This window comes from Hakea prostrata, chromosome 6 (genome assembly GCF_041222555.1).
Source record: "Hakea prostrata isolate BN-2017 chromosome 6, UWA_Hpros_2, whole genome shotgun sequence".
Classification (NCBI taxonomy): Eukaryota; Viridiplantae; Streptophyta; class Magnoliopsida; order Proteales; family Proteaceae; genus Hakea; species Hakea prostrata.
This window is the reverse complement of record NC_142605.1, coordinates 30,896,509-31,037,756: the sequence shown is the minus strand read 5'-3', so window position 1 is coordinate 31,037,756 and position 141,248 is coordinate 30,896,509. Positions and strand designations below refer to the sequence as shown.

Here is a 141,248-nt window from a genome sequence, read left to right as displayed (position 1 = left end):
GGGGAAAGAAAATACACTAAAATCAGCAACAACGAAAAATCCAAGGAAGCATACAAACAAAAAACTTGATAATAGAAGAGAACATACTCGTATAACAGTTGCAGTTTTACAAGCTTCATTGTCAATAACAACCCTGAACACCATGATACAAAAGATACAGGGAAGAGTGAAATTTCAAGCATCATAAAAATTGAAATGGCACTTAGGCACACAGTGAAATTGAAAATTTTACATACCTGGGCGGGTTCATCCTTCGAATAAATTTTTCATACTCATCATCCATATCCCATGAAGGACTCCACTCGGTCTCTGAACAAATGGGGACAAAATTAGGCCCTTCATCAGAATCAGAGAATCAAGCCCACCACTAGGAAATAGGAACTGTAAAATATTGTTGGAAAACAATAAAAGAATACATCAAAGAACGTCCACTCCAAGTATCCCAGAAGAAACCACTCGGGAGGTGAAAGGCAGAGAATGCCAAACAACGCAGTAAAACAATAATACTGGGAACACCCAATTCTCGAATTCCAGGAAAACTCTTGACGAAGACAATAAATCTCTGTTTACCGAAACCAGTTAATGAAAGCGGTAAAGCAAGCAGAGGAAACGAGAAAAAAGGATTGAAATCCTTTGTAATAGTAGCAAATATACCAATTGCGAACAGAAAAGTAAACCATACAAGCAACGAATTCACGAATTCACGAATTCGTATCAGAATCAAAACAAAAGGAATGAAACATTAAAAGAGCAAACACAGCGAATATTATCTATTGTACACTAGAAAAGAGAGTTACCCATTACGCAGAAGAATAGCAATTAAAAAGGTTACCCAAAACCCAGATCAGAAAACGAGAAAGGAGGAGGAGGAGACGAAAAGGCACGTACCCATGATAATTCTCCTTGATATCTCACGACCCAAACTCTAATCTCCTTTGAAATTGGAAGACACAAAGGAATACACGAGGTGGCAATTTTTCCTTCTTCGATCTCTTTCCCCACCTTAAACCCAGAAAAAAGATCTCAGTTTCTCTCTCAGACCTTCCTCACCAGCAATTCACACTCCCAACACGACACCAGAACCAGCAATCAGTCAATCACAGTACAATAACAAAGACGTATATACGTCTCTCTCTCTTGCCAGTCAATGCTCTGTCTCTCACGTTGAACTCTCACTGTCTCCTTCACACAGTCTCTCGGTTATTCGGGTTTTAAAGAACTCCACCTTCCTATTTAAGGAATGACTTTTCAATCAAAATCAAAAACAATAAAAGAAGGAGAAATTTGCAGTGACCCAGTTCCCAATGAAGCCCCGTTTCCCAAGCACAACTACCCAACCCCCACCCAGCGCACTGTAGCAACAACCCCTGACTAAGGTTCGCACGCCGCGCACCCTCCGTTCCCGCTGAAATGTCATCCTCTTTTTCTGGAGGTTCTGTGCCACGCCCGCCGTCCAAACACGATTTTCTAGGGGAAAATATTTTTCTCAATTTCTCGCAAAATCACATCTCCCATACAGGATCATTTCGTCAACGTGTGAGTGGACCCCATCCCGAGACAGATCTCTATGGTTGAAATTCTTGTAAGAGGTTATAATCGGAGGGTCAAAATAGTTTTCCCATTTATCATTTTCTTGTGGAAACCGATGAGAAAAAATATGTGCCAAACATGGTGTACGGTTCCTATCCGGCGCAACTGTTGCAAAGCTAATCATAAAATATACTAATTTAAATGAAATGGATAACAAAGGAAAAAAAGTTCGTTGATTCCACTTGAAATTGGAAACGTATCGGCCGACCACGTAGCCCAACCCAAAAATAGAGGAACCTTGTTAAAAGGTAAAAGACAAAAAGGCGTCCGACCCCGAATCTTAACATATCCCATGAAAACACCCAAGAGTTGGAGTCATTATTTACGCAAAGGAAACGGGGGTGAGAAAAAACACCAAAATCTAGAAATAATAAAGAGATCAAAACCTTGTGGATGCAAAAAATCTCCGTTGGGAGACTCACCCACCATAGTTAAGTGTGCAATCCGGGTGAACACCGGATTAGTTAGGGCAAAGCCTCGAAAACCGGGGTTGGCAACCCAAAAAAAAAGAAAAGAGATTTGTTCCATGAGCAATTATATTTACGTAGTAGATGATTGACTAAGAAATCTAAACTCAAAATAAAAGAAATAGCACATAGTTAATGAATTTATCTAATAAGACTCATACTTACCCAATCAATGGGTTGATTACCACCATTTAGAACAGTAATCAGTGATTGACAATCTGAAAATAAGACAACCCTTTCAACATATAAAGTTAAGGCTAATAGAATTTCATTTCGACTGGCTTCAGCCTCAACTGCAGTGGTTTAGAAACTATGACTAAACTTGGCTTGGGCAGCTATGAAATGACCGGTCGGATTCCATGCTAGTGCTCCACGACCTCCTTGACTTGAGGTTTTGCTCCAAGCACCATCTGTATATACAGGATATATGTCATGAAAAGACAAATCATTAGGCTGATTATGGTGGTGCTTTAGTAATGTGGAGACAAAATTATAGCAAGAATTTCATTAATATGAGAGGAGAACCAATTCATAATGTGTGGGGTTGAAATACCTTTGCGATCAAAAATAAATTTGTTCTTTACGTTCCGAACACACCAAGTCAAATTAGTCCATAGAATATCTATAATATACATATCCTTGTAATCATGAAACGTAGTATAAATAAGGCTAAACCATTCCACCATAGAATTATCAATAAATTCAGCAATATCGATTTGGAGGGGGGACAAACGCCAACATTCATTTGCATAAGGGAAAAAAAATAATGCATGACATATAGTTTTATTAGAAGATGCATATAAAAGGCAAAGTGGGGATGGGGAGCTTCTCCTTTGAAATAAACTATCACATATTGATAAAGCCTCATGAGACACTTTCCAAATGAAACGTTTTATTTTTGGAAGGGTGGGAATATTCCATATGTATTTCCAAAATGAAATGATATTGAAAATGATAATGCAATGTTGCCATGATAATCGGCAAAAAAGAGGCATAAAAAGTAAGTTGATTTAATATTGAAAGTCCCATTTAAGGATTTACTCCAAACCCAGTATTGAAGAATAAAGAAAGAAGAAGGAGGAAGTTTCCATTGTAAGAAATGCCAGTCAATCAACTCATTAACTTTTGTTGGGCCATATGCAAATGGGAGAGAAGAGATTTGGGGAAAAGGAAAAGTGGGTAACCATGGGTTACTATAAATGAGAGTGTTGGAGCCATTGCCCACTTGCTTTAGAAGACCATGAATGAAAAGCTCCCTACCTGCAGGAATATTTCGCCAGCCCCATGAACAGTTTCTAGGGGTTTCAATTTCAATAATTGATTTGTGGTGAAGGTATTTAGCAGAGATAACTTGGGCTCACAGACAAATCTGGATTAGTGAGTAGTGACAGTAGTCTCAAGCATTGTTTTGCTAGCAATGTTTTATTAAAGCACTAAATATCACAAAAACCCAAACCTCCATAATGTGTCATTTTACAAAGGGTTTCTCACCTAACCCAATGGATACATTGACCTTTGTTATTGTTCCACCAGGGCTGGTGTGGTGTTGCTTGTGGTGCTCAACATAGAATGATGTTAAAGTATCAGTTACACAAGGGCTCCTCAACAATAGTGTGTGAGTAATTTGAATGGAAAATTGAATTTAACTGTGTCAAATTTCAAATTCAAGAGAGTTATGTATCAATTGTGTCTTGTTGCAATAAGGTTTTAGTAAATTTAAATGTAAAATGACTCCTAGACCAAAGGTTGATTAGTCTAGGACCCATTCACCCCATTCAATAGTGAATGTAAATTACACACTACATCCGAACCACTATTGACGTACATTTCATTAAATTTCGACTACATAAAAAGTATATGCATATTATATCAACTTAAGGAGTGAATATTTAAATTTTTTTCTTCCGTTTGTCGTAACTATTTGCTTTTAGCGCGCTTGGTAAAAGTATGCATTTGAATTTGAATTAGTTCTGGTGACAAAAATGCGTTTGAATTTAATTAGTTTGTGGGTTACAGAAGAAGCTTGGTAGTCATCAGCTAGATTCACATCCTCTACAATTCTCACTCCTTGTAATTCCCTATATATAATTCCTATATAAGATTGTGATACGTGAGAGTTAATTATCCAATAGTTACAATTAAAACCCAACTAAGAATTGAATCTAATAAATTTCTAATTTATCCCAATTTTGTCTATCATCTTTTCTTGAGTCTTAATTTTGGGGATTTATTAGATCAGTTCCTAATTATGTTCTAATTTTGACTCTTGGATAATTAACTGTCACATGTCGCAATCCTATAAAAAAATTACAGGAAATTGCAGGAGGTGAGAATTGTAGAGGATGTGAACCCGCCCTCAACCCATGGTTACATTACCCAAAAAACAAATAATTCACGATAATAAACCAACACCTATCAACCTAAAATTTCAAGTGTTAGATTGCAACACTTTCCCTTTTGAACGGAATCAATGATAGTTTCAATTGGAAGAAGTTCAAGAAATTCCTGCAACTCGTCCAGGTGGTAGGAATGTGTTGCTTCAAATCCATGTCGTTGATGTTGGTTTCTCTTTGGCAACCTTGATCGTTGCTATTGAATGAGGTGCCGAAGAAGATCGGCTTCCATGCACCCTTCTTGGATGCTAGTCCTCATTCATGTTTGGAAAGGCCTATTTTTACACACGTCTTCTTTTAGGAGGTCTACATCCATTATGTGGCATAGGGGTTACGTCCCGTACAAAAATAGTATTGCCACTTCTACGAATGGCTCATAATGCTGCATCTCTTCCGAGACCTAGGCCCCTTGAATGAGGTATTCAACTCTAGGGATGAATTCAAAAATAAATCTTTATTGGTTTTACCTCCTATTTTATGAAGAGAATGAATCTTTTTATCGAAAAGATTATAAAAAATCGGTTGAAGGTGGGGTAGTGATGGTTTTTTTATTATTTTTTAAGCTTTGTTTTTTCCTTACTTTTTATGATTTGTGATTTTGAACAGGGTGTGTGTGGAAGGTGGGGGTATTTTAGTAATTTTAACTATAAACTCAATACCATCAAAACATCGTTATTTGATTAGGGACCCAGACATAATTTATTGCATTAACGAGACTCAACATTAGTTTGTGTTACATTGACCTACACGTAAAAAAACTATTTTTATTTAAATTCCAACTGAGCCATTCTTTTCTAAGTGCCTAACAGATTTTTCTAACTACACATCGTTTAAGATTTCATCTCTCAAAGGTCTAATGGCTAACCTTAGTTATCAAGGAGATTCTCCTTTGAAGTTTTACCTAAACAAATGAATATGAATCATTCTAGTCAAACAATGGGCTTAGAAAACAAGAATGGAGAAATTTAATAAATAAAATCATGGATTTGTGCTTGTTTGCCTTCCAAGCTTCCATCTAAACAACCATTTTTGCAGAAACGGATTTTCATTTCTCTCCACCAGCTGGTTCCCTGTACATTTAAAAAGATCTAAAGGTTGACATCAAGCAACACTATTCTTGCAAGGATATAAGTCAAATCCAGTGAAATCACAGAGAAATAGAAAAAGAAAGAGAACCTTATTTGAAACCTGGTTTTCTAGGTTATAATCTTTGGCATTCAACTAGCTCACTTAGGAGTTAGTTCCATCTCCTAGAGATACGTCTCTGAAACTACTAATCTTGATTTGACCCAAATCTGCACTCGATAACTCCATTCTAGTTCAGGCATTTCTTTTTGTCTCTGTTCGAGCTGAAAGATCTGCCACTGACTGATGTTCTCAAAGCTAGAGCCAAGGAAATCATCTTCAAAACTAAATAAGGTAAAAAAACATCATTGATTATTCATTTAGATTCTTTTTTTTTATATATATATTTTTTTCTTGTTAAATAAAGTGAAACAAGAGGAACGGAGAAGAAGAAAAAAAAAGTAAGAGGAATTAAAAAGCCCTAAATTGAGTTCATCTCACTTGAGTGAACACCAGGAAATTCTTTTTATAAATTTCAAAAAATTAGGTAAGATTTTGTAAAATAATTAAATTATATTTACATCAATTCCCATACTTTTATTCACAACGAATCGTGCCGTGCAGCAAATAAAAATCCAGGAAGTTAGATAAAGTCTAAATTGAAAAGAAAAGGAGAAAAAAAATGTTAGGTAATTTTATCCACAAATTCAAACTGATCTTCTCGTCATCCAAACATAACCTTAATTGTTCCCAGTAATCACGTGAGTACATTCACGTAGGTTCACCAACATGTGTTAATGAACTATCACGTCCATGGCAAATATATAATAATTAAGTAAAGACAAACTGTCATGTGGTTGAGTTGACTTTGTCCTTTGACTATGGATTTCTCGATTAAAGTTCTTTTACCCATTTTTCTCCTTCCCCCGTGTTGCTTCTTCGTTTTCGATGACATTCAATTGTTCTCTAAGAAAATAAAATATCATGGAGTGATCTTCTAGTTCTTAGTAACTTGCTCAATCCAAATCATAATATTCACTTAAACGTATATTTTGTGCTAAAAAGTATAAATCTAAGCTTACAGTGGCTTCTAGATATTTGAAAAAACGATGAACATAATTAAACTAAAGTTGTCAAGGTTCATGCATGAATTGGCTAAGAATGTTAACAACATAAGAAATGTCAAACTTAATGATTATGAAATAAATTCAACATGCCCATCTAATATTGTGATAAGCCTTGAAGAACCTCTCCATTATCAAAATACAAATTTAGATGTTAATGCATGGAAGTGTCTGCAGGTCTTACACCAATAAATTTACAGTGGGTCAAAATGTCAAGTGTATATTAATGCTTAGAAGAGATGAAGTCCCTTATTAGAACGAACAACTTCAATGCTCAAAAATATTGCAACTTTCCAAACGTCCTTAGTATGAAATTTTTGATTGAGCATGGCCTTAATTAATAGAGTCAAACAATGGCTCGTTGTAACTTTTGATAACAACATCATCAATGTATAGACTAATAGAAGAATGGGCTTTGTGAGCAATTTTGTATACTCAACGACAACCAATGGGTTTCTTTCCTGGTTGTTAGGGAATAAATGTCAATATTTTAATAAGAGTCTTTTTTTTTTTTGGTGGTAAATAGTACTTCATTCATCAAAGAAAGAAAAGTACAGACACACAGTTGCATGAAAACACAAGGTTCACACCGAATCAAGATGTCATCATGCAATAGGTCATAGGGATGGGTCGCCCAATATCCCTTGAATAAGCTCAATACAACACCAAATAAGCACCGGCACCCACATAGGGGAACAAAATACATGCCTAAATGACGGAGAGACAATACACCTCAATATTTTAATAAGAGTCATGACTCGTATTTCATCATTCATAGCATGACGTCATTCTTGATATTTCTTAAGATTAAGTGAAATTTCTTTAGAATTCTTGAATTACTTTTTGGTTAGGAGAGAACAATGTACTCTCCTTACGTTCTTTAACCACATTAGAGGGTGCAGTTTACATGAAATCCATTGAGATTTTCACTTCTCATATTTTTTACTATTTACCGATGAACCCACCAACTATCATGTAATTAAAAACCGTAAACAGGGAGTGATCCATGACACGTCCTCCATCCATTTTTTTTTTTTATTTTTTATATTTTGTAAACTTAAAGGAGAGAGTCAAGCTTGTTCAAAGTAATTAAAGAAAAGCTGACATTCTTTGATTTTTTTGATTATATATCTTGAAACTCGCAATCTATCGGGTCAAATCGGTTCAGATCCATCCACGTGACAAGTAAACAGTCTGCATGAACAGACGACTTTTCAGTCCACAGTAGCGTGGAATTCTGGTCGCAACGTGGCAACTGGCAATCCATATTCTTTTCCCAGTGGTCTTTCGAATTGAATATGGATACCACCCCAAAATCGGTGGACCCCACAGATAAAAATATAAAACAAAACAAAAAAAATCCCATCACTCAACACCTAAGCCCCCTGTAATTTGTGTTCACCTGACGGGTTGAGGATTCGAACTCTTTCGGGTTTGGATTTGTTCCAATCTTGTTGGCCACATTCCAGTTATCACTACATGTGACTCTTGGGAATCTCCAAAGGCCAAAGGTCAGAAAGTGTTGTTCTTGGAGTCGAATCTTCTGATAGCATATCACATCAAGTAGGATTGTTTTGGTTTTAATTGATTGGATTTTCGTTGGCCTGTAAGTAATCTGAAGAAGAATGTTAGGGAAGGAGTTGATCGGTTCTAATTCTTTTATAAATTTTATTGTCTATCCACATCTCATTTAGACCATCAAATGTTTATCTCCAAATCGACGATCACGGTTTGTCTTTAATGTAGTACATGGTTCGACTTTACATCATACTTAGACCATTGGTCAACCTAGTAAAAGCTGCCAAGCTAGTAATTGATGGTTTACCCATGATAGTTGTCAATGTCACCGTCATTGGTAACAGATTGAATTTCAAATATTTATACAACCAGTGGTTGTGATAAATCGTTGTTCTACGCAAACCAGCTCCATGTGACCGTCCACGGGATAGCACCAATTGATACCAAGTTTAAAGTATCCCATAACACGATATGATCAATACGATACAATATAATACTCGATATTGATACTTTTAACTTTAATTGAATCATGCCCAATTTCATGAGGTAATTCCTCTTTACTCTTCAAGAATATTCCAATCATGTTGTGGTCTCTACATATCCTCTTTCATTGGTCCCCCACAATTAGGCACCAATCCGTTAGGTTTTCTGAAGAAAAACAATTACTTTTGGAGAATGTACGGACCACATTTCACAGTAAACCATCTTTTCCAAAGAAAGAATGATTGTTAATGTAAAGCTGATATATCTTACCTACTCTTCCTATTATTGCATTTGTTTGAATTTACTCTCATAAAAGTGCAGTGAATTGAAGTGCTTTTTGAAAAGACTTTAATTGTACGTAAAGAGTGATCCTTAAGTCATTTGTGCATAAAATCAATTATTAGCCGAACATGTATTGCTCGATAAAGATCATAAGATGTTGGTGTTAATACTTATAGTAGTTAGGCCGCAAAAGAAAATAATCATTACGTATGTATAGAGATCTTTACACGTGGAAGCTTAGTGAATATTCAATCTCCATTGGATTAATTAGTGTGAGGGTAGGATGGTTATTTCATCCCACATTTAAGGAGGGAGAGAACATACCAACATGCATGTTGATCCTATCACTCAACCTCCATTGGTTAGCTTTTTATTTATTTATTTTTAGTACATAAGAGGGGCTCAAAGACCGAAATTGCTTCAGTCATGCGCATTAGTCAACGGAAATTTTGGACCTTTGAATCTCAATGGTTGAGATCGAAATCTCGACAAGATCTCGATCAAACGGATCGAAATGTAATGTTTGACCGTTAATGCGCATGACTGAAGCACGACCCCTCAAAGACCCAAGAAATGGTTATCTTGTTTTTGTCTTGTCAAGTTGAAAGGGGGAATATAGAGATGGACGGTCATTTTTCTATTCCAATACTCTTGCCGTGTCTAAATTTCGATTGGTCCACAAGTAGAAGTGTGTGTTTACCTAATTTAGATCATCTACTCTAGTTTTCTTGTACCTTCCAAAATCCCCACCAGCCTATCTGACAGACCACATGGGTTTCACCCATGTTGAGTGGTTGTGAGAAAGAAATTTTGAGAGTACAAGGGTATTAGAGTAGAGGATCTAGACTCGTGTTTACCTATTGAGTTCAAACCATCTACTTTAATATGTAAAGGTTGGTACTCCCCTTATACTTTTTTAATCAGGAAAATTTTGATCTCAGCGTGCTTTGATCTAGCATTGGTGGCATCAATGCTAGAAGGGGAGGCTCTCTCTATTCGTGCTACATTTAAAGTGGGCATTTGAGAAAGGTTTAGAAGAGGCATTGGCTTATTTGGATAGCTCGGCCCTCGTTGATATGCTTTCTAGGAGTCTTTGACCACCTTGAAGGTGGTCCTTGTACCTTTTTCAAGAATGCTATTCTGAACTGACTTCATTCGACTCTATCTTAGGGGTGTGACTGAGTGACTTGAACTATCATATCCAATTGACCTTTGATGCTTTGTTCGTCCCTTCCTCATACCAACGGGACAAGACTAGGTTGGCTTACCCGAAAAAGAGATCTTGTTGGCATGGAGATATAGAACATTGGTTTCGAGGGCATAAACTACTCACAATGAGATAAGCATCGTGACAGTCACGCTTCCTTTCAAATGGAGCCAGTTCTGAGTGATATTTTGCATTTGAGGGGAAAATTTTAAGTGCTATAAATTTCTTTATTGTAATAGAGAGATGAATTTGTAAGTTCACTCTCTAGCCCAAGAGGTCAGGTCTATGTCAAGCAGTACTTATTGGCCATTTTCCACCTCTTGGATTCAGACTTTCAGATTCAGTGCCTTTTGCTTGGCCTTTTCAATGAAATCATTGTTATTAAAAAAAAATGGAGCTATATGGGTCTAACTAGAAATTCTATCTATAATTCAATTTTATGAAATTTAGAGGTGAACGCTACATTTTTTGTATAATAAAAAAAGGGTAAACATCACTTACCTCCCCTCTTAGCTGGACAAATAGCACTTACACCCCCTCTTAGTTGGATAATATCACTTACCTCCCCTCTTACCTAGCAAATATATCAAACACCTCCCCTATGTTAACTTTCATGGTTAAATTTAACTTTTTCCGTTAAATATTTTTCTAAAACCCCAAGCTACCCTTGGCTAAAAATAATTTTTTATTTTAAACCTTAAATTACCCTAATAGTTAAACTAATAAATTACCCTCAATTAAAATAATTATTAAAAATTAAAACACTATAGTTAAAACCTAAATTATCTTTAATTATTAAAAGCCCAACATACCTTTTTTTTTTTTTTTTTTTAATTATCAAACAATTAAAAAAAACCCAAAATAGTAATACGTGTTTAATTTTATCAACATATCCTTTTTCTTAATTGCATTTTTAATTTTACTTGATAGTAGTACTTTTTTTTTTTAAGTACATGTTTAATTTTATCAAAATACTTTTATCAAATTATCTTTAATTTTAAACAGGTATTACTATTTTGGGTTTTTTTTTAATTGTTTGATAATTTTTTTTAAAAAAAAAGGGTATGTTGGGGTTTTAATAATTAAAGATAATTTAGGTTTTAACTATGGTGTTTTAATTTTTAATAATTATTTTAATTGAGGGTAATTTAAGGTTTAAAATAAAAAATTATTTTTAGCCGAGGGTAGTTTGGGGTTTTAGAAAAACATTTAACGGAAAAAGTTAAATTTAACCATGAAAGTTAACATAGGGGAGGTGTTTGATATATTTGCTAGGTAAGAGGGGAGGTAAGTGATATTATCCAATTAAGAGGGGGTGTAAGTGCTATTTGTCCAGCTAAGAGGGGAGGTAATTGATATTTACCCATAAAAAAATATGAGAAGAATATTGACATCTATCTTGACCCACAAAGAATCCAAAATTCTTGCCCTAGAAAGATTCTAGGTAGGTCTGGTTGTGTCTCATGGATTTTATGTGTCTTGGTTTATCTTCAGTCTTCACATGCACTTGTTTCTTAATACGGACGATTTGCCAGGATTCTCTCGTGAACCTGAACGGAATATTCAGCACCACCAAAAACGGCTGACCACGTGCTGCTACAGGGCCGACAACGGATCCGGTGAAAAAGCTTTTTCTTGAGAGCAATTCTTCTTAAATCTTAACGAGGTTTTAGTTTTGACTTTGGAAATCGGACTCGACCTGACCAACTCGGCAACTTGATCTACTCTACCTACTAAGCTAAGGTGCAACATTTTTGCCTATGAGGAAGGATTAAATGCGCAGCCGTGCATGGAAACTATTATGTATTTCGAATTTGATGATTCAAAGTTGAAACCCTGAATTTTATTGGTTCTGATGAAAAGTAATATTAGCATTGCTAAGTTGGGTAATTAAACCTTCTTCTATGCACCTGAATTTCCAGCCCATAAGCCCATAGAAGAGGTTAGGGTTATTAAGAAATTCCAATCAGAGATTCAGAGATCTCAGGCCCATCTGAGTTTGGCTTTCATAGGGTATGAGACTTCTAAATATGGGACTCATGCCCTATGGATGATTCAGATTTGGTTTAATCCATACACATGAAGCTAACAAATCTGAATTTGACACCCCCACCCCCAAAAAAAAAAATACTAGGCACAACAAAGAAGGGAGAGAAAAATAACCCAAAACAAATATGTTGTACTGGGAAAATTTCAGGGACGTCGAAGACAATCGGTGAAAAATATAGACATCCCAAAACTACTTCAAATTAGTAGTGATCCCACAAAATGTTTCTTAAATTTGTAAAACAGATCATTATGTTAGAAAATGTTGATAAGTAATGCCTAGATAATTTTATAATTCTTAAATTGCCTTTAATCTCTTTTGACTTCACAATATTTCTCTCAGTAAAATAGTATGTTAAATTTTGTATTCTCTCTTCTTACATGAGTTCTTGTTCGATTCTTCCATCGTTTTATATTATAATGCAAATTACATATAAACCCTTGGGTTTGTAATTAATTACATCTATTACTTTTGGGGGGGGGAAAATCAATTACAAATGCTTCCTTATAATTAAGTATTAAGATTATATGACAATGTCATTACCAGATAAATATCTAAAATACCAATTGGAGCAGAGGAACAAGAGCTGCAGAGGAGAGAGAATCGAATAATGGAGAAGGCTAAGATTGGGATTGTAAAAAGCACTTGGATAGTTGGATAAAAAATGGTAAAATTAGTAATTTAGATATTGATCTAGTAATGACATTGTCATTTAACCTTAATACTTAACTATAAGAAGATATTTGTAATTAATTATTTTCTAGGGGTAGTAGATGTAATTGATTGCAAATTCAGGGATGAGAGGATCCATTTGTAATTCGTTCTACATTACAAGATATAGAATAATATGACTAAAACAAATTAACAGTTCCATTGGGGTGACTGCGAATTTGATATTTTTTTTGAAGTATGTATGTTTTTTATCAATTAACCTGTGATTTCTCTGACAAAAGTATCCATTTGGCTAAATTTTTTGTTTCACTTGGGATGCTTATCATATCAATGATGTGAAGCCCACACCTCTTTTCCTCTTAAAGATATGCAACCATTTGTTATAGAATTCTATAACCTTATCATTTGTGTTTCTTTTCTCTTTCTTTTTCTTAAAATGGAGAATTATCTGGGACCCTGATGAGATGCCCCTAAAGTTATTCTTGATAAAAGCTAACATAAATTTACTTTAGATAGGACATCCCATGGCCACTTTAGTAACTCCAACAAATAATAATAATAAAACAATCCCCCCTTCTCCATCCTGCCCTAAAACCCCTACGAATTCATTAATATTTTAACACCAGAAGACCAACTTTATCTCACACAATATTCACTTAAGGTTTTGAGAAAAGTCCCAATGGAGAAAACCATTGCAGTGGGAAGTTCCTTTTATATGGTTTTATCATATTACTGGAGTTCTTGGATAAAACAACAGAAAAAAGGGCCATGTTAAAGGTTTCTAACACAGTATTGCAACACAGTATTGCCAGCACTAAAGTCGAGCCCCAATTTTCTTATACAGTTTTATCTTAACAATTTTTGCCTACAATTTTAATTCCTTGACCTCAAGCTGCGTGTCCACCCACTATTGCACTAAATCCCACTTCTAAATGAAAAAAAAAAAAAAAAAAAGAAAAAAACAAGAGAATAATAAAACCTCAATACCAAATGGAAACATAAGATAACAGTAGTAGAGCAGCACCAAGAGTTTCTCGATACACTTAAAACTGTAGCCCAGTACCATGGAACTTCTCCTCAATGAGTTCTTCAAACTTCTGGATCATATCAGGTTTAAGATGATTCACCCAATCTCCCACCTCACCTTTCCTGAAGAAAGCACTATATTCTTCTCCAGAAGCCAGCTTCCCATTCTTGTTTACATCCAAGTTGCTCAAATTATCAAAACTGCACAGGTTCAACATCTTATCTACTACACCTTCTTTCTCTTCTTCCTCAGAAATTGGAAATCCGAAAAACTCAGCTAACCTTTTCAACTGAACACTTGGTTGAGCTTTCATTTCCTCATACTTCAAGAATAACACCTTGTCTGGTCTCTCCAAGCTTTGTTTCCAGTAATCCAGGATGTGATCCAAAGCTGGCCCATAGTTAATTACACCCCTGCAGAAACTCTCAAATGCCTCTTCCAGTGAAAGGGTTCCAATTGCTGTTTTTGGTCTCAGCTTGTTTGTGAAATGCCAAGCGGAGATAAAAACATCTCTTGGGTCTCTACAGAGAAAAACCATTTTGCAACCGACTTGTTTAACAGATTCAGGGAGAGACACATATGGTAGATGGGTAGAGAAGAGCCTGGGAGAGGGGATGGAGGTGAGGTCAGGAACTTGGTTTTCAATGAAGAGCTTGAGCTCTAAGAAAGGTACAAGCTCATGTGGGTTGGCTGTGAGAAGTGGGTGATCATCAGATGGGGGGTAAAGCTTCCTATTGACCACAGGCGAAGGCAATAGCCTTAAGCCAAGTGGTGCCGGATTTAGGAGTGGTAATGAGGAGAAGATCATCTGGTTTTGCTTGGAAGTGTTGTTGGCAAGTTAGAACTCCTTGGAGTTGCCTTGCAGTGTGCCAAAAACCTTGGTATTGGAAGAGATGATTAGCTACCCATCCTTTGTCTCTAGGGAGAGATGAGAGAAGGGTTTTGCACTCTTGGGTCAGTCCTTCCTCTTGAGACAGATACTTAGGAGGAATGACTTCAGGGCTAGGCATTTGGGTGTTTTTGGGGGAACTATTTCAAGGCTGATGGAGTTGATCATATGAGAACTGAGAAGCAGGGTGACATATATATAGATGGATGAATATATATAGGAGAGAGACTGTCAAAATAAATGCATGCATCACCAACCCAAAATCTCTAAGGTCAAATTTTCACTTTGCAAAAATTTGGGTGGGTCAAATTCAGTGGCAGTAACTCACTTGATTTCAAAGAAGAAACTGTGGCGGAAATTCATTGCACACTGATCGTAGGAATCCAATATGGTAATAAAGATTGAAAATGAAAGTAACAGAAAAGTGAAGACACGATTTTCATAGTTCGTAATGATGTTCTATGTTTATAAGACAATCTTACAGAACCAATTCACTAATCAAGGAAAAGGAAAAGTTACAATGGATATACATCGATCACACTATACTATATGTGAGACTCACTTAACAAGAATCTCACACCAACAATATTAACTTCACCACTCTACTCAAAATGAAAGAAAAATAGTAGAAAGCAATATATTAAGCAAACTCTACTAGTGACAACCCACCCCACCAAGAAAAAAATACTCAACAAAGAATTTGTTCACTGTCACTCTCATGCCCCCTTACACCTCTAATGCACTGAGTGTGTAGTTTGAGGAGATTAAGAATAGCATATTGAATAAAATTTCACCTAATAAAAGGCCATTAAATGCTTTGTCCATCCTCATGTGAGGTTTTACGCATTCAACAAAAGTGAATAGCATATCTAATAAAAGCTACCAACTCCCATTAAATGCTTTGTCCCTCTTCATTTTTAACAATATTTTGACAAACTCTCACACAATCTCATTTATCACATTGCAAGAAACTTCAGTTGCCTATACTGCAATAATGGTGGGTTTTACAACTATAACTTGAGGTTATAAACTGAAAGATTATGCACTGCTATATATAGAGAAACAAACGGCATTGATGATTTTCTAGCAAAATCTGCACCGAAAGGGCAAGTGTTTACTTGTGTACAAGCATAGCTGGTAGGGATAAGTTAACTAGTCTGAAATGGATCCAATGTGTCAGCCCCATTTCAGGTTTGTTGATTAGGGCATCAACAAAAGAAATGTAACTTCATATTTTCTCCTTTCATTTACACAACTGATCTTTTACCTTACAAAAAGAAAACCTAAGACATAGGTTAAAAGCTTGGTTTTTTATGACAAAGAAAAGAGATCTTGGTATTAATGACATTGAAGCCGAGATGATTCACCAATTCTCTTAGAAGAAATTTAATTTGGTAGTTGAAATATTTAGATTAAAAGGTGGTTTTTGAATTTTAAAAGGCCAATGGTTGCATCATGCATGCCAAGCTTTATCAAAATGATCAAACACTGAATATCCTGGATCGATCTGGCAAAGCTTGCAGACCTTGCTTCTATCTGAAATCTATATTGATTTCATTTGTACAATATCGATTTTGGGCTGTAAGTTAAGCACAGTACATGTGTTTCAGTCTCTCAGATATTAAGACAACCTCCACTTAATTCAGAACACGAACAGTGACAAACACAGCAATTGCAGCAATGAAGTAGATGAACTCATAAATGAAATTAAAGAAGCGGAACTGCCCATACTGGTGGGACCTCCCAACGTTTTCTATTGAAGACTTCTTCAGGTAATGTTTTTTCTTTTCTTCCTAGTGGAAATCTTATTAGGCATTTCATCTTTCTCCATAATTTAAATTACTTTCACTTGAATTATTTGCATTTGATCTCCATTTTTTATTTCATTACTTTATTACTTTAGTTTGATTGGTTTTTCTATTGAAACTTTTTCCTATGTTGTATTTTTATATTTTGTACTTTTCTTTAATTGTTCAGTGTTTCTTTTTGTACTCTTCTGATTGTTCTCTTGCATTCCTATTGTCCATAATTTAAATTACTTTCACCTTGAATTATTTTCATTTCATCACTTCATTAATTTGGCTTGTTTATTTGAAGTTTCATCTTAATCAATCTTTTGAAGTTGTTATTTTGAAAATTAATGTTTTCTTCGAGATCTGCAAAAGCATGGTTATACTTATGTGGAGAAGCAGAAATTCCTGGAAATGCAAGCACAACTTTTGAGTAGTCTCTTTCCATTCTGAACTGGGCATTGGCAGGAACTGATGCGGAGATTCCTATATTGCTTTTTTGAGTAGACACTTTCTTTTGGCCAAAAGAAAAACGGAGGAGTCTCTTTCTTTACTGGCATGCATGGCTTAATCATACGTGTTCATCATGAATGCAAGAGATGGAGAGATACATCAATGGAAAAGACCATGAAAGCAGGAGTTCACTTTGGCCATGATTTCTTTCTTGGACCTTGAAGTCACTGTAATGGTCTGATAGGATGTGATCCATTATTATGCTTAGGTGCAGTTGCAGGTTTGACAGCCGCCCACAAACTTTTCTGATCATCAGGAGGTTCACATGTTAGATTTTGGTGAAGGAATGATGGAAGCCCCCTGGAAGATCATGGAAATACCAAATTCTTAATGGGTTTTGGTCCCCAGGCAAAATAGTAATGGTGGTTTGAATGGGATGAGATGGTGGCCTGAGATGGAGTGAGGGTTCAGATCATTCTAATTTATAGATACTGATTCAATATTATGTGTTTAATGAGACTTAATTAATCTAGTGGTATGATTTAACATGTTTTATCAATATCTTTGCAATCTTACTAGCTAGCTATTCCTCTTATAAGAGCAGATGTTAATTCTACCTGAAAATCTGTGGCAATGCCTACTTGTTTCATATGATCTCTACTATTCAAATTCAAACACCTACCATTCAAATCCAGTAAACATTTAATTAGAACCACGGATTTGATTGCATCACTTTACAAGCATGACCTGATCTCTTGTGGGGATTACTAGATTTTTTTCTTTCCTTTTTGTAATTTTCTTTGTTCTTGTTGGTTCTTTGTTGCGAGAATCTTGTACATTCTTTTAATTGACCCTAGCTATCAACTCAAATATGCCTGATTGATTTGTTACTTGAACCATAGCTGACATGATAAGATTTTATTGGTCTCTGTTGGTTTGATCCAGTCCTTTTTTTACTTTTCTAAGATGGATGAATTTATCTATGTGGTTGATTTTTGGTCTCCACTTTGACAGACACCTTTGTTATGTAACTTTGTTTTTCACTGTTCTAAGCCAACTGTAATGTTGCTTTATGTTCTTTTAAATCACGTGTAGCATGTTTCTATATCTTCACTTGATGCATTTATTGTCCAAACTAAAGGATATTAATATTCTTTTGCTTTTAGTATTGGGGGTGTGACATTCTGTAGATCTACATAAGGGTAATTTTCATCTGGACCCCTAGGTTTGGTTCATGTCATTTTTAGTCCAACTAAATGGACATTTTGTATCTACCTCCCCTGAGGTTTCCAATAAGATCAATTAAGGATAAATTGTAATTTTTATGACCAAAATACCGTCACATCTATTCTACAATAAGATTGATATCATGTCTTCTAGCTGTGAGGGTTAGAGTTTAAATTTTAATTATATTGGTATTAGAGTTTTAGGTATCCCTATAAATAGTTTTTTGTAGAATAACCAAGGGAAAAAGGTAAGTAAAAAGTAACATTTTGTGGGTATGAGAGTTGTGTGATGTTTTCTGAAATATTGAAATTTTTTTCTCTCTCTGGAGGACGTAGGCAAAATTTTGCCAAACTACGTTAAATTTCTTGTGTGTTTTATTTGTGATTCTTTTTCGTTCGTAATTGTGCAATTGTATCCTTTAACATTTAGATGTGTAATATTCCACACAAATGCATGGAAGAACAAACTAAAATGGTGAGGACCCAGAAGTCAACTTTTGAAGCCTTGCACAATCTTCCAAGTATTGCTTCATCATGTTCTTGATGTCCACCTTAGAATGTGATATGTTCCCTTCTTCTAAAGCTTCTTTTTTTGTGTGTGTGTTCAACGATGAAGATTACTTTTCTTGTTGGCGCTTTTGACATCAGCTTGATGAGAAAAATTAAACTGCATTGGTGTAGATGTGGCATGACAAAAGCAGGACGCAAGCATATATGGATACAAGAAATGGGAATTGCTTCTCAGCTCAAAGGGTGGTTAAGGTGGTGGAGGTGGTGGTCCTTTTTCATTTTTAAAGTTATCAGCTACGATTGAGGACTGTGAACATAGCTTTCATGGAACAATTAATCAAAATAATTCTCCACAAAGTAGCTGCCTTCAGTGTCAGACCTAAAGCTTTAGAGTTCCACTAATGCCTGAGCTCTTTGTGGAGCATTAAGTGGATATACGAAAAGGGCAGCCAGTGAAAGCCGATAGGTCAGGTTGTAGTGGTTGGATTAAGAGTGATTGATTGTAGTAGTGATAGTTTGTACAAGGATGGGAGATTTAAACTTATAAAACAATGTTAACAGAATTTTGCCAAGTGTGCCAGAATGGTTACCATACAACCCCTAAGTAGCCAAACATTTTGATTTAGTTTGGAAAACAATTGTATTACCTTTGGTTGATTGCACCATATTTATTTGATTTGAACATTTGAGTGCTTTGCTTGTCGTAGTTCATTACAAATTGCTATTAACAGAGTCTTTTGTCGTGATCCAAGTTTCCACAGGTTTGGTGGCGGTCCACATTACAACATCCAACCAGGGCACTTGACTGTTACTCTCAATATCAACTTGTTTATAGCCATTAAAAATAATATTATATATTTAATATGATTATTTATTTATTTTCAGTTTAATCTAATTCATTGTTATGGACCCCACAAACAATGTCGGATCTCGACCAAAATACTAATTGGAATCCAGTTCTATTTAAGCTATCCTTTAATTACATTCGAACCATTTGGTTAAACCATCAACAAACCATCTTTATTTCATCACCATCCTTTAGTGATCCATCTGCTATTATTCTGACACCATCAATCTTATTAATGTCACACTTCATCCTGCTCCTTCTAGTTGTTGGTTTTGAACCCAGCACACAATAAGATTGTTGAAACCTTACTTAGACCCTATAGTTCAAATTGCAGGTCTTTTCTCGTCAGTTCTGAATCTTTGATGACATTCCATACTTCCCTAGCCTACATCTTATGGTTCGTTAAGTTCTTTGAATTAGTGGCACCATTAGAACTGAACCAAAACCATGGAATCAATGGAAAACCGGTTATTGCCTTATTGGATTGGACATTAATAATAGATTCACTGTTTGTCAGATGTCTCATTCTGATTTAGGAGGTAACTGTTAGGAACAATGGAATTTGAGATCCATGTAAGCTGATTCTGACCTGATTTTGATCCTTAGAACCATTGGTGTGGCATGGGTTCTGCAATGAAAGTAATGGATTAGTTTTTAATGTCGAACCTGATCAAACAACTTGTCGATATGTCCGAGTGGTTAAGGAGACAGACTCGAAATCTGTTGGGCTTTGCCTGCGCAGGTTCGAATCCTGCTGTCGACGTTTTCTTGTTGTACGCATTACTTTTTGTTGTCGTCTCCAGAATCCAGACATAGAAGGAACCATTAATGGACCTTAAAAGCTGTGCTGGACATGATCAATATGTCATTTGTATATCCTCTGGAGTTTGGATCATCCAGGGCGACGGCGCTTCACATTTTTATCAGTTGGATCGTTATTTACAAACGCTCATTTATTCATTTTTCTGAGTTTGTAATGATCAAGGACGATCTGGCTCTGTAAAACAATCAGTCTGTTTAGCTTATTTTCTTCTTTCATCCAAAAAATAACCTCTAATTGTCTAATTTATTATAGGCTAGACGCATATCTGTGCCAATGGTGTGTGAAAGTGGCATATTTGAGAACTACATGGACCATTTCTTCTCTTGCAGTTGCTTTTAAAGAAAGTAAAAACATTATTACTCTTCTACTGCTCTTTCTTGGAAAAACATCTTTTTCTTGGATTCAAGTTCCTTCACAAATTGCTGGGGGAGGGGGGATTTTTATTTGCGGCAGCAGCTGCCTGTGTCGCCAAGGGTGAGGATTAAGCCACGTCAGCACATATGAATCAAATGGTTGTAAACTAAAGGGCGGGGATATGTATGTAAATACTAAATTTTACTTTTACATTTGAGGTTTGAAAATTCTGGAATTTACAAAATTACATCCCTACATCTATTTGACGAATTCCCAAATTCCCATTGTTACTAATCTGCTCTTCATCAAATTGGGACTTGATTTCTCTACTGGCTCCCATGGTTATTAATCTGCTCTTCATCAAATTGGGATTGAATTTCTCTACTGGCTCCCATGGGTGTTTTCACTGAAATATGAAATAAAGCAGCGATGGGAAGTGAAGCAAATCTGGGCGTTATGTAACAAGAAAACAAAAAATAATTGTATCTGCAGATTCGGGTGAGTTGTTGTTGGGAAATATATTTTCATTCATTGAAGCATCACCACCAAGAGATCGCGCCACCCCTTGAGGAAGAGAAGGAAGATGAAGGATCGAAAAGAAAACCCATCGAACCATATTCCACAAAATGAGTTTTGCATATTGGATAGTTTAGGGTTTGAAAAGCATAGAGATAAAGAAATTAAACCTACAAAAGAGGGAAAGGGAATTAGATTACAGATCCACAACATTCCAAACAAAGAGACGATCGCAGCATTCATAAACCTAACAACACCCTCTTGGAATTCCACACCATCACATAAACCTAACATCATCCTTTTGAAATTCAAGGCTTCGCAAAGCAACGGCACAAACAATAACCACCACTGCCTTCCACCACAGTACCGAAGAAGAAGCTTCTTAACTTTGATTTTGAGAAGAAAGAACCCTAGGGTTCAGACACTGAGAAGAGTTAGAACTCGAGTTTAGGATTCATCGGTAAAGCTAGGAATGTAATTTTGTAAATTTCAGAATTTTCAAACCTTCACATGTAAAAGCAAATTTTAGTATTTACATACATACCCCCACCTTTTAGTTTACAACCATTTGATTCATATGTGATGACATGGCTTAATCCTCACCCTTGGCGACAGCAGGCCGCTGCTGCCGCAAATAAAAATCCGGGGAAGGGGGAGGGCATCTAAACCTGAGAAGGCATTGCATGAGTAATAACTTATAATGAAACACAAGTCCAATCATAAGGTCACGTCGCCAATGGAAAATCAAGAAAGCAAAGGAATATAGCTCGGGATTTTACCTCATATATTACACAATTGAAAATACATAATTGACAATGAACAAGTAAATATTCCAACTGGTGGGTGGCATTCACTGGTTTTCTTTTTAATCTTGCAATACAAAGAAGTAATGAGAACTTGGTTCCCTCTATCAATTATATCAGAGTTTGCTGATGTTCTGTGTTGGATATCTGAGAAGAATTTGGTTGCCTTCGAAAGTAGGAGTTCTCAGCTTCTAGAGTGGCCTGCAAAGACAACCAATGTCACCACCCGTTGTTGGAAAATGGGAGTACCAAGAATACTCATCCCTTGGTTAGTTTTGGACTTCCATTTGAAATCAATTAAACTAACCTGAAGAATCATAATGGCAGCATTTTTGTCCAAAACTTCATTGTATTCACTGCATGAAAATATCTGCAACATGAAAAGCTCTTGAGCGACAGGATATTATTGGAATGGATTTTGCTTATTACCATTTTTACCATTTGAAGCTTCTAGTCCTCTCAAACACCAACCCCCCCTGCCCACACACCACCCAAAAAAAAGGGAAAAGAACAAAGAAAAAGGGGGGGGGGGGGGGGTTGAATAGGGAGCAACAGAAGCCCATGCGACATGATTGATTTTTCCACAGAATGCAAAAATCTTCAGAAACACATGCCAATTTTCTTAAGTTTGGACCCTATACTCCCCTCACCCCATGAAAAGAGGAAGGGAGCAAATCTAGGGAGCAGCACAGGCCCATGCGATGATTGATTTTTCCACAGCATCCAGATATCAATGCCAATTTTCTTAGATTTGAACCCTATAATCCCCTCACACCATGAACAGAGGGAGGGAGCAAACCCAAGTCCATTTGCCACATGGCATGGGACCCTTTTTTCTTCTCTTTTTTTTTTTTTTTCCCTGGGCAAAGATGGTCCAAAATTTGCCAACTTTGAGATCAACCAAATTCTGCCAACTGTCAAAATAAAAGGAGGGGGCTCAAATCTAACTAATAAATGGCTCATCTTCCCGTTCAATGGTTTGGATATGCCAGTTTGTGAAATCATGTGGCAGAAATGGATGCAAGAACTGCAATACCCTACGCAGGACCTGCCTCTTTTGCCAAAGGAAAGAGGGAAAATTTGTGTTACCCTGTGAGTGCAGAGTTTTACACTGACCTGAACACAGTTTGGGCAACCAGCAGCTCCCAAGCATGGGCATGTCGTGACAAGCTCCAAAGCAGAAGCTAACAGCGCTGTGAAAAGTGGCTGCACCTATTACACAATTCCAACCAGCTGGAATGTCAATGATTTTCTTTCTTATTCTTCTGATACAACCATAAAACTACTCACCAAAAAAAAAAACTCATAATTTTTTTTTCCTTCTCTAGTTTTTTCGGAAATTGAACAGCCAAGATAAACCCATATTACAGAGCAAAGTCCATAGGCATTTAGGCACAAGGCATCAACCTCTGGTTAATCAATTAAAATAAAAATTACTGCAGGTTCTCTATTTTACATGTAAATATATTAGTAATGTACTGATATATTTACTTCAGTACTGATGCGGCAGTGGATTAAAAGGGTAAGCACAGTTCATAGTTCAATTTCAACAACGATTATATGACTTAAGGCAGTTAATATTTCAGTATCGGGAACAGGTACCCAATTCCTCATGTCCACCAACCCAGACAATAGATTTGTTACTGTACTAAACCAAAATAAATTCAAACGCTTGTCAGTTTACTTGCAGTAATCAATCCAGCAAGCAAGACGGTGTGTGCTAAAGATTGGCATACTGAATGGTTGAACCTTTATTATTCATTTGGTAGATAGAAGTAAATCATCAGTCTTCACGCATGATTGGGAACGGTTTTTGTTTATCCATTTCCAAATTAAATTCAAACAGAAGTTTACTCAAGAATTGCAGGGCACACAGTTCCCAACATAGCTTTACATTCTATTTGCTACACTTACAACAACAACAATAAAAGTCTTATCCCAACTAAAAGGGTTGGCCACATGGATCCTTGCCTTACTCAGCCATATGCATATCTTTTCTCACCACTTCTAAGGTTATTTTAGATCTATGTCTAGCTCTTTTAGTTCCTTCAATCTGGATTAAATCACTCCTTCATATAGGGGCATTTAAAGGCCTTCATTGAACATAGCTGAGCCTCCTCAAACAACCTTCTCATAGCTTATCATTTCTACTCCCAAACCAGTTCTAACATGATACAACAAACACTGGTGTGGATGTTCATCAAAACCTACTCAATTCAGTTTTTTCTGCCGTTCTGATTCAAGAAGAATACGTACATGTGGACGATATTACCATTACAAGAGATGGCTCATCAAGCATTGAGAAGTTGAATGTGCATTTATAGACCCCCCCCCCCCCCCCAAACCAAAACCAAAAAAAAATCAGACTTAAGAGTTGGAAAAAATGCTTCTTGGGTGGAAGTGGTTTAGTCAAGGAAGAAATTTCGCTTTCACAACAAAAATATGTTGTTGATCTTCTTTCAGAGATAGGATTATTAGGATCAAAAGATCCAAATTCTACCATGAATCCTAATCTGAAGCTTACAGCTGATGGTAGTGATATTCTTAGTGATCTTGAGAAGTACCAGAGACTTGCTGGAAAACTAAATCAATTGACTGTGACTTTGAACCATGCCTTTCTTGTCAATGTTCAGTGAAGTTTTCTCTGCTGCTTGGACATCTCATTGAGATGTTATACATATCTTGATGTACCTCAAGAAGGCATTTTACTCAGATGATGCCCATGGACAGGTTGAGGTTTTTTCATGTGTTTGGGCTGGATCTCAAGTTGGCAGAAGGTTGACTACTAGTTATTGCACATTTGTTGGAGAGAATCTTGTCTCACGGAAAAACAAAAAACAACCTGTTGTGGCTGGAACCAGTTAAAGTCAAAGTATTGAGCCATGATACATATTACATGTGAACTGATGTTGATGAAACGGTTGTTGACGGAGCTTGGATTTACAGACAATTCTATGCAATCGTATGTAATAATCAAGCTATTATTCATATTGCTTCAATCATGTGTTCATGAAAGAACAAAATGCATTAAGTAGATTGTTGCTTTGCTTGAGAAGCTGCAACAATACATTTCTCCTAGTCATGCTCATATAGGGGAAAAACTTGCATGGTTATTTACAGTGTCTCTGGGGGGTGCTAAGCAAGATCGTATTAGTAACAAGCTTGCCACGATCAATATATGCTCCAGCTTGAGGAGTGTTAGTAAGACTGCTCCCATTGATTCAATTACTTCGGAAATTATATTCTGATTTAATTTGGAGATTAAATTATTCAGGTTTGAAATTTATAATAATTATCATCATATCTTAAGACTGGCTATCAGATAAGATACCATATCTTTTTACAAAATAAGGCAAGGAAACACACAAGATGGATGAAAAAGGCCCTTACCATTAATCAACCCACCAAGGCTAAAAGGTGTACAATCTCTAACTTTACACTTCACATGAGAAGAAGATAAGGTGCATAAACAAGTTTCATTTGCACCCCTAGACAAGGTAAAGGAAATATATTTGATAATTACCTGCAGTGATAAACCGATTCCTCCAGGATGCTGATCATACAACAGAAGTCTTTCAAGAAACTGACGGGTTTCATGAGGATTTGCACAGTCACAAGCCAAATCCGAAGAGTTGCATATAATATACCTACATGCCAAAGAAACACAAGGCTATTAGATCCATTGAGTTAATGCCATAGAATTTCCTTTCCATGACAGACTACTTCAAGGTAATGGATTAAAATCTGTAACAAAACCCAAAACCAAGGATAAAAGTTGGTTTATGCCAACATATAACATAAAAGTTTGTTCATAGAACACATCAGACATTCTCATGGAAAAAGTTGCTATGGAAATTGACTAGACAAAACTTGAAGTAAACAAATTTTAGCAGTCTTCTTAGAAAATTGCTTGAAATACAATTGCAAGCGGTTAAAGAGCCGCCCTCCCACAGGGAGGTCCTGGGTTCGCACCCACTCGGCAGCGTATATTAGTAATTTAGTCCCCACCCCATAGTAACAAGCTACCTTTCCCCAAAAAAAAAAATTGCTTGAAATACAATTGCATGCTTACAGAGGTACCACATTAAGAAGAGCATGACAAGCAGCATGCAGCCCCGCACGAAATGGGAAGTTTTTAATCTCCACTTCTGATTTTATAGATTGAGGAACTCGAATCCAGACTGCCTGTTTGGATGTCAAGAGAAAGAAAAGCAAGAAATGAAAAGAACCATAAGAAATAAATCAGTGCCAGAACCAACATTGCAAACAACTAAAAGCAATTTATAGGAACTTCCATGAGAAATCAATGAACACCTGTGATTCATAAGAATAGCTAGGAAGAGAAAGGTCTTCTGACTCAAGAATTCTATTGCTTCCACGCCAGATACGGTAGAAGCCAAACCATGTAGTAGTTACTTTGCACTTATTTGTCTGGGCAGTTGTTTTCCACTTTTTGGCATCAGAGGTCTTTGCTGGATAAGCCTGAGAAACAGTAGAAACAAAACCAAAATCAGAGGGAACAGGTTAGAGAGAGAATTGGGGAGCATGTCTGTTTCCATTATCTACATCATGTTGTTAAAGTTGTTGGGAAGACCAAAGGAAATTTCCTTCATAATGTGGATCCTGTAATATAGTGCTGTTCCATCAATTTTTTGATGTGTTTGGCCAAAAGCTTATCTTCCATCGACAACATATCAAGAGAAAGAAAGAAGTGCAAGGGGATATTACAGCTCGAGTAATTTTCTTTGATACTGTAATATAATAATTCTTCCTCTTCAATCTTTTGCACAGCTACCTACCTACATACCTTTATTTATAAATATATGATCTCTCTCACGGCCTCCATTTTTCCAGTTCTGTTGGCAAGAAAGACTTTGTAAACGCATACATTTCATGGCTCTAAAAGGGTGTGTCCCTAAAAACACCCTTGCTATGTAAATATTCTTTACTGATAAAATGATATGATTCTCTATGTAAGTACTTCCTTACAGACACAACTGGGAAAAGAAAATGGAATTTTTGGGCTAGCTGAGACATAGGTTACAATTGGATGGTGAAGATGGTCCCTTGATATTCCAATAAATCATTGTTGCAAGGCAGAAATTTAGATTTACTTTCCATCTTTGGGGTTTCCTTATTGAGGATAGATTTGCTAGGATCTTTGATATAATCTTTTAGGATCTTTTATATTTTCTTGTAATATTCCCACACTAGGAACTAGGGAGATCTGCTTTGTTTTGTATTTGGCAAGTTATTAGTATAAATAAAGCTTCTATAGTGTTTGACCAAAAAAAAAAGCTTCTACAGTGTCCTTCAGACACAAGTCAAGATTCCACAAATTATTCAACATGGTATTAGAGCCAACTTTGATCCAAGAATCCTAGGAAATTCACATCATAGAGCACCACCACCATCACAACCATCTTTCCTCCTCTTCTGGCTATCGCAGCTCACCAACCACCCCTCTGCCAGGTTTTAACCATTCCAAACCCATCACCTCCGCCTCCTATGGTGGCCTAGACCCATTGCCTCCACTTCCAGAAAGTTCTAAGACCTTCACCACCTCCTTCTTCCCCATCACAACTCCAGCGACCACCATCGCCTACAATCTGAACCACTCCTAGACCTTCCACCAGACTCAACAACAATCTTCAATAGGCCTAGAAGGATCAACTCATACCAGCGACCTCTCTAAGCCCATCGTTACTTACCTCCAGGAACCCAGACACCCTGCAATTTCCTCTAAGGACCATCACTGAAATTTGCATGGCTCCTAGAGGCATCGCCCCCTTGGTTCAATCCAGCTAAAGCCATTGGCCTTCTTTTCTGCCCTCTTTCAACCTTTCAAAAAAAATTCTCCTCCTTTTTCCCTTTTTAGCCTACCACGGACCCCTAGGAGGCATCAATTTCCGCCATCATCTACTAAAAAAAAATTTCTTGTCTTAAAACATCCTTTATCAATTGTTTTTTTATGGTGAGCATTTTTCTCCTACCAAATTTTTTTTTTCCCTAATACCTAAATACTTTGATTCCTATGATGGTCAATACAGTCTCCTTCGCCTCTTTTGATGCATCTAGCATGGAGGATCCTCCCGAGTCTTTTGTTTCTTGGGATTGTTATTTTTCTCCTTATCAAATGGACCACTGTCAAACTTAATGGGACCAATTATCTTCACTGATCCATTTTGTTTCTCTTGTGGGAGGTGCTTGTGGTTTGACTGCCATCTTCATGGAACTTCTACCAAACCTTTTTCACTTGGTACAGCTCCAGATAAGTGGGAGACAGATGAGTGCTTGGTTATGGGATTTCTTTTTAATTCCCTTGAACCAAGTATTGCAGAGAGTTACCTTCTCCATTATGATGTTGCTACTATATAAAGGGTTGCCAAAGAGACTTATTCCAAGGTGGGAATGACGCACAATGTTCTGAGATTGGAAGGAAGGTTCATCAATTACAACAAAAGGAGTTTTCCTTGTCTCAATACGACAACACTCTTTAAGGCTATTATCAAACCTTTGAGTTCTATGGCCATTTTACTCCACCTGTGCTGCAGATGTTGCTGCCTATCAAAAAGTGGGAAGCTAAGCTCAAAGTGTATAAATTTTTTTGGCGGGGTTGAATATTGAGTATGATCAAATTCGAGCACAGATTCGTTCCTGAGAGTCTTTTCCTTCTCTGAAGCAAGCCTATGCTATGGTTGGGACAGCCGTAGGACAGCTATGGTACATACTTAAACATCCAGACAGGCCTGCATTAATGGCTAATTTTAGTGGTAATAAGTCTAGTTCTAGTGATTCTCGTGCTTTAGTGAAGCATGAGTGTTGTGGAAATGAACGTCATACAAAGGACAAGTGTTGGAAGTTGCATAGACATCCAGCGAATTCCCATAGAGGTAGGAATGGAAATAGTGGCAGCAATGAAGCATCTACACACCAAGCTTATTTTAACACCTTGACTACTCCAGCAGCTCCTTCTTCAAACGAGCTCCAACACCTTTGCTAGTTAATGTCTAGAATTGACATGTCTTCTTCAGCACTGACTTCCAATGTGAGTGTAGCCTTTGCTATTGTTCCCTCTGCTGATCCACAATCTTCCACAGGTATCTTTGGTTGTCACAGTGTTAATTCGACTTATCCCTCTTAGATAATAGACTATGGGACAGCCGACCATATGACTGGCTCATCTTTTTTGTTTCATAATTATTCCTCTATTCCTTTGACTCAGGTTGTTCAAACAGATGGTGGGTTTCTTTCCCCTATCTCTAGGAATGGATCTATTATCTGTTCGTTGTCTCTTAGACTCTTACTTTATATTCTGTTTTGCATGTTCCTAAGTTTTCAGCTAACCTTTTATCTATCAATAGCCTTACTCGTGACATGAATTGCAAGATAACTTTTCTCCCTTCTCACTGTATGTTTCAGGACTTGAAAAACAGAGTGTACAATTGGCAGTGGTAAACAAAAGGGGGGGTCTACTTATTAGATGGGTCTCCATTAGCTCTTTCTACGACCTGTAGTTCTATTCTCCTGCATTTTCTTACTTCATTGCAATGGTATTGTCATCTTGGTCACGTTCCTTTACCTATTTTGTCTAAGTTACTTGTGGATTTGGTTAAAAGATTTAATGTGAATGATTGTTATTGGGAGGCATGCATTTTAGCCAAATAGACTAGGCATGTTTAACCTATTTCAGACCATTGTAGTACTATTTCATCTTCTGTTACTCACTCTGATGTGTAGGGTCCGTCTCAGACTATGTCTCTTTCTGGTCATTGATGGTTTGTCACATTCATTGATTGTCTCACTAGGAACATGTGGGTCTCACCAAAAAAGGGGTGTCTTTCTAGTCTTTATATGTTTCCAAAATTTCCATAAGATGGTAAGGGCACAATTTATAGCCACATTCAAATTCCTTTATACAGATGATGGGACTAAGTACTTAGGTGGTGTGTTCCCAACTTACCTAGCTGACCATGGCATCATACACCAAACCAGTTGCCTTAACACTTAACCTCAAAATGAAGTTGTTGAGCACAATAATAGACATTTGCACGAGGTAGCACATTCCTTAATGTTTACTATGCATGTGCCTCTTCAGTTTTGGGGTGATGCGGTTCTTACTACAACTTATCTGATTATTCGAATGCCCTCTCGAGTCTTAGACCAACGCTGCCCCCTTGAAGTTCTTTTAGAGATAGTAGCCCTTATAGTACCCCATAAGGTTCTAGGTTGTGTTGCTTTTGCCTGAAACAACAATATTCAATGATTCATTGTAATCTAGATCCACGTGGGTTACCATGCATTTTCTTAAGTTATCCTCCTACAAAAAAGGGTTATAAGTGTTATCATCCTTGTTCCCATCATTTCTTTATCTCTATGGATGTTGTGTTCTAGAAACAAGTTCCTTTCTTTTCCCTTAGACCTCTTCAGGAGGAGAGTCTTAGTGAAGAGGTTGGTTCCAATCTTGATCCCTCCTTTAGATATTTCTCATGAAATTCCTATAGATGATCTCCTTTGGAAGATGCAGTGATAACTCTATGAAATAGAGTTAATTCTAGTAATTTTATACTTGAGATAGCTTGATTCAAGAGTATTTTTTATCTTTGTTTTAGTGTTAGTTGCAATTAAATTTCGTTTTAGTGAGTCTTAGTGTTTTAAATTTTGTAAAGGTCTTTCATGTCATTCATGCATGAATTTCTCTTGAATTAATAGATGGAATTGATCAGCCCTCTTTCTCTTAGTTTTGTAGGAAAAGAATCATAAAGGATGAAGATATGACAAGAAACATAGAAGAGGAACAAAGAACATGTCTTCTCACTTTGCTGTAAAGATGCTGCAGCATTACGTAGCAAAATATTCCCAGATTGAACACACATGGTACCACTTAGTGAAATGACTAAAAAGGGCTAACTAATTGGACTTTCTTCTTGTCAATACGTGAAGGATCTCAGCCCTTGATATCAAAAGGGAATGTTCTAATCCTACAGCCCATTTTTCTACCCTATCACTTAAGGAAAATTTGGGGAAAATGAGAAGGGAGGCGGATGAGCTAAAGAGGACAGCAAGGAAGAGAACCAAGGGCTGGAAGAAGAGCAGGCTGGAGCTCATGCAAAAGGCAGAGCTGCTGGAGATAGGAAGCTAGAGCAGTGTGGAAGCATCTCCTAGTTTTCTAATTTTGGTTTTATAATTCTTAAATCTTCATACTCTAGCTGAATTATGTAAGGACTGTATATATTTCTCTACTTTTGAACTTTGAAATGAGCTAAGCTCTTAATGTGTTGGAATGATAAGAGTACCTAAACCTGTGTTTTGAGCTGTAATTATTCAGTTTTATTTAGCTTTATTGTAGCACAATCTATTATCAATGAATTCAGCATGTTAATTTATGAGTAATTTCATTAATTGACTGATCATCCGTGAATGAATGCTATGATTTTAGTTAACTGGAAAGTTAATAAGTCTAGATAAATGTTGAATGTCATGAGTTAGCTTAATCCTTATTTGAGTTTAGCTATTTAGTAGGTAGGGTAAGAATATTCACCTGCCTCACGTAGCCATGATTAGAACTTGGTGTAATTTGCATTATCAGCTCACTTCTCCATAGGAATATGAGGATTTTGAATTAGGATGTTAGTGCATATGTGGATTGGAAGATACCCGTATGTAATTTCATTCCAGGTTCTTTGATATACTTTGTGCTGCAGTGTTGCTATAGTATCCACAATATAAATTCAGGGGAAGGGAAATTGATTCCCAACACTCATACCACTTACTATAGTTCCTTCTATTGCATATTTTTCATTTAATATCTCTTGCATAATTCACCTTTCTTTCATTCATTTAGTTTGTTAATCACAAAATCATTTTGTTAGGACCCTAGGATGAGAGGCCTTGTGGAATGAGGGTTAGTTAGGGTTATTTGATATAATAAATAGAGGAAGAGAGAAAAGAGGGAATAATTAGGGTTACCCTAGGGATGAGGCCATGTGGAATGAGGGTTAGTTAGGGTTATTTAAAATTATAAATAGAGGGATAATTGAGGGTTATAAATAGAGGGACAAGTGAGTAGAGAGGATATGGAATGTTTTATGAGAGTTGTTGGGACACCACTGTGAGGTGTGGGGGTGACTGGCACCATAGAAACCAGTGTTATCTTGTTATTTCTTGCATTCTTGTATGAATTTTTGGGAAATATTATTAGGGTTTTATCAATTGGTATCAGAGCTGTAACGATCCAGGGAGGTGATATGGCTTTATCTCTGTTTTCTGGTGATGGAAGAGCGCATGAGTGGTTAATAGAAGTCGAGCAATTTTGCCGGCAACACCAAATTGAGTGTGAGTATTGGCTCGGAATAGCTCTCGAGCATTTGGATGGCGATGCACTTGATTGGGTATACGCAAGGTCTTGGCAGAAGTTGGATTGGGTAAGTTTCAGAGAAGCCCTGCAGATTGAGTTTGGTGATGACCAAGTGACAGATGTGTGTGTGACTTTGGAAAACAACCAGGAAGAAGTTATGGGAGCTATTACAGTGGTCGAGATGGGAGACCAAGCACATCCGACAGAAAGGCTGCCGAATGAAATCGCCGAAAGAGATCAAACGAGTACTGCGGTGGTTGCAGGCCATATTTGGAAAAGAGAGAAGAAGAGAATGAGAGAAATCGTTGTTGAAACCTACCGGATTAATTCCGCAACGAGGGAAGATGTAGCTCGATCACCGGTTTGCAAGAAAGCGGGGGATCGAAAGACGCCAGAGGCCATCGCTGGAAACCAGCAAGTGGTGGCGAGAGCTGCTGTTCGTAGGAGAGGAAGACGAAGATGGAGATTTAAGGTTTTTGGGTTTGGTTTGGTTCACACCAGAATGATTTATGGGTTTGGTTCACTCCTTAAGAGCCACAGTTCCTCTAATTTGGGCCACATTCAGGTACGATTGTTCTCACTCATAGGGCCCAAACGAACTCCATTTAAAGATTGGGCCACTTGGTTCCCAAAGAAACCCCCTTGGGCCCAACCTATTTCATTCACCCCAAGCCCAACCTACCTCATTAGCCCAATCTCCAGCCCAATACTCTTAACCCATGGTCTGCCTTTAGACACTACCCATTTAAAAGACCCACCTTGGGCCCAACATATTTCCTTAACCCCCAGCCCATCCTATCTCAGTAGCCCAATCTCAGACCCATTATACCCTAGCCCATCGTATTTTATTAACCAAATACCCAACCCATTTCTCTTTTCATTACCATTAAAGTCAACAAACCAAACCCAAACCAACCCGAACCAAATACTGACTGGACCAAACCAACAATTCATCGTCTTCAACCTCTAAACTTCAGAATAGAAAGGGAGGCGGCAAGGTTGGGGCTGCAGCGACTGAGGAAAATCCACCGTCTTCCAACAGCTGCACGTAGGCTCCTTGAGATGCAGTGGTGCGATGGGGATTAATTTCGTTGCAGGCCAAAAAAAAAAAAAGACGCTCCAAGTCTAATTTTGAGCAGTGGGTATGTTATTGAGCTTGGGAGGATGATTTTGATTCACTACGATTATGCGGCACCATCACACGACTAAACTTCAACAATTCCATCACCTTGAGGACAAGGTGATTTTCGAGGGGCCGGTAGTGTTAGGACCCTAGGATGAGAGGCCTTGTGGAATGAGGGTTAGTTAGGGTTATTTGATATAATAAATAGAGGAAGAGAGAAAAGAGGGAATAATTAGGGTTACCCTAGTTAGGGTTACCCTAGGGATGAGGCCATGTGGAATGAGGGTTAGTTAGGGTTATTTGAAATTATAAATAGAGGGATAATTGAGGGTTATAAATAGAGGGACAAGTGAGTAGAGAGGATATGGAATGTTTTATGAGAGTTGTTGGGACACCACTGTGAGGTGTGGGGGTGACTGGCACCATAGAAACCAGTGTTATCTTGTTATTTCTTGCATTCTTGTATGAATTTTTGGGAAATATTATTAGGGTTTTATCACATTTTGTCATTCTTATTTAAATTAGTCTTCCTTTTACATTGATATTTGAAGATAAAATTCTCCGTGGGATCGATACTCTACTTACTAATTACTTCTTGATTGGGACACGTGCACTTGCGTAGCATTTTTAGACACAAGCAAACATGCGGTGATCGAACAGGAACAACTAGTGGACGATGTAAAGGGGCAGCAAAGACCTCTGAAGACTAATAAAAAAAAGCAGTGAGAATCCCCTTCTATGCTAAGCCCGTCCGAAGCTTCGGCTCCTAGTCTGAAGTACAAGTTTCTCTAGATGAGCCTATCTTTGACCTTTCTTTTGACCTTACTTTGTACCTACCAATTGCATTAAGGAAGCAACCACAAACTTGCATCAAACATCCTATTTCCAATTATGTTTCATATTAGTCCCTACCCTTAGAGTTTCAAAGTTTTGTTTCCTCTCTGTCCTCTGCTTCTGTTCCAAACACTTGGTAGGAATCATTATCTCACTTAAACTAGAAGGAAGCAATGGATGAGGAAATGCTAGCTGTGGACAACTAATGACTTTGCCTGTAGGAAAGCGGACTATTGGGTGCAAATGGATGTTCGCTATGAAGTACAAGGCAGATGAAACCATTGAAAGGTATAAGGCAAGATTGGTGGCCAAAGGCTTCGTTCATACTTATAGGATTGACTACCAGGAGACATTTGCCCCTATTGCCAAGATAAACGTAGTTCAAGATGTCCTCTCATGTGCAGTGAATAAGGGGTGGAGCCTATAATAGTTAGATGTCAATGATACTTTTCTACATGAAGAACTCTAAGCGTAGGTGCCTATGGATGTGCCATATGGGTATTTCACTATTAAGACTCATGGGAAAGTATACAAATTGAAAGGCATCATATGGGCTGAAGCAATCTCTTAAAGCGTGGTTTGGAAGTGTGATGCCCCGCATCTTTTTATATTGTTATTTTATTATCGTGTGTGAATGTGTCAGTCTTTAATATTATTAAAGGATCCGATGATTGATTTGATGGTTTAATCAAATGATTTGAATATAGTTAAAGGATAGCTTAAATGAGGCTAGATCCAATTGACATTGGGTCGAGGTTAGACATCGCTTGTGAATCCCACAGCAGTGGAATTAGACTGAACTGAAAACGAGGAAATGATCGGCATGATTTTCGGAACCCAGAGGTACTAATATTAGCACCTCAGAGTGGGCCCTGCATAAGATATTACAGTGGGCCCACAAGCCCATAACAAAGCCCATTAGTCATTTAATTAAATATATATTATATGTATATTATATATAATCAACCGACTTAAGAAAGGAGAGATTAACCGACTATATTGAGGAGGGAGGGAGAAGGTGACACCTCTCCCCCACCTCCTACTTACGTGGGGGCTTAAAACAAAAGAAAGAAAAAGAAGAAAAAAAAGAAGATAAAGACTTCTTATGGGTGCGTGGGATATGAGATAAAAGGAGAGAAAAGAGAAGGGTTGGAGATTTGCAGAAATCAGATTGCAGAGAAACAGTTTGAAGCTGAGGATAGAGAAGATAAAGAAAAGACAGAATAAGAGAAAGGGAAGTACCAAGCAATTAAGAGGAGAGGAGGAGAGAGAGAGAAGAGATAGAACGTGCAAGAGGAGAGAAAGAAAAGTGAGCAAGAGGAGAGAGAAGAAGTGGAAGTGAAGTGAAGCATAGAGAGAAATAGAGAAGGTAAAGGGCAGCCATTAAAGGCCTTAGAGGAGAACGTGGAGAAGAGGAGAGAGAAGGAGTGGAAGCAGAGGAGAGAGGAGATAAATGAGAGAAATAGAGAAAGTGGAGGGAAGCCATTAAAGGAAGAGGAGAGAGGAGTGGGGAGAAGAGGAGAGAGAGAGGAGTGGAGACAAAAGAGGAAGACAAGAAAGGAGAGAGAAGAAAACCGTGGGGAGGAGAGAGAAAATAAATAAAAAATAAAAAGGGGAAAATTTCCCTTTGGTTCCTACGCATTCGAAATAGTCAGTAATTGTTCGAGGTACAGGAGGGAGAGCGGATTCTTGACTGAACCAGGGTCAAAACACACACACACATGGAACCAAGACAGGTAAGTAATATTGACCAACCTGTAAATGTTAAGTGAGTGATTCCTTTTAGTAGACATATACCATGCACATGATAACATAGAGTCTATTTTATTTATTCGTTGATGCAATATATAAAAAGTGCATGATATATGTGTGTTTGTGTATTGAACAAAATGCCTGGATTGGATGACAGCCTAATGATTTGACTGAATTGCTTGACTTGGAATGCTAATAGTATTCTTGAACTGTTAATTATGAATTTGAAATGATAATTATGCTTATCAGATATGGACTTGTCATGCTCTCATATTTAAATGATTGAATTGCATGAATTGTGTTCAGATGAGACTGAATGATGATTGAATTGAAAAATGTTTATGGAAAAGACAAAGCATGGTAAGGCAATTCTGAAAATGAATATAAGAAAGGGAAAAAGGAATAAAATGTAATGGCTTCTGTAAGTCCTGATACTTATGTACCCAAATGGGAGGGCATGAAGCGAGACTGAAAAGTGGAAAGATATACTAGACTGATGATGGCCTCCTGTAGAGAACACCTGGCCTTGAGCCGAGAGACTGATGCCACTTGTGTGGTTGAGACTGATGTCACTTGTGTGGTTGGGACTGATGCCACTTGTGTGGTTGGTACTGATGCCACTTATGTGGTTGAGACTGATGCCACTTGTGTGGTTTAGACTGATGGTGCTCTCTCTTCAGGTAGCGCTTAGGTCTAGTTTAATGAAAAAGGGGAAAAAGGAAAAGGAAAATAAAAGAAGAAAAAAAATGAAAAAGAAAAATGAAAAGGAAATTGGAAAATATGATATAATATGACAGTGATGTGATGATTGATACATGATAACTTGTCTGACTTACTTACATGGTTGTCTATATTGCTTACTGGGCTGCAAAGCTCACTTTTGAAATTGTTGACAGGTCCTCAGATATGTGATAAGGGCAAGGGTGCTGCCACTTGACAGTACTTTTAAAGATGAAGACGGAAACCTTTTTCTTTTTGTTACAACTGTTGTTGGTTTAACTGAACTGTGAATGTATATATTTCTTGGAGACAGTATGTACTTTACTAAACATTGTTGTAAGGTCAAATGTAAGTATAACAGGACTTTAGACTGTATACATATGTTTATGAGTCAAATTATCAGACATGTTGCTTGTTTGTTCTAAAGAATGTTTAGTCTGGTTTTAGTAGTTATAAACATGTTTATTTAAGGAAGGAACTGTCACGTGCCCTAGTTAAATGTCCATAGTGTGGGCCCCACCAAGCCTGTGAAAACTGGGGTCGTGACAGGAAGGTTCCATAAGGCCATGATCTCTAGTGGCTACAGGTAAAGTAATGCAAATCACACGTAGACGTAGTTCATTAAAAGAGATGGTTCCCACACTATTATACTTCTAGTGTATGTGGATGATATTGTGATCATAAAGCAGTAGTGAGGATGAAATTTCAACTTTGAAAACTTTTTTGGTAACTAAGTTTGAAATTAAAGATATGGGAAAGCTCAAGTATTTCCTAGGTCTGGGGTTAGTATATTTGGTCAGTGGTGTGTCTCTCTCTCAGAGAAAGTATACTTTGGATCTGCTGAAGGAAGCTGGGATGTTAGGAAGTAAGCCAGCTAAGACTCCTGTCGAGCTTAATTCACACTTGAAGGCAAAAGAGGGAGAACCAGTTGAGACAAGCTATCAGAAGTAGGTCGGGAAGTTGATCTATCTGTCACACACTAGACCAGATATCACATTTGTAGTGAGTCTTGTCAGTCAGTATATGCATGATCCCTATTCCTCACATCTACATGCAGTATATCAAATCTTGAGGTATTTAAGGGCTACTCTAGGAAAAGGCATTTTGATTTCAACTCATGGACTCCTTAGAGTTGAGGCACACACAAATGTAGACTAGGCAGGAAGTTCAGATGACAGAAGGTCTACCTCTAGCTACTGTACTTATGTGGGAGGCAAGTTAGTAGCGTGGAGGAGCAAGAAATAGGCTATAGTTGCAAGATCCAATGCTGAAGCATAATTTCAGGCATTAGCTCAAGGTATTTGTAAAGTACAATGGTTGAAGCTACTTCAAGAGCTTGGGACAGATTTAGAGGCACCTATATAGTTGTATTCGGACAGCAAGTCAGCAATCAACATAGCTCATAATCTGGTGTAGCATGACAAGACCAAGCATGTTGAGATTGATAGGTACTTCATCAAGGAAAAGATTGAGGCTGGGCTGATTCAGATTAACTTAATTACCACAGATAATAAGCAGGCTAATGTGCTTACAAAGAGCTTAATTATCAAGATGTTCAGTAATATCATTGGCAAGTTGGCCATGATAAATATCTATGCTCCAATATAAGGCGGGGTGTTGCAAGGCAGAGATTTAGATTTGCTTTCCATATTTGGGGTTTCATTATTGAGGGTAGATTTGCTAGGATCTTTGTTAGAATCTTTTAGGATCGTTTATATTTTCTTGTAATATTCCCACATTGGGAAGGATCTAATTTGTTCTGTACTTGGCTAGTTATTAGTATAAATAAAGCTCCTGTTTTGTCCTTCAGACACAAGTCACAATTCCACAAATTATTCAACAATAATCCACAGGCACATCATAGTTCAGTAACCTTTACAAGTTATGACACTATCCATTAGTTGAGTAATCTAAATGAGTAAATGCTGAAAGTGCTTAAGAATGGTATTCAACAAGGCCTGTGGAGGCACCAACTTGCACGGTATTAAGGGCCTTGGATAAATGCAACCACGTCTTGGGATCAAATCTGGCCTCTGGGTGCATAAATTTTAAATAAGCTTCCCTATTCCAAAATAATTTAAAAAAAAAAAAAAAAAGTAGGGCCTGTAAAAGGTATATCTACTAAACAAATAAAAGTGGCATTTATCCACCACAAAAATGATAACCATAGAAAGGGAATGCAGACGATTGTATGTTGAAATAAAACCACAAAACCTATAACCCCCAATTCCCAAAGAGCTAGAAACATCAGAATCACTATATATGCAGACCATGCTTGAAAGGCCTGAACAGAAGCTATTGAAAAGTAAGAAATGGAACAATATAACAGAAATCATTACTGATTCAGGACACAAATCATTTTCCAGCATAACAATATTTATAATGAAAAAGGTAAGAGAATCAACATGTGTTATTCTGCAAAATAATCATGCAAGTCACAAAAAGGTGTGTTGTATTTTTCAAAAACTAAGAGGAACACATACAAAATCACCACCAATGACATCAATATCTGTATAGTCACGTGTCTTTGTGTAGTACTTCAAGCTAGCTTCTTGACATAGAGCAACCCTGGCTGATAAATCCAAGACCTTCACCAAATATGTTTTCCCTTGATGCATATAAACCGCACCTTCATAAATCTGAATGATAAAGAAGTGGCCAAATCTCAATTGTAGGTATATTGATGAATAGGCAGAAACAGTTAGAGGTGAAAAGCACATCATCAGAGACAAAAGTGGTTCTTCAACAAATAATACTGATATTAAGTAACTATTGTAGAAAAGTTTGATTTCTGAAACCATGCACAGAACATGTACGGAACACAAAGTAGGAATGGAAATTGTTCTACCTGAAAAAAGGCCTTGCTTTCCTCGATCTCTTCAACGGGTTCGTTTCTTTTATCCGTTATCACTTTGTACCTCTCAGTGTCTATTGCTCGAATACTAATTGCATGTGAGGGCTTTTTCTGGATTTATTAAAAAAAAAAAGAGAGAGAGAGAAATATAACATGACAAATACGTTACTACTGACACAATATCTAATAAAGGATAGAGCATTCTATGCACACCATTGACACCAGTAAGGGCCAGAATTATTATCGGTTTGCCTAAGTACAGCCCAAGAACAATTTTGCCTGGTAGATGAAATATTATTAAAGAAATTGTATAGCCAGCAGGCAAGGCTCCCACTACTGCAGTGACTAGGGAGGGTCAATAATGTATGTAGCTATACCCAGCTTTCACACAGCGGCTGTTTCCAGAATGAAAATACCATACTCAGTCATATTCTGCGTCTGAGAAAAGAAAAAGAAATGCACTAGAAGAGTACCTCATGCCCAATATAGCTCCACATTTGGGAGCTAAAATCAGAGGATGGGTCAGAACTCAGACATCCTTTATTTTTAAGAGATACTATTGCACTATTTAGACAAGAGCCAAAGTATTTCTCATCATACACCAAACTCAATGGGTATTCAAGAGCTGCACAAAGCAGATGCTGCTCAAGCACCTACAAGGATAAGGATAAAAAGTAAGCAAACAGAACTGTCAAACATATGAGAATGCACGTTGAAAAAAATGAAAATACACAAATTCTTTATACTAGGTTTGTTAGACAAACCTGCTGGTTATGAGCATAAACATGACAACTCTCAATTGTGCTCCCAAAGAGTTTTTGCGGGAATTTCATGAAATATTGATCAAGAGGACCTTCAAATGCAACATAGATGGCAAGAGCTGGCTTTTCCCTTCTCCCAGATCTCCCAGCTTGTTGCCACAAGCTAAATGTCCGAAACAAAAATGACGATTAAAAAGCTCAAACTGGAGGACAATTGTATTTATAACAAAGGAAGACATTCTACTTACCTGGCAACACTACCAGGAAAACCTAGATGCAAAGTTGCATCAATATGTCCAACATCAATACCCAACTCAAGAGCATTGGTTGCAGCAACCCCACGAAGCTTCCCATTAAAAAACTCGTACTCTATTCTCCTCCTTTCCTGTCCCATCAATTGAACAATATAAGAAATGACATTGATAGTTGTAATTATGGCAGACATTTGAGGTAATATAACAGAACATAGTTACTTAAGGTCCATCTCCCTGCCCATGGAGAATAATGTAGTCGACTTCAGTACAAGGAATGAAGGAAAAATAACAAGAGAGAGGAAATAAAAGAACAGAAAGATGAGCAAGAATAACTGGAAGAGAGAATCAATTTTTTCCCCTATGTTTACTAACTTGAAGGTAAATATGTTATGTACATGGATATAGTGGAGAGAGAATCCAGGATAGAGATAGAAAGATAAAATAGGGGAAATATATGATTGGCTTGACAGTGATGAAGCCATGACATCTTGGCCCAATTTGGAGGCTCACGACTTACACTCCTTAAAGTTCCTTCCATTTACAAATGATTAGAACTTCCTAGTGAATCCACTACTTCAAATGACTTCTTAGTATAACTATGACTCAATAATAACAATTCAGCCTTGTCCTATGACTGTGACTCAACAACTCCCCATTAAAACAGCCTCCCATGTACAATGCATAGCCAGATATCCACAAGATAACAAGTATACCTGAACAACTCTTTTTAACACCTATGCATGGAGACCATGCATGAGTCATGTATGGCAGGCACCTAACAACTCTTCCCTCCCCCTTCTTAAGTTAGTCTTGTCCGCAAGAAAAAAACCCTGGAAATGTCATGCATTGCTTCAAACTCTTCCCAACTGGCTTGTGAGGTGAAAGGCCTTCACAATTGGATAATTTGCTCCCCCCTTGGAGTTTTGCTTCCTAAAAACAGTGTCCAGTGTAAGGAATCCTCCCTACACTTGCCCTAAAAATGTGGGCATAGGTAGGTATAACTTCACAATGAGTCCTTTCATTAAGTTGTTGATTGAAGACACAAGTCTAAAAGTTACCGTGCATGTGAATAGCATTCCTAGTTTTAATTTGGGTCCCAGTTCCTAGGTCCATCACAGTTTAAGTTTGGAAGCTGTGTTGGCCATAGTAGTTATAATCTATAAATGTAGTTATAACTACTCAGTTGACCCCATGATTTGACAAAGAAGAGATTTTTTTTTTCTTTTATGAATATTGCTTTATTTGAGAGAGACTCTCGCCACAACCCCCTCATCAAATTCTTCAAGTTTCCTAAGCTGACCAAGTTCGATCGTCATTGAAGACTCTTCATTGTTGCTGGAATTTCCTGTGAATTCAAGAGCACCTTCAAGCATCCAAGTTGCTTTTCTTCTATCCAGTTGTAGAATCATCCCAATCCCTTATCTTCTTCTATTCTCTAATTTCCCAAGCCCTACCTCCTTCTCCTGAATTTTTGTTTTATACCCTCCACAGTCTTATTTCACCATTAAAGACCATTCAAATTCAGCCTACAGCCTCCCCACATCAACCTCTACATGCAATCCACCTTGCTGACCCCTCTCCATTGGAACCCTAGATCCATCAACCCCACCCTCAAGCGAAAACCCTATCTCTGCCCAACCCTAACCAACCATCCAGATTCTCCCAATTTGGATCAAATATAGAACTTAGAACCACCATCACTCTACCCAGGCAACAGCCAAATACCAAACCCTGAACCCTCGTTTCACCCAAAAAGATTTGAAAACCCAAAATGCTAACCCTGATTTGCTGAAAAGTTAAATCAGCATTCAGAAAAGTTCCAAGAAACCTTTAACTTATATTGATAGTTTCCTGTCTTCTACTTAACTAACCTAACCATCAAGCCCTAACAATAACCCAACCCTAGCCCTTAAGTAGACCCCACACCTATTTTTGACCTACACAAGCTTACCAGTTTCTGCCTCATCCTGGATAGTGGTTCTTAGGTGGTCTCCTACCAGTCTAAAACTATATCACTATGCCTGTGCTTTCAGCACCCAAACTTACTAGCGGTTTGCTCTCCATTTGATTCTTGTAGCGTTGGCAAATCTCCTTGAACCTGTTGGCCATCTCCAACCCGTGGTTTGAGTAGACACATGGAAGATAGGACAGATTCAGGAATCCACTACCTAGGCTCTATTACCCACAGGGATACAATGGACAGAAAATAGGTGATGGAGTTAGAAGAGGTAAAATAGGGGAAAGATAGGATTGGCTTTACTGAAGAAGCTAGATGAGTCTTCGAGTAATTTGGTCGCAGCCAACCTCTAGTCCTTGTAGCAATTGCTTTTCCATCTTCTTTCTGTTACCTTCTACACACATATGGGTGGTTAGAATTCCTATAACTCCAGTATTTCGAATATGAGTCAATAACTCCTTATTAAACAACCTCCAACATAAGATGCTAAACCAAATAACAATGAGATAACTACCTTACTGAACAAAAGTCTATCATTCCCTTGCATGCGAAACTAACTATGTGTGCAATTTCAGCTATGCATCAGCCATGCATACAAGTCAGGTTACAGAACACCAAGAGTGGTAAATTACTAGCTACTTTAACAAAGTACCCATAATACTCATACTACATGAACCCAACAGTCCTACACAATTTGTCTTGCTACCAATCAATCACTAGACTATTCCAGGAATCATAATACTATTGAGCATTCTTTCCTAATCCATACTGAATGAAACAAAGATCTTGCTTGATTACCCAGAGAAAAGCATTTAAGTGATCTGATCAGGTGGGATGCCACATTGTACATAGCCACCTTCAGCACTGGAATTTTTAATACACATCAAGAGCCATATCTAGCCAATACAATAACCATAAAGGGTACAAAATACACAATAACAGAACCAACCTCAGCAATGTATCCCCCACGATAAGCACATATAGAGCCAACCAGATCAGGTGCAGTTCCTTGAAGGATCTCACGACTGCCAAAATCACAGTGAAGTAATCACCATGGTAAAAACTGAAAAGTCAAAACCAGGTATAGAGTAGACAAAGACATTTGATTTCAGAAGGCTGAGACTTACGTATAGAATAGCACAAGTTCAGTGAGTTTCCGTGTTTTACAAAAAGCAATGCAGCGAAGTCCATGCTGAACCATTTCTGCAAAGAGACAGGAAACATCTATAACCGGACTGCAAAACAGAAAGGACGTATCAAATGAATACTCTTGCTACCACATATGACAAACAGATGACTCATTGCACTAACAAAACATGATGTGCAGAGAGAAAGCTCTTGTTCTTATCTATCCATGATATTCAGAGAGGCACACTAAACATGTGGTATAGATATTCATATGGTACTAGGCAAGTACAAAGTATGCACAGAATTACCAAGCCATGTACTAAGTGTAACAATACAATATGGGTTTAATATACCAATTCCTACAAGTATATGCTCCAAGAAAGGCCAAGAGTCCACCCAGAGAAAATTTAGATACTCGCTCTCCCAAGGAAGTTTCCCATGGTAGCACTGTGATCATTTTCCAGACTCCAGTCTCTACCATCATAGTCATGCAAAGCAAAATTCATGCTATGGTAATATGCTTACACTAAGGGTGAAGACATGCATTTTCTCAACACAGGTGCACTTTGAAACCGTCACTCTTCAGCCAAAAATCTCTGAAGAGGTGTCGTGTGATGACTCTTAAGCTGAGGATTGAGTTTCAACTCAAAAGACTGTCCAAAGCAGAGTGAACCATATAAAAAGCCCAGGACGGAGGCTATTACAACTCAAAGAATCCTATTGGGACCTACATCGAAAGCCCCAGGCATTCTGTACACTGCTGCTTCATGACTGCAGGGAGTTGACGGTTGGATACACCAAGCTCCCAAAGCTAATAGTCTCCTAGGCCACCATCTTCTACTACTACTACCCTAATGTTAGTTGGTAGCATGTCAAGATCAACAAAATCTGCTCACACATACAAAGATGGTCACTATGGAGGCCAAGAAAATTATCCAAGTCTCATCCAATTTACAACTATCATGAATTGCAGTAAAATCCAATATTTCCAGCAATAATACATCAATTATTACAAACAAAACACAGAAAGACAGGGTATTTTACAAATTGACAAGGTTGGCACAGTAAGCATTTACTACCTTGAGGGCTTGGCCTTGAATTTTCCATCAGCATATTGATTTGTATCTGAGCTATTTGGAATCTTTGGTATCTGTTTTTGGGCAGTGTTGGCAGGTAAACCATTTACTGAAAACTAAGAAAAGAAGCTTCATCATTCAGACATTCTCCATGCAATACAACACTAAGCTTCATCATTCAGACATTCTCTATGCAATACAACACTGTAACAAAAGCACCTACTGTTGTAGAACAAGAAGAAGGATTCCATAAGATAAAATGTTTCGGACCACAAGGACTTCCATCTTTCTGAATAAGCTCCAACGTTGACAAGCTCACAAGTTCCTGAAGCATTGAAAATTTAATACCAGAAACAGTGATTTCTTATTCAAAGCAGCAAAGATGAAATTCTAGGGATCATTGTAGATGTCAAATCACAAGAAGCATTGTAATCTCAGTATTTTCCTATTTAGTAACTGCCTTCTTTCTCTCAGCAAGATACTAGATCCACATAATTACTGATGGGCTTAAAGCAAATCAAGAAATAGGCATTAAGCTAACAATCTGTTCTTATGAACCCCATGCTTCTACACAAGTGCACAAAGAAAGCCACAGTTTGTAAGAAATGAAAACTAGGTTCTGACTGAGTTTCTTTGATCAAACCATTGCATGCTCACGAGGGTTTGCAGAGGTCGCAGTAGAAAATACAAAAGAAGGTTCGCTTCCATACACTGAAATGCAAAATAAGACATGCATTTACTCTCAAAAGAAAAATCAAGCAAAACCTATCAAGAAGAATCACTTATTAGCCATAAAGCTCACAAGAACAATCTACCATGACAACAGATACGGCGAAGTCTCCTCAATATTAAAGAAGTATGGCAACCAAAAGCTCCCTTGTAAGCATGAGCCTCATCAATGATGACAAACCTGATTGAAAAGACAATTGAAAACGTTTTGAATAGTCAAAAAAGTGTAATGAATTCAACAAACCAAAAACCTTAGTTGTAAAATACAGAAGAAAAAACATTAAAAAATCAAAAGGTTGACAATCCTATAAGCTGAGCACTCTCAAATCAATTTATGAGATAGGCAAACAGAAAGGAAAAAATCACCAGGGAAGGTAGTAATCATCAGTTTGTATCTGAAGCTACCTCAGATTTGATAAAATCCGCTGGAATTGTCTATGGTATGGCAAGATTGACATGTGTAACATATCAGGATTTGAGATTAACTGCATTTAGACAGAGCATTTTCAGCCAAAAGTTGGATAATATGTTGACCGATGAAAAGCACAAGTATGCAGCAAACCAAACATTACCAGTCTAGCACTTTCACGGAGCCATTTCCTATCCTTTTGAGAAGTATCGCCATCATAGACACCAATATTTTTGCTAATATCCATTCCCTCTGTCATCACTAACAGAGCTCTTAACTGATCTTGAGCTAAAGCCTGCATGAATAGACAGATTTAATTTACTGATATTACTTAATCTAGGAATAAAAAGCAATGTCAAGTAAATGCCCCAACAGAAGTGAAAAGAGGGACTAATATGGGATTTTTTTTAATGAATTCACGAAAAGAAAAGCTTTGACTAAAAAAATTCAAAACTTGAGTTCATTAAGCCGCATTCCAATTATAAAATTATGCTTTAATTCCAGAAAACCTTTGTCGGGAATAAGTACAGAGCACATGATGATAAATTCTGGGTCAATGCTTCTAGCACCGGCACATTGTAACAAAGGGATTTTCCACTAGAAGTCATTGTTGCCACAACAACATCTTTCCCAGAAAGAGAAGCTTGGATTGACTCTGCCTGCATATAACAACAGAACCAGAAAGATAAAGGAGTTAGAAAAGTACTGAGAAAATAATTCACATTAAAACAGGAGTTCAGCACAAGACTATATCATACCTGGTGACAGTATAACCTAGTAATTCCAATCCTCTGAAGTGCAGACCTCATTGTCTCTGAGAGTTCATTTGGAATCTCAACAAAGTCAGCCTTTCTCGCACCAATTTCTTCAATATGAACTATCTGCACTGGAAACAATTCATTGTCGACTTCTAATCTCTTCATATAGTGGCAACAGACTGATAAACACGGGAATGGGAGAAACCTGTCCTTGAGATCCAAGACCCTTTCTAAGATGTTCAACCATTTCTCCTGGTGACAAGACATTTGTGTCCTGTTGACTCAGCAAATTAGTGAAAGAGAATACGATACTTCTCCAGGGGGCAGTAATAAAAGTCCAAGATAAAAGCATAGGAAAAACAGCATCAAAGGATATCAAAAATTCGAAAACAAATTATGTTAGATTAATCATGTCAATGACAAAGAGGGTGGGCCCTGGTGCAGTAGTAAAGTTTACTCCATTTTAACCAAGTTCAAGTTGGGACTGTGGGATTCAAATGAAAATTTTGTAGCATCTCAAAGCACATGGTGTGAAGGTTCATCAGCAGCTATAATGGAACTTGTGGCGATTCGGGATGGTCTGGTGCTAGCTCAGTCATTAGGAGTAGCAGAAGCACAATTTAATTCAGACTCTTTGGTTGCAGTCCAAGCTCCCCCATCCTTAGATTGGATGAGTAGGAGTTTAGTTATTGAGATTTCTAAACTTGTTTTAGGTTTCAGTTGTTTTTTTTTTTATTTCATTCCCAGGTCAAACAACTCTTTTGCGGATTTTCTAGCTAGGGGTGCTAGGCATTTAAAGCTTGTTAGGTGGTGTTGGTGGGGAGTTCCACCAGTGTGTATTGTTAATCCCTCCTTACTGTCAAGCAGGTCTGCAGGTTTGGATGTTTTATTTGAATGAATGAATGAAATTCTTGGTTCTTGACCAAAAAAAAAAGATTGGTCTGCCTCTTTGCTGAAGCAAGGTAAGGCTACATTATGACCCTCCCCACACCCTGCAGTGGCAGAAACCTCATGCACTAAGCATGCCATCTTTAAATCTTACCAATAAGATCCTTATTAGATGATGAGTATCAAAACAAATGTCCATCTACTAAGATTTGAACAGCATACACAAAAGTCTAGTATCAAGCAACCAACCCACATGGAATCATTGATCCTATTAATGCTGAAAAGGAGATAGTATCTACCTGACATCGTGCCTGCAGCGAATGAGAACTTGAAGTGGCAGAAGAAGTCCTAGTACATTTTGCTTCACAGGCTTTAGCAGTATCACCCTCTTCCATAGATTTTAGAAGATCATCCAATGATAAAAGCGTCATAACCCTACTTGTATATATCATTTTACCCTGCATGATAAAATCTCTAGGGGTATAAGACATGGATGGGTAAGAACTACAGAAGAATGACATATAGTAGTTAAATAGGTAAGCACAGAGTTCAATACAGTTTTTACAGCAGTAAACCTGTTAATTCAACTCAACTTAACTCAGCCTTGTCCCAAGTAAATGGGGTTGACAACATGAATCCCTTCCCTCCAATCAGCTCTATTCAAGCCAGATCCCCTACAAGGCCTAAGGCCATAAGCTATATATGACTTTCCAAACCATTTCTCCCAGAGTCATGTTAGGTTACCCTGGGTTCTTTTAGTTCATTCAATCTGAACCAAATCACTCCATGCTAGTGATTTAAAGGTCTTTGATACATATTGTCCATTCCCTCTCAAATGACATTCTTGTAGTTATCATGTATCGTAACTACTCCTAAATCAGCTATGATATAAAGAAAATAGGGGATGAAGTGAAAAGGTATGTCAGGGTCTTGTATGATCAACATATTCATTCAAAGCTGAAAAGAAAATCCTACAGGACTATTGTATGACCAGCTATAATATATGGTGCCCGAGTGTTGGGGTGTTAAGAAGCATCATATAGACAAACCCAATGTAGTAGAAATGAGGATGCTAAGATGGATGAGTGGCAAAACTTAGAAGGATAAGGTAACGAATGATCATACAAAACTGAAATGATAAGCTACTAGAAAGTCTATTGAGGCGGCATGGCCATATTCAATGAAGGCTTTTCAATGCCTCTGTATGTGGAAGTTATTTAATCCAAATATAAGGAACTAGAAGAGCTAGGACAGATCTAAAGATAACCTTAAGAGAAGTAGTAAGAAAGGATATGCATGGCTTAGGCCTTGTATTTAGCATAGCTTCAAATAAAGTTGATTGGAAGACAAGGATCCATGTAGCTGACCCCATTTACTTGGGATAAGGCTTATTCTGGTTGTTGTTGTTGTTGTAGTTTTACCACTCATCTATCTCAACAAATGGCTAAACAAAGATAGCAACTGATCCAGTTAAGAAGAACAGGAAGGCCAGCAGAAAATCAAGCTACCAATTGAGTCAGAGTATCAAACTAGACCAATTTGAGTACCCAATAAGACATATGGACCACGGGCTTAGTATAATAATCCATTATGCATGTCATTAATGTTCAAAAATTCCCTATACATGAGAAAAAGTTGTACATGGAGAAACATACCATTAAGGATGTAACAGCATCCAATAGCTTTTTTTTGAAAGCACTCTCCCGTTTCTTCTTATTGTTTAGGACCATTGAGGTTAGGACCTTTTTTCTAGCTGACAGACCATCAATTTAGAACCAACAAACAGCTGCGTTAGAAGCCATTCAATATAGATTGTGAGGCGAACAGCATCTCCATACTTACCAGTCTTACGATTTTCAGCTTTAACCCCCTGTTCAATCAACGAAGAATTGAAAATAACAATAGAATCACCCGCACCGGCAGCAGCAGTCTCTTGGTCACCAAACTTCACCACCTGAGAAGGGTTATATGAAGATATCCTTTAACATGGTAAAACCTTTGAAGTTTCCTTTGTTTACAGTGGATTCATTGGCTAAAAGTGAATTGTACCACAGAATCCAATTTAATCTAACAACCCATAAAATAGGGATTAAAAAGTTGCTCACTAAAAACATTTGATAGGAGATGAGTTTTAGAATGTTTACAACAATAAACATGGTCATGATGGAAAAGTTCTTTTGGATGAATTCTTCTAAAGCAATTGGGAAGATAAATTTTCTCTTCAAGTCTATGGCTCTATTCAATACAAAATTCAACTCAACTGAGCTGCATCCTAAAAACTCCGCATCAGCTAATGCAAGATAGACACAGAGAAAAGAAATCAGTTAATGCAAGGTGAAACACCCACGGAGAGGCAGTATACTGTAAACATGTAACGGCCTCACACTTATGGAAGAACTAGAAATACTGTCAAAACAGCCTCATTCCAACACTTTATGGGATGATAGAAATTTTAGCGGAAGCATCAATTACCTCTGGACAAAGAACTGACAGATGCTTCAAGTCCGAAATATCAATATCAAGTCCATATTTCTTAAGATGCTTCAAGGCTCCATCTAAATGATCCAAAGTGATTCTTTCCTGCTTCATTTGGAAGACCACGTAAAAGGTGTTCACAAAAGCAAAGCTCTTCAGTACTTTCTTCAACCATGAAGGACACAAGCACAACTTTTTCTTCTCGTTGCATGGAACTGCGCCATTGTCTGTTAAATAAACTTTCAAGAAGCAACTCCCTGACTTAGGATCAGACAAACAATCCACTGACTCCAAAAACTGAAAAAACTTTTCACTATTCTGTTCATCGATAACTTTACTGCTAGCCGAACCTTGGGTACCCTGAAAGAGGTCATCTAGTAGTCTTTCCTGTCCATCATAATTAGGTCGTTTCCTACTAGGGGTGCTCATCACACTATCATTTTCATGAAGATTCGCATTTGATTGAACTCCACTTCTTGAAATACCAGATAAATACAATGCAGAATTCTGGCTGGGGCCTTGCGACGTAGGAGTAGGCAAGCTGGAGACTTGATGATGCGTGTGAGGCCGTTCCTTTTTTGTAAAAGGAACAAGAACAAAGAAATCGTCATGGCCAAGAGAGTGACTACCTATTTGACTCCCCAGGTCTGGCTTAGTGCCCTACATAAACGAATTCAGACATCAAAGATGTAACTTGAAGAATCAAAAGTCTTTTGTAAGTAATAAGAAGAAGACCGAAGTAGCAAATTACATGAAATATTCGAATAATAATTCATCGAAATGATGGATTACCTTCAAAAATAGATGAAAGTTGGGGGAATTCTTGGCTGGAAGGAACGATTCCTTCAACTTCAGTTTTAATTCTTCAATGTTACCTGTTGGGGAAACCGAAATCGTCGTCGATTCACCGGCAAGGCTCCGAACTTGAACTCGTATGGTTCCCCCCTCGATCTCCTGCATCTCTTCTCGACTCTATCTTTCTAGTTCGACCCAATTTGGGTACTTACAGGCTACAGCGACATGTCACGCCTTTTGTCTCCTCTCTCTCCCGCCCTTCTCTTTTCCTCCTTTTTTTTTTTTTTTTTTTTTTTTTTTTTTTTTTTTTTTTTTTTTTTTTTTTTTTTTTCTTTTTTTTTTTTTTCTTTGGTTTTTTTTTCCCCTTTTTTTTTTTTTGCTTTTTTTTCTTGTTTTTTTGTTTTTTTTTTCTTCCCTTCTCTTCTCTTTTTTTTTTTTCTCTTTCTTTTTCTTTTTTGTTCTGGTCTTCTTCTTTGTTCTTTGTCCTTCCCTTCTTTTCTTGCTTTCCTTTTCCTTTCTTTTTTGTTCTTCTCCTTCTTTTTTCTTTTTCCTTTTTCTTTTTTGCTTTGTTTTGCTTGCCCTTTTTGTTGGTTGTGTTTTGTCCTCCTCCTTGCTCCTTTTCTTTGCCTCTTTCCTTGGGCTCTCTTTCTTCGTCGCCTGTGTCTGCCCCTTTTGGCTCCTTTTTTGCTCTTCGCCCCTCCTTGTCCCTTGTTCGTTGGGCCTCGTCTCCTTCCTCCTTCCCCTTGTTTTGCTGGGTCGCCTTGCTTCTTTCCCTCGTTTTGTCGGTTGCTTTCCGTTTCTCTCGCTCCCTTGGCCTCCCTCGTGGGCGTGCTTGGTTGCTTGGCTCCTTTTCCTTGCTCTTTTGGCCTTTGCCTCTCTCGTTGGCGTTGTTTTGCCCCGTTCCCTGGCCCTTGCCTTTTGCCTTGATCGCCCTCTCGTCTCCCCTTTGTTGTGTGGGCTTTTCTTCTTGGCCTTGTGCCGCGTGCTGTCCCTGTGCCCTCCTCTTCTCGTGTCTTGGTGCCTTGGGCCTTTTTTGGGCTCCTGCTGTGGTCTCCCCTTGTCTTTGGGCTTTTCTTCTTCTTTTCTTGCTTGCCCCCTCCTTGTTGGGCTTGTTTGTGCCTTCCTTGTGTGGTGGTCTTTGCCCCTTCTCTCCCCCCTTTGCCTTTTGCTCTTCTTGGCCTTGTGTCCCTTGCTCTTTGGACTCCTTCTGCTCTTGTCCCTGCGTTGTGCTCTTGCCTTTTGGGCCCTCCTGGTCTTCCTCTTGGTCTCTCGGACCTCCCTGTGTTGGCTCCTTCACGTAGTCTCGAATCGACCCCGTGTGCTTTAGCCTCTTGATGTTCTTTCGGGCCAAGAATGCGTTCTCCGGATAAAATTGTTTCTTAAGCTCTTTCTTGAAGTCTTCCCATGTGTCTATGGTGCACGTACCTTTTGCATGTCATTGTACCTTCGTCTCCACCATAGAGCTGCGGTTTCGGTGAGGTAGAGTTGCCGGTCTTGATCTTGGTAGACTCGTCCTCCATCGCGTAGCTTCGAATACCGCTCCATGTGCCATGGAAGTTGTCAACCTCCCGAGCATCTCTCGTTCCCTCGAATGCCTTAGGCTTTGGCACCTCCACCCTTGGTGCTTCACGCCACACCTCCCACCGCGTGGTTCTCCCGCCGTTGCTACCTCTCTACTCAATTCCCGCACACGAGCTTCCACCGTGGCGATCCTTTCCACTACTTGGGTCCGAAGGGCCTCAAACTCGTTGTTGTTGTTTGTGCTCCATGGTGTTGAGAGCACCCAATAGGAACTCCTTGAGCTCGTCCATCCGGCCATCGAGCTCATCGGTCCTTTGCTCCCCAACGTCAGGCGTTCCCTTGCCTCGGCCATCGCCAACTCCACCCGCGTTAGCGTGGCTCCATAGTTGCACTAACTTCACGGACTTCTCCTTGCCCTTGCGCCTATCCTTGGTGGTGTGGGTCTCCCTCCCACGATTTAGCTCCTCTTGTGCACCATTGAACGTCTCGGACTCGCTCGTCATCGTGTTTTCCCACACGCTTGACACACCCAACCGGCTCGATACCACAAATGTCACGGCCTTAGTTATTGACTGCCAACCGTGCCGGCACTTAGCACTTACTTGCACTAAGTCACCTAAACCTAGGTAGAGAGGTAAAGAAAGCTTAGAGCTCAAGAGAACCTTGAGAGAACTTGTATTGATCACTTACTTGATGCTTTGTACAAATGAATCCCTCCCCTATTTATAGGTGAGGTAGGATACAATGAATGGTTGTGATTTGTACAAGTGTCTATAATCTAATGGTTAGGAATATTCTAGTGGGTCTAGATATTTCTAGGGACATTTCTAGAGACAAGATATTTTCTAGATATAGATTCCTCTAGAATCTCTCCCCTTTCTAGAATGTGGGCTAAGTGTGCCCATTGTATTCTTTCTAAGTTGGGCTGCCGGTGTGGCCCTTAGTACTTTAGCTGTTGGGCTAAACCATGTATGGTTTATTAATATTATTCTATTGGGCCTACGATAAATTGGGCCGTGTCAGTCAGGTAAGTTTGAATTCGTTCGCGGCATTTCGTCAGGTAATCAACTCAAAAACCCTATATTTTTTTGGCGGGGAAAGCATCGGTTCGTGCAACGACCTTTTATATGGGATACGTATTTTTTAGTATAAAAACAAGTATACATACGGTACAATAATTTATTTATTTTTTAATGGAAGAGGGAACAAAAATTATAGAACTACACTTCCTTTTGGTTCTTTGGAGGTTGGGGGAGAGGAATACGTATACAAGGGTTCAACTCCGACTAGTGGTTCAGTTTGCAATAGACCGACACTTCCACGTAAGAGGTCAGAGTTTGAATCCCCTTCAGGTTAGCGGCGAAGCCCCACCTATATTAATTATAAAAAGTTTCACTGCGGATGAATCTTCAACAAATCTGTATTTTCGGAATAGGTCCAAAACATAATGGAATAGACGTATCTAGGGGGATTCACTTTCAAGCGACCATTCCCTATATACATACGTCATAGTATTTTATGGTTGAATCAATTTGAAAAAGTAAGTAATTTTGCTCCAATACCCAACCAAAGAGCTATTGCAATACCGATCAAAAAGACAGTTGTAGCTATCAGACGACAAAATATGTTTTGAAATTTATTAACATTCTCTAAAAAAGGTATTGTCAATAATCCCGGCAGTAATAAACCATTAAAAGAATGCCCAATAATTTATTCGGTATTGTATGAAGTATTTGAAATACTGGAAAAAAATATCATTCGGGTATTATTTCCAAAGGGGTTGCAAATGGATCTGTTGGTTCACCAATCATTGATGGTTTTAGAACCGCTAAGCCTACATTACATGCAGTAGTACTTAGAATTACTACTGGAAAAATATATCAAAGATCATTGGGCCATGTGGGTTCACCGTAATAATTATGACCCATCCATTTAGCCAATTTAGCTTTTAATACATGATCATTAAAGTCAGGTTTCTTTGTTATTGGAATACGTGAATTTTTTTAGGGATCCATCGTCCATGCTTTTTGGATCTTCTCATGCCTTGCAATTGGTCTTTATCTTCCAAATCTCTCGAGCCTTCTTTTATACAAAAGGATTTACTTGTTACGAATAGAGTCTAGTCTCTCTTCTTCTTTAGATCCCATAACAAATAAATATTATTTTATTTAAATATATAACAGGATTTTGTCCTTGGTCTCTAGGATACTCAAACCTTGACATCATACTATGAGGTGGTCATCTTTTGGCAATTCAGCCAACCCTTTCAGCTTTATTTCAACTTTATTTGATTTAGTTGGAAAAATGCATCCCTTAATGGCTCAATAAACATTATTTTGTAACTTAAAATGTGTAGAATTGGTGGGTTTACCACCTTGATTTCTCCTAAACTCTTTTTTTATTGAGGAAATATTCCTCATCAGCTTTAATGAGAGTTAATAGTTTATGTACTATGAAAAATAAAATAAAATAAAATTGAGTGCCGGGTGATCTTAGGTAGACATAAAAACGGATCGGATACACCAGTATCTGAATCCGATTAGTAAAACTGCTATCCGAATTCGAATCCGAATCTAACAAAAATTTAGAAAAGGTACCCGAATTCGAATTATAAACTTTATCGGATATTCGATAATCATTCGATCCGATAAACTATGTGATTATTGATGGGTGATAGTCTTTTTTATTTTTTATTTTCGATTTCCAAATTTTAATTACCGATTACTGGTTTTTGAATCCAATTATTAGCCTATTTTTTATAAAAGTGTTTAATACTTTACTCTAACCGGATATATTTCGATTTCCAATTATTCGGTTACCGATTACCAGTTTCCAAACCCGATTATCATCCATTTTTAGAAGAAAAAAAAAAAATGTTGAATACTTTAATCTATCCAGATAAAATTTTATCTGAATGTTACCATATCCGATAAGAAATTATCCGTACCCGAATCCGAATCCGGTTGCTTAGCAGATGGATACAAAAATTTTATGGTAAGAGAAATTTCGGATATTGACCAATGGGGGTTGGTTCAAGTGGTAAGCAACTTGGTCCGCTTAAGCAAGATTTCGGTATCGAAACATTGTGGATGTAAAAAATCCCAGCTGGGAGGCTCACCCACCATAGCCAGGTGTGCGACCCGGGTCGAACACCGGATTAGTCAGGGCAAAGCCTTGGAACCGGGGTTGGCAACCAAAAAAAAAAAAAAAAAAAAAGAAATTTCGGATATTGACACTCTTAAACGAATCCAAATGCAAATTTGGAGGCAGATTTCGGCTCCATCTATAGGTCTACTCTTAGAGGTGTTTATAAAGCCCTCTTGACATTGTCTGGCCCAATTTTTTCAACATGAAGGGCATGCTAGGTTATAAAATAATGAGCCTTGACAAGGTAGGGTCAGTTTCGGGTTTAGCCCTTGGGCCACCCTAGCCTAGTCCAACCCGACTCTATGTTAGTTAAAAGTAATTTATTACCAATATAATATGGTAATGCAGTTTTTCTCAGTTGGTAACGCCAACAGTTTTCAACAAAGAAGTCATGGGTTAGATTTTATTTGGTGGCAATATTATTATGCATTGGATCAAGGTTAATGAGGGCCAACTTGATACTATGGGCGGGCCGGGTTGGGCCCTGCTAGGGTTGGATTAGGGTTGAGGATTTTTAAATCCTGACAAAGTTGGCGTCGATTTAGATTTTAATTTCAATCTTTGGGGTAGGATTAAGATTGGCCCAGCCCAGCCTAGCCCGTTGACAAACTTAGCTTTTGTTTTTGAAATTCATCTCTGTTTTTCCTAATATGCTAATTAAAATCATCCACAAATTGCTTACCCAAAAAAAAAAAAAAAAAAAAAATCCTCCAGAAACAAGTAAAATGACGGATAAGTCCTGCATCTTTTAGGGTTTAGAACACTTTCAGCTGTGACAGGTTGCTTAAATCCCTAAAGAAGAGACTTTCGGCTTCTCTTCTAGCGTTTGCTGCAGGTGAGCTTGAAGATTTGGTTTGCTCCCTGCTCGACGGTAATATGGTAGGTGGATCGTATGCATAATCTTCGTTTCAGTTCATCACTTTGTTTAGTGTTGTTCTTTTCCATGTTTCTTTTGTTCGTTCATGCTGTTTTGATCCTTACAGCTAGTTAAAGCCATGGGTTTTCTCTCCAACTCCCGATTTAGGTTTCTTCTCTTGCGTATATATATTTCCAATAAATTGGATTTGGAAACTGATCGTTCTGAAATCAGAGCCCGATTTTAGTTACTTGTTTGCGTTCCTCAGCTCTAGGCAATAGACATGGTTGCCTGGTACTTTAGCATAGATGACAAATTTTCTGACTCTTCGCAGTTTTTTTTTTAGTTTAGTCTGTATCTAAATTTCGGGGCTTCTTAAGTAAACCCACAACGAAATCATGCATATACTTCAACTATTGGAAATGAAATTTGCTGTACGTAGTTTGGTTTGATGCGCCAATTTTAGCCGCCTGCTCTGGGTTAATGGCTAAATGGCGATATAAAAAAATGAATCTTTTTTAGCGCTGAATCTACCACGATCAAATCGTGTACTAATGTCCTTTATCTTCAGGCTAAAGGCGTATATCTAATTATCTAACTGCTGTAATTTAGTATGTGGTGCGATATTGCGTTTTCTGGGCGTCACACTGGGCATCCACTGGGTGTCTTCCCTTGCGATTCCATCTTTTGTGTTTTAGCCGCGTCTGTTATATAGTGAATCACATGGAACAAAAGTTATAGCCCAGTTGTTATTTTCTCTGGGCTGAGGAAGCTCCATGCCTAGAATATATATAAGGGTAGCCATGTGGGTGTATTGCATGCATATTGAAAGGACTTTCCTAGATGTAAATATCTAGTTAGGCATCAAGCTTGAACAATGATTCCCACTAGTTAGCACCGGTGACTCAAATTTCACTAATTTGCATAGGGAAAGTGTGACATTTAGATGTATTTAGTGTATGAGTGTCTAAGCATTGAGGTTTCAGCATGCTGATAAATCTACAGAGTACTTTTTAGTTGACATAACCAACTGCCTGTGAATAGCTACTACACGGTACTTTTTATTTCTGTGTGTATTTTTATTGGTTGTATGAGAAGGAGTAAGTTTTGGTGTATGTTCCATCATTTATACTCAGTTTTACGTTAACTGCATTTGTAGATGCTAACTTTCCATTATTTTTGTCTATTTCTTATTGCAGGCCCCCAAAAAAGGTGGTAAGGCCCCTGTGGCAGCTAAGAAGAAGCCTGTAAGTTTTAGCATCCTTGACTGTCTGTACTGAAATTATTCAACAGGATAAATGCTGTGTCTACTTTAGAAAAAAATTGCATCTGTTGAGATGGCTTGGGCAATTATTATTTAGGAACAAATTTCGAAGTAGATATGTCTCATTTAGTCATAAAGGGTATTCACGGGTATGGCAAGCCCGTCATTTTGGTATTTGTATTGACACGTCAAATAGCAGTCATGGACTGCATAAACTGGCTCTTCCTGCTGAGGTCCTGGCGACTGAATGTTTTTGAATTAGGTTCAGTCTGTCTTTAAGAAGCAGTGAACTGTTTCAATGTGAGCCAAATAATGTAACTTTATGTGCTGTATCAGAGCTAAGATTTAGCAGTATAACCTCTGTCCTTGACCATTATTGTTTTAGGACAGCTATAACATTTTGGTATTATTGTGATATATAAACAGTATGTCTGGTGGAAAACATTCATACTCGATCCATGGATATTTATGTCTCATCTTTTGCCATATTGTTTTGTTTTGTCCAGTATTTTCGTTATCTGCGAGATTTTTACTAAAAACTGCCAGTTAATAATGCGTCTTTTATGAATGGAATTTCAATTATCTTATATACCAAGAAATTGTTACTTGTTTCTCATTGAATGTCATTACCTTGCCATTTTTCAATTTCTGAGACAATGGACATGAATGAAGTTGCTTCAAATTTTTGAAATGAAAAATCAACTAAACTTGGTCAAGATATGTCCTCGTCTGCTTTATAAAATTAGAGCTAGTATTCTGCTTCTTGTGGAAGACATGAGATGTCCTTTTATTTTGTGGTTGTATTTTTTTATTGAATAAATTTGTACCCGTTAATTCACTTTTCATTTGTGCCTGTTAATTCACTTTTCAATGTGCCATTTGTGCACTTCTATTATAAATATGATCCAATAGTTCTCCAACTTCGAGATGTTTATATCCTTGATGTTTTCCTTTTTCAGGAAAAGGTTGTTAATCCTTTGTTTGAGAAGCGGCCAAAGCAGTTTGGGATTGGTGGTGCACTACCACCAAAAAGGGATTTGCATAGATTTGTCAAATGGCCAAAGGTTGTTCGCATTCAGAGACAAAGAAGGATTCTGAAGCAACGTTTGAAGGTTCCACCGGCGCTAAACCAATTCACGAAAACACTTGACAAGAACCTTGGTACGTTGTCACCAATCTATTAACAAAGCTTTTAACCATAACTGATATCAAGGTGCCTAGTGTGGATGATGGACATTGGAACATTCAAAAACTTGTGAGTCTTAACATAGTTGATTTGTTGATCGCATACCTTCTGCTATTTATCATGCAGCTACAAATTTGTTTAAGATGCTGCTCAAGTATAGACCTGAGGACAAGGCTGCTAAGAAGGAAAGACTTCTTCTAAGGGCACAAGCTGAAGCCGAAGGGAAGACTGTGGAGTCAAAGAAGCCCATTGTAGTCAAATATGGACTCAATCACATCACTTACCTCATTGAACAGGTGCTTTTAATTTTACTTCTTATTTTCTTACCATTGACATTGTCATTATGTATATTTCTTACCATTGAACAGTGTCTAGACCTTAAATTTTCTTTAATCCTTCCAGAACAAGGCTCAGTTGGTGGTTATTGCTCATGATGTTGATCCGATTGAGCTAGTTGTGTGGCTGCCTGCTTTGTGCCGAAAGATGGAGATCCCCTATGCAATTGTGAAAGGGAAAGCTCGTCTGGGAGCGGTTTGTTTCGCACACTGTTGTCTGAGGATTGTCATTTTGCTCTCTAGCTAATTGTGTACTAGAAACATGTTCATTATTTAATATTCCTGTTGTTTTTTATTTCGGACAGATTGTGCACAAGAAAACTGCCGCAGCTTTGTGTTTGACATCAGTGAAAAATGAAGACAAGATGGAGTTCAGCAGGATAGTGGAGGCAATAAAGGTAATAAAGTCTGTGAGATGGGCTTTTCATAATTGAAGCTACCAACACCTTTTTGTTTTAAACTTACATTGTGACTTAATTCCAGGCTAACTTTAATGACAAGTTTGATGAGCACCGCAAGAAATGGGGTGGTGGAATTATGGGTTCCAAGTCTTTGGCCAAGACAAGAGCTAAGGAGAGGGTCTTGGCGAAGGAAGCAGCACAAAGGATGAATTAAGCACTAGTCTGTCAAAAACCATAGGATCTGTTTTAATACCTGCTACTGAATTTATTTTTGACTCTCACCATTGTAAGCTGGTTTTGGTTTTGCTTTTGTAGTTGTGATTCTGCACCTTATTTTTATGTTTAAGTTTTGGCTCTAGCAGAGATGTCTCCCTTTTTTCTTTGAATGGAATAGAGTCTTCAGATATCTGTTTTTTCTTTTGTTAATCAGCTTCGTGGGTTGGCCTGTGTTGTATGTAGTTTTGTTTGCCTTCCGGCTGACTTCTGGTTCATTCTGAATTCTGTCAAGCGACATGAAAAAATTCTCAAGCCTCCTTGTGCATCACTGGGGTCATAGCATCAGCCTGGGGCAACAAACCCCGTTTTTCTCCTGTTTCGCCAGTGACGGCTTTAATTTGTGAGTGTTTTGGTTTACTTTGTTCGAACCACGTACTCAATGCAGTACTTCGTCTTCTCATGGTGGTTTACTCCTGTGGATTTAGTTTACTGGATTTTGGTAAGCTCTCAATACTTCCTAAATTTTCTACCAGGAAAAAAGAAATGCTTTTAAGCCAATTCTATTCTTAATGTACTGTAAATTGTTTGTCATGCCTGTGCAAGTCTAAGGAAACTGAGCATCTGTTCTTTGCCTATAAACGTCAGAATAGATACTCAAAAGGGTTGTGCTTAGGTTGCAAACTGATTGTAGCTTACTCTGATGGTGTGCATGGGTATGCTTTTTAAGGGAGAACCTGAATTCCTCTTTCGAAGGGATTGTCAATCCCCTAACTTTTATATACTCTTAGGGAGATTAGGCTTATGGTTTTTAAAGGGAACCTGGATTCCTCCTTTGAAGGGTTTCTCATTCCCCCAACTTTTGGATACTCTAGTCACAGTCAAGGCTGTATTAGAACTGGCATAGTTTGGCTCCTCCATTGGAGGAGAAGTATTAGCTTTGAGGAAAGCTATACTTTATGTGCTTGGAGAAGGTTTGGAAAATGTTTTAGTGGAGTAGGACTATAAATCCCTGGTTGAGCTTGTGAAGAATGACCCCTTTGCTGCCAATTTGGATATTAGGTCCATTGTAACAGATATTGCTCTATTGGGCAGCTATTTTGTATCCTTTAGTTTCTCCTATATCCTTAGGTTAGCCAATACTGTGGTGGATAACTTAGCAAGAAGGGTCCAGTCCTTATCAAGCACGACTTGTTGGCCTGTTTTCACTATGTGGTTGGAGGAGTTATGTAATCCGTTTCCTTAATTTCGATTGAATAGAAGTTGACTTACCAAAAAAGGAAAAAAAACCAAACCTTTTAGATACTCTAGGGAGAGATATGGGTAGGGTTTTCAAAGGGTAAATTGAAAACTTACTGGTTCTTGCGCCTAAAATAGAAGGAGCTCGGATTATTACAAATAAGGATCATGAAATTTTAAAATCAGCGTATTTGCTTGCTTGTACAGCGCTAGATGAGACAACCCCATGGGACTGGAAGAATGTAATGTGTAATGTACCAAGATAGTTGTATTTTATTGTTTCGTATAAAAATAAAAAAAAAAAAAAAAAAAAAAAAAGGGGAAATTGGATTCCTCAGCTGTGGGCAGAGATAAAAGATTTGCCGAATTTAATGAACTCCACAGTGTTTATTTAATCTGATTGTATATTCTACCAAAAAAAAAAAAATCTGATTATATATTTAAGCAATGATAAAGTTATTTTTTTGGAGATGTAGTGGAGGCTACTGGTAATTTGCTTGTACTTAAATATGTCTGATTAATAAACATCCGATGCTGTGGTGTAGTGGTTATCACGTTAGTCTTACACACTAAAGGTCTCCAGTTCGATCCTGGGCAGCATCATTATTTATTATAACTTTATATTCATAAAATGATTTTATAGAATTTTTTTTTTTATCAAACTTAATTGATCATCTGAGACTCAGATGCATTTTTCCATTTTATCTACCTTATTTTCAATGTAAAACATCATCTTTTATATATATTTTTTTAATTCAAGATTGGCCTAACATACTTAAAATAATCTCTCTTTATCAAATCTTCTACTCATCAAGTCTTGCCACTTTAGCATCCGATTTGATCACTATCAAAATTATGTGCTAGATATTCTGCGGAGTCTTTTGATCTCTATGATTGTAAGTTGTAACTAGTTTTTTTTGGGTAGATCCATGATTGTAACTAGTTACTACTTTCAGTTATTTCAATTGACTCCAATCCGTCAAACTGGTTTTTGGTTTTCAACTCTAGTAGAGTCCCGGTTCAATCTTCTCCTACCTCCTGGTTCAACGAAAGTGTGCACCACGCCACCACCACGCTGTCGACGTTGGCTGCTACCTCTGCCCACTGATTCTCGAAACTGTGGGCGCCCATCAAGGTCCGAGCGCGCACTTCGTTGCCGTGGTTCGTCGCCTCTCTGCTCACAGACTCTCCGAAGAAGTGTTGGTTTGCTTGGTTCGCTTCGCTTCTCCATCATCAAATACATAACCCAGAGAGAGAGAGAGAGAGAGAGTGTGTGAGAGAGATGGTGACACTGGTAGTAGCTACAACAATCGACCCGGCCTCCATTGGCCCTGCCTCGGCGTTCCTAGCGATGCCTGGTTGGCACCCTGGTCCTTTTCTCCAGGTTTCCTTCTGCTTATTTCCCGTTTATTCCGGAATTCTGCAAGTTTTGAATTATTTGTGGATCAAAGTAATAAGACTTCTTCCATTTTTAGATTATTACTTTCTCAAAATCCTTTTTTTATTTTTCTTTCTTTTTCGAATTGGTTCCGAATTTATTAGGAAATACCGAGTTTTGTAAATGGTGATGTAAGGCTACTGAAACATGACAATAGCATAGTGAAGGAGGATCATTTGGACAAGCGTTGGGAAGAGGCCACCGGCGAGATTGTCGACGATGTCATCTTCCTTAGCAGACACACAGCCGTCTCCAATCGTCCTGCTCTTACTGTTCACCCTATTGGTAAATTTATATCTGATAAGCAAGAAATTGTGTCTTTCATTTATTAATAACTAAAAATTCATGTTTTGATTCTATATGTTCTTTAGGCATACCCCATTTACGTGAAGGTGATGAACCACCACAAGGTGGAAAACCCGGATGGGCAGCTCCTCCAAATCCTAAGATTGGACCTTGGCTTAGACTTTTGAAGAGGATTGCCCAAGACAATAATCTGATTCCTGAGTTTGAGGTACCTATGGTTTCTTAATTATTTATCTGAAAGTTTTTCTGCAACGTTTTTGTCATGTTCCTACTAATGGATTTTCGTGGAATTTTCTATTTAATATCTCGAGTGATCATGGATTTCTGGGGATTATGAAAATGTCCTGGTTTTTAAATATCATTCCTTGTCGACTTCCTCCACAGCTCCACTCTTTGTCCTTCAGCATGCCTATCCACACCTAAGTCTTTCTTCCCAGCTTCTCTGCTGGACGGCCGTGTGATGCATGCAAGGAGACACTGCTTTTGCTAATTCAAATCTAATTGTGATACCAAATCGGTGTAGGAAGTATATTATTAAATCCATGCGCATATGGTTTTCTACTTTCATCAGTAAAACTTCCTTCACCCCTCATCCTCTCCTTCCTGAAATGGAAAAGACTTGGCTTTCTGCAAACTCCTTTCAGTGTATGTCGCCTTCCTAATTCATATTTATTTCATAAAAGTTGTTGAAATTTTCTGTTGTGCTCTCGACATAGGTTACTTTGGAGGGTACTCATCATGGGCCTGAGATCAATTCACCAACCATGTTTATAGAGATTGGTAATCCTCTTCTTTGTCTTCCATTTCCGTTATCTGATATATGAGATTTCATTTTTGCACCTCTTGTTAGAAAATTATTTAAAACTTTACATTTTTATTTTTTATTTTTTAAAGATCAGTCTATGCATTTAATTACATAGGTTTACGTTTTCCCTTCTCAAAGATCTGGAGTATATGCTTTAGTACCCCATCCGTGTAGAATATATAGATAAATAAATAAAATAAAAAGGAAAGCTAAGAAAATCTTGGGCTTATGAATGAGACTATCATGCAATATGTTGTGTTCTAAATGCTTGCATCATCATTTAATGGCAACTCTCTTGTCTTGACTCAACTTATAACTTGTGAATCCTAGTTAATCTTACATTTTATTTATTATATTTTGTTGCATTCATACATATTATATGAGAACATATGGATGGTTTAGTGCAGTGCATAAGTCAAGGAGAAAAGATAATTATAGGGGCTATTATGAATGGGCATGTTGGGAGAGATCGTAAAGGTTATAAAGACACCCATGGAGGCTATGAATTTGAACAGAAAAATGGGAAGTAGGGGATCTCGTTATTAGAACTTGTGATGGCCTGTGATCGCCATTATGAACACCTTGTTTCACCAAGATTAAAGAGCATCTAGTCAGCTATGGAAGTGGGCATAGTGATGCAGGCTAGTGAAACCAGTAAATCAGCAAGCCTTTTCCAGCCCTGTCTATGTTGTCATTATTTAGATATGGACACCCATGTTAAGCAGACAATCTAGTTTCTGACTCCTAATATGCGATCTAGATTGGCTGGCTCTGTCTGTGTCATTTATTCTATGTGAATTGCCTGATTGGTTTCTTTTGGTTTCTCCAGGTAGCACAGAAGAATACTGGGGAAGGCAAGATGCTGCTCAAGCCATTGCATTAGTACGGTATCTATATTATGACTTAGAATAATAACACATACATCGTATAACTTCCTAGATTAGACCATTGGTTTCATCTTGCTGTTCGTCCTGGGAACTTATATGCTTTTGCTTTCAAATCTGAACTTCAAAAATTTGCTGCCTAGGGGTATTTAAAACTTAGCAGTGGGGAATGAGGTGGATTTTTGGCAGAGATTCTAGTTGGAATTCTTAAATATGTTATGCAGACAGCAGTTTTGTTTTGAAGTTCTTTATCCCTCAGGGATTAGGATCTGATTGTAATTTATGGTTTCCCAGAGGATCTGAGTAACACTGTGATGCAGTTACATGTAGAGATATTTAGAGTTTGGGTTCTTTTGTACTTGGCTATTTTTTTTTTGTTCTTTATTAGAATTAGCTATGGATAACCTTAGTACTAGTTGGTTTCAAGGTCTGTCTTAGAGTTTGTTTTAGTTTTTGACTCCAGTTAGTAGTCTTCTATTATCTTCTACAAATACACTGCTTGTAACCCATGGAAGACATATTTTTGGATGACAGTTTGAGTTGATACCGTTGGCTGCCAAGAGCAGAATATATCTCCCAGTCCCTCTGATATTTTCTCTTTTGCCAGGTAGAATACCCCATACTCTACTCCTACTTCATCTTTGTTCTTTTCCTCTCCCTTTTACTTTCCCTCTTCCTACAATTCTTGTTTTCTGCTAGATGGTATAACAGAGTGAAACTGAGTTCTGCCAACTCATCCTCCTGCCTTGGCATGGCTTGAAGTGTTGGGCAAAGATTTCCATTCAGTAGACGACCAGAATCCCTTACTGTGAGAACCACACTCTTAACCAGAGAGTTACGTCCTTAAGTTACAGACACTAATTATTAGTTGCTATTTCAAGTGTTGATCAACTGGATTTTGTGGCTTCTTGAGTGAGTGGATCCTTACTACTTCAAATTTCATGCTGACTGAAACTCTCAAGGGTGAGTTTTATTTCTAAAACCAAATTTGGTTATTCTAGGGAAGTGCTCTCTGCCTTATTTTTGTTCAATTTATTCCATTCCATTTCAAATATCAAAATTTTCCTAGTCAAAATCTATTTACTATTTTACACTTTTGATCCATGCCTCTAAAATTGGTCCAAATCATTCTGCGTAATTATGAAATTGCCGGTGATAATTGTTTCAAATTTTACTCACTGCTATGGGCCATATAAATTCAATTAAAGTCCTGTCTGTTTTGATGTAAAATTTTCCATGGTAGGTTTCACTTAGTAAATGTAAAATTTTATATGGTGAAAAGTTTTTTCCCTTAAAAAGACAAGCATTGGAACGTTTTTCGGCATGTAAAACTTTATATGCTGGTTTTTTGAAGTGCAAAAATTTGTGCCAAAGCCTATGGGTTTTGTAACCTGGGATCACATCACAGGGAAGGAGAAGTGCAAGATTAAAAATTTAGGGAACAAAGTAAACACTGGAAAATATAGTTTGCATTTTGTTTCTTTTTCTTTTATCTGGGGTTGGGGGTGGGAGGGGTATGGAGAAAAGGAACCAACTTTAATTGCATAAGTCAGACCCCCCTAGAAGATTGATACTGAGGCTAAGGTCAGACCTCTAAAGACTTGGATGCAGTGATGGAATTCTCTGATGATTTTACTGAAGTGTATCTCTTTTTGAGTCCATGGTAGTTTATGTTTTTAATATTTGTATGTGTTACACGTTGACTCACCTAGTGTGTTTGCTGAATTTGCAGCTCTGCTTGTTATTTTCCTTGAGAATTTGTATCCTTAAAATCTCATCTCTAATGTTTTAGTACAAATAGCCATTCCTATCATTTTCCTGATTATCTTTTCTTGTTTTCTGTTGCTTGAAGTTACTGTGGGAAGGTCTTGGGCTTGGGGGAGGTGGTGCGGTAGGAAACTGGAAAAGGTATGCTTAATGAAGCTTTTGTTTGGAACTTGCTTAGCTCGTCTAGTTCTGTGTAAGGCCAAGATATTGTTGGCTCATGTTGCTAAAAAAAAATTGTTTTCATCTGTCAGGCATATATTAATGTTTGTTGCATCTTCTAATATCTCATCTTAAAAATAAATTTGGAAGATTAAGACTTACTAATTTCTCTTAAGTTGTTGGCTACTGCGTTATGGGTCTTATTTTTCAAGATTACATCATAGGCTTTGTTGATGTTTATGATGCTCTGAGTGAAAAATCTGGTTCAATCCCATGAAGATGAAGATCTCTATGAACTGGGCCTGAACAATCGGCTCAAGTCAACTGGCCAAAGCTAAGGCTGCTATATGGATCTAGTTTGGTGGCTTTTGCTCAAGCACCATTTAATGATCTAGATGTTTCGATGTGAATCTGAATTATTTGACTTCAAGTTTTCCTCTTTAATAGTTAGTAGTATAGCCTTACCTATTTCTACATGGGACAATTGCATGTACATAACCCTGTTTTGGAATGGCTACCTAAATGGTCCACCATATTGAGCCACATGAAAGTATGAAGTCACCATTCCAACTGTTGGACAGGAAAATATTATCTGGCTTAGCATTTGACGCATTTCAGAGCCTTTTGAGTCAAATACCTCTTGTTATGGGCATGCATCTGATGTGTGTCTATGCACTCCTCTAATCACTAACACTGTGCAGTCCTGGACTCTTCCAGCCCTAATTTTTTTTCACTTGGTGAAATCTTCTCAGTCTGGAACTTGACATGTGAGCAGGGGCCTGCCTACAAGATATGGCCCCTACTGATTTGCCTCAAAAGGAGAATTTTGGGCCAGTTAAGGCTTCCTCAGTGCACCGGTAGGAAGCCTTCACTCATGTTAAATTTATTATTTCCCCTGGTTCTCTATGATGTAAGAGGTCTGCTATATGCAGTATGCCATGTTCACGAAACCATGAAAGTATATACACTAAAATACCTAGAGTGAACATTTTCCTCATTTTTTAACTGACATGTATCTCCCAATTTTTTCAGCTACTTGTCGAATAGGCAGATTTCCATGTTTAACTGTACTCTGGTTATAAAGCCTTGCACTGTTGTTTTACAACTTAGGGAGGATACTGGTATCAGAAAGTCAAATATGAAAGACCTGACTTCAGTTTTGTAAATTTTGTTAACAAAAGTCCAAAACAGTCCCCTTATAATTTTATCGGAGTGGGACAGGGATAGGCACACTGTAAATGTGTCGAAGCTAGCAGCTGACACCAATATGGGACCATTTCAGGTTACAACAATATGGAGGGGCAGGGATGTTCATTTCAAAGGAACAGTTGGTGGTTGCTTGTTTGTACTATCAGTGTGCCCAGCCTTTCCCTATTATTAATTTAGGAAAAGGCTGGGCAAGCCACCCATTTGCCCAGCCTATGTCGCTCTTTCTGGCCCCTTTGGAGTGAACCCCAACGCCCCATACTGCACCCATTCCTTTTTGTGCCACGGCTTGCATTTGCCACACAAGTAGCATGCATGTCCCTCTTCTTCCAATAAATGATTTGTTTTCTTTCAATATACTTGAGGTTCTTGTCTTCTCTGTCAGCTTTGCAAGTTCATGATGCAGGAACACCGAGAACAACAAAATCCTGTTTGGGATAGGGGGTGGACATTATGCTCCGAGACATATGGATGTTGTTTTGTAAGTCATTACTTTCGAAAGGTTCTCTGTGCAATTTCTCTCTTCAGAAACGTCTCAAATAGCAATTTAGTATGCCTTGTATAAAGAAGCAGACACTGCAGGTCCTTGAGATTGTCTGATCAAAATTTCTGATTTTTCCTCAATGCTTGAACCAAAATTTCTGAGCTAAGTGAAATATTGTAAAAGTTATCTATAAAATATTACCAGATATATGCACCATGTCTTCATTCCCTGTGGAGCTGAGCCTGGAATTCCATGCTGGGGAGAGTTTTATGTATGTGGCTGCATTAAAGGAGGATAGTCATGTGATTTTGCATTTTGATATATTTCTATAGAGCTTGTACATATGCCAATGTGTGAGGTGATGACTTGGAAAACCTATGTGGCTGCATTAAATGAGGATAGTCATGTGATTTTGCATTTTGATATATTTCTATAGAGCTTGTACATATGTGTGAGGTGATGACTTGGAAAACCTAAATGTTAATTTCCCATGCAGTTTGTTGCATGCATGATGTTTTATAACAACTTCAGTTCATGAAATGATATTTGTGAGAATATTATGAAACATAATTCTGAATTGGAAGCAAAAACCATATGGTAACTAGACTTTGTTTTATTGAACAAATGACATGCTTGGATTTATGACAAAATGGATGTATTTCAGAAAATGGAGTAGGCACTTCTACATGTTCTATTGGATGGTATCGCTTATCTAAATTATTGCATTCTCAAGATTCAGCATGGTTCTCACTCTGTAGTATCTAGCAAGTCGACTCTTATGTCGGTCGTATAGAACACCAACACATAGAAAAAGGGCTGGAGGAACCAGTCCATGACTTGACATCAGTGGAATGCTACCTCCAATTCCCTGTGTGTTCGATAGAACCAAAGATTCTCCCCACTGATTTGTTTGAAAAAGTTGCTTCAGCTACCTCTTTTAGTTTTCTCCCACTACATCTAAATTTGAATTTTTTTTAGTTCCCTAAGCCAGAACCGTGATGTAATGTGAATATTTGTTTTGCTGATGGTGAAAAATTGTTGCATTGTAAATTTTGGCAGGAAAGGTGATGTTTGGGTGGGCCACCTTCTTTCTGGGTATTCGATACCAATGGAAGATCCAAATCCCTCAAAAGGAGGAACAAATGCAAAAGATATTGGTGGGACATGGAGAGAGTCAATTAAGGCAGGATTCCAGGCTACGCAAGCAGCTTTTCCAGGTGGAGAGATTCTGGCACATATGGATCACAAGTATGTTGTTCCTGTCAAACTATATTGAACTGATTCCCTTGTGGTCCTTGCATTACTTTTTTTTCTTCTTCCCTCTCCAGTGGGGGGGGGGGTTGATGGTAAAGGACAAACCATGTGGCACGTTAATGATGGGTGAACCAGTGAAATGAAGAAACTAAATACCTTCCAAAGATTATCTAGGTGGAATGTGTGCCCCTAAGGCAAGAGATTATTCATGCTCATCCTATAGAATTTGTTTTCCAGGTAAAAGCTGTGTACAATGTAAGTTTTCAGGAAGAAGGTTAGTTACTTAAAGTGGGTTTGCCCTGAAACTTTTTCCTTATGTTGCTTTTCCTGGAAACAAATTGAATGGATGGAGCCACAAGGACATTAGGTATATCTTATCCAGCAAGATTTTTTATGTCTTTGGTGTGGGGAAAAAGTGGGTGGAGGGAAAGCTGCACATTCGGACATGCAGTTTTTGGTATTCAATGAAATTTATCTTTAGATGGATTACCCAAAAAAAAAAGTTTCTTTGAATGAGCATGTTTTTCTTTTTCCTTGTTGGGAGGAAATTAACTTTTAATGGGTGGTTTGCCATAATTGATTGGTGCAGGAGTTTCAAGAGTTGGCAAAAGACTGCAATTACAGGATTCCTAGCTGAACAGAACATTAAGATTGGCAAACCTGGTGACTTCTATTAATTTGCAGAATTGGTTCTGATGATATTATACATCTTTCTGTCCTCCCTGATATGTAGTTACTGGTGGAGGACGGAATTCAGTGCATTTCCATGCACTTGGTTAATGTTTTGATTGTATTCGCTGTATGCACAAACAGCTCTTTTGAGGAAGGAGATAATGTCCATTGAGAGTGATCTTTAGTTAATTCATCAAATGCTTTTTCAGATTGGCTAGAAATAAACAGTTACATTTACTTTGGAGACCTAAGCCATGAATCTCAAAGATACACGGCATATTGTTTTCGCTTCAGAAATGGGGCAATAAATTTTTTGAAATATGTTTCCTAACTAGACTCTGGGTTTGTGGTAACCTCCTCACCCTGCGCTGTGTAGACTCTGGGTTTGGTTAGGGTGATCTTTTGTCTTTTGGAACTCTGGTCCTTTCTCAGACTGATTTGAAAAGCATAAAATGTAATTACATAACGTTTTCTGCCAACAGCCTCAACCTTGCATCCCAAACTAAATACTATACTAAATGAACAACCAATCCCAACTGTTCTCATGTACAAATAGATACCTCTCAAGCTTAATAAAACAGAGAATATCAATTTAAAGTGCCAGTAGTCCCATGGCCACAAGACCTTATGTGAGAGTAGTAGAATCAGACTGACCAATCTTCTATGGACGAGCAACCCAACTACAAGATTCCTTTGATACCCTGAGAAGTTCACTACTTCAGCCTCCGTTGTACTTCCTGTCAAACCAGAACTGAATCCAACATATATAAACTGATTTAGGCCAAATAACAAGACCTCACATCATCCACCCTTCAAGGCGGATTCCATCTTCTCCTTCAAACAGGGTAGGTGGCACTTCAAACTTTTAAAAGATTGGAGATGAGTATTAGCTCATATGTCAAGTACAGGACAGAGCCTTCAAGGGTTGTGTCAACTGAAATGTTAGTGTACGATCAAGACACTTTGCAGTGAAGTCCAAGCAATGCTGGCCCCCAGAGCATCTGTTTTGAGAGTCCGGATCTGCAACCCTGTCGGCCCGACGGCTTACCACCACAAAAAACAGGGGGGCCAGGGTGGTGATGGGAGGGTTTTTCTGTTTTTTAATTTTTTTAATATATTTTTCAGGTGGGGCCCACCACTTTTTGTGGTGGAAAAACCGTCGGGCTCCCCGTCGGATGGGGGTGATGATCCGGATTCCTGTTTTGATGACTTCTTTAAGCTTCATTTCCTTTCCCTGGTACTGTTGAAATCTCATAATGACTTTTATTGTCCCACAAAACCACTGTAAATGTTTCGACCATTGCGAAGTGAATGGAATGATTGTCCAGAATTAGTGCCAAAGCCAGAAACCACTGCGTCTCAGAGTTTTTCTCTTATAAAATCTTAAGGCTTAATGTGTTGTACTAGTGTACTCCAATCTCAGCTTGGGCTGAAGGAATGTTAAACTCTAAGACGAAGCTGCATACTTGAGCACCTACCACTGCTCCTACTAGATCATACTCTTAAATTGCAGCAACCAGTGATTCATTGTCAATTATCTAATGGTACTCTACAGATCATGCCATGAACAATTGACTTCTTTATGCCTTACATGTCCTGGCAACATAAGTAATAGTAACTAATAACAACATTCTGTTAGGCCCCTCTCCCCCTCTACAAACAAAGTTATAATTCTAATGTGGTCAAGAAGCTTTTCTCCCTCAAACTTGTGTTTCGATTGTGCACCACATGATATAACATCATGCTAGTGCCTAGTTATATCTCTGACTCAATGTGTAAGAAGCAACATACTATTTACCAAGTAATGAGGAGGAATGAACTTCTTTCTTGCATAAATTGGTTTACATTATGAACAAAGAGTTCCCAGAAACTGATATGCAAGATTGAAGTATATCACACTATGGGGAAAGGATAACAGACAGGCAACTCAAGAGCTCAGGGAACTTGGACGGCCTCCATTTTTGTCGAAATTTTGCTCGTTGGTCTTGAAAACAAAGGATTGAAGCCGGGACCTTGCCTCAGCTGCAGCTGCTAGAGAATCCTCATCTTGGTTTTCTATAGCAGCGTGGACAGCCGCAATGTATGCCTCCCTAGCTTCTTCCATTTTCTGCATCTCCATATCATCCATGTCATCCTGTCCAGACTCCAGACCAAGCTACTTCAATCAGAAACCAAACAACTAGAAAACATAAATTACAACAATGAGAAACTTTTATAATGAAATGTAGCTACAAGAAAGCACACACTAATGTGCAAATGTGCAAATTACACATGAGAACATAATAAATAATAATACTGACACTGATATCCCAATGGTACTAATAATGTCTTAAGGTCCATCAAAAGCTAGAGCATATACATCACCGTGCCCAATCTTGGAACACCCTAGGAGAAAAACACCTTGGAACAATGCCCTAGTAAACAAGTCTCTTAAGTTGACAACTAGAAGTCACAAAAGGAGTGTAAATCAATTTCTTAATCACTGCATCCCACAATAGATGGCAGTCCACTCTAATATGTTTCATTCTCTTGTGGAACATTTGATTACTAACAATAAAAATGGCAGCTTGATTATCTACCTTTCTGTTGACTTTACGGGTATTATTAAAAAGGTGAACCCGCTGCCTAAGGCTTCTACACAAGCAGACTCCTGGGGGGCAACTTACCTAAGCAGCCTTGCCCCCAGCATTTTTACTGAGAAGCTGTTTTGATGTCTTGACCTCAGGCTACAACTATGGTCCGCCGACCATTGCGCCAAGGCCTGTCCCTTAGTTTACAGGTACTAGTGTTTCTAGGACTTTTAGAGTCTATTTTCCACCCTTTCTTAGACCTGTCTGGTACACGGGTATACTTCCTTTTGTACCTATTTTATTTCATGCTTCATCATTATCCATGTGAGAGGCCGGTATTCAGCCAAAGCCAGCGTCGTTTCTAAGAGTCATGGGTACATTTACAAAAGAAACCAGAGAAAACACCTCATGATTAGAAAGAATAAAATGAATCTCTAATTGTGGATGGGAGATTCTTCTAAACCATTAACCAATAAATGTAATTACAGAAAAAGGATATACCTATGTTAAACTACAGTAGAATAACATAAATATTTTATGTAATACCCCTGTGGCACTAATGGTACCTTAATAGATCCTACTAAGTGACTTGTGCAAGTTTAGGGCTGCATCCTTATTGGTAACTCAACCTGGATCAACTAAAATTTCTAACATTAATATTCTAAATTTTAGTTTTTCCGTCAGAATTTTTTTTTGTTTTGCCGAAATTTTGGCGAAATCTTCGATCGTAGTTTTCAATGGGTTTTTTGGTGTTTCTTGGGACTGGTTTTCAATCTCCAGCTTAATTTGAGGCCAATAAGTACAATCCTGTTATTTTTGCCTAAAACCTAACCCAAAGTGGTTCTCTTGATCAACACATGCCTAGCTGTATGCGGGCGAAGCTAGAAGTCTAGAACATGCATTTTCACAAATATAAATATGGATATTATGCAAGACAACACTAAGATTTTTATTAGAATGCAACAAAAAGTAGAATTCAATATACAAGTATGTGTCACGCTAGATCCATCTCTAAGGTGAATTACTGTGAATACTGGACATAAGCAAGCTATGACATTGTACAAATAAAGTTATCCATATAGTCCATCACAGCCCTACTATACATGGCATCATCAACATAAAGTAGATAACCTACCTAGTGAATGTATTGAATGTCCATGGATTGTAACTCAATCGCGGAACTGGTATAATTGGATGTGCTAGTCTTGATGGATATCCAAGAATGGAGTCCACAAATGATGCACTTGATCCATCCCCATACCCATACGTAGACATGCTACTGGAATCAGCAGATCAACCACAATATGCCACCATATCCATATCTATAGCCATAAGCCCCATACGGTACCTCCCTTGGAATTTTCAAAGTTTACTGAAATTTTAGAGATTTTGGTGGCAAAATCAAGGAACAAATTTCGGTCGATATGGGAATTTCGACCTTGCAAAAGGCCGAAATTCCCATGTTTTGTTTCAACCGAAACTGGACACTTTTTTTTGGACACTTGGAACCTCAATTTCGGGCCGCATATGGACTCAAATTGATTTGGATTCTTGCATACTACCTATTTCAAGCATAATAAATACTATAGAACTACTAGTTTACTAAAAAAACTATTGAAAATGTAACATCCAACTTTCCAAGTATATACTACATAAGAGAAGAAATGAGAATGTTACTAATTACAAGTCTACTCTATTCAATGTCTCCCTCTTCCGTCTACACCCCATACAGATATAGATTATATATATATATATATATACACACACACACACACACATTAAAAATACACAATAACTATCTTAAAAAGCTCACAACATGCTCCAAAAATTGCATACATGCTTCCCATAATACTCTCCTATTTTTTAATTTAAAACAGAAATTAATTAGCTTTTTTTATTTTTAAATATATTTTTTTAATCATTTAAATATATTTTAAATACAGTAAAATTACATAATTAACAGAAAAAATTTTGATTCAATCATTCAACACCATCACAGCAATATGGTGTCTCTAACTCTCACATACATTAATTTGAAGCTCATACATCTACTATACATATACATTTTTAGCAATATACATAATTTACTAAATAATTTTTAATAACAGAAAAATTAAAAAAATAGTACGAAGAATAAAAAACTAATTTTGACACTACAGATTCATAGATCAACACTCTAAAGTAAACATACTTAAATTTGGAAGCAATCTAAGATGATTTAAGGCACAAACAAAACAAAAATAAAAAATGAGGAAGTTGGTTACTCACCTTGCAAGATTTGAGAAAATGCACAAATAGAAGAGCGAATCTAGTGTTTGAATGAAATGGATTTGTAGAAATTAGGTGAAAAGAGGGATGAAAGCAAGAGAAATAAAAAAAAAATTTGAAAAGAGGGTCGAAATCACCCTGGCGATATCGCTCGAAATAGATAAAATCATCGATAGGTTGAAAAAATGGTCGAAACATGGCACTTTATAGGCTAGCAATGTGTCGTTTCGGCTCAATACCATATCGGGCCGAAATATTGGTGGATACGATACGATACAAGACACTTTTCATGCCTGTCCTTGTATTTCATTTCGATTTCAAAATATGCAGGCATTTCGACCATTTCGGTCGAATTTTGTTCCATGGGCAAAATTTCAGCAAAACTTTGTAGTATGAATATTGACCTCCATTTCGTTTTGGTGACTGCCAAAACTACCGAAATTTTGCCAAGTTTTACCTTTATTAAATATAGTGAAAACACACCCACTCGGCGTCGTATATTAGTAATTTAATTCTCACCCCTTGGTAACAAGCTACCTTTCCCAAAAAAATATATATATAGTGAAAACAAAATCTAAGATAAATAATTATGCTAACATCTTGAAAACCAATATCTAAAGCCACATATAAATTAAAGAGCCATGCATACAAGTATGTACCATGCCACTAAAGATTTGTCGTCTAATACAGCCAAAAAGATTTCTTTTCAGGGAGGGCGTGTCGTGAGGTTGGAGAAGATTAGCTTACTATAGGTGGAAGAGTGTCCAAACAATAAGGATTGACATCATAGTGGTTTTACCTTTATAAACATATAGTGGAAATTTCTCAAAATCTTGTACTATAGTTCAACCTTTATAAACATATAGTGGAAACAAAATCTAAGATACATAAATATGCTAACATATTGAAAAACCAATACCTAAAGCCACATATAAATTAAAGAGCCATGCATACATGTATGTACCATGCTACTAAAGATTTGTCATCTTATACAGCCAAAAATATTTTTTTTTGGGGGAGGGGGTGTTGTGGGGTTGGAGAAGATTAGCTTACTAAAGGTGGAAGAGTGTCCAAACAATTAAGGATTGACATCATAGTGGTTTCACCTTTATAATAATATAGTGGAACTTTCCCAAAATCTGGTACTATGGTTCAACCTTCATAAACATATAGTGGAAACAAAATCTAAGATATATATATATGCTAACATCTTGAAAACCAATACCTAAAGACACATATAAATTAAAGAGCCATGCGTATAGGTACATACCATGCCACTAAAGATTTGTCATCTGCTACAGCCAAAAATATATATTTTTTCGGGGAGGGGGTGTAGTGGTGTTGGAGAAGATTAACTTACTATAGACGGAAGAGTGTCAAAATAATTAGGAACGAAATCATAGTCCTTTGCACATTCACTGGGACTACTCGTTGTCAACCCTTCAAAAAACAACATATACAACGAGATCTCTCCATGCATCGAGTCTAGTTCCTCCTGGATCTTCTCAACTTTTTGATTGGATGTCATTGCTTCCCATTGTAATTTTTCCAATGTTGCTTGCTTGTCTGCAAGCTTTATCTGTGGAAGAACCCAACTATTAGTGTCATGGGGTGATCCAAGCAAACATAAGAAGCTTCTTGCAAACCATCCAACATTGTGCCTTATGCTGGTTTTGGCAATGTGGCAGCAAAGTTTGAAACTGCAGACACGAAGATACAAGTATCTGATACAAGCACCAAATCAGGACACAAAATCCTGTGGCAGTTCATCAGCATACCATCATGTTACAGGGGAACCGTAAAGTGCCTTTCACACAGCATATACAAGGACTCCAGTATTTTGCATAAGTGCTTCTTCAAATGATTTGAATCAGCAATCAAGAATGGAGACAAAATGAGGCATTTGTCTGTCTTGGTATGAGAGACCTTTTACCCAATATTTTATGAATTGAAATTGGAGAATTTACTATATAGAACCTAATAGTACAAGGTTTGACTCTTTTTTTTTTTTTGGATGGGGGGGGGGGGGGGGGGGGGGGAGGACAGATGACACTGCAGGGAATGTAATTTGCCACTATTATCCTTCTATGACAATATCACCTAACAAGGGAGATAGAGAACTTAAATCAAACTTTGCCTTTTGGCATGCATGAACTTCCCCTGTATATTCTGACTATCCTCTAGTCATCTTAGCACTTATCACTAAGCTGACATTGGTGGTGAAATGCCATATTGGGGGGGAAAACGAAAAGGAACAACCCAATGTACAAGGCTTCTGCTACTGCAGGGAGTCTTACCCTGTGCTTCGCAGAAGAGGGTGCTTCCAAGTTTAAACTTCCAACAGGTTGCAGCAGCACAACTTAATGTTGCATAAAGGCTAGCAAAGTTATAAAATAACCGGAAATTAACATATAGTACTATAAATTTGCTCTTTGTAAAATAAGAATATTTTACTGGTGATGAGAAAAATTGTACCCTGCAGTCATCCTTACAATAACCAAAAATATCATGACATCAATATAACAACAGAAAGAATGGTCAAAGTCTACACACCTTTGCATCTGAAAGTTGTGAATGAGCAGATTTGATAAGTGACTCTTTCTCTGCAATAAGGCGTCTCTGTTCATCAATTTTAGCATGGGCTTCTGCCAACTGGTTCTTTGAGGATATTTCTGACTTCAGAAGCTCATCTTTCTCTAACAATTTCCTTTGTAGATCCTCCACTTGTTTTTGTAATACAATTAAATCTTCTGCATCCTTTTCTAGTGCCAGTGCCCTTGATGAAAACAATGAGCAGTCATCAGAAGAGGTGTTTTGGCTTGACTCCTTCTCCTCGCTATCCCTTTGTTTTCTGGTTGGGATAGATTGGGCTGCTTTTTTACCTTTTGCTTCCTGTAATCAAGTAGAAAATACTATTTCATTGATCAACAGCAATAATATAATACATGGAGACCACAACATCAGGAAAAGAAGAAAAAAAAAATACTAAAATACCATAGCATTTCCAAACTAAATTAGGGTTGGCCATATGGATAATAAAATTAGACTCCTCAAATCCTAGTGACATCCTTAAAATTTCCGTTTTTAAGAGTAGAAGGTAACGTTGAGTAATATTTTCATTCTACGTGCTAATTTTTTGAATCAATAGTGAGAAGGTTTAGTGTCAGTAAATTTTATCCATTTCATCCTGATGTATTGGTTTATTAGCAAGCTTATCCCCAAACCTAATGCAGATTTACCAGGCACAAGGTAAGTCCAAAGTCCCGTCCCAAACAACAATTCTCTTCCTTTCTAAGAAGAAAACACAGTTATCTTCTGGTACAGCGCATTAGGGCATAGGAAGCATGACCTCCAAATCTTGTCTCTATACATGATTAGATGTCAAATAACATAACTAAATAAACCTAGTTATTGTTGCACAAACTGCAGATCGGATTGGGAAACAACAAAAAACAACAAGGGAATTACTTCAGACAAATTATAAACCTCCTACATTTTGCCCTAGAAAGTAGAAACCCCTAATCCCAATATGTACAAATCACAGTCGAGATACTATTAGAACAGAACACAGACCAACAATTTCTAGCTAAAAAAAGAAGAAGCTGCGGGAGTGCAACAAAAATACCAAAATCTACCATGAAGAAAACTAAACCAGGTGGCAATCTAGAGTACGGTTGGGTTGATTCTGCTAGTAAATTCTTATTCCCAACAAGGAAAGTTACCTTCTTGGCTAGTGCTTCTCGAGAAGGCGTCTTGGTGTAGACCACCGAAGACCGACGCGTGAAGGAAGTGTTGACTCTCCGATCCTTCTGAAAAAATTTGAAAACACAAACAGAATTGGAAGAAAGAACCTCTAAACAACAAAGAATTGAACTAGTGAAAGTGGAAAGACAAGGAAAACAAAATAAAGACGAAATGGAAGGATCAAAGTAAACCATGAGTGACTCGACGAGTGGAACGATCTCGACAAGGTTCTTATACAGAACCTTATCGACATTGCCGTTGTTGCCATTGCCGTTAGAGAGAGAAGACAAAGTTTGTTGCAGTATGGGAGAAGAATGATCTTCCCCAGACAACCACGATTTCGGGTCTCCAAAGCTTCCGGCTTCGTCCTGCAGATCCATGAAATGCTGCTGCTCGAACATCGCCGAGAAGATCGATTGGATTCGTACTGTAAGCCTTAATCACCTACGAAGTACCAAAGCTTGATTACTCTTTTTAAAGAACTACTAGTAGCAGAGACTTACCAGAGACCTCGTTTCAAACTTCAATGGCGTTTTCTTTTCTCTCTCTACCAAGCCCCCGTCTCATTCCAAAGTTACCTAAGTCCAAAAGTACATACAGGTATCTTTCAAATTGGAGAAAATGCAGACTAAATTATTCCTTACCAAAAACCAAAGGTTCAAAAATAAAAATAAAGTTACAGCGTTGCTTTCCTTGATGTCTCTCAAATTAAAAAAAAAAAAAGTTATATATATATATATATATATAAAATTTAGAATCTTGAGGTTCCATTTAAATAATATTATAATATTCATAAAAGACCATTATTTTCTTTAAAAAATAATAAGCAAGATAAAGGCTGAGTTAAATTTTTTATTCTTAAATTTGTTAGAGAAAACGGAGTTCCAAATAATCTAACAAAAAATAAAACTAATTCAACCAACATATCATCTTTAAACATAATTTTTGTAGCTTTTGTAGGATTTTCAGAATTTCTATTTCATCATAAAAATCGATTTCAAGAATTTCTATTTCATCATAAAAATCCTTAAACATGAGATTTTTTTTTTTGTGTAAACGGGCTTTATTAAATCGGAGGATGAAGATATCAATATGCCTCAGCAAGAGTCAAACCCACGACCTCTTCACTAAGAAGTTTTCGTTTCGAAAAAAAATCATTTGCTGTGCACATCTCCCTATTGTACACAGCAGTGCGACACGACAATGACACGATGACACGTGTCGTATTCTTAATAAACGACTCAAATTAGAAAACAGGTTTTAAGTGAAAATAACCCATCTTATGACCTGTTTGAACAAAAAATTACCCGTTTATAAGATCCGATTTTAAATATGGTTATCCAAGATTTGTTTCCAAACCATCGTTGCTGCAACTCCATCTTCTTCCCTCTTGTTTTTCCATCTCTTTCGATGAATCGGGCACAAGGAAATTGTTGTTTCTTGCCAGTCCAATCACAGTCTTTACCAACAAGAACACCAAATAAGTGTTGATGTCGCAATCTCTTCCATGGATCTGTTCTGTAAAGAGCTGTTGAAGCTCTGAAAAGCGATTTGATGAATTCATGAGCAATTCCATCTAGCTTCAAAAGACAGATTCCTGAGCTAGGGCCAAGCCCAGGACCGTAATCAAAATGGTGCTTGAATCTGGTGTAGAGATTGTTCAAATGAACCTCTATGGCACTAAACCCTCTCCAGTTTTCAATGTAGTCTCGTCAACAAATCCCTTGTAACGGTTTGGAATTTCAACTCACCAGCAAAAACTCAAGAACCCACCACCGCAAAAATTGAAATTCTTTCAGAATCTTACCTCAAATCGAGCATCAAAGCAAGCATCCCAAAAACTCGGCCATACTACCTTCAATTTCTTAGAAAGAAATTATCAATTCCCAAGCTAAGGATGAGAAATGATTGATTTGATCTCATTGTTGAAAAGAAGATGGAGTTGAGCGAAGAAGATGGTGTTGCGAGAAGGATGAGAGAATCTTGGAAACAAATCTTGGTAACCATATTTAAAATCGGATCTAATAAACGGGTAATTTTTTGTTAAAACGGGTCATAAGATGAGTTATTTTCACTTAAAATTTGCCTTCTAATCTAAGTCGTTTATTAAGAATACAACAAGTGTCAATTTGTGGTGCCGCACTGCTGTGCACAACAGAGGATTGCTTTTCCGTTGGTTTCAACCATTAGAATAGCTCCTGCATTGGCCTAATTATGATATTTTAGAAAATATAGTTTAACCATAAAAGAATTTATTCTTAATTGGTCTTTTTATTAAAAATAGCTTCGATAAAATCGGAATCAATAATTTAAATGAAATTTATCATCCTTAAAATTATTATTATTATTATTATTATTATTATTATTATTATTATTATTATTATTATTATTATTATTATTATTATTATTATTATTATTATTATTATTATTATTATTATTATTATTATTATTTTGTAGAAATGGAGAATTAAGATGGAAGTATTTTTTTTAAAGTCACGAATTAGATACATATGTTTTGTATTATAACTTTTTCTTTGAAAAGCTTTCACGCGTCAATGGGTTGGCCAATCTCAAGACAGGGCTTGTCCGGGCCGACAGGATTTTATTGACCCCGCTAGTTCTATACAAATATTGGACTAATTGGAGGAGTATGTAAGGCCTTGTTTGGTTACATGAGTCTGGAAATTTCAAATATCTAGAGATTTCAAATCTATGGAGTTATAATTTATAAAATTAGATGTTTGGTTGTGAAATGAAATTTGTGAATTCATCCTAAAAAATTATTTGATCGACGTGATTTTTATGAATGTGTAAATGTATAGCTTTTTTGAAATCTTTGGATTTCACCCCTTACCCATAAATCTACAGATTCACGTTTTTAGTGAAAAAAATCATCTGACATGCGCATCTTTCAGGTATCTAGAGATTTCACCAATCTATGGCATGTGGAATATGCTAAACAAATGGCTAAGATTAAAAATCTGATTTTAATTGAAAGGACCCAGTTTTAAGACTCATTTATTTAATACCCGCCCTTTTGCCCGTTTGCTTTTTCGTAGCTCCTTCAGTTTTCCTCCTTCTTCTTTTCTTCTTTTACTTTTTCTTCTTGCTTCTCTTCTTTTTTCTCCTAATGACATTGTATTCCTAAAATCATCTTCAATGGTGCACCCATGTGGATCGCTAACCCCGCTCCACATCTGCCCAATCTGGGTTCTTTTTTCTTTCCCACTCGCTTCCTTAATGTGATGGATAGGATCCGATCCTATCCGCATTCTTTATAGAATTCTTTCAACATATTCATTATGAGTCGAGCACATCGAGACTTAGCATTTGTTCCCTTTGGTGCCCGGGGAATTCTGGTGTGTCTTCTTTGCTGTTAACTTTGTTTTCATTATTGAGTTCTCAACCAGAGGATGAAGATGGAGGACGGACTCCCAAACGTGTTTGAACTGGGTTTCTAGAAATGGGTGGATATTTAGTAAATGGTCTCAAAACTGGTTCCTTCACTTAAAATTAGATTTTTAATCTTAGCCATTTGTTTAGCATATTCCATGTGGTGCGTTGTGATGAGCGCAGGAAAGATGTGCAAGCGATTTTTCCCGTTTTAGTGTAAAAAAATGAATCTTTAGATTTCATGAATCTAGAGATTTTTACAACCAAACAGGCCCTAAGGTAGTTGGGCCTAAGCAATCCATACATAAACATGTTGATCGAAGCCCACTTATCTCCTAAATAAAAAAAAAAAATTCCCACCTATCTAAACCTAGAGGAGGAGCCACATAGGGGCGAGGCCTCACCTCCTCTTTTTTTTTTTTTTTTTTGATTATTTCCTTTATTTTATTTCTTATTTTCTCTTACTCTACATGTGAAACACCACCATTTAGTTATAGATGTCATTCTTAATCATTATCCAACAGTTACCATTAAACTCCTATTTTTAAATAGGGGTGTAAATGGATAACCGAAATTCGCTTCCAAATTCACATCGCATCCGTTTAGGGGTATTCGAATCCGTTCGATTACTAATAGGATGTGAATATGGTATACCCCTTTCTTACTGATTATTATCCGTCCGATAAAATAATCCGATTAAGTTATTTATTTAGATTTATTTTTCTTACTTTTATAAATTTTATACCTATGATATTTGACTATATTTCTAGATTTTCTACTAAAATAACTACCAAAGTTGTTAAATTCTTAAATTTCAAACCTAGTCCTCACAAATGAAATGGTGAAGATGTAAACAGATAGTCGAAAATTGTATTCAATCTGTATTCATGCTAATTTAATAAAATCTACTTAAGAAAATAACTATCCGATTATCATCCGAATCGGACTAAATCAGTCAGAAAACCGATAGGATATTATCCTAATTCATCCGAATAAAATAGGATGCCAATATGGTATTACCACTGTACGATCCGAATTTGGTCCGTTTACACCCTTACTTTTAAAGAACAAAAAGTTTAATCTTATTTAAAATCTAACTTCTTTTTTTTTTTTTGGTAAAGATAGCACTTCATTCATAAAAGGAAAAATACAGATAGATGCATGAAAACACATGGTTCGGACCAAACCAAGGAGCGGAAATTGACCAAATTGTCATACATGTAATAAATAGGGTCATCCAAGCTAAGGGATAGGTCAAACCCAATGAACACCCTTAGAACGAAAATTGTAACAAATACAACAGTAATTAAACACCAACACCTACAAAAGGATACACACCACAAAGGCACAAACTTACACGCCACAAGGGCGAACACAAAACATGCCACAAGGGCGGACACAAAAGTAGCCACAAAAGTGGAATTTTGGTTGTCGGGTTGTCGCGTTGGTAGCATCAAAATCTCGGAGAAGGTTCTTACCTGCCATTCGACTTTGCCGTAGAGGCGTACCTGTAAAGCTTGCCGCAGAAGAACTTGTACTCCAGATCCTGGAGTTGTTCTGCAGTATGCACCAAAGTTCGCTGCAACCAAGGTTTTTTTTTTTTTTGGGGGAGAATGGAGAAGTGGGAAAGAGATGAAGTGAGGCAATGAGAGAAACTGGGGAAAAAAGAAAAAAAAAAAAACAAATCGAAGCCAAAACTTCAGATCTGGGTTGTCAAGCAGAAAAGAAGAAAATGAGGGAGGGGAAGAGCAAAGTGAAACACCAGATCTGGTTCCTCGGCAGGAAAGCAACATATCGAAGAAGGTAGAGACAGGACAGACGGGAGAAAAGGAAGTGGGAGAGATAAGACTGAGACGGGAAAGGAGACGGAGATGAAGAACGTAGGGACAAGAGAGACGGCAGAGACGGAGGCGGGATGGAGAGATGAGACAGAGACGGGAGAAAAGCCAGAGACGTAGAACAGAGGGACGGGAGAGGAGCAGGGGAGGCGGAGAGACTACGAAGGCAAGTCTCTCCGCCTCAAATGGCGCGATCTGGATGTGCTTCTCTTCCCAGGTTGCAGAGTCTAAGGGCTAAACCTTTTTAAAATCTAACTCATGATTCATAAATTTCTCTCTATTTTATTCACTCATATATTCATTTTTATTTATTTTCTCCACAATTATCAAGTATTCACTCTCTCTTTTTCTTTTTTTAAAGAAAACCACAAAGGGATGAACCAATTCAGTTTTTTTTTTCCAATTTAATTACTACACTAATTATTTTTTTAACATTAAATTGAACTTTTTTATTTTTATTTTAACATACAAACTTTGATAGAAAACCCTGAACGCCTACTAATCCTTTCTTGTAAAGGAGAATAATAAAAATTAGTAAATTCTCCTTTGTAAGTGTTTGAGATGAGTTAACAAACAAGACTTAAGGTGTGTTTCTTCTTCCTTTTTCTATATAAAGAGAAAAATTGATCATTGATGACTCTAACAGTTTTAACACTAGTATTAGTCTCTTCGTTTTCTATCAAAATGTGTGTGTTTTGTTGACGACTTTGTGAGTTCTACCTTCGGACGTTCTTTGCAAGTAGATTCCTTTAGAGTGCATGCCATTGGAATTGAGGAGTTGTTGTATCTTGAAGATGATGATGCCAATGTCAAACCCAGTCTGCACTATAGAGGGCATTCAAATACCTTAAAGAAAAGTATTATTTTGTACTTCTCAACTCACCCTGTTCGAATTGTTGTTGCTATTATTATATTGTTTCTTTTGCGAAACACAAATGCATTGTGGTGTTCTTGATTTCTTCTTCAACTTCTACAAAAGACGTGTTTCGCCAAACTAGATAAGTTTTATTTCATCAATTCTATGGTCTTATACTTGTTGCCCTTGTTTGATTTCCAATATTATAAGCCACTAGAATTCGGAGCATTTCATGCCTTAGCTCCTCCTGGGGCTGTTGATATAGAGTGAGTGCAGCTCCTGTATTTAGTGGAATCCTTCAAATAATAAAATCTTGTGAGTGTCTAAACCAGTTAAACACCATGGTGTTGTTTACTGAGAACATTAAGTATCATGGAGGTTGATAAATTATAGACCTCTTGGGGCTAGGTTAGTGGAGATCCTCCATCCAACGCAGTAGAGTTCTGTACATAAAATCCAGCCTCATAGTGTTGAGTTCAGATCCTCCATCCAACGCAGTAGAGTTCTGTACACTCTCCCACTTCTTCACTATAAATTAGAAAGTGGTCAACATAACATAAGACTCATTGGGGGTTCTATCTCTAAATCATTTTGTTAAAATTCAAAAAATGAACATCACCTCTAATATGCATGGAACTTATTTTCGCCGAAATTCGGTGATTTCGCCCCCTGGCGAACCGAAACTAGGGGGCGAAACGAAACTTTCACAAGTCGCCAGAAATCGCCGGAAAATCGAAGACTTTCCGGCGAATCAATGAAAAATCAGGCAAAATTTCTGCAATTCGGGCTCGTCACCGTCACCCTTTTCTGTTTTCAGCGAAACAACAAGGGTTTTCAGGCCTAACTGCCTAACCCTCTTTGTGTGAAAAAATAAAAAATAAAAAGAAGAAGAAAAAGGAAACAACGTCATCTTCACCTCCGATCTTCTTCAACCTGAAACAACAAAGGGTTTTCATGTTAGCCGTAATAGAAGCCTAACTGCCTAACCCTCTTTGTGTGAAAAAAAGAACAGAGACAGTAATCTTCAACCTCCAATCTTCTTCAACCTGAAACACAGAACAAGTAAATGTGAAGAGAAAGAAACGCATAGACCAGAGGAGGGGTTTTAATAGAATATCAGGGAAAATGAGAAGCAGGGTTTGAACTTCGAATTTTATCTCATTTTGGACGAACTTTCAGTGATACTACGGCAAAATTTCGCCATATCGCCAGGTTCGCTGAGCAGCGAACTTTCGTTCCTTGCTAATATGTAGTAAAAAAATCTAAAAAAAGTAAAAAGCTTTATCCTAGTAGAGAATCTAGATTCCTAAATTTCATCATCCAATTCTAAATAATCAAAATATTATTATTTAAAATATTTTAATTGTTTTCCACTCAAAAACCAAACACATGCAACATCGTTTTATATCCTATTCTAAATCATCATCGTGCATGGCTATTGATTTTAACATGAATAATTAAATACTTCAATTAAGATTAATTAATATGTTAACTTATTGGACCAGCTAACTTTGGGGTGAGAGAACATGTAAATTAAAGATGAACATTAAATTCAGATATTCAATCATTCTTATTTTATACTTCAGCTGACCTCCATTCAACATACCCGTTTTACTTCACAATTTCTTTTCTAAAAAATTACAAATTTGGGTGGTTGAAGATTATTTGTTCTGGGAATTAATTATTGAAAATTTAAATATTCGATTTTCGCATTAAGGCAATCCTACTTTTTTGATTTGAATTAAGGCAATCCTACTAATGGCGTTAAAAATGGTTACTTTGACTGAGAAAGTCAAGGAGACAACATTCAAATTCTTTTATGTATAAGAGTGATGACAAGCAATAATGGTGAGTCACAAAAGATCAACCAAGGTAGGTCCTATGGTTTAATTTTATTTACCGACCATATCATTGTAAATTAAACTAAAAAATATAGAAGATGAAATAGTCTAACTTTGAGGGGTAACTCATTTGCTAAAAGATCAATAATTCCACGTAAAAGGTTAGAGTTCAGATTCACTAGGGGCCAGAGGCAAAACCTTGCCTATATTTGAAATAGTCTAATTTTGAGGGGTAATTCATTTGGTAAAAGATCAATGCTTTCACGTAAGATGCACTAGTTCAAATTTGCTAGGGACCAGAGACAGAATCCTGCCTATATTAATTATAAAAAGATTATTCTAAAGATATAGTTAAGGTGCATGTAAGATGGCCTAGATGTACCTAAAAAATAAAAGACTAACTAAACTAGTTTGCAACTGAGGCAGCCTTCTAAGATTGGTAATTAGCTCAATTCTATTTGTTGGTTGGCTTTGTCCATGAAAAAGGTTGATAAAGTTGCAAAAGAAACAAGAAATGCAAACCAGCCTGGAGGAAAAGAAGGAATACAGTTTTGAAATGACAAATGTGTGTTGAAATAAAATAAAGTCATCAAATCTTTCAATGCTCATAGGAAAAATAAAAATAAAAAAGAGCTGAGTTCTTTGAATGCTTTTGTAATGACTGTTTGATACGGGAAGTTTGTACCCGATTTTACCCGGACCCGACAGGGGCTAAGTTGGCGTATCAGTCGATAAATTTCTCAGTTATATCCAATTGAAGGTTCCATTCACTGGACCTATATGGCAACATCACCTTGAATGAAAGGGCAACCATGGAGAAGATCGGACGGGCTAACCAACGGGGAGGCCGGACCTAGGCAGATTAGGCGACCACCATCGGGGAAGCCTGTCTACATTCATAAAGGTAATCCACACACTATTTAAACAAGGATTCACCCCTCCGGTAAGCAACCAACTTATTATGAGAAAACTCCTGTATAGCTATAGCACGAGATCTAAACCTGATTATTGTTTGACTTAGCCATAGAGGCAGTTGCCCGACATCTTAGCTGGCCCGCGTCTAACCTTTTTCTAGCAGAACTCATTGTCTGACCATGGGAATACACACAGGAACTCGTATGGCTAAGTCGGAATCACAATCAGAACTAAGACATCACTATTAATGCTGTGAAAAAACATAAAATATTAAAAAATTATGTTTTTATATTTGAGAACCGATTATACGATTTTTCTGACATTGATGAGATATCCATCTAATCAATCTCCAATTCTATAATTAAGTTATGCTGTTAGCTTTCAACTTTGGAACCATTCATCCATTAGTTCATATCAGATGACCTAAAAGGTGCAACCTTGCGATGCTATCGACTTTTAATAGAATATAATATTTGATGGTGATGCATGGTGAAGAGATGTGAGAGGAACACAATTCTCTATTTGTGGTCGTTCGCAAAATAATATTGTGGGCCACTGTTGACGGGACACTTGGCAGTACAAAATTATTGCGACACGAGTTTTGGTGGGGACCGCTGCCACCGTGTACGTTCATGATTATACACGGACGGTCAACTCTAAAGTGCGCCGTGGGATCAGTATTGTAATTTGTATGTATCACATATTACAGACACTCAGACAAACGCTGACTGATTTTAAGGAAAATGATAACATCTAGTCAAGCGTTGAAACAGGGTTGTTTTTGTAATATCACATTGAAATTACTTTTTGTTGGGTAGAGATCCAACAATAAACTTGTGGTTCAGCGATACCGATACACGTGGAAGTCCATAAATGCAAGATCATGCGAAAAAGTGAAATTATTAAAAACCCAAAAAAAAAAAAAGACCCCCGAGCCCCGAGGAACCGCAACGTCTAGCGAGGATTTAGATTTCGGATACACCCATCACGACACCAGACCGTGGGGTCCAGCTCAATATCCAGAAAAAAATAATATTTACAATTAAATTAATAATTTATTATTTATGTGAGCTGTTCGGCTACTTCTGGAGTTGAACGATATCACCTAACCATTTTCGTGTCACTCTTCTCCTTCAACTGTTTCTGAGTTCTGACACAGAGAGCTTTAAGCCGACACACAGAAACTTCTCTACTGGCGTTTTCGTCGTCGTTTTTCATCAGCAGCTAACACTATTTGCAGGTGAGCTTACTTCCAAATTCGTCGGAATTATGTTTTTTTTTTGGAAGAATTTTCGGAATTAAGTAGCAGTTGATGTAGCTATGTTAAGATCTCCGGTGATCGTCGGAAATCATGTCGAAGAATTGCCATACATTGATTTCTATAATTTCTGTCTCGTTTTACGTACTGGAGTGAGACCTAAGTAGGAAGCTTCTTAATCATTTTATATAGCAAGAAAGTTTTGCTCCCGGAAAAAAGCAAGATAACCGCTAAAATCGAGGCGTATTTAGAGATCCCATACGATCTCAGATCCGTAATCATAGAAATAATAGAATCAAATTTTTTTTCTTCTCTTGATATCTCTAGTATATCTTCTCATCGAGAAAAGAAATGACGGAAAATCTCTTGCTTCTCATCGAGTTTCAAACGGTGTTTTTCAATTTAATAGAGTTCAGACACTGTTCTCATCACGCAACTCTTGCAGAATCTCACTCGTAAAAATTCAGGATTTCTCTTGATTCAATGATGTTAATCTGTTGCATTGCATTCGAGTACCAGGAGCTCGGATTTTCGGAGTTCAGAAGAAATTAAGAGTCAAGTCCACAGTAGCAGAAAAAGAGAAAGTTGAAATGGAAAGGTTAAACATTTTGCGGTAAGAAGGGTGTTGAAGGAAGGTTATTAATTTCTTTGTCGCGTTATTTAATGCTGGAACCTGCCGGATTAGTAGGGCCTTCTGGCTTCTGGGATAGCCGTTCCTTAAAATAAATGCTGAGATATAGTTATTGACTTTTATTACTATCTTCTACTCTCTTTCTCTCTGAACCCAATGTACAGTCTTCCATCAGTCGAGCTTTGATATATCATTTTCTCGCAATAATTCCGGTGACGATGTTTCTTACTTTCTTTATCTACTGCAGTCTGAAATTGAGCTACCTATGTGGTCACTCTTGGTTATTGTTAATATTTTTTAATTCTGGATTTTCATCCCTGTAGCTTGATCTTCTTGCCCTGAGCGGCTCTGTTTCTTATGTTATTACTTTTCCGTCTGGTGCTTCTAAACTTTACTTCTTTCCCTATCCTTTATGCAGACCAAGGTAATATAGGCTGTCCTTCATTCCGAGTCGGAGCTGTAGAGGAAAAAGGTCGACACCTTTGGACTACTAAAAGGTACTTTGCCTGACACTTTTTTTTTTCTTTTCTTCGTAAGTTGCAAGGTTTTGGATCTAATTCAGATCCATTAACCATTGTCATCTCGGTTTTCACGAAACCTCTGTATGAGTTCTGGGAGCGACCTCATGGGTTAGTTAGTTTTTTTTTTTTTTTTTTTTTTTAAATTTTTTATATGGTGCTTCTCTAGAAACCCTACTCGCTGAATGCTGTTTAGATCTCACCAGAGTGGGTTAACGATGAGAAACACGGAGCAGTGCAGATTGTTAAGAAGGATCCTAATTGGATGTTGGATTTAAATTTTTTCTGTTGTTTAGCTCTTTAAGTTTCCCTGACCTTTCTGTAAGTAAATCCTTTTCGGATTATATCTAGTTTTATTCCTGAAGAAAGGCCAATAAGCCAGAAATTTATTTGTTTTTGGTGTCAGAAGTATTACTTCATAGAGCGCTTGATTGTGTTTTCTACATTTTACTTACTGTAGCTTGAATTCAGAGTCCTGCCATTTATCATGACTTAATTGAAAATAAATAAATAAAAGGCCTCCAGTTGAATGGTTAGTCCTTTTACGGACTCCCTTTTGTCCCTTGGGTTGGTTCTTGCAAGGCTTGCTGGAATAAATGACTATTCTGGAATCCCAGGACACATTTTTGTTTATGGTTCTTTATTGTCCTGCTGTAACTTTTTTTTGGGATGAATACCTTGTGTAATTTAACATATTCTTGTTTTGCTTTCTTGGTTGTATTTGAGTATTTCTTTGATGTGACTTCTTTTAGTTTGGATTCATTTAATTCAGATGGTACCCTCTCGAGATTCTAAGCTTTTTTCTGGGGGGGGGGGTTGTCTTGGTGTTAAGAGGTGCCCTTATGTGATTCATCGATAGGCAGTTCATGTTCCAATTGAATATGCTTGAAATGCATAGATCCAAGCTTCCCTGTTCTTTAAATTTAATTCATTTGTTTACTGAAGTAACATAAAATACAGTTCCTGGTTACATGTTTTCCTCACAATAATTATCACACCTGTCCTTCCAGTTCTTCCTAAGTTTTGGTTTGTTTCAATCTAGAATTTGTCTCAGTTTTGGGCTGTCATTTATTATTCTTCATTAGGTGTAGGGAGTCTTCATGAATGTGATTCTCTGCGAATGCATTCGAGGCATCCAATAGAATCCATCAAAGGTGGATTCTACATGGTGGATTCCATCTGAATTTTTAACATCCTTCACAGATGCACATGTCCATGAAGATTCACTGGACTTCCCCTCAGCCCTCCGGGTTTCTAGTAACCTAACCCTAGAAAGTAAACAAATCCTCTAGACTCAAACCAGTCTATGTTTATTAACCAGAAATAGGTGGTGGAACAGAATATCAATACTGGGTCAGTTGATTGGACTTTAAAATTAGTTTGAGTAACAGATTAAGCCGGGTGGTTTAGCCCTCCAAATCAGAGCTAATTCTGATTGCATGATGTAAAGTTATGGACGGGTCACTGAATTAGAAGGTAATATGTTTCAGATAAACCAGCCAACAGTTGGACTACAACTTTGGACTGATTGAGGGCTATTCAAGGAGAAATAGAGCCCTGAATTTTACTCAGTTCTGAATCTCTAACGGAAGATTGCAGAGTTACAAGCTGATAGTTGTAGCCACAGTTGTCACGGCACCTAGGCGAACCAAGGCATTGGGAAGGGTAAAAACACATGGTGACACCAACTAAGTGGACAAGGTGGCCAAATTGGTAAAGGCGCCTGGACAAGCAAGTGATGTGGTTACAATTAGGCGAACCAAGGCATTGGGAAGGGTTAAAGCACAAGGTGACACCAAATAAGTGGACAAGGTGGCCAGATTGATAAAGGCGCCTGGACAACCAGGTGATGTGGTGACAATTGTCATTACAATAACAATGGTCTCTAGAACAGTCTGCGGCTGATGGCACTAGATACGAGTCTCTGCAACTTCTGCTGTGATGCCAAACCTAACTGAACTTCAGGTCGATGGAATCTCCTTGATGGTTTTTCTGAGTCCCAAATATCAGTGGAAGAAATTCTCTGGCTGCAGGGATAACCTGCCTCTAATCAGTAGTAATGAAAAAGAAGGTTAAGGAAGAGAAGGGTGATTGAGCAAGGGAAGGGAATGAAGTGGGATAAGAAGGGTTTGCTATCTCAGCCATGCCATCTCACCCTTCTTTCATCCTCTCTCTGGACAAGGGGATCGAAAAGCAACTTCATTCGTCATTCAAATCATGTGGGACTCACTTGGAGTCTTACACTGTATAGGACTTCGTTTCTTAAAATAATCCATGAAACAATCTTGCTGCTTAAGTTACTCCAAGTTACTTGTGTGTTAGACACAATTACAAAGAGAGTAACAGAAAGAATTAAAAATAGTAACTTCTAAATAAAAGCTAAGCCTAATAATCAAATCTAAAATAAAAATATAAAAATAGACAATATGCTGGATTGTTTCTCCTCTACTTAATCTTGTCTGGCCCTATGTCATCTTCTGGAAGCATTCCACACAAGGTAGTATGGTTGTGACATTGTACACATGAGCAGTAACTTTGTCTGAATTCTATTGGTCCTTTTCTTCTTCATTGTTTCATGATATCACCTAGGTTTATTGTGTGTTTTGAAACTGTACATATTCCTCATGCATAATTTGAAGGATTCGTATCTCACTAAGGGAATAAACTATTTTCAACTTAGTTTAATTTCATCATTTGATTGCTGGATTTGATTTTTGAAAACTAATTGGTTGTCTCTGATTCAAATGTGCAATGAAAATGACCATATTTTGCTAATGGTTTGTTTTTCTTTCTGAATATTTTCTTACTTGTGAGTTGATTAGGGATCTGGCTAGTCATTTTCTACCGCGAAGTTCAATTAATCTCAGCAAGGATATGAAAATAGTTTGTTTCCTTTCTTACAGGAGCGGACATCGATTCACCTGGTTGATGACATCTGCTAGCTGTATGTTTCTTCAAAATGATTCAAGAAGCTGATGTAATTTAAGGACAGCCACTTAACTTATATAGACCATGAAACTTGGTAATTTTCTGATCTTATCTGCAGTAAAGATTAGGGCAGGGGGGAGGGGGGAAATCTAGGCTTGATCCTTTCTCTTTAATTAGTTTTTAATTAACATGTTTAATTTAAGGACCTGTAATCATAATCCTCCACCTGTGTTTCTCTCTTCTGTCCTGAAACTTCTACATATACCAAGAGTTAGAATGGGGATGATTGGCTTTGGTAATATTGGTTGTGCATTCTTTGTGTTACATACGGGGAACGTTATAGAGCTTAAACTTTAAGTAGCTAAAGATCCAACAAAGACTTTATTTTCTTCGGTGATTACTTCCCTGGCATTATTTCTACAATTTATGGATCCAAGGTAATGTCAGTTAACTTTAGATGATGAAATGTAAGGTGGTTAGTTGATAGATACAGTTAGTCCTTAACTTCCTGGTAAAAGTTGTGACTATCCAGTATGTCACTTTTGCACCTTATGTGTAGTATATTCCTTACTCTGCTTCTCTTTTCTTCCTATGGTAATACCTTTTACTGTACAACACCGTGCAATATGTAAGATGTTTGGACCCAGAGTTCTCCTAAAATTGCATTTGGTTTAAATGTGACTGCAGATACTGAGCACATGCATGATTATTCAACTCCGGTTCACAAGCCTGTGCCCAAATATCTTGTCAATCCTTTTGAGATGGGGGATTTACATTCGGAAAATTTAATCTTTATGGAAGATGAATTCAGAATGCCATGCGATGTAAAGAACCAGAATTCTCTGAAGGATGTAGAGCAGTTACCAAATGAGAAGTCCAATGATGACAACATGAGGAAGATACCAATACTCAATTCTGTTGAGAGGGATGATTTAATAAATGGGAGAGGATGCAAGATTGAAAATTGTGTGGCTCCTTGTACAATTTCTTCAAATGAAGTTGAATTGTTTGGGAAAGGAGGGGAATGTTACACTGACAAGACTGTTATGGAATGTGAAGTGCCTGAGAAACTTTCATTCTTTAAGGTGGATGCTTGTCATGTGGTTAAGGACATTTGTGTTGATGAGGGAGTGCCTTCTCTGGACAAGATTATCTTAGAACATTGCCAGGGGGATTTGGACTTCACTGAAGTGAGCAAGAAAACAGCTGATTACCCGTCACTCATGTCAGATGAGATGAAATCTTTGATTGGGCACCATCACAATATGGATGTTTCTAATCAATGTGATTCTAAGAGTTTAGTACAGCAAAGCAAGGAAAATAATGCTGAAGATGATACCTCCCACAATGAAATTAATTCATTGAATGAACATAACCTTGGTGAAGAAGTTAATATGCGATGCTGTTCTAACAATCAGTTTCAGAAGGAAGAGGCAATTATTGATACCAAAGATGAGATCCCACATGACAAGGGTGAAGGAGTAGTAACTAAGGATATGCTTTTGTCTGAAAATCAGGAGAAAGAGAACTCCCACCCAGAGTTGCTGCAGTGTGACAAAGGCCAGACATGTTGCGGTCAAGATCAGCTCTGCAGTTTGTTGCAGAAAAATGGAGAAAATGTTTACGCAGATGATGAAATTAAAAAAGGTGTATCTGATGATATTGTCACTCTAAGCGCCCTTTTGTTGCAGGAGGTCAACGTTCAAAATTCTGACCCTGCATCATCCAATTTTAGTTGCAATGAAGATCAAGAACAATCTAAGCAGGTAACCTCTTAGCCATGAAATTACTTTATTCTCAATGTACATGTACGATTGAAAATGACACATTATTTTGGAATCTATTGACTGTTTGAGCTGTCTTCGTCCATTTTTCTGGAAATTTCTGCTGAATATGAAACCTATATACACAATCCTATGCTAGAAGCAAGAAAACACCAAAGCTGCACAGGGGCTCCATTCTTCTGATCATCTGGGTTCCAGAGTTTCTGGCATGATTTTGGAAGACAAAAATTAGAGCGTAGGGTACTGTGCCCTACCTTGGATGGTAGGGCCTCTCCACAGTCCGAGCTCTGGATGGTTTGTCCACAACATTGTGCAATGATCCCAATTAACCATTGATGACTGTTTGATTTAGGATAGCCCTATTTTTATCTTGACCATCCATGCTAGGAGCAATTAGCATTGTACAACCTGCACCTTCAAGATTATGCTCTATCACTTTCCTCCGTTATTTGATGCATTGTCTATACCGATTCCATTTATTTTACAATGTACTGTTGACATACAAAAGCAATAGATGACAAAGTATACATTCTAGCGTATGGCTATTAGTTGGTCCATAAATTGTTATCTTGATATGTACAGAATATTTGTTTGCGTGAAGTTATTTTTCCTTGGCATAGAATGTGACAGATTGTTACTGGAAAATAGCAGGAGGAGATTAGTAAAGAGCCATTTGCAGCACACCATGCTGTTTGTTCCGTCGCCGAAGAATCTTGTGAGAGCAATTGCATCAACAATTCTGCATTTGATGGTAAGGTGGAGAGTGGAAGCATCGCTTACAATTTTGTTTCTCCAACAACAAGCAGTAGAGAGGGCAGCCCACAAAAGGTTGACAACCAAAATTGTCTCCACGCTCAACCTGGTGGGCTTGAAGATGGAACATTAGATAGCTTAACAAATTCAAGCCGTGGTTTTTTTATTCAACATGGTTATGGAGAATCGAGTTTCTCTGCAGTGGGTCCTCCATCAGGTTCAATATTACACTCAGGGCCAGTACCAAATTCTGGTAGCATTTCTCACCGGTCAGATAGCAGCACAACCAGCACTCGTTCCTTCGCCTTCCCCGTGTAAATTGCCATCATCGTTTTCTTTCAGTCTCTATTTGTCTTTTACATACTGATCTCATGAATAATAACTTAATTCTGATTGTTGGCAATTACAGACTAAATCCAGAATGGAATAGCAGCCCAGTCAAAATGGCAAAAGCTGATCAGGGACTTTTCCGGAAGTACCGGAGTTGCATGCTTAACCTTCTCTGCTGTAGATTCTAAATACTTCTTTTCACCCGCTTAGTTAAAGCTCAAATATACATCATCTAGGTAATATAGTTCTCATAATTATTTTTCATCCCTTCCGTGTTTTGTGCATTGGGTTCAAATTATAGTGCTTCGGGTTGTAGCTTGGGACGTGCAAATTGAGATGTAATTTAAATTTAGCAGTATCATTGTCATAGTCATTTTCTATATATCAGATTAATTTCTTTCTTTTACTAAATTATTCTTTTTGTCATCATGCACATAAGCATTTGGCCAGGAGTCATTCATTCTTTTTTTTGGTAAAATTTATAAGCTGTCATATCATGTATAATATTATGTTCTCCAAATACTAAATATCCTCTTCTGGTTGATGCTTCAATCCTCATGTCTAATATTCTGTCCTGGTTGATAATTGCTACCCCAACTTCAATTATATATGCTTATCTGTACTGCTCCTCATTTTTCATTCAAGGGAAGGTCAATGGTGAACTGTATACCACACACTTGTTCAAAATGGCTGGACCAAGAAGAGGCGGGAAGTACCTCCAGAACACCTTCCACTATCTTAACTGGGAACGACATGTTTGTTGAACCATCAATAATATCTCCCCCTTAAAACACACAAGATCGCACGAAGAGATCTTGGATTCCCATCTTATCTTGTTGGATTCGTTCAATCCAGGTTTGAAAGGAGACAGATTGGAAACAGCCCACCGAAGGCTTTCCTATGGACAGATTTTCTTTTTCAACCACGAAGGTCAATCATCAATGCCGACCAAAGGTATCCACTTCATTACACATTTATGCCAGTCGACATCAGGTTCTCTTTCAGTGGCGTCTGTAACCTGCATTTCATGGCAGCTTACCTTCCTCACCGTTCACATGAAATTTCTAATCTTTGTTGGGTACATCCGTCGCATTCATGGCCGAGGCTTCAACTTTGGTCTGGCTCAACCTTAATTCGGGTGAATTTTTCAATCTTTACCTAACTTCCAGGGCAGGTCTGTTGGGGGCTGAGGGTGACTTCAGGGTAACAGGATCAAAACCTGTTCGTTTTTTGGTTGATTTATTCAGAATGGAGTAGCGTTGGGATCTTCATGCTTTGTGAGTTATAGTAAGGTTGGACTGTTGAGCAGAAGGTTTACCACTGTTGCGTCCTATCCTGATTAGGCTGCCGAGTAATGCAATACATAGAATTCGTTACCTTTAGCCTGCTTGGTAATGCACAGCAGAGAGATGTGCACAGCAAACGATTTTTTCCCAAGTATTCCTAAATCCTAGATGCTAGATGTACTTTTGGGTACCACACTATCTCGAATTCCATCTGGCCGCTCAAGGGATGATCAGTTATGCTATCTGAGCCGTACATGGTACTCTCGACCTCAACCTGGTTATCTGGGTTTGAAAAATTACTTGGGTGTTGTGCATTAATTCGCATATATTGAAGTCGAACACCTTTAAACAAACGTAGAGGTTGGCCAAGATACCATCAATCTCCCATGGGATTAAGGTTAGGAACCCACATCCTGTACGTTTGGACAGGTAACGTGTGTGACTGCTGGGCCCCTGTTCAGGCCACATGTCGTCCATCCAAGGACGGGAAAGGGCGTACAGGCTGCCCGGGCTGGAAGAGGACATTTGTTGTAATGTTAGAGGTTTGGATAGTACCTTTTGTTTTGTTTTTGGGGTAATAAAGTTTCTATGGTACCAGTAGCTGACAAAAGAGCTGCATTCACACTAAAGAGAGTCATAACGAATGCCAAAACGCCTAGCTCTTTGAGGCCGATTCATCCACCATCTTGGTGGGGCTCACATCACAAAACCCAAACCCCTTGGGTTTTGTATGTTACCATTGTAGATGCCCTCACCACCCAGGATACTATGCGCAGTTAATGTGCAATATTGAGCGAATAGTCCGAATGAAATGATGATGAAATCTCAACCATTCAATTTGCATGTTTTTGTTTTTATTTTTATTTTTATTTTTATAACTATACCTACCTATATAGCCACACAAAAAAAAAAGTGGTGGAAGAGATTTTGATCTCAATTACTTCGAAAGATAGTGGCCATAAACAGTACTGAACTTGAACCCCACCACCCCACCCTGCCCTTGCCTAGAAAAGATTTCAATCCATTTACCATGGGTGGAGAAAAACGTGGTCCTTTCTGTTTTGTTATGTTATTTTCATCCATCGGATGGAAACTGGTCCTTACTTCGTTGTGTTGTTTTCATTGTTTGGTTCCACCAACATTGTTTTTTTATATGAAGTCATACTTTTTAGCTAAAACTAGTACGTCTACATAAGCTTTGTCTAATGAACCAGCATTCCCAAATCTTACTCAGAGCTTCGATACCAGATGATGGGACAACAAACAAGAGCAATAGAGATTGCATGGGCACCAACTCGAACTGCTATAGCACCATTTCTCTGAAATGTCTAATCTATCCCGCACTTATTTTTATGTTTCTAACCTCTTATGGAATGAGAACTACAAAATACCCATTTTTATAGATTAGACATTTCAGAACATTTCTCTGAAATGTCTAATCTATCCCCCCTTATTTTTATGTTTCTAACCTCTTATGGAATGAAACTGCAAAATACCCATTTTGCAGAAACTCTCCCGTAACATGCCACTGTCCTGAAAACTGAGATCCAAAACCATGAAAACCAGGAGGGAATAATACAGGTCAATTTAGGCTCAGCTAACAGCAAGAAATGGTGGTCTCAACATGTCCTTTTCAAATTGGCCTAACAAAGCCTCGTGGTCCATTCTGATTAAAAGAACGGTGGGTTTCAGTCCAACCCATCATAATCTCATACCCTATAATTGGAAACATCTTTAATGCTGAGTACTCATGGTCAGTCTTCAATCAGGGGTCGATCAATTCGGTTTTGGTTACCTGGTTTATTTTCAGTTTGACAAGGTAAAACATAGACAATCAAACACTAATATCAAAAAACAATTGGAGAGAAACCCTATCAAACCATAATTGATCCATTTCTCTAGTAGAAAATTTTCAATCAAAATTTAAATTTGCAAGCATGATTTCAACCCAGATATCTGTCATTATCACCTACCCATGAGCGTCGGCATGGTTAGTGGGTATTGACTGATGAGGACCACTCACCATCGTCATCCACTTCAGCTCTCTAACTTTCCTCACTTGCAATGACTGAATGACATTGCAGAAATTAAAAGCTAAGAAGAGAAGACTAGCTCTCCTGTGTGGGTTGAAATATTTCCTCCCCTCCCCATGTGGGTAGAGGACCAGTCTTTCCAATCCTTCCCTGATTCCCCATTTTCACTTTCACCCATCATTTCCCAATCTGTATATAAGTAGATGCCTTGGAGGTGGAGGTCCTTCTCCTCTCTCTCTCTCTCTCATTCAGACATTGCTAGGTGGGGTAGTAGGAAATTCCTCTCTGATCTTCCCCTCATGGGCACTTGGTCCCCACCTCATCCAGCTAATGTCCCCACACCCAACTCCATCCCCACCCCACCCAGCGATATTTATCAACGTACGCTTTCATCTATTGATCGCGTCGTCTTCCAATTAAAACCACGTGGCGGGTAAATGCCTGATGCCTCATGGCCATGACTAAGTGCTGAAGAACTGGACTCAACACAGACCAGAGTTAAAATGATTACAGAAGAAGAAGAAGAAAGAAGAAACAAGAAAGCAGATTGAAACCCACCATTTTCTAATCTTGTAATAAAATTCTCTTCTCACAACAATTAAAATTCAAAGAAGAAACATAAGAGAAAACCCATGCAAGTTAGTTGCAGTATTACAGACACACACACCATGATGAAGCCAGACAAAAAGGGCTAAACGAAAATTTACATAGGGAAAGGGAGGGAGAGAGAGAGAGAGGGAGAGGGTCTCTAATCTCTATATCTTTTTCTCTTCTTTTTCTCCGTTGTTTTTCGGTTAAGAACTGAAAAATGGTAAGATTTTGATAGTGAGTGAAGGTTCAGGGGATGTATAGTGGTTGATCGGTGTCGCTGCATTGATTCTGATTCCAATAAGTTTGATCCACTGAGCTTCCCAAGTTGTACAGTCCTGGATCTCCACTTCTCGGCCAATCTAACTCTGTTAGCCTTTTTCCATCTTCAGTAGCGTTCCTGCCCTGCATCTCAGCCAAGTTGTCCGGCGCCGTTTGATCCATGAAACCTGCCGTTAACTCCGGCAACTTCATCTCCTCACTCATGTTAATCTTCTGGTCTGGTTCTGGGTGGTGGAATCGAAACGGTGATATATCGGAGAAATTAAACCCCAGACACGTCGGATTCGAAGCAGTTAGCAAGCTAGAAAAGCTTCCGATCTCTGGGAAAATCCCACCATCAGACGTCTGCTCGAGATTATCCAACAAAGGTGGCTCGAAATCTGTGTTCAGGTTAGGGTTATGAGAGGGAAACAGACTCGAATCACGGAAATTGAGCAAACCTTCTGTTGCCGCTGTTGGAACAGAACTCCATGACGAAAGCGCAGAAGCTGCCTCATTCGTCGTAGTTGTAGTCGTAGTCGTAGTAGCTGTGTGGCTGGAGCTTTCGCTGCTCGAATGAGAACTCGTTGATTTCATCTCCTCGTTTGGCCTTGAGTTAGCTTTGGTCTTCGACCGCTTCGCTTTCCGGCAACCACCACCGACAGGTACGTTCCTAAGAACACCTCCTTTAGTCCAGTACCTTCGACAGTTCTTGCAGAAATGGCGAGGTTGAGAGAGATTGTAGTTGTTATAATAGCAAAACTTGGTGTTGATGGAGTCACAGCGTGGACATTTCAAGGCTTGGTTAGGCGGTAGAAGACGCGTTCTCCGATCTCCGGCGAAGACTCGAGCTCCTCCTCCTCCTACTCCTACTCCTCCATTCACCATCTCCCGAAAATCTTGCATTTCCAATAACCTCTCAATTCCCCGGCCGAAAATTTCTGTTTCCGGCGATTTTTCGGTGAAAATTTTTCTCGATTCCGATGGATGAATTTGAATTTTGAGTGAGTTTCTCTTTCTCTCTGTTGCAGAGACTCAACAGAGCAGAGAAGAGAAGAAAGAGGAGCAGAACAGAACAGAGCAGAGCAGGGCTGGCTGGGTTTTACAACATCAATATTTGCAGGCAAATATCCTCAACAGTATTGACTGTTCAAATATTTCGGAGAAAAGGATGAAAAATTACAAAATTGACCCTAAAATCTTGATCCGACGACTCGTTGAACTTCTACTGTTAATGCCGAAGAGTAGAGAGGTCGCGGGTTCAATCTTGCTTGAGAGCTGGATTGATATTTGCACTTTCAGAAGATTGTAATCATCTTCTTGTAGAGTCAGATGGTAAAATACTGGTCCAATACATAAACAATGCTTCCGCTCCCTCCCCTTGCTTGCTCCTCTGGTGGAGGATATTGGGGTTTGCTCTCTTTCCTCTCGTGCTCTTCGTTTTGTTCCGGCGATCGCGCGGGTGCTCTGCGGAGGGCCCCTGTCGTCCCGGTCGCGGTTTGGCCTTTTCCGTCCTGGCTGGGTTTGCTCTCCGTTGCTGGCTGTTTCGCGGGTTCTTTTCTTTCGTTTGGATTTCTTACCAAAAAAAGATATATACAAAATATCGCCCTGTTTCTGTAATAATAACAATAAATAGAAGAAAAAAAACCTACGGTTGTGATGGGTTTAGGCAGTGGGCACTGTCTCTCTCTCTTGGGCAAGTGACGCGCTGAACAAGGCCGGTCAGACCGGGTGAAGAGATGCGTTTTGGGATTGGACCCGTACCTACGGTGAGTGGTTGGTTCATTGGATACACGTGTAAGGTGGAGAGATGGGTATTTTCTGGCTTCCACTTATCTTCGTTGTCGGCCATTTTGGTCGTTACCCATTTGGTGAGTGAATGGTGCTTGGAAGAGCCACGTTGCAGAGTCTTATTGTTGGGCAGTGAGAAGTTACGCACCAGGGTCTGGGTCTGGGCCTGGGCCTGGGCTTGGGCTTGTGTAGGCTGGAGCAAGGGAACGGAGAATGGGACAAAGAGGTAACAGGAGCCAGGAGCAGTTGTGGTTAATTTTCGGAAGAGTTAACTTTTTGTCTCCAAGCAGAAGGACGAGATCCTCAGCGAAGGAAGTACTCTGTGCGGTACAGTTCATCGTACACTGTTATTATACCTGTGGGTCCGACTCCAATATCCAGATTTTTTTTATTTTTTTGTATCAGAGTTTTTTTAGTCTGTTCCTTTGGAAATGTGATTCCACTCGATCTAGATTTGGAATTTTGGCTGTTATCTCTCTTTTCTCTATCACATGTTTACGGGACTGTTCACCTATGATTTACTTTATTAATGCTAGGAGATGTGCGGTGGCTTCACTCCTAAATATACGATGGATGAGTATAATACAATTTTTGAGTTCAGATACTCAATTTGCCAAGATAGAAATCTATGGATCCACATCCTCTTTTCACATTTTTTCACTCATATATTAGATTTAAGAACCTCCCACCAAATAGTGTAAATAAAATTCAAATTTATAGGTAGGTTTAAATAAAAATTCAAATTATAGAATTCAAATTCCAATCCATTGCCCATCATGAAAGGAAATACCAAAAAAAAAATCGCCAAAGAAGGCATCAAGATCTTCTGCATCCAACTTTTTCGCTCACAACCCATCTGACACAGATCAAGTGGATGATTGTGTCATGTATACTCGGGGGTACCAAGATTTAATATTGTAGAGCAAAAAATGAAAGTCCAGATAACCTTTCTTTTCTTGGGAAAACACTAATGCTTTTTAGTCATTAATATTTGTGTGGGCTCTTATAAGACTTATTGGATGTCTCACGGTTATTTTATTATATTAAAATACGGACTCACACATTTGAAAAAAAAGATAAATTATTGATAATGATTTTTTTTTGATAAATATAAATAAATTAAAGCAAAAATACAAAATAAAATAAAATAATTGATACATTGACTTCAACCCTTAAAATTAGATGCAAACCAAAATTTTCTTTAATTGGGAATGCAAATAAAAAAAAATAGTAAGAGATGCAAACAAATGGTAGTTAGTTACCTTATTAACTATAGATATTTTATTTACAATATAAAATCAAATAACAAAAAAATACATGAGAAATAAAAAAAAGTAGAAAATATAAAATCAAATAAAAAAAATAACAAAAAAAGATAAATAAATTGATAAAGAAAAAGAGTACCTAATTGTGAAGAATATATTTTTTTTCCCCTAAATTTTCCTTAACCCACTTATATAGAAAGAGAAGACAAAAAATGCGGAAAAAAAAGATGAGAGAGAAGAGGGGAGAATAAATAAGAATTAAGGAGTTAGTTTTTAATTAGGAATGACATTTATACTCATTATTTTACATTTAAAAATTATTCTCAATATGAGAGAATTACAGGGAATTGTAGGGAAAGGAATTACAGACGATGTAAATCCTAAATAGTGATATTTTAATATTTAAAAAGAAAAAAAACTAAAAAAAAAAATCATGAGAGACAAGAATTGAATATACCATGGTGGAGGAAATCCAAATTCTTAAAGAAGAGGATTCCGATTAATGTGATTCGCTCTATAGCGATAGAATGTCTTATCACAATTTCTAGGCTTTGATTTCATATTATTCTGGCCTCTATTGTTATACGTGAAATTTCTTGGTAACCATGAGATCTAAATTAGCCTTAAAAAATATCGAAACAATCTCAACAAAAATTACAAAATCTCCCATACCTTTGATCCTACTCTCTGTGCAGAAGTTTCCAACACCAAATTATTAGAGAAGGTGTACGTGGTCAAAGACTCCTCACTGGCTTCCATTGGATACATTTTTTTAAATGTTGGCAACAGCATGAACAGTGACAGTCCACGCATGAAATAAGTTATATTAGGATATCTGGGCTCTTGTCTAGGAACCTGTGTTTAGTGTTTTGTGTTCTCTCTCTCTCTCTCCTTCGAGGTGATCCCTTTATGTAGTCATGTGATATAAGGCAATCTCTCATGCATGCTTTCTCAAGGGAAAAATGGAGCTGCTAGCAATTGTAACACTCTGTGTTCTCTCTCTTTTGGTTGCAACCTGTGCTTCTCATGAAACTGAAGTGTTTTCATCTGTTGAGCAAGGTAAAGATACAAACCTATAGCTACTACCCAACCCCAACTCTTTTATCGCTCTTTCTCTTTGTCACATCAATGACTGGGTTTTCTGTTGGCCAGTTCATGATCTGGGTGTTTCTCTTACCAACTTGCCAAGGAAGCTGAGAGCAGTTGAGGAACCTTCTATTGTGAGAAAATCATCTAATATTTTCTTTATTGAAACACTTGCAAACTCACACTGTCATGTTCTTCCCCTCTTTTCACACTCTCTCTACACTCTCCCTTCTGAATGCAGGTTAAAAGATTCAAGTCTGAAGATTCAAAACCAGCAGCTAACAAAGCAATCTTTCCAGGTGATCATATGTAAACTCGCTATATTCACTTCAAAGCTCATATCATAGAAAATTAGGGAATGGAACTATAGATTTTTAAAAAATAAATAAGCAATAAGTTTGGAGCCAATAATTGTCGACCAGTTTAGCGGCTTTGATTGCTGCTGGTCTACTGAACTATGAGCCAATTAAAATTTTCATACCCAGATATTTCACACTTTCTTCCTAGTGTTTCCACTAAAAACTTTTGCGGCTTTCTGGGTTGCACAAACTTTGTCGCTAGCTTCCTATGTTTTTGTATCATCCAAAATACATTTTGAAGTACTTTTCTTTGGCTGCAAGTCCTGATGACTGGGAGTTCCTTGCATTTGAATTAAGATTCTGGCGTTTCAGTCTTTTGCTCTTATATAGGATCTTGCTTACTTCTGTTCAGACCATGGATACATTTAGCTTCGTTTTGAAGAATCTTCAGAAAACCATCCTTGATTGAAGAGATCCATAAATGAACCTCTCATCATCCATGACAAATTATCTCAAGAACTCCAACCCCTCATAACTAATGAGCATTCTTACTCTAAATCTGTAGAGAAGAGTACAACTTAATTTTCTTACTATTTGTCTTTCTCTTGACCCCCTCCTTTCCCAGTAGCGTATCATCCATGGGATGTGAGAATCATGGGTGTTTTTCTTATCATCTTGCTCTCTCCCTCTCTCACACAAACACGCATAATGAGGTGAAGAGAGAAGATACATTCACAGTTGAACTCACAGTTTTCACTTGTATCAAACACACAATTTTCATTGTTAGGAACTTGACTAGTGTTCTAAAAGCTCTGGAACTGATAGAACAGGTTAAATAATTCTTTAGCATTTCCCAAACTTAATTTACTAGTGCTCATGTACCAAATTAGACCCAATTAGACACTAAACTCTCTCTCTCCCCCCATCTCTGGAAGCAACGAGAGATAAAAGAATACTAGCTGAGTTAGGCACAGAATGCTAGCTCACCCTCCAGCAAGGGGACCAAACTTATAATTTGATATTATTGTGATGGACAGGTAAGCTACAGACTCAGGAAGTGGTGCTGAATGGCAAAGAAGGGACAAGACAGAGATGGATAGAGAGGAAGGACATGTGGCAATTTTTCACAATGGACTATAACCACGTAAGACGTAGACAACCAGTACATAACAAGGCTTTGCCAACTAGACCCTGAAAACTAGAACCACTGATTCTGCTTAGCCCAACACCACCTTTTTTTGTGCAAGCTACGTACCGTTAAAGGAATACAGGAAAGAGGAAGTTGTCATCTTCTAACCATGTTATGGCCGACATTAGGGACCAAAACCCTAAAAGCCAAGAAGGTTTTGCTGTAATCAATGTTAAATACGGCCCTACCCATGCAATTTTTTTTTCAAGTTTGTTTTTTGGTTTTCATTCTTCCTTGGGAAGTATATCGAAGTACATAACATGAATATTAGTCAAAAGAGACTCTCAATTCTCAAACCCCAACATCTCTCTCTCCTTCTCACAGGTTACAAAGTCTCTTCTGCATTAAGTGGCATGCAACATTCAACATTACCCACTTGTTTTAACTAAACAAAGAACGGGTCACCATTCTCAATGGTCCTTGTGCTCTTGTTTGGCACATAATCTCTTCAAAATTCCATTTGAATAGTCAAGACATTGGAATGGGTGGCGTTTCATTTCAAATGTACGTGCACCGACCTCATCCCTTCTCACCATTCACGTGTCTTGGATGGCTTATGCACCAATGCCCAAGGGTTGGACAGTTACTCCAAGGCATAGAATCGGGTGAATCTTTAATTAACTACAGGAATGTATGTGTGAAGTATATTTATATTTTTTTATTCATGTATTATCAGTCACAAAGAGTGGGGCCCATAGACCCAGGAGGAAAAGGTGGGACATAATATAAAAAAGACTAGGGTCAAATTTGAGATCTTCTTAGCATTACTGCTTCTACCTCGCCATTGTGCCAGAAACATATCCACGTGTGAATTGTTTGGATGAAATTAATCTTTCTAGTGAATTTCTATTCTGATAATTCAAATGCATTCTTATACGTGAAGATTTCTTTATACTCCTTTGAACCTCCTCCATGCATGTACCCTCGTATAATAAATTGCTTACTCGGAAACTACCTTTACCTTGTAGTGCGACAAAAGATTTCAGAGTGTAAAATTTGTATTTCTAAATGACTAACTTACAAGTAGCAGAGCCACCGTAGGGCCAAGGGGGGCCGTAGCTTCTTGGGAGATCCCTTTGACCTCTTTCCATGCGTGAATCTCTCTAGTCTACCCGTTGAAACAACTTAAGAAGACAGTAGAAAGCTTCAATTGTACAGAGAGCGTTTATAAAACCCATAGTTTTGAACACTGGATTACTAGGTCGTATGGGTTTGGCTCCTCTTTTCCAAGTTCTCCATGATTTGGGAATGTTGGAAACAAGAGAAGTTGAACCGCTTTTTCAATGATAACATATACACACAATATACAAAAATGTCACACATCCACCAGTGTATTTAGAACTTCTTTTTTATATTCAAAGTTCTTTTAAGTGAGCTGTTAAAAGAATCAAAAATAATTTCAAACAGTCTTAACCATTATGCCATCATCAGAAACTGTCTTCTCTTGGACCTTCTTCAATTAAAACATGGGATATCAGTAGACATGGTTCATCAGCCTTACCCCTGCTTGCATGCATATCATGGTCATAGAACAACCTTACCATTGCTCCAAGGTTTGTCTTCACACATTTCCCAATTCACATAACACGTGTGAACTTGCAACAGAGAACAAAATATTTACTAAAAGGCAAAACAATTGTATAGATAGAAATTATGGACACAGTAAAGGATGTCAGGAAATCTGCTATCGAAACATAAAAATCTGTCAAAAGGAACCCACAAAGTAAAAGCAGCAACCTCCACCCCATATGGAAATGGAAAATCTGAGAGTTGAGGCTCAGCCAGATAGCAGACTTGGTCATCTACCAAGTATCAACCAAGGCCCTCCAAAAGAACAAGGCCAAAGTGCTTATGCAGTTGAAAACCTGTTTTGCCAGAAGTTCCTTTCTTCCATGCAAGAGTGAAAAGACTGGCAAATGTCTTTCACTGCTCCACAGAACATCTAAATGGAAGATAGCTCACACAGTGAAAGCAATGCAATGCATGCTTCATCCAGAATCTGTGAGACGCACCATCAATGCAGCAGTGCACATTACATAAGTGACTATCATATTGATGTTTCTATATATTTTCAAAATTCTAGGAAGACTAACTTGGTAGTTGGTACCCAGGAGCTGATATCAGCAACTCAGCCTTGTACCAAGTGGTTCCCTTCATGGATCCTATTTCTCCAATTAGTTCAATTCAAACCCCTTGCAGATTCCAGTCCTAAACCATACTTGTCTTTCCTCACAACCTCTTCCATTGTTATTTTAAGCCTATTTCTAGCTCTTTTAGCTTTTTTTAAAGGAAGGAGGGAAGAAAGAAAAAAAAAAAAAAAAAAACTCTTCTAGGGTGGAGTCACTGGATCATCCAAAGGTCTATGCCACACAGACAAATTTTGCACAACTTATCAATAACAGGGGCAGTGCCCAAGTTCACTCTAATTCTTTTTCATTCTTTATTTTATCTTTTCTAGTTTTAGCACTCATCCACCACAAAATCCTCATTTCAGCCACCTTAAAGTTTATTAACATGTGTTTCCCTTAATGCCCAAGATTAAGCCCCACAAGTCACATATAACCATCCTATAAATTTTCACTTAAGTTGTTAAGGGATTTGTGGATCACAGAACACCATTCACCCTGTTCTAGTTCTTTGGATCAATCATCCACTATTTTCCTATTCATATTTGAACTTATATATTGATGAATCATCCCTATCATCAATATCAGGCAAACCTCTCTAAGTCCTGTTGTAACTAAAATTGCCCAGCATATACTCTATTTTGGTTTTACTCATCTTAAAACCTTTTGATTTCAAGAATGATCTCCATAATCCAACAGTACCTCTATCCCAGAACTCAGTGCACATGCTCTTAAGATTCCAACGAATCTTGGACTTCAGTGGATACCCCAATGGTCATCATTTCCTCTTAAGGATTCTGCGGTGGGTGTGAGTGGCTTTGTTAAATCGCTTGTCTCACCGACCAACACAATGTCACCTGTAAAAAGCATCCATCAAGGAATCTAATTTTGGATGTTTCCAATTAACTCATCCACTGAACCTCAGTATAATCCAACCACTATTGGGAATTCAGTACCCTATCTACTTAAGAGGTGTTATACTAGTCGCTACATCATTATACATGTCTTTAATTATGTCCATTTATCTATTTGTGATGTAAGCAGGAATCCTCCCCCTAGCCGAACCCCTAATTTGGGCCCAAACCCAGGCCTAAGTGGCACACCTAGTGGGCTGTCCAAACCCTACTAGGGGCATAATGGTCATTTTCCCACTTATTTTGCTAATTATTTTAGTCCAGTATTTATTTATTTTGAGTCCAAATCTGATTTTACTTCTTTATTTGAGTTAATTAAGTGAGTCCTAGTTAGAGTTGGAATGTCATTTGGAATCTATTTTAAATTAAGGTTCCTTTTGGATAATTAGCTATTTCTATGCTAAGTTAGTTTCTTTTATTTGTGGTTGTTATTTAATTGAGTTGTAAAGGGAAACCTAATCTACAAAGGATCCCCTAGTTGAGTCATTTTATTTCCTAGTTAGAGTCTTAAGTCTTTCCCTCCAATTGTAAGGCTATATATAGCCCACCCATCTCATTGTAAAATGTAAACTACATTGAATTGAATACAAGAATATGAATTTGAGGGAATTGAATCATGGTCTTCTTGGGAGGCCATGGCAGGTTTTTGAGAGCATCTTCTTCAAGTTCCAGGAAGTTGTTCCAATCTCCAGCATCAGTTCAACAAGTCATCAGCAGATACAAGTATTGCAGCCCTAACCCTTCTCCCTAGCACCGGACATCCTCCCCCACACATCTTCTTCCTTGCGCAAGCCACCCCTCCCCTCCACTACCCCTGTGAAACCCAACAGTGCTCTCCGACCCCTGTGACAGCCCCAAGATCCCTCTCCCACCCTTGCAGCAACCCTAGAAAACAGCCCCACCCTCTCCCATACCCTGTGGCACCCTCCCTCGCCCCCTCCTCTTTCTTCCATTTGGCCCCCTCTTTCCCCATTCTATTCTTGTGGTAGATCTGGAATCACAAAAACAGCAACAACAACAACAACAACAACAACAACAACAAGAACCAAAAAAAAAGAAGAAGAAGAAGAAAAGAGATCAAGAGAGTGCCCAAGAACTTACCAAGATCCCAATAACCCTTCCAAACATAGTTGTCAAGACAACAAGGCGACACCCGGTAGCCTTGACCCAGAAAAGGGGCAGGACACCTAGGTGACGCCTTGACAACTATGCTGCAAATCTATTTGCCACTATCTTTCAACATTAGAGTGAGTTTAGGTATCCCAAAACTATCCCATGCGGATTTGTTAAAACCCTAAACCATCCCAAAACCAACCCATACCAAATTTGCCCATCCCTAACTTGTTCCTAAGATCCTCCATAAATCTTAAACTCATCACCATCTCAATCCCTACAACCCATTTAGATTTTAGATAATCCCCATCTCTACCCAAAACCCTAATTTTCCAAATCCAAACAACCCATCTACGTTTGTTAAAATCCCCCTCTTCCCTGAGTTGATAATTACTTTGTTGGTTCACAAAGGAAAAGTACTATGGGCAAACCCTAATTCTAGGGAAACAATCACAAAGCCCGAACCCTAGAATCATGGTTACATCGAGTTGAAACATTTTTTCTTAGAACTTATCAAATTAACTCTCTAAGCATATTTTCAGATCAATAAAGACCACATGACATCTTTCTTATTTACCTAAAACTTTCCATTAGTCATTTATCCAAAAGCAAAAATTAATTTCTTACATTAACTCCCAAGAAAATAAATAGTATACATGGTAGATCTCCATGGCATAAACCAGATTGGTTATCCAAAATTTTAGCTTTTTGTCTCTAACCAAGCTTCAATTACTTCCTCCCATAATTTCATAGAATGACGTGTGAGTTTAGTTTCTCTATAATTCTTTTTGTGATAGATATCCCTCTATAATTACTGCAACTTTGAATACCACCTTCATTTATAAATCGATACCACAATGGTTCTTCCACTCATTTAGCATTTTCCTTGTGTTCAAAATCTTATTAAATGATACACTAACCCACAATAGCATAGGAATCAGATTACTAATCATCTTCCAAAAAAAAAAAAAACTACAACTTGTATTACTTTCATTTAGCAAAATGTGGAGCCCTGCAATCAGATGGTTTAGACTTCCACAAGAATCTTGTGCACAATGCGGATTACTAGAAGGAAGAAATTACTGTTGTTTAGCATTCAAGAAACCAACTAGACACAAAAGCCAATAATTAACCATGGACAACAGGGTAACAGACCAGCATAAATTTGAATCCTGAACCCAAACACCTTACCAATCTAAACAGTCACTGGTAATTTACTGTGGTACTTAAATTGATCCAGCTAGGACATACTTCAGAGCCTAATTAAACTACAGAGAGGGTGAACTAATTCAAGTATTACCACCGGCACATCACCAACTAATAACTCAATCTTGACAGCAGTACTAGCTGGAATTAGTTTAGAATGACATCTTCCACCTGTTCCTTACTAGTTTTCAACAACTAAACATTTCACGTGTATCAGCATTAGTATTGCATTTGCAGAAAGCTGCATGATAAGTATAGTATTTAGCATTTAGTTACATTTACTATCACTGAAATCATTTGGTGGGTCTTAAAATCATGAAAGAAATAGCTTATACAGCACTTGTCACATCAACACCACAATTGCTTTAATGTAATAAATGAATTGCTAAAGGAGATCTCTCAGACCTTTTTCTAGCAGAGTTGATTAGAATCCTGATCTCTGTTTCCTAATGCTCTATCACTTATTTGATTGATAAATTATATTTTTCTATGAATTCACCAGTCATACACAACTTCAAAGGTAGAGTGACACATAAGGCCATAAGTGAGCAATATCAAATAAGATAATATTTTCAATCTCCACACTTTTGACAATTACAATGTAAATCTTCTCAAGTTGCATAGTTATATCAATGAGGTTTTGAATACCTCCAGGGCATTGAATGAACTATCACCAGTTATCTGGTTAAAAGAATTATTTAGCCCTCTTTGTTAAAGCAGCACAGAACATGATACAACAACTATGGTGATGGTAATGCTGGAATTGAGGTTAACACCACATGAAACATCAGATGCATTTTAAACATATCAAAGCTAGTGAGTTGATCCACTTAACAAAACAAAGCATCAGCAAAATGCCAACTTGCATTTCAGGGGCACATTTTCTTTTATATACACAAAAAGCCAGTGAAGGCAACATCACCTATCTATTCTACGGAGTACCTTCTCCTTCCCTTAGCTGCTGAATTGCAGTGTACAGCTTTCTCCGTGGCCCAACAGCATTTATACCCATATCTTTGAGATCTTCAAAGGTGAGTAATGGCAATGCCTCTTGATCCACCTCATGCATCTCAAATATTCCAGCATATTTGCCAAACCCGAACTCCTCCAACCATTTCCTAACACAGTTTACAACACTACCATTAACTCCCCTCTTGTCATATTCAACACCAGATTTGGGGTTTACAAATGGATCATCATCTGAATACAAGGTATCACCTTCTACACATGCTTTCTTTTTCCCAAACTCATTCTGATCACTGCAAACTTGCACGGCTGAAATTGGTTCAAGACATTCATTCTCATGGTCTTCTTTGCTCGTACCAGAATTTTCAAGACCTGAAGAACCTTTAAAATCTTTGAAATTGTAAACATCATAAGTATCTGTTGTTGGATCAACAAGATCATTGCCTCTGTTTCCTTCTCCATTTTCATCGTTACTCTCAGAAGTAACTTTGCAATTCCATACCTTACTGGTAACATTACTTCCCGCAATCATGCTCCGTCCCCTTCGCTTCATGATTCGGCCCTTCCTAGTAACAATTCCGAAATCCACGGCAGATTTAGAACCATCAGCTTCATCAAAAACCACCAACTCGGAAGACATTTTTGAAGAATTAGGGTTTCTATTCTCTCTGTTCTGAAATGTATCGACCGCAGATTTCTGCAACGCATTACCATCCGAAACCAAAAGTCCAGTTGACATTTTCCCACAAAACACAGCATTCGGCACTAAAACTACTTCTTTAGGCTCATTTTTCCATTTCTTCTCTCCCAAATTCACATTAGCTTTATTGAATAAGGCCGCCGGAACATCTCCTATCTCTTCTAGCCTAACATTTGGGCGTCTCTGCCTCTTAGAACCCGTTCTAGAAACCAACATATTTCCCAAACCCTAAGGATGAAAATAAGATAAGAAGAACAGAATCAGCGGAATGCAACATAAAACCCAGACTAACAAACCCTAGAAACACTTAGAATATTCAACGAGGAAGAAGAAATTGCTCTCAGGTCGAAACACGAGTGCCCAGAGGTCCCAGACCAGCGGAAGCAACTTGATTTAGAACTACAGACCCCAAAAAAAGAAACAATAGAATAGAAATGGAGGGAAACAGAGGAGGGGAAATTCAAAAATTGCTAGCTTGTACGAGTGAAAGCTATAAAGAGCACACCTTCATGCAAGAAATCCATTTTTTCCCATGACTGCAGATCTCCCAAAGTAGAAAAAGCTAAAATCAGCCATCAATGGTATGGTTTTAAATCTCACGCTGGCTTGTCTCTTTCCATGAGAAGATCCGAGAGAAAGCGCAAAGAAAAAAAGAAAAAAAAAAGGGATAACAACAAACTTTTTGATTAATCTCACACGTGGTTATTGCTCCCCCTGTATCAAAAAAAAAAAAAAAAAAAAGGGGCCCAAACTTTTTGATTCCCAATTCTCACCACCCCCGTGGTTTTTAATTGCTCATCTTCCCCCCCCACCCCACCTTCCAACCCACCTTAAAGATAGCTCATAGATAGAGATTTTAAATTGAGGTTAGACAAAGGGTGTTTATTTCCCTTCAAATAACTCAGAGCTAAAGTTTTTGAATTGAAGTTAGACAACCCTTTAAATTGCTCTTAGATAAAGTTTTTTTGAATTGAGATTAGATTTAGGGTGTTTTTCCCCTTTTAAGATAGCTCACAGATAAAGTTTTTGAATTAATGTTCGACTAGACCAACTAACACGTACCACACAAAACTTCTTAAAAAAAGAATAACTGCTACATATTAATTTAATGATAATTTTCGTCCGAACCTCCTAAGGTTTGGTCCAAGACACTTTCAGTTCAATTTTTTTTTTTTTTAACATAATAGGTGAAAGGTGATTTTTGATAATGGCAGTGGTTGTACGTATTTTCTAGAAGATGGGTGGAAAAAAAAATCCCTTTACCTACCTAAAATTTAGCCATATAAATGACACAATGACCGAGCCCACAAAAATCCAACCTTGAAAAATGGGTGGTGATAAGCTCCGAATTTCATCTCGTTTATTTTCCATTTTATTGTTATTATTATTTTATTTTGTTCTTCAATTTTTCCTCTTTTGTAGCTGTGGCTGAGGCGGCCATATGGACGAGTCCGGATCAGCTACCCGTCGGGGGAGCACTCCGTGCTCCCTGACGGCTTTACCACCATAAATACAAGGCGACCCAGGGGTTGGGTGATGGGAGAGTTTTTTTTTTTTTATTTTTATTTTTTTTACCTGTAAGTCCCACAGGATTTGTGGTGGTAAAGTACATTCACACCATAACCATAATCACAAACACCCAATCACAAATGTATCTGCAGCTACATAGGCAGCAACACACTTACATACACATTAACAATACCAACTAGTTGTAGTAGGAATATAAACAACCAAACAAAAGTACCATCTGTATTGAAAGATAATATTATACATCTATTTGTTTCAGTCATTTATTTCTTTGGTGTTGGTCTTACCAACTGAGCAACTCTAAGGTTCACAATAAGCTCATATGATCAATTCAACCACGCACAATCTACAGTTAATGTCCCTTACAAACATCTCTTAGATCTCAGAAGCCCATTTCAATATCACACATAAAATTTAAGAGAAAGTGGCTCCTCCTTCATGAGGTGGAAAACCGGAACAGCAGCAAAGAATCAACGACATAAAGCCAGTGACAAATTTTGGGCACGTTAACATCAATGTAAGACACTAGAACCCAAAGAAATGAAGATAACCCTAGCAATTAACAGGTACGTAACCTGAAATTCACCAGGCCTAATTTCCTTTTCCTTTCTTTTAAAAGAGTATTTAGGCTTGATCTGCAAAAACAACCCCAGGAAAAAAAGAACTAAGCAGTATCAGAACTTCAAATTGTCGATCCGTGACACTTCAATTTAGAAGCAACTTACCCGAAAACTGCATCCACAAATTTACCGGCTGTCGCAACATGGTCCCTAGAATAGACCAGCATACAGCTGTTTTCTCTTGTCCATTCAAGGTCCTTTCTAATGCCCTCAAGACTGTACAATCCTGATCATAGAAACTAACCACACATGTCAACAAGAGAACTTGAATATTCGAAAAAAGGCAAATCACATCTTAGGCAAGAAAACTAACAGCTGCATGTCGAGATCCTGGAATTGTGATGACATTGTCAATATTTCCATGTTAATCACTCTCTGAGGGTGACTTTGGCGAGTTCCTTCAGATTCTATTGACAGTATACTTGTAACAATACCTGAATTTAATGAACACATAAACCAAGTTAACTGTGAACTAGTAGAAGTAAAAAGAAATAGATCATGCCCTGTAAAAACTTACTACTTAGGCTCCTTTGAAAGGCAAGGAGGGGTTGTTGGAGGGGGAAGGAACGTATCGAACTTGCCTCCCAGGTGGAAGCCTAACTTCCACTTCATATCTACATCCACCTCTATGGACTGCTTTGATTTGTTCTTTCCAACTTCCAGTAAAATCTCCAACCAAGCTTATATCTTCTCCCTCCTATATAATACACAGAGCAATTGATATAGAAATGTATTACCAATGTTTTAAATAAATACTTTCTAGAAAGAAATTAAGCTAAGTGTGTTTTAAACCCTTCAAGTTCAGTCTCCAACAAAGTTGAAATGAAGTCCTACCTCTTGGTCATTCCAAGCAAAGATCACAGCATTAGGCTGCAGATCCATCTTGATTTAAATTTACTTTCATTGCAAATACATATCATGTTTCCCAGGCAATTGCAGCTCTGCATTCAAAAATCCATCATTAGGCCATGTGCATCTAAACAGACAAACACGTAACAAATGTGAATGCTTTTACCACATAATAGAGACTTGCAACATAAAACCTTGAAAACCCTCAACTTGAACAGCAATATCAAAGAGTAATTTTCAGCCTAATCTTTAAACCTATACACCAATACCATAGTGATAGTATCTGAAACCTGTCTTTTAGTAAATGAGGGGAAAACAATTATCTTGCAGCTGGTAAATTAATGGTTTCCGTTTCCTATTCCTGGTTTGTTTTCTCCATCATTTTCAAGCATTTATGTATATTCTAGTTCTGAGTTTCCCAAACACATCAGAGTCTAGTGAGCCATTTTCCTAAATAGTTGTTAAGACTATCTAGTTATAAGAAAACAAATGAGTCTATATAAAAAGAACATATCCTATCTACAAACTGCCAAAATGACAGGATATTTAGTGCAACACCTCCAACCCAGTTTTTATACTTAGAGAGAACCAGGGCAAAGCCATCTCAGGATACTATGAACCGCTGACCTAGGCCATGTGGTGGGACCTTGGGTTCAATAACAGCAATGATGGAAAAACTTGTACATGTTCCTGCTTCAAGGCTGGCAGACAAGGAAACGGCAGATCTGTAGCTTCCAGGGCAAGGAAGACCTTTAAGCGTAAAACAGTTGAAAGGAGTATAAGCTGAGATTTTATTCCATAAGGTAAGGGTAATAAGCGAACTAACAATAATGTGGATAAGGAATGAAGTAACACAAATCCAAGGATAATTTTGGAAGGTTAAAAAAAAATTAGTAAAGTAATGAGAACACTTTCCTTCTTCACGATCTCTTAGTCAATCACCAAAAACCAGGACTGAACAAATCAATAGAACTCCATCCCATGTCCGCAAATCATGTGGAACTTTGAGATTGGATTTGTGACTTCTAAAAGCTTCTCACCAGCAACCATAACACCTGTAGAAAGAGCATGTATCTGGTTTGATTGTAAGAGGGATGGGCAACAATGTCAAGCAAGTCCACTTGCAGGCAAGGATCAACATCTCAGTTTTGAGGCTGGTTTCGACTAGTTAGAAGACGAGATATTACCATGATGTATCGAAACCAGGGATATTTGGGGTAAAACTCAACATTTGATGGGCTGGTTGAAACTGTTCAGAACTAACGAAACTTGTCAAAACTTGTGAATCTGCTGAAATTGGGTTGGTTGAAATTGGTCATAACTTGGTATTTATTGCTCGAAACAATGGTAAAAACTTTGACAACAACCGACTGAATTTAAACCGAGACGAACAAAACATTTGTGCCAAATCTTGGATCTTTTAGATCAAAATTCCGACTGAAACTGAACCAACTCGAGGGTGTCACTGGGATGGACCCTTTCTAGTGATGTCAATAAAACCTTGTTGACCCGAATTGGACCAAACCCACCCTAAGCCCAACCTGAGCCCGGCCCAACTTTTTTAACCTGAAGGGCAGGTTTGGGTTACAAAATAACCAGCCTTGGCAAGGACAAGTAGGGTCAGCTTTAGCCCTCAGGCCAACTCGACCCTACCCTACCTAACCCTATGTTAATTTGGTCAAATTAGTCTGAATAATTATTTAACCAAGAACTCAAATAATTATCTCAATGGATTAGCTCAGTTGACAAACATTAACATCTTATAACTACAAGGTCAAGAGTTCAAATCTCCTTCGTTAACCAAACCATGCATTTTGTTTTGTTTTAAGGGTTAAAAAGGCTAACCTGACCGTATCATGGTAAATCAAGGCGGGGTGGGCTTTAAAGAAACCTTGACAGGGTAGGGTATGGGTTGGGATTCTTAAACCCTGGTAGGGTTGGGTAAGGTTTGGGTTAGGGGATTTAGGTCCCTAAGGTAAGGTTGGGTTTAGACTGACCCGACCTAACCCTACCTGTTGACACCTCTAACTCTTTTATTTAAACTCTCTAGTTTCCATGAGATCTACAAAAATCACAGATCTCATTTGGTGCCACTTGGGAGATCTCATCCAAGTCTCCACTTTTTTTGAATTTTTGCCTTCAAATCCTCATTTCCCCCTCAAATAAAAACTCTATCAACAAACATCCACCTTGCTGGTTCTTTGGGGATTAAAGACACCTTAAAGCAAAGTATGTCCAAAAATCACAAATTTTTTATTTCTTCATGGATGGTTTAAATCATGTTTGTTTGTTTTGAAATCAATATACATTTAGTTTAGAGCTTAATATATGAATGTGTGAGTGTTTTCTTTTCTTTTTGAGAAGAAAGTAGGGATTGCTTTCTCCAAATGAGCTTTCTACCACAATATTCCTACAAATGCAACCCAGGGGCCATACTACAGTGTCGTGTTTGATGAGATTAGTTGAGCTAGGACTGGAGTGAAGGGGCCAACCTCTTATAAGATCTACAATGTCTATCTTCCATATCACAAGGAAGACTCGAAGACAAGTTTTGATGGTCAAGAGACTATGTGGCAGCATCATGGGGTGATTATAATGTCCGATGGTTGGACTAGTCCCACTAAACAATCTATCATCAACTTTATGTTTAATTGTGATGCGAGGACAATGTTTCTCAAGTTAGTAATGCATCCAAGGAGAAGAAGGATGTGAAATATATTTACAAGTTGTTGAAGGATGTGGTTAAAGAGGTTGTAGTGATAAGGGCTCCAACTTCAATAAGATTAGAATGAAGAAGGAAATTCCCAGTTACAAGCTCGTTTAGACTCCTTGTATTGCACATTGCATTGACCTAATGCTGAAGGACATGGGTCAACTGAAGATTGTGAGAGGAGTGATAGACCGAGCAAGACAGTTCAACACCTTCATCTACGACTATGGGTACTACATATGTTGAGAACAAGGTGTGGTCATGACTTGGTTAGGCCAGTCATTACAAGGTTCATAACCAATTGGATTGCATTACAAAGTTTCGAGGCTGAAAAAGCCAGCCATAGATCCAAACTTGCTTTAAAAGAGTGGTTCAACTAGGAGGATTCCACAACCCCAGGTGTAAAAGCAACACAAATGATGTCACCCCCAATTCAAGGGTTAGTCTTCAGGATCAATACAAGTTAACCAGTTTAACAACCTTGCAGTTGTAGAATTAGGGCTAAATAAGGTGTTTTAGGTTTCAAGGAAGAGGAACTCATGTTCAAGTAGGGTTCAAAGGGTTAGTTTTAATGCAAGAGGGGACACGTGAGCTACATTTTATTTGGGGGGAAGCTATTGCTGCTGCAAGGGAGGAAGAAGAGGGGGAAGGGGAAGAGTGTGATTGGGCAGGGGATAGGGATCAGGGGAACTAGGGTTGCAGAGGGAAGAGGGGTTGCCACAGGATAAGGTGAGGGGGAGAATGACAGCTTGCAATGGGAAGAGAAGGAAGGAGAAGCATAAGGCCGCGGAGGTGCTTGAGTACTTACTTGTGGGAGACAAACTTGAATGTCTTTCAACTCTAAATTCTTCATAGCATCTATTTGCATGGCTTGTAAGAATTTCATGTACAAATAATGGTCCCGGATGCCAAACACCTCTACACGGTTCCCTTATAGGAATCAAATAATTAATGAGGGGTACTAGCCACAAAGGACCATACTATCATCTTCATTAGATGATATAGAATTTCTATCTGAATCATTTGACATGACTACAATTCAAACATCAAGAGACAAGGTACATGTGAAGATGATAGCGTCAATTTTACATAGAAATAAATGAGTTAAACCTTCAAGAGAAAGATGACCCTATTTATCATCTACGATTCTACGCCCAACTTTTTGTTAGATTTTAGGCCAGAGGGTAAAACGAGAGCAAAGATTTGGTCGCCACAAAGAACCCTATGCAATCAAATCTTCATCGCTTCCAACGGTTATTTTGGAATCTCGTTGGTAACATTATCTCCTGGGATGTAATCAAATTCAAGTGTTGAAATGGGCGACGTTCTCCACATAGGCTTTACCCAATAGAAATTCGCAGCCAGGTTTTGAGGTTGACCATCAGGGAACTGAGTCTCAAGCGGAAATCAGCAGAACGACTCAGGTCCGCAGAGGAATGAATTGCTCAGATAATTGTAAGCACGTCGTAAAGATTACCTTTAGCAGATACTTGCGAATTTTATGTGTACAAGACGAGACTGAGATCGAGCTCAGGAACCGCACCGCAGATCGCTCGCAATGAGACACCCAACTCGTTGTCGTAGTAAAATTTCATATACATACCTCTGAGTTTGTACTATGTTTGTGGTTATCCAGCTTAACAAATGAAAAAGATGGGTTTTTGTTTTTTTTGGTAATCAATGAAAAAGATGGGTGAAGGCTTCGTGACGATAGATAAAGGGTCATGATTAAATTATCCCTTTTTCTTTTATAATTTTAAAATTCTAGATGTTTATGAGTTATTAATTGGTTGATGTGGTAATTGTTTTAGAATTACCTTTTTCTCCTCCCTTTTTTAGGTGTTTTTTTTTTGGAAAACAACCTCTAATTAGGAGGGTGTGACATTTTGGTAAATTTCGCCGGTTCACACTCTAGCGAAATTTGCCAATTTTTCAAGTGAAGTTTTGAGTCTTTCGAGTCTTTCGTGATAACTCACCACTGTCGGAAAAGAAGAAAGAAGAAGAAACCCTTATTTTGGGCTTCCCTTGGATTTTGCTAGAATTGGAATTAGCTCTTTGATAACCCACAACCAAGGAACTAAGGAAGAAGAAGGAGGAGAAGAGGTTTCCATCACTGTTGGAGAGATAGAAGGCAGAGAAGGATAAGAAGAGGATCAGCCAGCAGTGGATTCGGTAAAGATATTGGCAACTTGATCTCAAATTCAGTGAAGACCAAGGTGGATTTTAGCCTAAATTGCCAGTTTGTTGGAAAATTGACGACTTTTAGGCGACTTTTGAATATATCATCTTTCAGTTAGAAAAAAGAAGGAAAAAAATTCGACAATGGCCCAAAACGGCCGAAATTTACGATATTTGGCAATATGTTGTACCATGCCTCTAACATCATAAGACATAATATAAACCCAACAGTTGCTCAAGTAATGGGGAAGCCTACCATCCTTGTTTAATAGCACTGACATTACAACTTTTAAAGAAAGAGAAGATGAATAATATGCTACATAATTCAGAGATGGAAAGGGAAAGAAGTGTTGGTACCTTGAAAGCATGATGTAGTGATGTACTTAACACCCAATTAACTGTAGCAGATTCTGCAAACTGTTCCTTAAGCACGCATAAATGATGCATTTGGATGAGAACCCATTGATGAAGCTGCTGTCCTATCATTTCCAAAAGTATTCTCATTGAATTTGTCATCCAAAACAATAGCATAACAAAGTTTCTGAACTGCCATTTTCATTAATTCTCCAAAATCAAGGCAAGATCCATTCTCCATAATCAAATGAAGAACCAATGTACAGCTTATCTATTCCAATTAATTAAATTGTTCAATCACAAGATTTAGCGACGGTTCAAAAGAAATCTAGGCTCTGTCGCCGAAAATAAAGACCAACATTTTCCATTCCATTGCCGCATCTGTTGTCTATACTACCATGCAAAAAATGGGGGATACTTTTTGGGCACCGACTGGTAAAACATTTTTGGTGACACTTATAACTGTTAGGAAAAATGATTGTTTGGACAACCATTAAAACGTAAGTTAATATGGTTTTTGGGATGCTTTCTTGAACCGTTGGAGAAAAACCACTGCCTAAAATTTGTTTTTCCTGTATTGAGTGAAATTGGAAAAAAAAAAAAATTCTTCGGCTTCTCATATATATTTTTATTTAAAAAATCATAATGTGTCTCAACTCTCAATTAATCAATTATCAAAAATTGGGAAATTTTTTGTTTTTATCGAAAATTGAAACAAATAAAAATGTTGTTTCAACCAAGGGGTTGGTCCAAGTGGTAAGCACCTTGGTTCGCTTAAGCAAAGCTCCGGTATCGAATCCTTGTAGATGCAAAAAATCCCCACTGGGAGACTCACCCACCACTGCCAGGTGTGCGACGCGGGTCGAACACCGGTTTAAAAAAACCGGGGTTGGCAAACCAAAAAAAAAATGTTGTTTCATCACATCCAAACAAAGCCTTGGAAAGAAATACCGGAGATCCGTACATGGAATCGTAAAAACTGAAAGCCACGTCACTCTCTTCCCTCCTTTTTGTAGTTTCCATGCCATACCGAGCTGGCTACAGTCTTGGTGATTCTGTGATTCTCAGCCTATCATTTTATAAATTGCAATTGTGGAAATAGAAGGGGGAGTTCTCAAGTTCAAGAGCTCTTCTTCAAGATATGGATTTTTGGGAAAAAGCGCGAAGCTTTGCAGAAGAAGCAGCGAAGAGATCGCAAGAAATCACAAAAGAAGCCGCGAAGAAATCCCAGGAACTAACAATTGGATCATCGAAGATATCAGATATTGTCTCAGAAACCGCCAAGAGATCCAAGGAGATTGCTTTAGAGGCAACGAAGAAAGCCGATCAGATTAAGATTGAGGCATTGAAGCGGGCGGATCAGATCAAGTCTCTCGCCGAAGGGATCTCTCCTCAGATTCCTGCCTCTGCGATCTCACTCATTGATTCTACTTCTTCCGCTGCCCCTTCCTCGTTGGATCTCGAGAAATTTGGCATTACCGATGAACTCAGAGAGTTCGTCAAAGGAATTACAATCGGCACATTTAAGGATTTTCCCATGGAAGGTGCTTGGCTCTTTACTCTCCGTCTTTTTTTTTCTCATTTTGCAGCTTTAACTGTTGGCACTCGTTGAATTTCTTTAGGATATTGCCAATTTCTGATTCTATTAAAGGAGTCAGCTCGTAGAAGTGTTTCTAATCAATAACCCTCCTTTTTTATGTTATTGATGCTACAAAGGAGTCAAATTGCTCTTGTGTGGAACTCAACATGCCTTAGCTGAACGAACCTTTAACAGACTATTTCACTCAATTACCATCACTGCGTATTCTTCATCTTATCTTACTAAAGTAAATGGATCAAATGAAAGAGTCGAGTGCAACTCCCTGAGGGAATCACTAGGGATTAAATAATAAATGAGAATAAGTACCAAATTGACTAGTTTTTTCATGCTGTTGTTGCATAAGAAATGTAGGAGCTATATTACATATATAAGTAAGAGAAATGAAAACTAATCCAGAAAATCATGAAGACCTTATAGTTCACCTGCAACTCTAACAACCTTTCTACGAAGTGAATTTCCCCCCCTAGAATATCCACTCCAATGGATTGCTGAGTAATGATTCATAAACTTGGTAGTTCAGGTATTGAACCACAATGTGTTCAAGAATTTAGACAATGTCACTGTATAAAGAGTCAAGTTTAAATGAAAAGACACGGATCTCTACCAAAAAGGAAAAAAAAAAAAAAAAAGAAAGAAAGAAGGAAAGAAAAGACACAGATCTTAGGTTCTACGCTATTGTATCTGATCAATGAGTGGTTATATGAGAAGATATTAATCCAATAACTAAGGAGAAAAGAACATTGGTACGGAGTGCTTGATACAAAGGCAAATAGATGTGGAAAAGGGCCTCCTTTGGGGGGTTACCGGAAAGTTTCAGATTCTCAATTCTGTCATGAAGAACTTGATTTTGATCTCTGGTTATCAATTAAATAAATTGCCTGAAGAAATCAGTATCCAACTCTGCTGTCTCAAGATGCAAAGCCTATTGAAATCAAGATTGATGCCACAACCCCAGCAAGTTCAGATTCATATACTGGTTTATGGTCTGTCATGTTCATTATTACAAATACTTGCAACTCAGGATTGGGGTCCCTCTGATCTAAAGCTATTGAGTTCAAATCTGACACCTCCAGTATTTACCCAAATGGTGGAGTTCAATTCGAGCACCATAAATGCATCCACATGAATTTAAAACACTCATAACAATACTCAAAATAAGGGGAAAGTGGAATGGTATGAGAATCCATGAACGATGTGAAGTAAGAAAACTAAAATTCATGTTGAGAACAATTTCTTATTCTTTTTCATATCGACAAAGATCACAGCTAGTTTATGTTATGGGCAACAACTCTAATCATATCCCAACTAAAATTTTCTTTGGTTTATGATTCAGACTGCCATCAATACAATATCGGGAAAAAGTCCTCCAAAAAGCATAACTAACAATCCACAAGAGATTGGGTTCTTAGAAAATTTCCCAAAATGCTAGAATTTTGCAAGATTGAAGGAAATCTGATCTCTTACACCAAAAGAATATGATCAATCCATGGAACAGTTGCAATGATGCTCTTTACCTAATAAAGGGTACAATCAGCAGCACAAAAAATAAACTGTGAACTATAAGCTCTTATGTGCATGGAGAGGAATCTCCTGTGCAAGGACCAAACAGCCAACCCTAGCAACATGGTAGGGCATCTGCAAAATTTTTCATCCTCCAATGATCACAGTAAAGGAGCCGTAGTTACCTATGATGTAAAAGCTAGGGCACAATATAGGTGGCTGTGAACCAAGAGAGAGGAAAAACTACCATAGAGAAGTTCAAATTGGAAACAAGGACAGAATTAGAAGGGTAGGATGCTAAGCAATCGTACCTGCCAAACTTGATCAAGCTTGGACTGGTTGAAGCTTCTAAGTAGATGAAACACTTCGCAAGTTTCAAAGGACACCAATATCTTGGTTGACAGATTTGACCCAAGACACCAAATTGGTAACAGGAGGTGTCTATGGGTCCACAGACAACAACCCCCCCCCCCCCCCCCCAAAAAAAAAATCACCTGAAAGAAAAACCAGTGAAGTGAAACAAAACGTGAATTGAATGGAGGGATGATGGTGTAGAATAAATACTGCAAATTTAATCGAGTTCTGATGGTTAGAATGGAAGTGATGAATGTGGACTGGAATAAGAAAGTGTAGATTTTTGGAGGAAATCAGAGGTGGACCAATTGAAGGGGATGATGATATAGAATGGGAGGCTAGTAAACCCAGGAGGGTTTGTGAGAATGGTGTAATCTCAGTTTGAAGGTATTCTTCCAGTCAACAGCAGCAACACAAGTTCAACTCCACTAGAATTTGAAGAAATGTAGAATAGCAGGGAAACAAAAAAGAAAGCAAAAGGGATTGATAGGCCCCTAAAATCCAAGGTATAGATACACCCGCAAGAATAGAAGGGAATACAGGAGATCAGTCCCAACTCTACATGTGGGAGATAGGATCAGCAAAAAGTAACAGCAGGGGACAAGTGGCAGAGCTTTATTGAGGGACAGCCACACCCATGCACTCCTGGGATTTGGAAGGAGAAAGTGGTCCACATGGACAGCAGTTGGGAGTGTTTTGGGGTTTTTTTTTGATGGGGTGGCGGGGAAGAAAGAGGGGAAAGCAAGAAGAAAGTAAGGAAAAGGACAAGCTGAACTTGCAGGGGAGAGGACTCTCGAGTAGGAGGAATAGAAGATTGTATTCAGGTTTGAGAAATATTATGTAAGGAGTTTTACTGAACTGAATGTATTTGGTTGTTCATAGTTGCTGAGTTGATGAAACAGTCCATTACAGCTTCCATTAAACTTTATGTTGTGTTATTTGATTGTTGAGTATGTGTGTTGTGGTGTAGATGAAGAGTGCTCTGTGGTGTAAAGTGCTGTGAGTGAGGTGAAGAAACTGGGTTCCTTACAGGGATATATGTGGTTCAGCTCTCAGCAAGTTTCCTCAACCCTAGGTGTTTAGTTCTCGCAGCAGATTCCTAGCCTATCTTATAACTCAAGCATGGGCAATAGGGTAGGAGCAAAGAAAAGCTTCATCAGTCAACCTTCAAATCATGGACATACTCTTACAGCCTAGTACAAATATAGATAGAGCTTTCTTGCTTGCTCTCCAATCTGGGTTACATAAAAATAGAGACTCTAATTCTAGGAATAGAAACTGACTTTCCTGAGAAATAAAACTGATTCTCTCTATGTTAAAATAGAAACACTATGTTGCAAGGTTTTTAAAGTAATAACTCAAAAATGAAACCTAAGCTCAAAACATAAACTAAATAAATTCCTACTTCTCACTTTATCTCCTTTCTGAACTGAACTTATTGGACTGATTTCTTTGCATTGTAGATGAGCCAGAAATTACTGATGTCCTCACGGTTTCAAATGTGAGACAGGATCTTACAGAGTGGCAGGCGAAGCATGCCACTCTAGTTCTCTCGACAGTCAAGGTTAGAATTTCCTTCTTGTTTTGTTATTCTGAGTCTTTTATTGCAAGATCTCTATATGTCATTAACCGCTTTTTAATTCGACTTTCCTCTGTTACCATATATAAGCAATTTTCAAGTAAAGAGTGAACCATTTATTTAAGTACCTTCTGATGAGCTTTCTTTTGCAGGAAATTTCAAGGTTAAGATATGAATTATGCCCACGCATCATGAAAGAAAGGAAATTCTGGAGGATATATTTTATATTAGTTAACAGCCATGTGGCTCCGTAAGTATCTCATCCATTTGAGGAACATCTATTTTGGTACTAATTATTATGATTTGGTGAATAAGTTGTTTGAGGGTTGGACCTCTGAAAAGCTAGAGATATATGGAGAGCTTACATTTAATTAGACTAAAGATAATAGTTGGGGTGCAGGTTGGGGAAGAACTAGGTTGGCAAATTGCCCGTTCCTGTTGTATTGGGTACATGTTTGGGTCAACAACACCCCAAACTGGACACAGTGCTAAATAATCTACCTCCTAACATGAACATGCATTGTTCTTTTTGAGGTTACTGTGCACTGCATGTAAGAATATGGTTGACATGGTACAAAGAATCACTGTTTGCTGGACATGTACTTGAAACAATGACTTACCTGAAAACGTATGCACCCCCCTTCCAACCCAGCGGGTGAGCAGGAAAAAAAAACTGAAGCAGCCAGGCACGATCCCCAGAACCAAAAGAACAAGCTTGTTTAGCCCAATTAAAATCGCTCAAACCTATTAATAAATATAAAGACACAGATTAATTCTTGTTGCATCAGTTGTGGAGTTGAAAATCATTATTATCATCAACAACATCTGCAACTTAGCCTTATCCCAACCAAATGGGCTTCTACTTCGTGGATCTATTTTCTACGATCAGCTACATTCATAGCCTAACTAGTAACGTAGTTAGGTTATGAATGTATTGCAAGAATAGCATTTAATGTGGTGACATGTTTTTCATCATTCACTATTTGTTATTCTAGGGTGTCATAAGAGATTCACACTTCTTTCCATGTTGCAGAGTTTTATTTTTAATGAATGTCGGTTTGTGCTATTAATCTCCCTCTTTTAACCCTCTTTACTTTTCTGATATTAGATATGAGAGACGATACATGGAGGAGGTTAAGCTGGAAGCCTCAGAGAAGGCAATAGATGAGAAAGCACAAGACACTCTGCCAGTTGGAACTTCTAAACCTGAAAAAACAGAAGTACACCGGCCCAACAAAGCTTCATCATCAACTGAGCAGGATTTGGATGTATTTCTTCTGGGAGATCTTGGAAGCAGTGATGAGGGTCCAGGTATATTCTCTGCCATCATTAAGCAGCTAAAATATGTGGTTGTAGATTAATGTTCGAACATTTTTTGGTCCATGAAATTGTTCAGGACAAGTTGCATCAGGCTGGGCCTTGATATTAAGTTTATCTGCCGATCCTTAGCTTAAGCCAATTCAAAATTCGACAAAGGATAGTTCCTGGGCCTTTATTTACATATAGTCACTGATGAGGTTTTATTCCACATGTTGGTTGATACGTAGGTCAAGAATATTCAAGTATTATGTGATTCTCTGGATAAGCCACATTTACCGTCCAGTGGTTAGGATCGGCCAGACCCACCATTTCTTGCACTTCTTTAGAATGAACAATTTAATTTCTTCTTCGTAGATAGTAGACAGGTTGATAAAAAAAATGAGGCTTTTGGCCATGTGGCATTAAACTGTATGGATCTAAAACTTACCATTTTTGTTATCTTTTGGCCACCATTTTTGTTATGCCCCACATAGGCACTATTCATAGACACTATTCATAAATACCTTTGTACTTTCTTTCGCTCACTTAATCATCCCACAGGCAAACCCCCCCCCCCCCCCATATATTTATAAATGGGGAGATGAGCGATTAAGAGAGAAATGAAATCTCTCTCATTAATTGCGTTCGTCTTCTTGCAATTAATAAGGAGATAAGGAGAGAAGAAAACTCTCTCCTTTAACCTCCTTTAACATGTGTTTTTGTTGTGGGTCTTTCTCACAAGAGGACACACTGAATTTGACTAACAAATTCGGTGCATCTCATTTCTCAACATTCTTTGTTGACAAAGAGGGAAAAACACATGTTAAAGGAGGTTAAAGGAGAGAGTTTTCTTCTCTCCTTATCTCCTTATTAATTGCAAATATGAACGCAATTAATGAGAGAGATTTCATTTCTCTCTTAGTCGTTCACCTCGATGGGGGGTTTGCTTGAGGGATGAACAGGTGAATGAAAGAAAGTACAGGGTTCTGAGAGTTGAGTGAAGTGTATCTATGTTGGAGTAGTGGGTTTGAAACTCTTCAAGGGTTGAGAGTGTGAGCTGAGAGAGGGTGTACTGGGGTATCCAGTTTTGGATATAGTGTTGGGTTTGGTTGTAAATCCAAGCATTGTATTTCTATTTTCTCATAGTGAAAATCCCATTACGCCCGTGGATGTAGGCAAAGCCGAACCACGTATATTGTTGTATTTGTGTTTCTTTTGCGATCAATTATTTTTGTTATCTTTCACGTGGGTCCCACACAAGTATTATTCACATGGGCCCCACGCAGACACTATTCCTATGGGTATTATTCACGAATACCTTTTTTTTCTTTGTCAATCTTTTACACTGGCGGAAAAGAGTGAACCGTTTTTCGGTATTTTTCCAACAGATTGGTAGGTCAAAAATATTCAAGTATTATGTGATTCTCTGGATAAGCCACATTTACAGTCCTGTGGTCAGGATCAGCCAAACCTACCATTTCTTACACTTCTTCAGAATGAACAACATCATTTCTTCTTCATAGATAGTAGACAGTTTGATATAAAAATGAGGCTTTTGGTCAGGTGGCTTTAAACTGTATGGATCTAGAACTTACCATGATTGAAAGGAATGGCCAAGGTAAGATGTGGACATATTTTGGGCTGCCAGTTCTGCTCCTGTTTGTCAGATTGTTCAATGGAAGCCATGTCATGCCACTCACTGTTTGGTCTTTCCAATTCTTCTACTGCCTTGCCTTAACCATAGCCATATCCCCTAAAACTCAGCTCTATCCTGTTTGAAGATTTTTAACCAATAATCATAGATGCTATTACTTATTCTACAGTCAGAATGCACTCCCCAGATTGTTATCATCCAAATGAATGGATCTGGTTCGGTGTCTGTTACACAAAAGAACTGATTTGGTGGTTAAATCCTTCTCTTGGGTTGTGATCAAAGCTGGCATTATGAGCATGTTGCTTGGATTATGGTTTTACTTTAATTGATGGTGACGATTCAACCAAATTTGGGTGTTTTCTTTTTAGGGTCCATTTATTTCAAAGGTAACTATTTTTCTGGAATCAATTTGTAATACAAATGTATATTTTGTATTTCTTCTCCATTGTCCTTTCTTCTTCTTTTATTTTTATTTTTATTTATTTTTTATGGTTGTAGTCGACAAAGCCTTTTTATTATTATTCTGGTTGATTGTCATACTTGTACGTTTGCTTTTTCATAAAGTCCTATATTGCATATAAAAATCCAGGGAGGAAGAGATTTCCTCCACTGGCATTCCCTGATTAATCCACTTGCTTTTGAGTTGGGAAATTCCTGCTAACTGCGTTTATTGATAAGAAATCTAATATTTCAGATGATGGAGATGATAACTTTGACGATGACTTCGATAAGATTGATGACAACTCGGTAAGCGTAATCCACCACTGACCATACAGTTTGGTCACTCCTAGAGCCCTACCTTGATTTTGCTTTGAATCATGTTAAGCTGTTTTGGCTTTTCTGTTTGTTAACCATGTGCACTTTCAGGATGATGAAGATAAGAAAAAGAAGCCATCTACAAAAGGGTGAAATACTCTCAGTAAAAGAAGGAAGAGCCAACCATCGAATGAGAAGATGATGGAGATACTGGGAGAAGACTTAGTTATGGTTGTTGTTCAGGGACGCATTTTGTACCTTCATTGTGATTTCTGGGGTTCCCATAAAGCCATATCCGGAGAGGGGGCCAGAACCTTTGGTTCTTTGTAAATTGACCTAATTCTGTTGTTAAATTCTTACTCAAGCCTATGTTTGCCTGTAGTATGAACTTGAGCCTCTGGTTCTTTGTAAGATTGACGTGATCCCTTGTTAAATTCTCATTCACACTATTCTATTCTACATTAACCATGTTTTTCGCAGCATGTAGGAAATATTTCACTAGCATTCTTAAATTTCAACTCAAAGTGGTAGAGGCTGTTATGAAGCATTCAAGCCTTTCTTGTGGTACAATACAGCAATTTCCAAGCTTCTTTTTCCTTTTTGTTTCGTCCCAGAAAAAAAAAATGCAAGAGGGGTATGTGGGAAATTGCTTTGGTGCTGTGTAATTAATGCACAACATTTACTACGACCGGTCGAGATCGAGTGCAGCACTGAAGTCAACCCCAGGGTATGTGTGCTGTTTCTAGCTGCAGAAAATCGGTATCAGGATAGGGAGGGAGAAATTTTTCTAAAAAATGCCTTTTTGACCATTTTATCCCTAGCTATGGCCTCATCAATATGTTGTCCCGCCTTCTCATTTTGGTAACTGAGCTGTTGTGGCCAGTTTACTTGCATTTGCTCTGAGGGATTTGAATGATTAATATTTTACTTATGAAGTATCTGAGGGATTTGAATGATTAATATTTTACTTATGAAGTATCTGAGGGATTTGAATGATTAATATTTTACTTATGAAGTATTGGTCTTTATCATCTAGGTCTGCCCTTTGAGGTTAGAATATAAGCTACACCATAGCAATTAGATGTAACAGCATTAGCATCAATGGGTTGATCAATTCGGTTCAATTTTCGTTTTGTTGAACTGGTCTTGGTTAATGAAGTTTCATTTTATAATCAAGCTGCCATCGGTTTTCGTCTAGTCCAATCATAACTTCTTCTTCTGTTGTTTTGCTCAAAGAGATTTTATTCAGAAGCATAGCTTGAAGAAAAAAGGTTACAAGTATCTTTCAACCACAGACTATAAACAAGCACCAAAGTCGTATTCCTAGCCGACATGGCCCTCCTAACTAAGTTGTGGCTATTGAGTTTGCCAACCAGTCCAATCATAACTTTACATGTATAAAGATACGAGGAAAGTAATGTAAAACTAATTCTGGGTTGTTTAGGGTTTTCAACACATCACCATTATCCTGGTCTTGGCATGTTTTATTTCAGGGTTTAGGGTTTGAGTTTAGTTCATTTCGGTCTTGCAAAACTTGATCAAAATGATAAGATTTGGTTCAATCCGATTTGAACCGGTTTGTCTGGTTCAGTCTCAACTTTTACAGCAGAAGTCTCTTTCTAGTGTGTGCTCCCTGAAGTCTCCAGATACACAGGTAGTGAGTGCGGCCCTTCGTTTCCATGGTGCAGTTTGGTGGCTTTTCTGGCTGCGCTTTCTAACTTTGCAGAAATCTCATTCTCTGAATTCCATGTTACTGATTAGGAGGTCATCGTTGCTCTCCTCATTCCGATTATTACCTCGTGTTTCATCATGTATCACCTTCTTCTCTTCTACCTGCAATGCGAAGGTTCCCTTATTTACTTCTCCAGAGACGCTTCCTCCTGTTCCAAAGAAGATTCCTTTCACGGTCTCTGCTCACGGACGAACATGGGAAGATCCTTATCATTGGATGTCCAACACCGAAGACCCCGATTTGTCGAACTATCTAAACCAGGAAAATTTGTATGCCGAAGCTTTCATGGCTGACACTGAGAATCTACAACGTGAACTCCTCTTAGAAATGCGTAGTCGATTGCCTCCTATGATCTCTACTCCCCCTGAACTTTGGGGACCCTGGTTAGTCCCTTCATCTTATTCATCTAAGCCTTTTTACCCTTTTCGTTTTCTTCCTCAAAAGCAGAAACTGGTTGATGTTATCTTCTGATGTGAATAAATGACTGTCATTCTGTATAAGATTATCTAATGATTAGTGCATTGTTTTATCTGGGAATTGTTTCTGTTGGGGAACAGGTTGTACTACCAATACATCCCCGAGGGTAAGGAATTCCCGGTTCTGTGTAGGAGATTGGAGGACTGCAAGAGTGGCTGGATGAGTAAGCTTGTCAATTATGTGAGAGGGCATGGAACAGAGCAAATATTGCTCGACTGGAATGAAATTGCGGAGCAGTTTGGCATGTCTCTTTGATCCTTAAAATCTATTTACGCCTCAGCAGACTTTTTACACAACTAATTATGAGAAATCTGAATAAGTTATGAAATGGCATAAAAGCTGAAGCAACCAGGGTTCCCATTGATCATACACAATTTCAACGTATCACCTTACTCGTTGACTAATACTACCACCACTACATCAGTCAATGGGAACAATTGAAATGGAATCCTCTAGATGACCAATACTCCATGAAGCTGGTTGGCACTATTGTCCTGGTTGGTTAGTAGTGAATGAGATATTCTGCAGAGAGTGGATTGATAGTAATCCATCAAATTTCCTTGGGATAAACCATGTAGAGTCTACTTGCCACAACCATGTTATTGTGAGAGAGCATGAGACAGAAGAAATATGAATGGATATTTTAAAATATGTCAGACTTAAGAGCATGTTACTGGCATCACCCAAAGTATTAATTATAGCGGTATTGGTGTGTTACCCATGTACCTTCAATTTTGAGACCATTTTAATTTACCTCTGTGGTCATTTCTCATGTTTAGTGGTTATTTATCACTTAAATGCAGGAATTACGTTCGAAAGAGAACTGTGTTTTCTTTTGGCTACTGATTTGTCTTCATAGATGTCTTATTTTGTTGTATCAAAGGACAAACTCATTGACTTATCACTGCAGGTTATGTTCATGTGGGTGTGTGTCGGATTTCACCTGATCACAACTTTCTTGCATACACACTGGACACTACTGGTGCAGAACATTTTGTGCTCCAAATTAAAGACCTTAGAACTGGGTGTGTTCTTTCTAAATCAAGAGTTGATGGTGTTGTTAGCTTGGCATGGGCTAAGGATTTCTTGTTCTACACAGTTGCAAATGAGACCCAACGGCCTTACAGGCAGGTTTTTATGCTGCTGTCTTTAACCATTTAATTGCAAGGCTTGGATTATTCATCATCGGTTTAATGGACAGGGTTTTTTGCACGAGACCAGGATCAGATACGATGGGTGCTAATCTGATATTCACAGAAACCAATTCCAGTTGTTGTGTGGACATAGCAAGCACCAAAGATGGGAAGTATATCACTGTAAATTCTAATTCGAGGACATCATCTGAGGTAGGGTGACATAGCTATATCATTTCCCACAATTATTACTGTGGAACTCCTTTGCCGTTTGGATAATGACCAGTTGATTCATTTTAGGTTTATGTAATAGATGCAACCAACCCACAAAACAAGTTGCAACGAGTACGAAAGCGTGTGTCTGGTGTACAGTACTTTTTGGAACATCACTATGGTTTCTTTTATATTCTTACAAATGCCTCTTGGGGGGAAGATACAGGTGTGGTTAGTGGAGGTTATCATTTGGCTAGATGCAGAGCTGAGGATATACAGTCGGCTATCTGGCAGGTCAATTTTGCTCGTCACTTTGTAGCTTGTATGCGAAAATTATTATCTTTCGTGTATGACTGTGAGATGTCAAGGAGTCAGACAGATGGCAGCATTTTTGTTTGTACAATGGTTGATCATTTTCCATTTTTCTGATGTTCTAATAATCTTATCCTACTTTTTGGGTCCTACCTTAAAGATTGTGTTGGCTGAATATCTGTTATCACTTTTGCTGAGTAGTTTATTATGCATGATTTCTCCCTGATCATCCAATAAATACTATAAAGTTGCATGTTGGTCATCACATGACGTCTTGTTTAAACAAGATTGGGTTGGGATCTTTTCTTTGATGAGTCATGTGATCCGTAAAAAGTGTCAGATTGTGTTGTTCATTTTCTCATTATATGTTTAATGGGATTGATATATGTTTTTCTCCCTGATCATCTTTTCTTTATCCAGGATCAGGCTGTTCTTTTTCTCTCACTTCCACAATGAGATTGCCCAGAACTTTGAAGTCGGGGCTGCGCTCTGTTTTATTTCTTTGATATGTGGTCACTTTTCTGTTCATTGTCGTTAACAATCAGATCTGATTTCTTCATAAGTAACCTCTTTTATTTTATTTTATTTTTTCAGGATATTATCATCCCAGATCAAGATATCTACTTTCAAGATATGGACATTTTTAATGGGCATTTAGTGCTTTTCATTAATAAGAGGGGATCTCCTATGATCTGTTCCATCAATATGCCTATTGTCGAGAACTGTAAGGTGGAATTCATTTTAGACATATATATATGTATGGTGTCATCATCTCTTGTGCATGGTCTGGGATTTTGTTGGGGTAACCCCTGATGAAATAAAAATAATTTCATTGGAGGGGTCACAAAAATCTGTCAAAATTCAGTAGAACTTTGGAAAATGAAGAAGAATGTTGGGACATATTAAGAATTCTGAAATGTTTCCATGGATAATTATTAAAGTGTTATATGTATGTGTATGGATTGACTAAGATTTTATAAAAAATATAAAAAGTAACACTAACAGTGGTAGCTTAGTTTCATACTCCATTTTGCTTGGAAATGTGAAAGCATTAATACGTTGATCAAATCTAGCAAAAATATTGAACCTAAATGATAAGATTTAGGGACACCCTCTTCGTTGATGTTTCAGCCTAAATATCTCTTTGTTGTCTTCTGGCATTAGAAGAGTTTGGGAGAGAATTGAATCCTCCGATTTGTGAGTTTTGAAACGCATTTGAAGCTTCCTAACAACTTTGACTCTTTTTTTTTGAAAACTCAGAATATAGTCTTTTTAGTAAGGGATGTGATATTTCAACTATTTGAAGCATAATGTTGGCACTTTGGTAATTCTTGTTTCTCTCATTTTGAGGAAATATTTATTAACTTGTTCTGGAATATGTATTTCACATTTGATTCTGTTGCATTTAATCTTGAAACCAAAATATTTTGCTAAAGTTTGACATTCTGATCAAAATTTTGAAGATTGCTCATGTTTAAATATCTGCTCTAATACGTTTTTACTTTATCTTTAGCTTTTGGCGTTGTGAACAATGGGACTTTCATTACATTGTCAAAGTGACATTTCTTTAGGTGTATCTAGATTTTAGAATATGTAACCTTCTTTCTAGTGCCTTTTATCTTATTCCCAAAAGTTCTTTGAGTCGGACAAAGTGGGCGCTATTTCTCAATAGCTGTCACTCTCTTGCTTACACTACAGTAGTGTATAATGAAAGGATTCTATCTTTAGTTAAAAAAAAGGTGTTATTCTGAAAGGGTTGGGGGTGGGTGGGGGGAAGGATACAGTATGAACTATTTGACACCTCAAGGGATTTCAATAAGAAAATGTCAAATCCGATGCCGAAGGCTTTGACCCAAGCAGAGTCTCGGGGGAATGTCAATAAGAAAATCTCCTATTTAAAAGGAGACGTAATGTTAAAGACTCAATTATGTGCAGAACATGGCTTGTACTTTCCTGTCCCTCACCGGAATCCCTCCCCAAAATCCCTCCCCAGAGGGAAATAAAGGTATCCTTAAGCTATTTTGGATCCAGATCCCAAAGTACATCAGAAGCACCCAGGTAATTTGAAAGTACATATCCAGTTAAAAATATTGGCATGATAACAGAATGGAAATGTGATGCTTTCATTTGTCCTCAAGGTCACTAAAGTACTGTTTGATAAAGATTAGAACCATTTGATTTTAGTCTCTTGTAGTCAAGATGGTAATTGCTGGCAACTGGTGATATGGAGCCTGATTCTTTTGGCCTTTTTTAATTATTAAATATATAGACAACTAACTATGAATCGACATGCCCATCACCAGCTAAATGTTTGGTCTTGCTTTGATAGTCAATCTTGGAATTACAGTTGATGCATAAAGTGGATGGGCATGGATAAAATTACCATGATCATAGTTGACCTTGAATACAATTTGGATATTTCAAGTTCATTTTCATTTTTGTTTATTCATGTATGCAATAAACCCTCAACAATCCCAGGATCTGGGCCTATAGGCCACTAAGTCTGATGAGAACCATACCTATTTAGTACAGATGCGAATTTAAGATTCATTGTGATTTGAACCAGTGTTGGTCACAGTGGATCTCAGATCTGATGAAATTAGTTGGAGTATTATATGTTTGTTCATATCATCATGCCACTTGCACAGAAATATATGAGGTTCAGAGTTTGTTGTGTGTCTTGCAAGCATTCATGGGCAGAATAGTTTTGCTTATATGCTTTACCATTGCTTTTCCTATTCATAGTTTTCATTTTTCTGATGTTATGCTATGCATGTATTTCCCTCCTTTTGCAGTATCCTATGAAGCTCAATGATATTAATCCTTGGGTTTTCCCTCTGCCCACACACTTCTGTAATGTTGCTCCGGGCTCAAATCTTGACTTCATGGCGTCAATTTACCGCGTGGTGCTTTCATCCCCAGTGGTATTACCTCTAACAGCTAGTAAATGAGATTTTTTTCCAGGTCTTGTTGTCACTGATATTTATGTTTTAGGTAGTTTGATAGAATAATTAAAATGTGATATTCAATGAGAATTCGTTTGAGTTGTTTGAAAATCAGAATTTCTATTAGATTAGATACATCATCAAAAGCTTATTAACAATTGCTTTGGTCCAAAAGTAACAGTACTGTGTCCCCCAGTAATGTCTCCACTATTTGAGACCAGCTGTAGGGTGTATTCAAGAAATACCCAAGTGATGTGATGGAGGAAATTGTAAGCTAATGGATGAGTGGGTAAATGGGTTTCTAAACCAGGCTTAGGAAATTGGAAATTCGTAAGATTGAAAACCCAAATTTGAAATGATGTTAGAAGCCTGATTAGGAAGGATTTCAATGAATTCAAACAGCAACTGCATTGGCCCCCAAACTCTGGTCAAATGTGTAATGGCATTCAATAGGGAAGAATAGAATACTCAGGTTGATTCAGTGGTTGGATGCTTATGATCTGAAGTCTATCACTTGAATTTGAAACCAATTTCTTTTCTTTTGGGGAAGAGCAGATGCCTGATGTGATCCTTGACTATGATATGTCAAAGAAAAAATTCTTGATTGTTCAGCAAGAGGAATTTGTGGGCACTTTTGGCAGTACCAGGACGGGTTCAAGGACGCCTGCTTCTAACAAATCCATTGAAAAGGATTCGGGTATGCATACCCACAATGACCAGTCTATCCCAAATGTAGATATGCATAGCTGGAAAGATCTTTCTCACTCATTTTCCTGTGAAACAAAGGATGTTATTTCCCATGATGGTGTCTCAGTCCCTTTGACTATCTTGTACTCTCGGGAGGCACGACAAGAGGGTCACTCTCCTGGACTCTTACTTGGGTATGGAGCTTACGGTGAGGTTCTGGATAAAAGTTGGTGTGCAAATCGCTTATGTTTACTTGATCGTGGTTGGGTTGTGGCATTTGCTGATGTGAGGTGTGTCCTATGTAGTCTGGCATACTTTTTATTCTCTGTTCTTCTCCTTTTATGCTACCTAGTTTGTTGTATCATTCACAGTGAATAGTTGCTTTTCTGGAACAGATGTTTTCATGTAATTAATAAATAATGGTCTAATAATCTGATATTGTATATGGAGTTCAGAAATTGGACTCCAACACTTGGACAAAATTAAAGTTGGAGAGAAGTAGTTAGAAGGTTGATTTTGTGGTTCTGTAGATTTAGTTTTATACTAGTATTTTACTCTACCTTTCTTTGTCAAAACTTTGATGCTTAACCCAAGGTTGGAAAAACAAATAGTGGCCCATAAATAGTTTGTTCCTATAATGCTAAATTTGGATGAAAATATGATATAGATGGTGTAAAATGCAAATTTGTGCTAACAATAATATGTAGTGTGATTTATAAGATGAAACATGATGGATTTTAATTTTTACATTTTTTGTTCAAACCGTACAACAGTAATGGAACTTCTTTTTCTTTTAATAAAAATGTAATGTGCATCCTTAGCTTGCAACATTTTCGTTATTTTCACAGAGTATCAAGTTGCTGAATCATGATTAACTGATACTCTGTTTTAAAAGTACAAAATGATGCATCACACGCTTATTGTGGTGGTTATTTTCAGAACCAGGTTTCTGATTCTGGGCATACCACTTAGTAAAAGCCAGTCTCCTATAATGGAATGTTTTTTCGAAATGGATATCCTTCTTATGTCAATTTTCTTTAAGTGGGTGCCTTCTCTATATGCTTAGGTGATTATTCTTTTACTGTAGCACTATTTGTAAATTATAGGCTATTTTGAGCAGGGGTGGTAGTGGTGGAGATTCTACGTGGCATAAAGCTGGCAGTGGGGCGCACAAACTAAACTCAGTGTATGATTTTGTTTCTTGTGGCAAGTACCTGGTTGAAAAGGGATATGTTCATAAAGATCGGTTGGGTGCTATGACCTTTAGTGCAGGAGGCCTTGTTGTGGGGGCGGCCATTAACATGTATCCAGATTTATTCCGGGCTGCTATTTTGAAGGTAAGTTGATTAGTTGTGTCATTCTCTATCATTCTACTCATCACATTTAGTCATTAGTGAAATGAAATTAGCCTCTGTAAGGTCTTTTTTGCCTCTGATTATAAGAGTGGGTATAAGGAAAAGGAGAAATCAACCTTGCACGTTTGGAGAATCATGTCTATGTGTTTCAGCAGTACCATCTAAACTGCTAAGGAAGTGACTAATTTTTCTGTAATGCTTTTCTTGTCTTAGTTTTGTTGGCACTTTGTGTTTTCATTTTTTTTTTTTGGGGGGGGGGGGGGGTTATAGAAAATTATCATTGTGGCATATACTTCTTCAACATAATTACGCTGAGATATGGAATTGCTTGTTGCAATGTTCTCTTCATTAGGAGGAAATGGTGTGACGTAGTCTTCGATTGAAAAGGATCAACCTGGGGCCAATTTTTCTGGATCTCAATTCAAAAGTTAAATGTTTAGGGGTTTTAGGAATTTCTGGGTAGTTGATTGGGATGCATAAGAACATGGGTTATGGTGGTCGAATAATTCTGTAGAAGTTTATGGTAATGAGGTATATGGATGGATGTGGCAGGTTCTTGAGATCCGGGTTGAAAAGTTATTGAAATGGGGTGAAAATTGGAGAGAACTTGACTATTGAAAAGTTTTTGAAATTCAAGTAACAAAAAATATAAATTAGGCCTATTGCATCAATAAACCCAAAAAGAAGCTTAATGTATAATAGAACACACCCATGGGCCAAAATAAAGTATTTCAAAGCCCAATTGACCCAAAAACCTTTTTGGACATTCTTTTCTGCATCATGATGGTCATAAGTTTTATTCATATCTTTCCTTCATTTTTCAGCTGTTAATATTTCATCATTTCATGAGGGTTTGATGTTTCAGCTATGTTTTTGTTAGGTTCCATTTCTTGATATTTGCAACACATTGTTGGACCCCAGTTTACCACTCACTGTATTGGACTATGAAGAATTTGGGGATCCTAGGGTTCAAACTCAGTTTGAGTCTATCCTCAGCTATTCTCCCTATGATAACATTCCTCCAGGAGTTTGCCATCCTTCAATGATGGTGACAACTTCATTTCATGACTCAAGGCAAGTTCATTTCTCATTGAAGCACCTTCGGTTCATAAACAACTATTTTCATGTTTGTATTTATTACATGTTTCTTAAATGCTTACATGCATGAAGATAAACTTTGGTTTAGTTGGCCAATCTTTATATGGAGTCCAGTTTTTAGCCAAGGGTGAGTTAAAAAAGATAAAAACCCATCTCCTTGGGTACTTATAGAAGCTTGTAGCAGCCAGCTTAAATCTTTCTCACGTTTGGTGAAACCCCTCCTGATTTTTAAATTTTTTTTTTTTTTCTGGAGTTGGGTTAAGTAGTTTGAATTTATCTTGATCATTGACTTGCTTTTTCTTTTCTGTAATTAAAAACAGTCTCCACATGGATCCTAGAAGAGTTAGCCAAATAACAATAAGTAAAGAAACAAAACTAAAAGGGTGGAGGGAGCAGGGATGGTAGACACTTTCTATTTATGGCATGTACATGTATATAGATTCAGTATGACATGTTTTAAAATCCATCAGACTTGTAGAGTTGACCATGGGTGACGTGTTTCAGAGTTGGAATGTGGGAAGGTGCTAAATGGGTGGCAAAATTGCGAGAAAAAACATGCTCTACCTGTTCTCGTTCAGTCATTCTGAAGACAAATATGAGTGGAGGGCACTTTGGTGAAGGTGGCCGCTTCGGCCAATGTGAGGAGACTGCCTTTGAGTATGCCTTTCTGATGAAAGTAACAGGGATGCTCAATGCTGGAAGATCTGGAGGTTTCTAATGTAGAAACATTGGAATTACATTTTGCTGCCATGAAAAGGTGAATCTCATCAAGAAAATTTAACTTCACATGGATTTGACTCTCAAAGGACTATGTTAACATTTTGTGCGTGGGCTTGCACCCATTCTTAGTATCGTCGTCATTCCATTGAAAAAGGATAATGAAAATGCGGTTCCTTCCCCGTGGTTCACGATAAAGATGATTTTTGTGGCTCCCTGTAAACACTGAAGTACTCTCTTTAAGCTCTGAGTGAGGCTATTCAACAACCGAGTGCTTTGAGCAAAGATTGAGAAGGCCCAATCAGGTAGGCCATTTCATTGCACACTCTAAATTATTGCTTTTGTTTGCTTTGGCTTTTTTCCCATGGTGGTGAAGTTGAACTAGGATTGTTCTGTGCAGTGCTAACATTGTGGAGGCCGTATGACCAGGGATTCATCTTGGACAGATCAAATATGTAACCGTTGGAGTTTGGGACAATGAAAATGCTAGTTATATTTTGAAGTGGTTTCTGGTCAGACACAAGCATGAAGCCATGAAAGTCCCAAAACGGCTTTTCCCATGTAGATTAACTGATATAGATCTAAAGGTGTGGTTTCCAGATCTCATTTATGATCTATGTAATCTGTCTGGAGACATGATTGCTTCTTTGTATGAGTACCTAATTGTCAGTAATGTTGGTGGTGGTTCGGTTGGTAACATATAATTTGGTTGAGCGTTGGTGTTTTTATACCAGTGAGACCTGAACTATCTCACTATCTCATAAATGAATCTTACTTCGTCATTATGTCTACTCCATTCATTTGGTCTCTGGTATGGGCGTCAACTTAGTTAATTGAACCATCTCATAAATGAATGAATGTACTTTCACTTCTGTAGTTAAGCATTCACAGCAAATTCAGAAAAATGAACCCACCTGTTTTGATTTTATGGTAGCCTAAACTGAACCAAAACAAAGCCAGAAAATCTAAAGTGAACTGATTTAGCATTGAATTACTTTGCTTTGCTCATTCTTTCTGTAACTTCTCGGTTATGTTTCCATATCATCATCAACCAGG

At 37.8% G+C, this 141,248-nt stretch overlaps 12 protein-coding genes, 1 long non-coding RNA gene and 2 other non-coding genes across 28 annotated transcripts in view; 8 read left to right on the top strand and 7 right to left on the bottom strand.

The window, feature by feature from the left end:
* Positions 1–1,393, bottom strand: part of LOC149013336 (ACT domain-containing protein ACR4-like) — a 4,382-nt gene extending 2,989 nt beyond the window's left edge. Inside the window, exons 1-3 of the mRNA XM_089159186.1 lie at positions 889–1,393; positions 237–309; positions 88–133 (exon numbers count right to left, since the gene is read on the bottom strand). Coding sequence (XP_089015312.1) covers positions 88–133; positions 237–309; positions 889–892 — 123 coding nt within the window. The 5' untranslated portion in view covers positions 893–1,393. The remainder of the gene's footprint in view (positions 1–87; positions 134–236; positions 310–888) is intronic.
* A 12,158-nt stretch (positions 1,394–13,551) lies between these two features.
* LOC149013335 (cytosolic sulfotransferase 12-like) lies at positions 13,552–14,955 on the bottom strand. Its single transcript, XM_089159167.1, is given in 2 exon segments — positions 13,552–14,617; positions 14,619–14,955. Coding segments are annotated over 2 exon segments (993 nt in total). The 5' UTR covers positions 14,886–14,955; the 3' UTR covers positions 13,552–13,891.
* Positions 14,956–20,271: 5,316 nt separating this feature from the next.
* On the top strand, positions 20,272–20,353 carry TRNAS-CGA (transfer RNA serine (anticodon CGA)). The gene has a single exon. It is a non-coding gene; the product is annotated as a tRNA-Ser (tRNA).
* A 1,607-nt stretch (positions 20,354–21,960) lies between these two features.
* On the bottom strand, positions 21,961–51,176 carry LOC149013333 (UBQ, helicase-c and DEAD-like helicase domain-containing protein). Its single transcript, XM_089158482.1, has 27 exons — positions 50,954–51,176; positions 50,159–50,821; positions 49,529–49,640; positions 49,342–49,439; positions 47,986–48,144; positions 47,004–47,072; positions 46,799–46,921; positions 46,550–46,699; positions 46,204–46,335; positions 46,037–46,116; positions 45,718–45,812; positions 45,546–45,613; positions 45,126–45,227; positions 44,906–45,018; positions 43,826–43,933; positions 43,648–43,723; positions 40,736–40,872; positions 40,491–40,650; positions 40,200–40,379; positions 39,721–39,837; positions 39,356–39,511; positions 26,401–26,568; positions 26,159–26,271; positions 25,610–25,733; positions 23,203–23,298; positions 22,394–22,456; positions 21,961–22,287 (listed from the first exon to the last, which is right to left on the bottom strand). Exons 1-27 carry the CDS (start codon positions 51,119–51,121, stop codon positions 22,198–22,200), a joined length of 3,720 nt encoding a protein of 1,239 aa, XP_089014608.1. The 5' UTR covers positions 51,122–51,176; the 3' UTR covers positions 21,961–22,197.
* Positions 51,177–56,383: 5,207 nt separating this feature from the next.
* On the top strand, positions 56,384–60,072 carry LOC149013332 (large ribosomal subunit protein eL8y-like). Its single transcript, XM_089159521.1, has 7 exons — positions 56,384–56,503; positions 57,680–57,727; positions 58,704–58,905; positions 59,057–59,226; positions 59,333–59,461; positions 59,571–59,663; positions 59,749–60,072. The coding sequence occupies exons 1-7, from the start codon at positions 56,501–56,503 to the stop codon at positions 59,878–59,880; spliced, it is 777 nt and encodes a 258-aa protein (XP_089015647.1). The 5' UTR covers positions 56,384–56,500; the 3' UTR covers positions 59,881–60,072.
* A 1,576-nt stretch (positions 60,073–61,648) lies between these two features.
* TRNAV-UAC (transfer RNA valine (anticodon UAC)) lies at positions 61,649–61,721 on the top strand. Its single transcript has one exon. It is a non-coding gene; the product is annotated as a tRNA-Val (tRNA).
* A 505-nt stretch (positions 61,722–62,226) lies between these two features.
* GEK1 (D-aminoacyl-tRNA deacylase) lies at positions 62,227–70,893 on the top strand. Its single transcript, XM_089159254.1, has 9 exons — positions 62,227–62,502; positions 62,661–62,841; positions 62,928–63,070; positions 63,579–63,642; positions 64,497–64,549; positions 66,404–66,459; positions 68,090–68,164; positions 69,227–69,415; positions 70,011–70,893. Exons 1-9 carry the CDS (start codon positions 62,401–62,403, stop codon positions 70,096–70,098), a joined length of 951 nt encoding a protein of 316 aa, XP_089015380.1. The 5' UTR covers positions 62,227–62,400; the 3' UTR covers positions 70,099–70,893.
* Positions 70,894–71,275: 382 nt separating this feature from the next.
* On the bottom strand, positions 71,276–79,270 carry MPB2C (movement protein binding protein 2C). Of its 6 annotated transcripts, none has more exons than XM_089159267.1 (6): positions 79,179–79,270; positions 78,867–79,064; positions 78,654–78,740; positions 77,485–77,823; positions 76,292–76,510; positions 71,276–72,248 (listed from the first exon to the last, which is right to left on the bottom strand). In XM_089159267.1, exons 2-6 carry the CDS (start codon positions 79,053–79,055, stop codon positions 72,021–72,023), a joined length of 1,062 nt encoding a protein of 353 aa, XP_089015393.1. In that variant the 5' UTR covers positions 79,056–79,064; positions 79,179–79,270; the 3' UTR covers positions 71,276–72,020. The 6 variants fall into 6 exon arrangements, with proteins under 6 accessions (XP_089015393.1, XP_089015390.1, XP_089015389.1 ...); XM_089159264.1 differs by having other exon boundaries at positions 78,867–79,077; positions 79,178–79,230; XM_089159263.1 differs by having other exon boundaries at positions 71,277–72,248; positions 78,867–79,269.
* A 9,356-nt stretch (positions 79,271–88,626) lies between these two features.
* Positions 88,627–97,274, top strand: LOC149013328 (18S pre-ribosomal assembly protein gar2-like protein). 6 transcript variants are annotated; one of them, XM_089159003.1, is made up of 7 exons: positions 88,627–88,758; positions 89,826–89,904; positions 92,829–92,947; positions 93,541–94,619; positions 95,286–95,704; positions 95,800–95,956; positions 96,371–97,274. In XM_089159003.1, exons 3-6 carry the CDS (start codon positions 92,938–92,940, stop codon positions 95,906–95,908), a joined length of 1,617 nt encoding a protein of 538 aa, XP_089015129.1. In that variant the 5' UTR covers positions 88,627–88,758; positions 89,826–89,904; positions 92,829–92,937; the 3' UTR covers positions 95,909–95,956; positions 96,371–97,274. The 6 variants fall into 6 exon arrangements, with proteins under 6 accessions (XP_089015129.1, XP_089015127.1, XP_089015126.1 ...); XM_089159001.1 differs by having other exon boundaries at positions 96,366–97,274; XM_089159000.1 differs by lacking the exon at positions 96,371–97,274 and adding an exon at positions 89,296–89,389 and having other exon boundaries at positions 95,800–96,353.
* A 2,177-nt stretch (positions 97,275–99,451) lies between these two features.
* Positions 99,452–101,097, bottom strand: LOC149013327 (dof zinc finger protein DOF5.4-like). The gene has a single exon (XM_089158814.1). It carries the CDS (start codon positions 100,792–100,794, stop codon positions 99,877–99,879), a length of 918 nt encoding a protein of 305 aa, XP_089014940.1. The 5' UTR covers positions 100,795–101,097; the 3' UTR covers positions 99,452–99,876.
* Positions 101,098–103,903: 2,806 nt separating this feature from the next.
* On the top strand, positions 103,904–105,788 carry RGF8 (root meristem growth factor). The gene is made up of 4 exons (XM_089160182.1): positions 103,904–104,003; positions 104,097–104,164; positions 104,272–104,329; positions 105,367–105,788. The coding sequence occupies exons 1-4, from the start codon at positions 103,907–103,909 to the stop codon at positions 105,522–105,524; spliced, it is 381 nt and encodes a 126-aa protein (XP_089016308.1). The 5' UTR covers positions 103,904–103,906; the 3' UTR covers positions 105,525–105,788.
* A 5,919-nt stretch (positions 105,789–111,707) lies between these two features.
* On the bottom strand, positions 111,708–113,176 carry LOC149013325 (uncharacterized). The gene is made up of 2 exons (XM_089159223.1): positions 113,049–113,176; positions 111,708–112,771 (listed from the first exon to the last, which is right to left on the bottom strand). The coding sequence occupies exons 1-2, from the start codon at positions 113,052–113,054 to the stop codon at positions 111,809–111,811; spliced, it is 969 nt and encodes a 322-aa protein (XP_089015349.1). The 5' UTR covers positions 113,055–113,176; the 3' UTR covers positions 111,708–111,808.
* Positions 113,177–114,157: 981 nt separating this feature from the next.
* On the bottom strand, positions 114,158–119,844 carry LOC149013324 (uncharacterized). 3 transcript variants are annotated; one of them, XR_016174108.1, is made up of 6 exons: positions 119,727–119,844; positions 115,483–115,631; positions 115,208–115,387; positions 115,004–115,124; positions 114,796–114,916; positions 114,158–114,705 (listed from the first exon to the last, which is right to left on the bottom strand). It is a non-coding gene; the product is annotated as an uncharacterized LOC149013324 (long non-coding RNA). The 3 variants fall into 3 exon arrangements; XR_016174109.1 differs by having other exon boundaries at positions 115,525–115,631; XR_016174110.1 differs by lacking the exon at positions 115,483–115,631.
* A 1,984-nt stretch (positions 119,845–121,828) lies between these two features.
* LOC149013323 (uncharacterized) lies at positions 121,829–130,034 on the top strand. Of its 2 annotated transcripts, XM_089159112.1 has the most exons (6): positions 121,832–122,325; positions 125,699–125,799; positions 125,967–126,064; positions 126,923–127,125; positions 129,462–129,514; positions 129,635–130,034. In XM_089159112.1, exons 1-6 carry the CDS (start codon positions 121,923–121,925, stop codon positions 129,674–129,676), a joined length of 900 nt encoding a protein of 299 aa, XP_089015238.1. In that variant the 5' UTR covers positions 121,832–121,922; the 3' UTR covers positions 129,677–130,034. The 2 variants fall into 2 exon arrangements, with proteins under 2 accessions (XP_089015239.1, XP_089015238.1); XM_089159113.1 differs by lacking the exons at positions 126,923–127,125; positions 129,462–129,514; positions 129,635–130,034 and having other exon boundaries at positions 121,829–122,325; positions 125,967–126,068.
* Positions 130,035–131,189: 1,155 nt separating this feature from the next.
* Positions 131,190–140,981, top strand: LOC149013322 (Prolyl oligopeptidase family protein). The gene is made up of 12 exons (XM_089159207.1): positions 131,190–131,638; positions 131,813–131,973; positions 132,643–132,859; positions 132,934–133,078; positions 133,166–133,372; positions 133,985–134,119; positions 136,186–136,314; positions 136,891–137,312; positions 138,143–138,359; positions 139,258–139,451; positions 139,980–140,497; positions 140,593–140,981. Exons 1-11 carry the CDS (start codon positions 131,271–131,273, stop codon positions 140,191–140,193), a joined length of 2,409 nt encoding a protein of 802 aa, XP_089015333.1. The 5' UTR covers positions 131,190–131,270; the 3' UTR covers positions 140,194–140,497; positions 140,593–140,981.
* Positions 140,982–141,248: the final 267 nt, after the last annotated feature.

Excerpts from the sequence above, each read along its gene's own strand:
- LOC149013323 (XM_089159112.1), top strand. The coding sequence starts at position 121,923 with ATGGATTTTTGGGAAAAAGCGCGAAGCTTTGCAGAAGAAGCAGCGAAG. Across the intron at positions 126,065-126,922 it reads GTTAACAGCCATGTGGCTCC|ATATGAGAGACGATACATGG; the intron begins GTAAGTATCTCA and ends TTCTGATATTAG. Across the intron at positions 127,126-129,461 it reads AAGCAGTGATGAGGGTCCAG|ATGATGGAGATGATAACTTT; the intron begins GTATATTCTCTG and ends CTAATATTTCAG.
- RGF8 (XM_089160182.1), top strand. The coding sequence starts at position 103,907 with ATGGAGCTGCTAGCAATTGTAACACTCTGTGTTCTCTCTCTTTTGGTT. Across the intron at positions 104,165-104,271 it reads CAGTTGAGGAACCTTCTATT|GTTAAAAGATTCAAGTCTGA; the intron begins GTGAGAAAATCA and ends TTCTGAATGCAG. Across the intron at positions 104,330-105,366 it reads TAACAAAGCAATCTTTCCAG|GTAAGCTACAGACTCAGGAA; the intron begins GTGATCATATGT and ends TGTGATGGACAG.
- LOC149013328 (XM_089159003.1), top strand. Across the intron at positions 94,620-95,285 it reads ATCAAGAACAATCTAAGCAG|CAGGAGGAGATTAGTAAAGA; the intron begins GTAACCTCTTAG and ends ACTGGAAAATAG. Across the intron at positions 95,705-95,799 it reads CGTTCCTTCGCCTTCCCCGT|ACTAAATCCAGAATGGAATA; the intron begins GTAAATTGCCAT and ends TGGCAATTACAG.
- LOC149013327 (XM_089158814.1), bottom strand. The coding sequence starts at position 100,794 with ATGCAAGATTTTCGGGAGATGGTGAATGGAGGAGTAGGAGTAGGAGGA.
- LOC149013332 (XM_089159521.1), top strand. Across the intron at positions 57,728-58,703 it reads TGGCAGCTAAGAAGAAGCCT|GAAAAGGTTGTTAATCCTTT; the intron begins GTAAGTTTTAGC and ends TTCCTTTTTCAG. Across the intron at positions 59,227-59,332 it reads TCACTTACCTCATTGAACAG|AACAAGGCTCAGTTGGTGGT; the intron begins GTGCTTTTAATT and ends TAATCCTTCCAG.
- LOC149013322 (XM_089159207.1), top strand. The coding sequence starts at position 131,271 with ATGTTACTGATTAGGAGGTCATCGTTGCTCTCCTCATTCCGATTATTA. Across the intron at positions 131,639-131,812 it reads CCTGAACTTTGGGGACCCTG|GTTGTACTACCAATACATCC; the intron begins GTTAGTCCCTTC and ends GTTGGGGAACAG. Across the intron at positions 134,120-136,185 it reads CTATTGTCGAGAACTGTAAG|TATCCTATGAAGCTCAATGA; the intron begins GTGGAATTCATT and ends CTCCTTTTGCAG.
- MPB2C (XM_089159263.1), bottom strand. The coding sequence starts at position 79,076 with ATGTTCGAGCAGCAGCATTTCATGGATCTGCAGGACGAAGCCGGAAGC. Across the intron at positions 77,824-78,653 it reads GAGAAGCACTAGCCAAGAAG|GAAGCAAAAGGTAAAAAAGC; the intron begins GTAACTTTCCTT and ends ACTTGATTACAG. Across the intron at positions 76,511-77,484 it reads CACAACTTTCAGATGCAAAG|ATAAAGCTTGCAGACAAGCA; the intron begins GTGTGTAGACTT and ends GTTCTTCCACAG.
- GEK1 (XM_089159254.1), top strand. The coding sequence starts at position 62,401 with ATGGTGACACTGGTAGTAGCTACAACAATCGACCCGGCCTCCATTGGC. Across the intron at positions 62,842-62,927 it reads TCTTACTGTTCACCCTATTG|GCATACCCCATTTACGTGAA; the intron begins GTAAATTTATAT and ends TATGTTCTTTAG. Across the intron at positions 69,416-70,010 it reads CTGGCACATATGGATCACAA|GAGTTTCAAGAGTTGGCAAA; the intron begins GTATGTTGTTCC and ends TGATTGGTGCAG.
- LOC149013333 (XM_089158482.1), bottom strand. The coding sequence starts at position 51,121 with ATGCAGGAGATCGAGGGGGGAACCATACGAGTTCAAGTTCGGAGCCTT. Across the intron at positions 47,073-47,985 it reads CGCTGCAGGCACGATGTCAG|GACACAAATGTCTTGTCACC; the intron begins GTAGATACTATC and ends CTGAGTCAACAG. Across the intron at positions 43,724-43,825 it reads GAACTTGTGCTATTCTATAC|TCGTGAGATCCTTCAAGGAA; the intron begins GTAAGTCTCAGC and ends TGATTTTGGCAG.